Here is a 130,802-nt window from a genome sequence, read left to right as displayed (position 1 = left end):
AGTTTCTCACTGTTTATGCAATTGCTCAACAATTCATGTCCTTAGAAGTCAGACAACTCGTGTGGGATGCTGTGCCCAACAGCTTCAGTTTCCCCAAATGTTCTCAAAGCACGTTGGATTTGTCACTTGTAGGATCATGAAGAGGCTTCTGAAATGGGGCAACTCCCCTGTACAAGCTGACCGCATTTACTAAAACAGTTGTCACTGATGCATTAAAAAAAAAAGAGTGGTTCATTGTTCTGAAAGTCAGGGCCTCAGAATGAACCTCTTGTCCTGAAGGAAGCTTCCACAGCAGTAATAGCGGCCCAACAAGTCTTGGGCAGCTGAGCAAATATATCCAATAGGAAAAGCATGCCTGGTACCAGCAGCAGCAAGTCTGAAGTCTTGCTGAGGAGCTCCAGTTGCTCTTTCTCCCATGGCTTCTCTGTTTGATTGAGGAAACAGTGGGAAATCCCGTTACCTCTTCTCGATCTTCTGCTTCTGCAAGCTGAGGGAGGTGAAGCTGGCCAGGAGGTCAGTAACCTCGTCCACCTTCCAGAGGGGAGGGAAAAAAGGGTAAGAACATGTTACAGAAGTCAAATAAGAATATGATGAAGGAAATGAAATTTGTGAGGTGACAGAATTCATTAATTCACGGAGAATGGGACTTGGTATTGTCCTGTTGAGCAAGAGAAATTTCTGCTACTGAAGGACAGAGAGAAAAGAGAAGTATGTCTACAAAGGTAAGAGACCTTAAAGAATGGGCGAGAGGGTAAGGTCAGGAAAAGGGATTTTTTTAAAAAACAATAATCATTTTTCAACAATAATCATTTTTCAACAATGACCATTGCAAGCTTTGAAAATGGTGCAATTCATCAACAAAAGCCACAGTTTAAAATTTGGTCCCTGATTCATGAGGGCTGGCAGTGAGACTTGGGACTGTTAAAAGGATCTGCTGCCATGCAGAAGCAGAGTTGCACAGGCTTCCTCCTGTACCAGATTTGATGGAAAAGAAATCAGGACAATGGCTTTTCCTTCTAAGTGGAGCCACAGCTACTAAATCATTTTATTTTCACAGCAAAGCTATTGCAACATTGCTTCTAGCAAGAAGAACCACGTGCAAGTGGAGTGGGCAATGCTCTGTTGAAATCAGGATAGCCTTTAAAATTTAAACTACTCCAACTGTACTGATGGGTCTTGAACTCTTCATCCTTATGTTTCTAATAACAGAAACTAATGTGCTGTCACCAATTTGACAAAGTATTATTAAACTAAAGCTTTCCCCCCACAATGTCTTGTAAATAAACAGTGTATCATTTAATAAATATATTTTTCTCTACCCTTCAGGAGTCTCAAAAAGGCACTGTCATTTTGCAACACTGAAATATATTTAAACTTGGTTAAGTCAGATTTTAATTAAATATACAAAATCCCCCGTCATTCATTCACCTGCTCTTTTGTACTAGTCTTCTGTAGCCTGGAGCAAAGATCATCCAGCTGTTCCCGATGTTCGTGGCGCCCGAGGCGTTCAAGGTATTCCCGCAACATCTGGATGATCTGAAACAAACAGCATAGGAGAGATGGGATTTACTATGAGCAATGGAGAGGGTTCACACTTCTAAGTATCGGGTCAAAATTTAAGTACTGTAATTCTGCTATAGGTTTTGATGAATTCTGAAATAAAATGGAAGCACATTTGAAATAAATAAAACAGAACAAATGAGAACACCATGGCTTTTCCACTGGCACAGAAACAAACTAAATATACTTTTCAGATCAGCAGACTGCTTTGCTACTATTAAGATTGGACTTTCCCCCTATTTTATATGTATATTAAATCTGACAGCAGATGGCAGGAGCCTATTTTCCTCAAGGGTTCCTGGGGGGGGGGGGGGGGGAATGGCTTTTATAGAAAAAGTTCCATAAGAAACTTCTATGCGCAGAAGATCAACATTTTGCAACTAGGCTCCATTATACTATATTATGTATTAGATTCCTTGCCCACCCATTCTCCTTATCCTTATTACCTGCTTTACTTCCAGGCACACAGCTTCCAGACTCTGTGAGAGGCCCTCCTGCAAGATGTTCAGCTTCGACTTGGCCAAGTGCAGAGGGGTCCGTCCAGCTCGATCTAAGGCGTCCACTCGGGCTCCTGGAAGATGCACATGCAGAAGAAGAAAGGGTGTTTTAAGGATGAAGATAGCCCCCTCCGGATATCTATAAACAGAGAAGGCAGCTTTCTAATTGGCATTACCTCCACGAAGCAGTGTGGTGATGATGGGTACATGGTTCGTGCAGGCAGCTGGGGAGGGAAAACACGAGACACACAACTAAGTAGTTACAGTAACTTGGTGGGGGACAGACTCTGCTTAATGGGGTAACGGTTGGCACATGGCACTCTCACAAAGGTGCCAAGAAATCCTCAATTCAAATCTCAACTTTGAATCCCTAGTCGGCCTTAAGCAAGCTAATACTGCCTCAGCCTCAGCAATCAATTTCAGCAGTATGGAGATAAGGATTCTAGAGATAATGTCCCCATTGGCATGTAACCTAAACCATGGCTTTTAGTGCTACACCCAGAAGCCGGAACAATTCGGAGCAAAACCTCATGCACACATCTTTCGTCCTCCTGCACAGCCAGGAGAAAGTCTTCACCTGCATTTACTTTCAGTTCCTCCTAATGTGTTTTGTCTTTTTTATATTGTCGTTTTATGTAGTGAACCGCCCGGAAATCTATGGGTATAGGGTGGTATACAAATCTAGTCTCAGTTTGGCTTCAAACTCCCTAAGGCAGAACAGCTTCTTCTAACTCTCTCCTTGGAGTGCTGAAGAAAATCCAAATATCCTTAAGCACACAAGTTGCTACTGTGAGGCAAAGGAAGGAAAGAAGATATAAAGGAAAGAAATAGGCAGGTCAAAGGTAAGGCCAAATGTGACAACATTGCTGCAGTCTGGTGGGTGTGAGAGACGCTTACCCAAATGCAGGGGGGTGTTCCCCAGCCCATCTCGCTGGTTTGGGTTGGCTCCATGGTCCAAAAGCAAGTGCACTAAAACACAAACAGACCCATCCTAAGTGTGTCTTGAATTTGATGGGCAAAGAAAACCCACCAGATCTGAACTATTTACCTCTACAATTGATAAGACTGGCTATTCAACAGAGCCGACTCATTGTTACAAACATGTTACCATTCAAAATTTAAAAGCATATATAACATAAAACAATGCTCTAATCATAGCAGCAGTAAAACATCTCACTTTTTAATGATTGGTTTCTTGCATTTAGCCAAAAAGGCTCTTGGACTGACTTACAAATATCAATACTACTTCTACTTCAATTCCATCAGCCATCCATAAAAAACCAAGAGCCCCCTAGCTCTTATATATGCTCACTAAAGAGAGACATTAAGAAGATCATTTTTAGAGCCCTTCCAAATGATAACAAGAAGGGGAGCAATCGTATCTCTTATGGCAAAAGTACCCTTGCCTGAATCTCCCCAAATCCATCCCTCACAAAGTGCTCCACAAGAACTAGGATCTCCTGTAATAAAACGCCTATTTTATGTCCCCTGAAACTCTTTTAGGTTTGCACACAGCGTATTAAGAAGCTATCATATGCACCAATGTGCCATTCTTCCTTGGAAGGAGCTTCTGGTGTTTTCAAAGTTCCTTCCCGTTCCTGCTCTCTGAAAGTCTTTTAACTAAACATTTCAGGACTCATGAGACAAAACTTCAGCTCCTCTTGATATAGCTGTCAACGTTTCCCCCTTTTAAAGGGAAATTTCCTTATACCGAATAGGATTCCTTGCAAGAAAAGGGAAAAGTTGACAGCTATGCCTCTTGAAGGAGTTCAGAAATATTCTGACAATCTTATGTGACACCACAATATTTTAGGAAGAATATTCCAAAATTGTATCAGTGTGCATAACATCACTCCTCAGTCTCCTTGTACATGCTGGGTGGGATGCTTGAAAAAAGGATATGGGTGTTTTTTTTGTTTTCTGAAGCTCAGCTTTTAAAGATAGAAAGAAAATGATTAGCAATCTATCCTGGAGAAATGGGGCCAGAAGCTGACAGGCCCACCTCATTTCAATGTGACTCACCAATACTGTCATTTCCATTGCAGGAAGCAAAGTGCAAGGCCGTTCGACCTTTGTCGTCAGCTGCACAGGGGTCCACCCCATCTTCCAGAAGCTGCTGCACTGGTGCCACCAAGGAAGACAAGACAGCAGTCAGAGAGCTGTTCGGTTGGTGATTCATCATTCAAATTCCAATTTCTGTGTCCGGGCTGTGGAACTGGATCTAGCTGGTGGGCTAGATTGTTATCCCGCCCCCTGCCCCAACTAAGTCCCCTTGAGCCAAATCTGATAGCTGGGCAGGACAAATGCATACTTCACAAAGTGCCTTTCAAGCATTTTACAGGATTTGCCAAAGAGCAAAGTCTTTTGAAGCCCTTTGCATGAGGTTCTACCTGCAAACCCCTTTCATCTGCCCCACACATGATGTCAATGGGATGCGGGTGGCGCTGTGGGTTAAACCATTGAGCCTAGAGCTTGCTGATCAGAAGGTTGGCGGTTCGAATCCCCGCAATGGGGTGAGCTCCCATTGCTCTGTCCCAGCTCCTGCCAACCTAGCAGTTTGAAAGCATGTCAAAGTCCAAGTAGATAAATAGGTACCGCTCTGGCGGGAAGGTAAATGGCGTTTCCGTGCACTGCTGTTTCGCCATAAGCGGCTTAGTCATGCTGGCCACATGACCCGGAAGCTGTACGCCGGCTCCCTCGGCCAATAAAGCGAGATGAGCACCGGAACCCCAGAGTCGGCCACGACTGGACCTAATGGTCAGGGGTCCCTTTACCTTTTACAGGGAAGATGGGCATGGCCAAAATGAGGAGGCAGGCCTTGTTAGGTAGATGGGCCAGAGGTTTTCCATTGATGAATCAATGGATTCTGGCTTGAGGGCACTGGCCTCCTTAAGAGGGACTGTTGTAAGCTACTCTGAAGGCATTTGACAGCTAAAGAGTGGGTAAAAATGCTTTAAATGAGTGAAGCTTATACCCTTGTATACTTATCATTCCTTCCATTTGCCTTAAAGCAACTTGTTCTAGGACCTAAACAAATAACAAAAAACAAGCCTTGATAAACCTTTTCCACTCCTTGCGTGGAGTTGGACTAGACTTGCCAGAGTAACTTGTCTGTTGCGACAGCTCACGTTCGTCCTTCATTTCTAAATATGAGACGTTGTACTACTCAGTAACTCCACTTAAGCTACTATTGAGCACTGTGCGCTAAACGAGATTCAAGCTGTTTGTACATGGGTGTTTTTAGCCTGTCTTTTTGTAGTGCCTTGCCTTGTAATTTCACATGTATGCTTAGTAATAAATGCTTCAGCAGCCGGAAAAAATACTAATAGAAAAAAAATATGAGTGAAGCTTATAGCTTGGTCACTAGAACTTCCTCAGTTCACTAATTTCCTTCAAGCTATTGACAAGAGTCTTTTAAAGGTGTTCCTTCCAAGGGGATTTTGAAACCACCGAAATCCACAGTTCAAAGCATTCTCCTTACCATGCAGGAAACCACATTCTTGCTGGCTACATTTCTAGCTTACAAGATACACATCGCCAGAACTGATGTAGAAGACAACAACACACAAAGATATACACTAGGGCCCAAATCATGTAACCGTACCTGTTTCTAAATCATTAGAATTGGCAGCTTCTCTCAAGCGTTTCAAAGCTGTGGAAAAAGAGAGGGAGAGTTTTTTGGAAAGCGAATAGGACAAGAAGAACTGCTTAATTCCTGACTCCTACGCTTGTTCTAAAAAATAATAATTCAATAATTCAGGTTTTGCAAAACAGATGCTTATTCATTTCTCGTTTCCTGTACACAAGCCATACCTTTTCACAAGGCTGGACTTATTTTATGGGATACAACATTTGAAAGTTAGCAGGAACTATGTCAATTAACTTCTCTGATACTGGGGTGGGGGTGGGGGTGGAGACTGGAAAAGTCAGAAAAACTGGAAAAGTCAACTATCTCCATTATTAGAGGAATGGAATAGAAACTATTGAGCATGGTACTGATGACCAAATTAAATTACAAGAAAACCTAGAGAGGGATTTATAGTATAATTTTATATAATATTAGAAACAAAGAAGAAACTACAAAAAATGGAATGGCATTTGTAATTGTTTAAGGGTAAGAACTTAACATAATGCTATGTTATATGCATGCTAAAAGTTAGGACTGATTATACAAATAATATTTCTAATTTATGTCTGCATTTAAGATTTTTACATAATGCAATTTATTTTATCCAGCTAAATACAGTTTTTGTCTACCTAATATTCATTGTGACCGCCATGCAGAGGCTGCTTGTTCAATTCCCATTGACACTAAACTGGGTATTTCCTGCATTTCAACACTATTCTACTTTCATATGCACTCCTTAAAAAAAATCTAGAAGGCCATCTGCTTCCCCACCATATAACTCCTGTGCAAGAGTGTTCATATGTTAAGAAAAAAATTACAGGTGCAAACAGCAGCAAGGCCTCCCCCACCCTGTCCGATAGTCTCTTATTTTGTAAAGTTTTACAAAAGATTTTGACGGTTTTGCACTGCCCCATCTTGTACATGGGAGTGTAAATTTACCCACAGCCTGGCTGCATTCATGTAGCCAGTCTACCTGCAAACTGTTTTTTCTTTCAAATCACTTCCTCATTTTGCACCCTCTCATAGAAGTGCACTCTGAAGAAACTCTTCAAGTGATACTCTATTTGTATAAAGAGACAAGTGTGACTCGACAGGGTATTCTCATCTCTTTTCTTCCCATGCAGTGACCCAGAAGAGAGTATCTTTCCCCCTTCTCTTTTGCTTGCTATTTCTCCAGGTTCTGCAAAGCCAAAACTGACTTCACTTGGGCTGCAGTCCTATGCACACTTACCCAGGAGCAAACTCCAGTGGGTCTTCCCACTGCATAAGAATGCTTAATAGTCTTGCTCTTGTAAGGCTGCATATTCAGAATTATTCAAACCAGATCAATTAAACTTCAGATACCCTTTCTACACCCAATCAGGACAGCAACATGCCCCAAACCTTCAATAGGTAAAATGAAGGTTCTAGTTACTATAAAACCAAGCTACTGTGGTTAATTCAGATTTGAGTGTCACTATTGCATCCCACCCTTTTTCTGGGGAGCTCAGCATGGTACTTTGTGCCCCATAAGCACACTTTGGTCACTACACTACAGTGGGTCCGCAACAGAAGAGCTGAGGCACAGTGGATCACAACTTCCAGGCAGTGTAGCTGAAATACCTGACCATGTGACCAAGCATGAAAGCCCAGTCCTGTGGCGGTTTATTCAGTGCACAACAGGCCTCACTTCCTAGAAAGCACATTTGGGGTGGAAGCCCAACTCTGTGCTTGTTTATTGGGGCACAGCTGCCCGGGAATCCCCACTGAAGTTACACTCCCCTAATGCATATTTGCATGGGTGCAAGCCCTGCTGAACCCATTAGGATTTCCTCCCAGTAAAGCATGCCACAGGTTGGGCTTGGTAGTCGTGCAATAATAATAAAAAATAAGTTTATTATTTATACCCTGCCCATCTGACTGGGTTGCCCCTGCTACTCTGGACTACTACTAATTAATATGAAGTTTATTATTTATACCCCGCCCATCTGACTGGGTTGCCCCAATCACTCTGGGCTACCAATAATAAATAGTAATATTAAGTTTCTTATTTATACCCCGCCCATCTGAGTTGCCCCAGCCACTCTGGGCTACCACCGTCCCCCCAATCTCCTGGACAAATCTTTCCCAGCACAGGCCCGGCGGCGGCCTGGAGGTTCCCTCACGCGGCGCGCCGACAAGGCGGACGGGGGCAGCCCCCTTCCGCGCCCAGCCCCTCACCGTGGATCTCCTTGCCGGTAGGCCCCACCTTGCGGTGCAGCCGGGCGGCCTTGCGGCGGCGGCCGACGAGCTTGCACACGCGGTGCTCGCACTGCCACGGCAGCTGCAGGTAGTGCAGCGAGGCGGGATCCGGCGCCTCGGGGACGGCCCGCAACGCGGCGCCGAGGCCCGTCAGGGAGAACATGTTCGCGGAGGCCGGACTCGGGTCTCCCGCGCTGCCGCCGCCGCCGCCTTCCATCCCCGCCGTCGAGGCGCCAATGCGCGTCCGGGTCTCGAGCGAAGCGGGCCCAGGCTCGGAGCGCGAAGGCGGGGGCGAACTCGCGTAACCATAGGAACAATAGAATGTGGGGCGGGGAGGAGGGGGAAGAGGGAAGAGGAGCGAGTCCGGCCGCTGCCACCGCAAACATCCACTCAGGAGCTCCGCAGAAGCCGCCGCGTAGCCAATGGCAGAAGGCGAGCGACTCTAAGAGGCGGGGCAAATGACGTCAGAAGAGGGGTCGTGCGCCAAAGAGATGTTTTATTTGAGAAAGGAGCCCCCACGCAGGAATCCGCCATATGCGGGGCTACATCGACGGGCCAAGCTGCTAATGTTAATAATCGTTTTCTTTTCTTTTCTTTTCTTTTTTGTAAATAGCAAAAGCTTGATGTGGCTGGGTGGGAATGCTAACTGTGGAAGAGAAATAAATTGGAGTATCTTGGAAAGAGGGGATGGCCGGCTGGAGCTCCAGACATGTGCAAAGTTCTCCTTTTGTTGCACTTTTCACATGTAGGAATCCACAATGATTTGCATTATACAGCAAGGTTAAAATACCCTTTCGCTGAAGTGCTTTCTCCCTTTAAAAAACTATTTTTGCCCCATTTCTGAAATGCTTTCAAAGCAATTGCAGCAGAAAGAAGCCGTAAGGTACATTCCTGGGCCTTTGCTTGTGCAAATTCAACCGGTGAAGCTTTTAACATTTTGGCAATTCTATCTGCAGAATTGCTGCCTGCCATGATGTATTTTAAAACGCCATCAGGGGGTGGGGGAAGTGATATTCTTGTCAAGTTTCTTTCATACTGTGATAGGAATTTTGAGGTCTTAGATATATGTTAAATGTTCATAAGTGTACCAACCAAGCACGTACATAGAAGAGGAAGCACAGGAAGACCGACCTGAAACCATTTTGATTCCCAAACTGACCAAATGTTTTCCCTGCAAGGAGGGAGGAGGGTCAGGGAGCCTTCCCATTGTCTCAGGAATTGAGTAATCAGCATTTTAATGGGTGACAGACTATCAGGAAAGGCAATCAGATAAGCTGGCAAACAGGAAAAACAACATTCAAATTTCTGTTTTAGACCACTTTTTCACTCATTCTTTTAACCCCTCCCGTGCCAAACGCTTATACCCCGCCAATATGTGCCAGCGGGGCTCATCCTCAGTCGTGCTGCGCCACAACAACCCGCGTTAAACCGCGCTTAAAAGGAACCGCTTCTTGCGTTTCCGTTCCCACCAGAGCCAATATTCAGCGAACACCCGGAGTACTTCCGCCGACGTTTTCCGGTCGGCACCGGAAGTAGCGCGGGTTGCTGACCGGAGCGCTTTCTCTGCCGCAACGCTCCCTCCCTGACGGTGTGCGTTCCTCTCGCCTTCGCTCCGAAAGCCTCGCCATGTCCTACCCGGCGGAGGATTACGAAGAGGTACCGGCCTCGCCTGCTCACTCCCCACCCGGGGTCTTGGTCGGGGGGCGGAAATAACTCGCCTGGCCGGTCTTGTGGGTGCGAGGGCAGCGTAGCTGGCCTTGGGAGGCGGCGAGGGTGGTTTTTGCCGGGCGGCCAAGCAGCCCCAGGAAGGCGAGGCCGTGGTGTGTCGCCTTCTGGTTAGCTGGCAGTCCGCATCTGAGTAGGGAAAGGGCAAAGCATCTTATGGGTGTGCCGGGTCCCCGGGTGCAGGGCCGGATTTAGGTTTGATGAGGCCCCTAAGATACTGAAGGTAATGGGGCCCTTTATATGTCCGGCTGTCCTTTGTCAACAACAAATTGTCGCTGTTTTTTGTGTTGAATATATGCTATATGGTAATTTATGGACCTAATAGGTCCATACACAAAACAAAACACTGTTGCTGTATGTAGGTTTTATTTTATTTGATTTTGTCCTATATTTTGGAAATGTACACCCAGGTGTTTTTCCCTTTAAATTTTTTGGGGGGCCCCGAGAGAATGAGGCCCCAAGCTATAGCTTGTTTAGCTTATACATAAATCTGACACTGGTCAGGTGTGTTGATATTCTGGTCTTTCTCTGTTTTCAGGGCTCATATGATCCCTATACTTATCCAGGGGAGTATGATATGCACACAGGTGAGTCCTTTCGTTCTTATTTTATTTGTTAAAAATATGGTGGTCTGCTCTTCGTCCGTACTGATGCTAAATTGTAAGATCTTTGGGGGTTAACCCCCCCTTTTAAAAAATGTTTTTGTTATTTTCTCATCTCAGACTGTAGTACGACAACCACCAAAATCTAGTATTTTTAAACACCAGGAAACACTAGACTAGAAACAAATAAGCAGAGGAGAAGGTTAACCCACCACCCACTCCTTTCTTAAAAAAACCTGAGTAGACAGATATATGTCTTCACTTGGTGCCAAAATGGAAATGTACTTGTAACAGGAGGGCAGTCCACAAACAGGGTGCTGCTTTTGAAAAAGTGTCAATATGGAAGAAGACACATGGATCTTGCCCACTCCCAATGCAAAGTGGATGTACTACACAAGATGTTTCCATGATAATTAGGGACATTGTGGTATATGCACAGGCCAGAACTGATATCTAATAAAAGAAGGGAGTGCTTTACAAAAGTTGCTAAGGGAATTTTACCAGCGGCAAGTGCTGCATCAGAATTCTACAACATTGTTTGGAATTTTCTGTTTTGGGCCACTATGAAAAGAACCAAACTTTTTCCTGGGTTGAATTTGACAGCCCCTGTGAGAAGATTAGTTAAAGTACTTTTCTGATTAAAATTTGTATTATCCCTGTATTATCAGGGATAATTCCCTGATGGAAATTGTAACCAAACATCTGCAGCACCATTAATTCCTCATCCCTGAGGTTCTTGATGGAGGGTCCTTCCTACTTTGCTACCCGCAATGTTGTCTCTGTCTATTACAGTGGTGCCTCGCAAGACGAAAAGAATCCGTTCCGCGAGTCTCTTCGTCTTGCGTTTTTTCCGTCTTGCGAAGCAAGCCCATTAGCGGATTAGCGCGCTTAGCGGGCTTAGCAGATCAGCTGATTAGCGGCTTAGCGGATCAGCTGATAAGCGGCTTAGCGATCAGCTGCTAAGCAGCTTAGCGGATCAGCTGTTAAGCAGCTTAGCGGATCAGCTGATAAGCGGCTTAGTGGCTTGGGGAAAAGGGGGGGGGGAGGAAAAAAACCCTGCAGGAACTTGCAAGACATTTTTGTCTTGCGAAGCAAGCCCATAGGAAATTCGTTTTGCGAAGCACCTCCAAAACGGAAAACCCTTTCGTCTAGCGGGTTTTCCGTCTTGCGAGGCACTCGTCTTGCGGGGCACCACTGTAGTAGTAATTAATAGGAAAATCTTGACAGAGCAAAGTAACTATTAAACTGTTACTCAATTTGTATTCTCATATTTTATTTGGGATGAGAGGGATTAACTTGAGTTATATCTATTTACCAAATTAATGTCTTGAGACCTATTTTTTTTACTTTTTAGTAAACTTTTTTTTTTTGTTATCTGTATTTCTTGGGTTAAAAACGATCTTGCTGTTCCTGGTTTCCAGTATTCTTTTATGTAATGTGTATGGATGTTTGGAAATTAAGCATGTAAAGTAATTATGAAGGGAAGTGGGGTTCTAAGTGCCAAGTGCTTTTGAAGGTTGGAGTACAAACTGTTTCCTATTCATCTAAATCAAAAGTGGGGAAACTGTAGCCCTCCATGTGTTGTTGGACTCCAATTTCCATCAGCCCCAGCTAGCATGACAATTGGCAGAGATTATGGGACTCTGAGTTCAACAACATCTGGAATGCCACCTTGTTCTACATCTTCCTTCCTGTTTTAATATTCTTTCATCTCTTCTGTCTCACAGGAGATCCAAAACAGGATCTTGCCTATGAAAGACAGTATGAGCAGCAAACCTATCAAGTGATTCCTGAGGTGATAAAAAACTTTATCCAGTACTTTCACAAGACTGTGTCTGACTTGATTGACCAGAAAGTGTATGAGCTTCAGGCCAGTCGTGTATCTAGTGATATGATTGATCAGAAGGTTTATGAGATCCAAGACATCTATGAAAACAGGTAAGATTCAGTTTTCTCAGGGAAGTATGAAGTTTGCGAATATAAATGTCTTGTGGTATCATCGAGTCCCTCACATCAACACCTGTAAGAGAATGAATAATTCATGGGACAAAAATGCACAGCAGTTGCCTTATTTATAAATTCTGGGAAGTTAGCTGAGGTTTGTGTAGGAAGTTGGTTTATATTGTTGGTCCAATCATGCAACTAGCCTAGTTCTGTTTATTCTGGCAAAACATCTCAGGTAGTGGCTGTCCAAGATCTCTGGCAGATTGTTTTCTAAGCCATCATACTGAGGATCTTTTTAAGCAGAGATGCTTGGAATTGAACTTGGGTGTTTCTGTGCTGCAGAGCTATAGTCCTTACGGAAGAAGACTTTTTCATTCCATTCTGAAGGGGGTCCTTCAGGTCTCACCAACAGACATGTGTAAATGAAAAGTCTTGCTATTGCTGTCTATAGATGGTAGATTTCTTTCTCCCATCAAATCAGTAATCCATATTTACATATGCTTGATTTAAAAAATTGGGAAAAGCAATGCATGTTGCAGCAGCAATGACTTAATGGCTATTGACCATGTTGTGTCTTGGTTTCTTTAGTGCTGATGAGGGAGGAACTTGAGTTACTAAACATTTTTGTGTGTTGCAGTTGGACCAAATTGACAGAAAGATTCTTTAAAAACACACCATGGCCAGAGGCAGAGGCTATTGCACCGCAGGTTGGAAATGGTAAGTATTTTCATTTCCCTTGGTCAGCTTAATAAGGAAAAGTAATGGGGAGCTTGCGGCCCTCCAGAACTGATGGAGCTCTGGAGGGCTGCAGGTTCTCTTATCACTTCGTTAAGGTAAAGACTCATTGTGGCCTTTGTCATACATTGGAACAGTTAACCTATTATTAAAAATAAATAGAAATGGAACCATGACAGTTTGGGCATTTGCAGTGAGTGGAAGCAAGCTTTACTCTGTGTTGCATTTTCACCTGGGCCCCACTTATGCTTGGAAATGCTTAGTTGTGTTTGACACCTGTGATAAAGTTATTCTGTATTGTAATGGCCGATTGGCCGACAATTAATTCAACTGCATTAATTTAACTGCAAAAAGTTAGATTGGGGAGGTGGTAGGAAAAGAGACCAAAGGCATCTGCACTATGTAATCTAGATACTTATGACCACCATTGTGTGGGTTCTAAGAAACTTGTTTATGATTGGTCACAAAGGAGCCTTTAGATTATGTCTAGATCCTTTAATATTGCAGATTCCTACTTCTTTCATAAATGTCCGAGCGCAGAGAAGAGAGTTTTTAATTGATGGTAATTTTGAGAGAAACACTTTCCTCTCTTTTTCATCATACTTTATTTCCCCAAGCTTTATTCTGTTACGTTCCTACTGCACCTTTTCTGTCTTATTACTGCTGTTGATTGGAAAGGTTTATGCATCTAGATGTGGTTTTGATCTTGTTTGGTTGTTCTGTATCAGCCTTCACCAACTCCTCCAAATATTTTGGATTTGTTGTTGTTGTTGTTACTAACGTTATCATTATTATCACCTTTTCCCCCAATGGGACCCTCCTGCCATCAGCCCCAGCCAGGTTGGTGAGCAGCGGGTTGGCAAAAGTTGTTTGAAATTGAATCAATTCTTTGGGTGAAAAAATAGGATGCAAATATTTTAAATAAGATAATACATCTATTTTTTCTTGAAGATGCTGTCTTCCTGATTTTGTACAAGGAGCTGTATTATAGACACATCTATGCTAAAGTCAGTGTAAGTACTGTGATGGAAAGTGAATTGACTTATTCAGTTGCTTATCCACCTTGAATCCCTGGGTTGTCTTGACTTGGGCTTATCATTAGCTGAGATGCTCAGCTAGTATTTGAAGCCCAGAAAATTAAACTCCTAAGCTATATTCCATCTCAACTCTGATTCTTTTTTTAATTACAGGGTGGTCCATCTTTGGAACAAAGATTTGAGTCATATTACAACTACTGCAATCTATTCAACTATATTCTCAGTGAGTTATTAGGATCTATATATGTAACTTCTTTCTTTTATTGTGAAAGAGAAAACAAGGATAATTTATATACCGGGGTGGGTTTAATCAACCTAGAATGCTATCCTACCCACGCACAAAACAATGTTGGTGGCTGTTTAGCTGAACTTTTCTGTCCAGCAGATACTTTTATGTTTAATCCCCCTCACCCACTCACACATACTGAAAGCAATGGGGGCAATTAGCTATGTCACCTCAAGTCAGGTACAGCTAAGGACCTAAATTGGGCCCCTCTTGGGGGAACAGAGCAGCTGTGGATCCATAGCCAGCTCTGCTCCAACCCAGAATGCCCTGTTGTGAAGCACTATTCTTTCTACCACTTGTGGGAATACTACCAACGGTAGCTTTTCATCTGCCAGTCTCTCTGTGCATGCAGGTTGCTCCCTCCAGCAGACAACATCAAGGGGGTTTTATTGCTCTTTCAGTCTCTGAAGCGCTATAAATTCTTTGTGAATGTTCTTCTCTAGATGCAGATGGACCAGCTCCCCTGGAACTGCCCAACCAGTGGCTCTGGGATATCATAGATGAATTCATCTATCAGGTGCAGTAGCTTTAAGTTTGGGATTTGTGTTCTTTCTCTATGCACAAACTATTGGAGGTGAACATAAATAATGACCCAGTTTTCTCCAACATTGTTCTCTGTATTCCTTCACAGTTCCAGTCCTTCAGTCAGTACCGCTGCAAGACAGCCAAGAAGTCAGATGAAGAAATTGATTTCTTGCGTTCAAACCCCAAGATCTGGAATGTCCACAGTGTTCTCAATGTGCTGCATTCCCTGGTGGACAAATCCAACATCAATCGGCAACTAGAGGTCTACACTAGTGGAGGTAAGAAGGAATCAAAGGTGTATGTTAAAGAGAGAATAGAAGTGGTTCCAGGTTGTGGTGTGAAGGCACATGAAGAACCATGCATTCACCACAATGTGTTGGTTTCCATGATCAAGGAAAGGCAACATATAAACAGATTAAATAATAAAACAAAGCCTTATTCCCTGAGTTCCTGCCTGATTGGAAACCTGTAGAGGCTGTAAGTTCTCTTGTATAAACTCACTTGTATAAAACCAGCTCTGTATGTGTGTAGTTTTCTACAAGTAACATAATTTGTTGTGGTTTTATCCTCCAATACCTTTATTAGTATTCTTTCTGCAGAATCCTATCACTGAGAGGCTTTGAGCTATAGCTCTCCTTATCTGTGTGATAGGTACAGTTTAATCCGCAAGCCTGTTAAGATAATTCTATCCTGCTCACTTTATTTACATGAAGCTAAATAGTCTTAAATCTAATGCTTGGGTTTAGCCAGTGTGTAGATTAGCCAGGAAGGAAACTGCATTTTGAATATATTTGTTTAGTTTTGTAGGTCTTTTAATCAAACATGAGTCTTAGCAGTTTACATAATAGTATAAGATACTCATTTTAAAAAAACACAAAAACAGCAGACTATAAATGATAAGATGAAAAACAAATATACATAAAACAATCATCAGTTCATAAAAACAATTTACTAGTGGTAAATTACTTCAGTTGGATTGGTAAAGTGCATGCTTGAGATTGCATAATATGGATCATTTTCATTCCAATGCATTTATAGTGCAGTTTTCATCAGGTTTACCCAGAAGTCTTGCTGAGTTCAGTGAGTTTACTGAGTGCCTAACCATGTCTTCTCAGAAGTAGTTGAATTTAATGGGGTTTACTTCCAAGTAAGTGGGGTTAGGGCGGCAGCCTTAGGTTGTAATTCAAGGTGGGGAAGCTGTGGCCCTCCAGATGCTGTGGGACTCTGGTTCTATCCACCCTTGTTTACATGGTCAGTGATCAAGGATGATGGGATTTTTACTCCATCAACATCTGGAGGCCCACTGGTTTCCCACTCCTGACATTATGCTTTGCATACTTACTTGAAAGTAATCCCAATTGAAATCATTGGTTTTATTTCTGAATAAAAATAGATCAGGCTCTTTGTTCCTTACTCTTACATTTTTATATATGTTGAAACTGATTTTTTTTACTCCATTTGTGTATACTGATGCAGTAGTGACTGTAAGTACAAAACCAGAGGATGGTGCTTATTTCGGATAGATTAATGTGCACAGTAGGGATGTTTGTTCAGACGGGAGGATCTGATTCTTTTAATGTCTCAGTGGAACTAGTAAATTCTCAAACTCCTGTAAGAGTTCTTAAAACACTTTCAGTTCTTGATTTAGCCTTTACTACCATAGATGAATCCAAATAAACTATTTCAGTATGGAAAGTCTGATCAAGCTGATTATAAAACATGCCGAAGGTTGCATTTGGTCTCTTCTCCCCTGTCCTGCTATAGAATGCACAGTGGTACTTTGAAATTCTAATACTATTTTCCTCCCCTAGGTGACCCTGAGAGTGTAGCTGGAGAATATGGCCGCCATTCTCTCTATAAGATGTTGGGCTATTTCAGTCTTGTGGGCTTGCTGCGCCTCCATTCACTCCTTGGAGATTACTATCAAGCCATCAAGGTTCTGGAGAACATTGAACTTAACAAGAAGGTAACGGAGCACAGGACTCAAATCCTGCCAGATGCTAGAGCATTAAAATAGAACATTCCTTTTCTCTTCTTGGGTGTTACACTCATTTTTGTTGTTGAGGAATCCTCTGGATTTCAAGGAGCTTTGTGCACCTAATGATTTCTGAATGCTCTTCTCTCCTATGCTGTCATGTGTGTCAAATATAAATCTCTGCCGCCCCATTTAAATGCTGTGTGTACAGCCATTTTGTGTAAATGGAGGGTACTGTGAAAAATCCTTTGTTTTCAGTTCCTTGCACAGTCAAAATTTTGGGGTTTGAGAATCCAGCTCTTCTGAAAAAAACCTTTTTTGCTCTCCAAATTAGAGGTGTATATTTGAAAATATGCAAAGAATCTCCTTCAAAGCATCTGTTTTGTCATTTTCTTTAATTCCCTGAGTTAATATTCTGAAGTACCCAAATGCTAGGTGTCCTCTTATCTTGGTTGTTGTATCCTTTGCACCATGATGCTATTTCTGTACTTCTCCAATATCATTCAGAGGCCCAAGAGCATGTTTCTGAGAAGGCAAGCTACAAATATGACCTGCCCATTTCTCTATGTTGCCAGTTCTGTTTTCCACATCAGGAATTACCTGCTCTCTCCCTAGTACCCTTTCCCGAATGCCATGCTTCTCTCTCATTCATATATATACAATCATCCTTGAGCATCTGGTCCTAAATAAAGCAGGCATGTCGTGTACACACAAACATGCTGGTCTCAATAAAAGCAGATAAATCTATCAAAGTGTTAATTGCATTGTCAGCCATTGTGACCAAGTACATTGAATTGAGAACACAACATGGGATCTTAGCACTGAGGAAGTGTCAAGTGTAAATGTTTTTACATCTGCAGGAAAATAGGCACACCCCATTCCCCTTTTTCATGCTGAAAAATAAATAAATTGGAAATTTTGTTCAGGTTTGTTAGTAAATCAAATAAAATGTTACACCTATTAGAAAGGCAACAGACATGCCCAGTGTAAAACTGGAATAAATAATATATTAAGCCCCAAGCCTGGTTTAAAAAGATAGCACGGAGCTGCACTGTTGTACCACTTCAGGATTACCACTGATCCCCTTTCTAACATAAAGAACTTGAGCAGAATTCCTCCACCATATCCTTTGGAAGAAAGCTGTCCTCAGTAGTGATTGAAAATTATTTTTTCCAGGCATCTCACTTGAATCTTTTCCCTTCCCAGAGTATGTATTCACGTGTGCCAGAGTGCCAGGTCACGACCTATTATTACGTCGGCTTTGCATACCTCATGATGCGACGCTACCAAGATGCCATCCGTGTCTTTGCAAATATCCTCCTGTATATTCAGAGGACCAAGAGCATGTTCCAGAGGACAACATACAAGTATGAGATGGTAAGGTGCCCTGAAGCCACATGGTAAACAGTTGCTTGTTCCTTCTGTTCTGAGCGCCTTTTCTTGATGCTTTTGATTATTTCCTCCCAGGCATAGACCAAATTTGTACACAATGCTAAACTATTATTTGTTTGAACTTCCATTTGTCCAATTAACCACAAGTTGTCTCACAAACAGGCAGACAAGTCATGACTTGTTTCTCTAAAGTATGGCTTGTTTTCCAGCTGCCCTTGACTTTTGTAGCATGGTAAGCTGGTGAGGTGGCGCCAGGTGAGCTCCTGTTGCTTGGTCCCTGCTCCTGCCAACCTAGCAGTTCGAAAGCACGTCAATGTGCAAGTAGATAAACAGGTACTGCTCCTGCGGGAAGGTAAACGCGTTTCCGTGTGCTGCTCTGGTCCACCAGAAGCAACTTAGTCATCCTGGCCACATGACCCGGAAGCTGTCTGCAGACAAATGCTGGCTCCCTCGGCCAGTAAAGCGAGATGAGCTCCGCAACCCCAGTGTCGACCATCACTGGACTTAACGGTCAGGGGTCAGCAAACTTTTTCAGCAGGGGGCCAGTCCACTGTCCCTCAGACCTTGTGGGGGGCCAGACTATAATTTGAAGCAAAATATGAACGAATTCCTATGCCCCACAAGTAACCCAGAGATGCATTTTAAATAAAAGGACACATTCTACTCATGTAGAAACACCAGGCAGGCCCCACAAATAACCCAGAGATGCATTTTAAATAAAAGGGCACATTCTACTCATGTAAAAACATGCTGATTCCCAAACCATCCGCAGGCCGGATTTAGAAGGTGATTGGGCTGGATCCGGCCCCTGGGCCTTAGTTTGCCTACCCATGAACTAGGACTTTGCATCATGGTTTGTTGGCAGAAAATAAGCCTTGCTTAGTCTGCTGGGCTGGGTTTGCACGTTCAGACAACCATAGTTAGGCTAAATAAACTATGTCTTAGCGCTACGTGTAAAACAAACCATGCTCCTCTACGTCCAGAGTAATTTAATGCATTGTCTACCCAGAAGTAACTCCCATTGTATTTAATTGGACTACACCAAAATCACTGCTTTATTCTTTCTAGCCTCCAGTGTTCTAACCAGATTATCGTTCCCCCCCCCCCCTTTTTAAAAAAAAACAACAACACCATTTTATATTACCTGCAGTTAAGCCTGATTTGGCCACAGACTTACTGGCCTTCCTGGGACCTATATCTTCATCCAGAAGGCAACTGATTAAATTTTTCAGGAGCCAGTTTCTCCCTGGCTCCTTGCTGTCTGCCCCAAATACATCAAAATTAGTCTTCACCTTCAAGGCTTTCTTCTGCTAATCTGACCTTGTCTCTTGTTACATTGCTCACACACTTTCCCTTGCCATTAATACCAGCTGTGATGTTCTCTCTGTGTGTGTATCCACCACCCCCCTTCACTGTATTAATCCTACTTGCAATAGTAGGAGCCAATTTTGAAACGGCTTCATCATTGTGATCTGCCAAAATGATCTGCCAGAACTGTTGCTCTCTTTATTGAGTTTGTTCTCTGGATCCCTAAAACCAGTAAGTCAGTATAGGGTATCACGAATGATGAATCTTTGGGTGTAATTGCCCCACTCAGGCTTATTTGCAGCGTTTCAGTCAGCTAGCAATCTGTGAGTACAGTGGCCTTAAACCTCACTGCTTCATTCTATAGTATTTTAGAAGATTTTATAGTACCTGCAGGACTCACATCTTCTGCCAAACTCCTCCAGAATGCAGCTGATTAAATCTTTCAGGAGTCAGGGTGCAACTCAACACAGGCCATTCCGCTTCTGGTTATTACCTGTCTCATTGTAGTGGGAAGAGTCAGTTTGGAATGCTATTATCATATCCGTAGGTACTCCAGGTTCTCTGTCCAGAATAAACTGTACAAATTAAACTTGTTTACCAAAATTGCATGTATCTACTTTAAAGCTCAGTTCAGTAACATTTGTTTTGTGTGGGGAACTGAAGGGTGAGGAAGGGAAGTAATAGAGAGTAATAATAGGTGGGAAATAGCCGGAGGAAGCTTTCTTGACATCCTCCCCCCTCGGACAACATATTTCTAGGCTTCTCCCTGTGGGTTAGTAACATGATTGTCTTTTATAATAATGCACCATTATATTTGCTTAGGTTCACATAGTAATATTGTAGAAAATGTTTCATGTACATTATCTCAGTAATTTTTACAACAGCCCTGTAGATCAGTATCATTATTCCTGTTCTGCAGCTGGGAGGAAGAGACTCAAAAGATTGATTTATTACATTTCTATCCAAGGGAAGAGAGGAATAACAAATTTGCAAAATAATACACTTTATTCTGTGTATTTTATACTAGCAGCCTCATATCCAGCACTGCTCAGAAATTCTAAGAAACCAAAAAAATCAGTGCAGTTTTGAAAGGTTCGGTCTGCCATATTGATTCAAAACTGCATCCAATTGTATCCAAACATAAATGCAAATGTGCACTTGGATCTTGGGAACATTCATGCAAAATTTAGTTTCTTAAAATATATGGCAGATAAGACATATTGAAAACATTTTAAAAACATTAATAACACCTAGAAATCTCTAAGCAGTGGCTTACCTAAGGCTACCAAGAGAGTATGATCCTAAAGCGCTCCTAATTGGCATTTCTGAAGTTGTCACTCTTCAGTTACCAGTGCAAGGGCACATAGGCCTTACTATGGAAATGCAGGGTAAGAGTGACTCCGTTGCCTGAATCCGTGTAGCGAAATGGCCAATGGCAGCTTCCAGTTTAATCCTGGCAGTTCAGGCTGTGTGCCTGTCTATTCTGTTTTGGTCTCCATGAAAGTTACCTGTCAAAGCAGAGGTGAGATTTGACTGGAGACTTCCGTCACTCAGACTTTTGGCCACTGCGCTGCACAAGTCCTTACGTGGAGATTTGAAAACACAGAGCGGAGTGTTTCTATCAAGCTTTCTTTGTGTCGCAGATCAACAAACAAAATGAGCAGATGCACGCCCTGCTGGCCATTGCGCTCACCATGTACCCTATGCGCATCGACGAAAGCATCCACCTGCAGCTCCGAGAGAAATACGGGGACAAGATGCTGCGCATGCAGAAAGGCGACCCTCAGGTGTACGAAGAGCTCTTCAGCTACGCCTGCCCCAAGTTCCTCTCCCCTGTGGTCCCCAACTATGACAACGTTCACCCCAACTACCACAAGGAGCCTTTCCTGCAGCAGCTGAAGGTCTTTGCCGATGAGGTCCAGCAGCAGGCCCAGCTATCTACCATCCGCAGCTTCCTGAAGCTCTACACCACTATGCCGGTTGCCAAGCTAGCCGGCTTCCTGGACCTGACAGAGCAGGAGTTCCGTATCCAGTTGCTCGTCTTCAAACACAAAATGAAGAACCTGGTCTGGACCAGCGGCATCTCTGCCCTGGATGGCGAGTTCCAGTCTGCTTCCGAGGTGGACTTCTACATTGACAAGGTCTGTCCGTTCCCGCCTGTCTGTTCACCTCTCTCCATCCCTTACAAGAAGCTTTCCGGGTAGGTCAGATTGCATAGGTGAAGTGGGGAAGGACCATAACTCAGTGGTAGAGCATCTGCCTTGTGTGCGAAAGGGCTCTTGTTCCATCTCGGGGGTCTCCAGGTAAGGCTGAGAAAAGCTCTTGTCTGAAAGCCTGGGTTCGCTGCCACTAAGAGTAGGCAAGACAGAACTAGATGAACTAGTGGTCTAACTTGTTGGAAAGCAGCTTATTGCAGAGTTCCTAGAGCGCCCTTCTCCAGGCAGCCAGAGGTACCTGCTAGGAATGAGCTCTTCACTGCAGAGTTCCTGGAGTGGAAATGAGATTTAAGCCAGGAAAGGCAGAGGTTAGAGGCTCTCCCAAGAATAGATGCATGCTTTTAAAAAATTCATAGCGCCACCTACCATAGGAGGTACTTTGTTTTTCAGTACCATCAGCCGCCCCGCTTCCTCTCCTATTTCATTCTAAAAGCGACAAAGCTATGAATCTTGTCCCAAAGAGTTCCATTCACTCCCACCTTTAGAATTCAACTACCCTCACTCACCCAGTTTTCTCCATCAGTTTATCTTCTGCAAATACATCAGATTAAAGGCATATATATTAGTGATTATACACTAGGGATGGGAACCCTGTGGCTCTCCAGATGTTCAACTTCTAGCTCCCATGAACATCTGGAGAGCTATATCCTGATATGATATACACCATCATCAAATCAATTCCCATTCTCATCTGCTTGGATGAAGTTGTGTGTGTGTGTGTGTGTGTGTGTGTGTAATGTTATATATATAGAAACAAATCACTGATAGCCGCTTGGAATTAATAATGCATCAGCAGAATATAAACATCACAGTGTTTATGGACCAAGATAGCCAAGTATTCAGATTATTTCAAATGCCTGGGAAAAGATGTAGATCTTACCTGGCACCAAGAAGACGTTAATGTTGGCCTCACTCCTTCAGGAATGAAGGAGCCTATCTGAAAAAATATCCCTAGTTCCAGGCTAGAGTGAACTTCATACAGAGCTGTTGCCTGTTAGCACCCCTGGGCTGTTCCTTACTGTTGCCTATCTCCTGGCAGGACATGATCCACATCGCAGACACAAAGGTTGCTCGCCGCTATGGGGATTTCTTCATCCGCCAGATCCATAAGTTTGAAGAGGTAAGCTACTTGCTGAATGAGCAGGCGAAATTTACTTTCGAAACCATTTGCAAAATTTGATGGGGTGACCTATCTGCACGCTTTCAGCCAGGGTTTGAGGAAGAGCTGTGTCTGTGTGTCTGTCTCTGTACAGGAGAGAGTGAAATCTAAACAGTATTGGCATGAATGGCAGAAATGAAAACATAGATGGCAGCAGTGCCATCTATCTGTGAATGGAAGGAGTTCTCCCAATGTCACCTACCCTCTTCTGTCTCCTGCTGCTTGCAAGGGGGAACATAGTGTAGTTGTTCCAGCTCTCCGACAGAGGGCGCTGCATCACCAGGAGTCTCACCCGAGGGAATGAAAGCTCTATGAAGGGGAAATAGCCATTGTGTTGTTTTGACTCACATGGAGAGTGCCACTTTGAGCTGGGTTAACCAAAAGCACTGAGCACAGCACCACAGGTGGAAGAGTGCCTTTCTTGGTAACAGATGGGCATCATCTGCTGTACTGTGCATTACTTAAAGATATAAGAATAAGGATAAATACAAGATTTGCAGGTGAGCAGTAAGTTAAGGGTTGAGTTTTTTTAAGATTGCTAGGTTAGGGATTAGGGAAAGAACTGGGAATATGTAGCACAGAATGTCGGAGAGGCAGAGATAGTAGTAGAGTGGTATTCGGCATTCTAAAATGCAGTCCAAGAAAGCAAAAATACATTGAAGGAAGATTCTGGATACAGGTTTTATGCAGCCTACTTGAGTCTGGCTGGCTGCTTCCCAACAGCAAGAACATGGACAGGGCATGATTTTGTTTAAGACTGGGCATATGGGTAGGGGTGGGGAGCCTGTGGCCCTCCAAATTTTTGGATTATAACTCTGATTTTCCCTGTCTGTCGGCTCGGGCTGATGGGAGTTAAAAGTCCAACAGCACTGGAGGGCCACAAGTTAGATTAGGGGAGCCTTTTGCTGCCTGTTACTTAATACTAAATTACTCAATATCCTTGCAATCCTTTGCAACTTACGCAGTTATGCAAACTTCTATTTGATGTTCAACTCTTCTGTGTTCTGACCTCAAAACTTGGTAGGGTCTAAGTGGTTTAATTTCCCCCATGTCTGCACTTGGCATTCTTGCATGGTGCCCAAATCCTTGAGTGAAAAATGCAAAATTCAGATAGTACCGTGTGTGTGTGTGTGTGTGTGTGTTTTTCTAGCCTGCCCCCAAGAATTCCCTTGTAATTAGATGTCTGTCTCTTTCAGTTGAATCGCACTCTGAAAAAGATGGGCCAAAGACCTTGAAAGTCGTCTTGAACTCGTCATCAACCGCCTGGTTCTTTCTGTTAAGTGGGCAAGCGGGGGGTGGGGAGAGAGAATGAGCTAAGAATTTTGGAATTTTCTGTAGGGCTCTGCAGTTTTTACTTGGATAGCAGACAGCTGAGCTCATATAAAAGGACTAAGAAATCTAATTAAATGAGTGAAATATCTCTTGTGTCTCTGGAGTTCTAGTTCATTTGTCCCTTCAGGGGGAGGTGGCCAATTTCGTAGCTTCTTTTGATATCTTAACTAAGCCTGTGGAGAGCACCCACTTCCACTCTGTGAGAGGTGTGTCGGGATAGCTGACAGACAGAGCACACATGAGGACACTGAGACAGTCGTCCACTACTTTGAAAAGTGATCCGTAGATGCTGTCCTTTTTTCTTTTTCTTTTTTAAGAAACAACCTACAATGAAAAGATTGCACCTGCCCTTTCCCCTGTTGCTTTGTTTCCTAACATAGGAAGGGGACCTGACATGCTGTATACTGTTGAAAGAAAGGGCTCGGCTATATCTCTCCTAGGCATTTCTAGGCTGTCATGTGAGTTCAATCCAATTTACTAGAGAGTATTATCCTGATCTCAAGCTATTCACTGCTTACCTTTCAGGGGCGTTACTATCACTAGGTGTCTTTTTGGTAAACGTACACTACGTACAGTAACAGTGGATTGTTACGAGATCTACGATATCAAATGGTTTTCAGACTTCCTTGTGTTGTATAGTTCATGCTGAAACTTACGGTTTTTACTGGTCCTTTAAAAAAGTCTTTTACAGCAGAAAATACAGCAATGAAGGTCTGAATGGCCCTTTCAGTTTCCCTTTGTATAAAATAAAAGAACCTTGCGGCTGGGGTCCTGTCGATACATATGTGACAGTAACTCCCATTGAACTCATTGGGGTTGATTTCAGAGTACTTATGCGCAGGATCAAGCTGCACAAAGCACAAATCTATCTTATTTATATTTAAATCCGATGCCAGGATAGCTTTCAGAGAGTGTAAGTGAGGGCAACAGGTGTTGGGGAAGGCTTATTGCAGTGATGGAACAATGTGCTGAAAGAACCATGAGCACATTGTTCAAGTTAGACTCCTTCCTAATTTCCCCAGCCAGGAGCAAGTATGTGAAACTGACTGCAAATAGCTTCCATCCATCCTCTCAGTGTGAGGTTAGCACCTGTTGGAAACCTTGTATGCATCCTGTAAGAGGCGTCTTATAATGAGCTCTGTTAATGCATATGCTGCAGCCTCCCAAGGATTTGCTTGAGAGAACTGTAAGTAGGCCTATGTTTATCTCTCACTTCAGAGGTTTGCCACAGAAGAGCAAAATTGGATCCTTCTCACAATTTGGCATCCTAAGAACCTGCATCTGCTCTCTGTTCCTTTTTCTTAAACGTTTTTCATTCCTGGCTGTGGAATAAGGCTTCGTAATGAATGGGTGATGCTTGAAGGCTTTGAAAGCAGTTTTGGACAGAACACAGTTGTCAGTCGCCAGTTTCTGCCTCCTGGTGAGAATTTCCTTGTACTGTCTGCTCACCTCCAAAATGGAGGGAGATATCAGATCCATATAAAACCAGAGTCCTGCAAACACTGTATTTTGCAACTTTGCTGAACACATTTCATATAACTGCTTCTTGCTGCTGGGTGATATTTATTTGAAATGCTTGTAGCAACTATTTGTACAGCCAGAGAATACTTAAACCTTCTACCGTTCTGCATAAGCCTAAATGGTATTAATGGGTGGTTGATGTACTTTGCAATGTATGATGACTCTTGACTGAAGGTCCTGTTCATTAGTCTGGGAAGATCTGTTTATATGAATGGGTGTCAGAAGCTTATGTAGTTTGCAGGACCGTTAACAAACTGGTTCTCCAACTTTGTCATAGTGAGCTTTCCAAAGAAAAAGAGAAAAGCCAATGTAACAGTTGGCTGTAGTCATGCACATAGCCTCATGATGACAGAGGGAATAGGACTACCTGCACATATATTACCATTTCAGAATGGCTAGTGCCATGTGAGACAAAAGAGGCAGAAATATTTGTTTTAGGAGATTTGCATGCTACAAAGAGTTGCAGCCTATTGTGACATACCCCCTATCCATCATGCATCAGAAGAGTTCTGTTGGATCAGGCCAAAGGCCTGTCTAGTCCTGCATCTTGTTCTCACAGTAGCCAGCCCGATGCTCATGGGAATTCTGCAATCTGAACCTGAGCAGAACAGCACCCTTCCCACCTATGATTCCCAGCAATGCATGCAGAGACATACTGTTTGTGACAATGGAGGAAAAATGTAGCTATTGATAGCCCATCCTCCATGAATTTGTGTAATCCTCTTCTAATGCCATTGAAGTGACCATCACAACCTCTGGTGGGTGTGAATTTCCTTTTTCTTTTTGAGGTGAGGCGACCAGAACTCTACCCAATATTCCAAGAGCAGTTGCACCATAGATTTTTATAATGCAGTTTATTGGCAGTTTTTCAGTTCCTTTCCAAATGATCCTTATTTCTACGTGTTGCGTTTTCAACATGTGTGATAAAAAAGAGTACAGCACACAAAGCAGCCTTTGCTTGGGGCTTAAATATGGAACTTGTGCATCTTGCACCTGTTACGCATTCCCGGGAATTTAGTAGGGAATGGCTTATGTCATGCGTTGCACACTTAAGCCACTGTGATCCCCCCACAAGCCGCTAAAGGTTAGGAGAGATTCACTCCACTCACCACAGTTGACCTCCTGGAAAGAAATCAGGCCAGTTGCTCTTTGCTGCGAGAGGAAGGCTGGGCTCCGTCAAGAGTCTGTGCCTGGCACCGACAGAAGGCAAAAGGAATTTGGAGCACGCAGCCACATCAACAGAGTCCAATTGTTGAAACGCTGGTGAAGCCTTTGTGGAGCAACATTGTTGTTGGTTCTCCTCTCCAGGCTCAGCTGCTGTGATAGATTCTGAAAGTTGGTAGCTGTTGGGTAGGTAAAACACTCTTGTCAGATCAGAAAAGAAAGTTATCATTCATGAGATTTTGGAGTGAGGCATAAAAGCAAAGGTCCATTTAAAAAAGAACTCTCCAAAATCAATCAACCAAAGTATGACTAAATAGCAACGAGCTCTTCAAGACCTCTCGTGTGAGCAAAAGGTGACGCAAAGGGGGGCGGGGACAAGGAGGTGCTGCAGAGCAACCATGCTACCAGATCAGGAAGAAGCACTTATCTCCACACCATGCCATACTGCTCCTGGCTTCATAGTTTAAACTGGGTCATTGGCCAACTCTGCGCCCGGTATTAACATGCTAGCATGGTGCCTGTTCAGACATCTGATCCCTGGCATGCTAAAATTGCATGCACATACTGAAGCAACTCTGTCTGAACAAGACATGCTGTATGCAGTTCATTTATTTATTTATTTATTTATTTATTGCACATTCAGCATTGTGGTTTATTTTTCCAGGCAATATAGAACAACAGGTACACAGCAATACTTAAGATGTAAAACACCCTTAAAAACAATACAAAACAATAGGGCTAATAATAAAGTTTTAAAATTCTGCATAGACCCATTGGCATTAAAAAGTGTTCAACAGATGCTTGAAAGTCACAAGTGAGGGTGCCTATCGAATTTCTGCTGGAAGAAGGTTTTCACAACATGGGACCCGTGAGGTTAGTCTGGCCTCTGTAACATGGGAAACTTAACAGTTCTCCTCCCAGCAGTCTCAGTGATAATTAGCTGAACACAGTAGGCCCGGTTTTCCCCCAGCAATCACTTCATAACTTCTAAAGTTGGAAGGGATCCCTGAGGGTCATCTAGTCCAAACCCCTGCCATGCAGGTCTCTCAACTAAAGCGCTGTTTCTCTCAGTTTTAATCCCTCACAGGAATCCAACTCAAGAAAAAAGAGCCAACAGCAAAGAAGCTCGCTCTCCTCTTGCTTGCAGTCAAATGAAAAAAATACATTTGCTTTTAAGGTAATCCATTCTTAAATTCCACAGATCATCTTATGTGGCTGCTGTGTCCCTTATTGATAACAATAGAGTAAGTTGGCTGGAAATAAAGGTTCTCCTCAGGAGTGTTCTGTTCTCAGGTTAAGAGCAGCATAGAGAACGAGAAGAAAGGACCCTCTGTGAAGAGTTCGAGACATGTACACCTGGATCAAGGAAGCCACAAAACTGTTTGAAAACATGTGAAGGGGGGCAGTCTGACTGCAGCAAAGGGGATCTTTTCTGGCTTAGCTAAGGCCATAACATCTGCAGCTATCTCTGGAAGGAGCATGTCATATTCCGAATTGCTTGGCCTCCAGCCTTTCTGCTCGCCTACTCCTGCCCTTTAGGCTTTGGAGACCACAAAGAACTCATTGTATCCGCTGGTCTGAAAATGCCGCTGTTTTCCACAGCTCCTTGCAGCAGGGCTGGTTCATCGCACCGCTGCCAGGTGACTGGCTGTCAAGAGCCCCAAATCCTCTTGTGTAAAGGTGAAGTCACGGCTCTGCCTGGATGCAGGAAACACCCTTCCACACCTACCTTGCTTAGCTCCTCATTCCAGTTTCCCTGGTCTGACCAGTTTTTGCATGGGTTTCTTGGGAGACGACTTGGACTAGCCGTGCTTGCTTTCCCAAACAACTGATCCAACATTATGTTATTTGAGGTTTTATTACCGTCAAGCAGAATATCAAACTTGGGGGGGGGGGGGACAAACGGTATTGTTCCTGTTATTAATTATTCCTTTCTCACCACATCGTCATCATTTTATCTAGCAATATGGTGCTTTTAAGAAGAACCATGTATGACAAGTTTCTGCCCCAAAGGGCTTACAAGCTAAAATACAGACAGGGAAACTGAGGAAAGTGTTGGGAGGAAATGGGCAAGCAAGAGATGAATATGTGGTTCTTTCAATCATATTCCTTAGCTTAATTCAGTGTGGAGAACCTTAGCCCTCCAGAGGTTTACACAATGTTGTTGAGTTTATGCCTGGTTTTGATAATTCTGAAATGAATGGCTAGTGACTTTTGATCACATGAATGCTAATGCTCCTTAATAGCTGGGTCTCCCTCTCCAGCCCTTGGAATGGAATATTCCCAGCAGATACTGAGGTGAAATGGTTTAGAGCCAGTTCTGCAGTATGAATTTCAGAGGCAGAGTGTGTGTTGATTTGGCTGAAGCATCCTTGGTGTAAAGTTGCACCTTTTGTAGACTTCATGGAGGATTAGTAGCTCTCACCTCCACTATGCTTGCCTTGCCTATCTGTTTTAAAAGCAAATATTACAAAAAAATAATGATGCCACAATAGTCCTGTGCTCTCTCATTCAAAAGAAACTAATTCTGTAGTGCTGTCCCTGGAACTTCTCAATGCTTGGCAGCAGGGAACATGTAACAATATGCACATTCATTAGTGTCACAGCGTGGGACCAAAATCTGCTTCTCTTTCATTCCCAGAGAGGATGGGCAACGACATTTTGAAAGATGCCAACTGGAACTCACTAATGCCATAATGTATGTGATTTCTGTAGATTTATACAGTTTTAGTAGAGTCCTGGTTTTTCATCGGGGGGTCCAAAGCCAAACAAACAAGAAGCAATATATGCTAAACACGGCCTTCCTTTCGATGCTAAATTTCTGTCTTTCAGATGCATTCAAATGATCAAAAAACAGGCAGTACAAACTCTGCATGTTCTAGTGAGGCAACTGTCTTGAGTGTTAATGGGAGGGTTGGAGTTAGAATTTTGATAACTTTAGCCTGAGCCATCAAGAAGTTTATTTGCTGCATCGTTTTGGGGACAACCAACTACTGTAAGAATCAATGAATGGGTCCCCCCTCCCTTGCCTCCTCTATTAGAGCCTTCCCTGAGAAACTGGGTCAGATATTCATTCTATCCTCTGAAGCAAGATCAGTGACAGGTGTGGCCTCAGGAGAGTTCCAAGGGGCAGAGAGAGCCTTGGAAGTCTTCATTTGGCTCCCAGGCCAGAGGTTCTCCATTCTTGGCTTATGTAGGCAAAATAGGCAACGGTACCACACATACACTTGCTGGAGGTTGGGGGAAACCCCAAGGTTTGCAGATTTTAAAAATACAAAAGGGGACGACAACAAAAAGAGCACATTGAGGACCAAGTTGTGGAATGCTGACTTGACTATTTCATTGAAAAACTGGATTACCAGGTGAGAGTGGAATGGAGTTGTATTGCACTACTACAGCTGCCCCCTTTCCCCACTGGTGGCTGGAAAGCTCAGGCTATGGTTGCCAGGCTGGTTGGGCTGGTACAGACCAGCTTGGCTCTTCAGTGCAGTTTGCAAAGAAATGCCCTACAGGTTGGTATAGCATTGTGCAGACATATCATGCACTGGGCAGCCATAGACTGCATGCAGACCACAAAGGGCACACTTCCCTAACCACAAGAAGTCTGTTGTCTCTTTTTTAAAGTGAATTCATTGTGCAAGGGCAACAGAGCACTTTAAGCTACTTAAATTGCACAGACCTAAATTTCCAGCTTGTACTTGAATCCCTCTTGCAAAATAACCAGAGTCTGAAAGTGGCCAAAGGCTTCACACATGGCACTTGTGACTCTTTTTCTTCCTTCACACTTGTACATTTTTTCTGCAGTAATGCTCTCTGATTTAGCTCAGCTCTAGAGGCCAGGCAATTCTCAGCAACTTTTTAGAAGTCACATGCTCCTCACTTCCCTGAACTGTGAGTAGTTAAAAAAGGAGCACTGCCAGAGTTCGGTTTCGTTTGGGGTATGTGTGTGAGTGGAGAACTGGAAACTGTGTTTCTGCAATATTTTGCTTATTTACCATTATACAGGTAGAACATATCTGGGGGCACAGGCACTCCAGAGAGTTGCACCTTGCAACTCACTGGGTGCCTCCTCTCTTTGCTGTTGTCTCTCTGCAACCATTTTTAGCACTACCTGCCCAAGGGAAGCAAGAGACAATGGTTTAACTTACTTTCTTCTTCTGACACACACTGATGGCTTTTTCAGCCCCAAATATTTCTGAGAGATCTCTGCATCCAGAAACCATCTTCTGATAATTAGTTCTCCCAGAGAGATTTCCCCCTTGGCCATTCAGGCTTTCCAGATTCTGCAACAATAATATGTGCCAGGCAGGTAGTATTTGTGTTGTAAATTAATGTGAAATGACAACCTGAAATTAAGTGGTCCAATATGCTTACAAGTCTTTGAATTGGATCCAGACTAACTAAACTAGTTGCCCTTATGTCCCATGAGAATCCATGTGAAAAAATTAGTTATGATGACCTGCTTAAATCCCACTGATTGCAAAGGGAATTAGGTGCAACTATCTAGGCTGGATTTTTCCCAAAACATTTGCATTGGTTGGCCAGAACCCTAGAGCTGTGAATAGTAGATACATATACCATTTTCCCCTAGTGTAAGGTTACCAGACATCCCCATTTCCTGGGGACAGTCCCCAGATGTACAAATCAGTCCCCATACAAAATCCATTGAAGTTGAAAATTGTCCCTGGATTCATTGAAAAAAACCTGGTAACCTTACCCTAGTAACTGTAAGGAATAAAGGAGGCAGGCTTTAGTATTATTTCAGCTTCATGTATAGATTAAAGGGCCTAATACTCTTATTTGGGGGCATTTCAGAAACAGGTAACCTATGTATGGCCATAGGCAGTCATCATTTTACAGAAAATCAGCTTAGCCCACAGGACTCAGTCTGTGTCTGGGGCGTGTGATATTACAGATTTGAGTTTGGCATTCCCAGGAGGACCGCTGAACTCTCCAGGGCTCAGGCCTTCCCTGCCACAACTACCAATCCTTCAGCACCAAACTCTTGCTTGTATGCCTGGTCTCCTCCAGCCCAGCGTCATGTCATGAAGAGCCCTGATGGAGCAGACCAAAAACCCATCTAGCCCCAAAAGTGGGGAACCTGAAGCAACTAAGGGACTCAAAACTCCCACCAGCCCGAGCCAACAGAGGCCGATGGTCGGGGTGTGAGTGTTGGGAGTTGTAGTACAGCAACACCTGGTGGACCAAAGGTTGCCCCCCCCCCCCCCGATCTCTAGACCAAATATCCCGCTTCCCACAGAAGCCACTTCGGTGCTTCCGGGAAGCTCACAGACCCGTTTCCCGCGGATGCAGCTGGCGCTGAGCGGCATGCTGCCTCTGCTCATGGAAGCTCCATTTGGTGTTCCTAAAAATAAACTGCCGCATCTCCAGCCAGCGCGCTCCGCTGCCGGAGTCCGTCCCCTCTCGGCTGCCCGGGAGCGAGGCATGCCCTCCTGCTCCTCTCCAGCCCGGCGGCCGCGCCGCACCTCCCTTCGCCCGCCAGCTCGCGGCCCAGACGGGCTTCTCTCCCGGGGCCGCTCCATGAGTAACCGCTCCGGTGGGGTCGGCGCGGGGATCATCATCATGGGCGGAGAAGCAGCGGCGGCGGCGGCGGCGGCAGAGACAGGTCTGAGCAGAGCCCGGCGGTGTGGCTGGGCGAGAGAGGAAGGAGGCGCCCCCCGGGGGTAGGAGGCGAGCCGGGAGCCGGCAGAGGGAACCTGAGCGCGGGCCCCGGAGCTCAGCCTCCCCGCCCAAGCACGGGGCAAAGGAGCCGCGCCGGGCTGGGAGGCACAGACCCGCCTCGAGCCGCGCAGGAGCCGCCCGCATCCGACCAAGGCGCGCCCAGCCAGCCTGGCGCGGCTGCCTCTCCGCCCCATCCATGTCCCTCGGCCGGGCGAGGGCGGCGGCGGCGGCTCCCTGAGCCTGGACCCGCGCCCCGCTGCTCGGCTCGTCGCCCGCCCCGATGTCGGGGCCCCGCAGCGCCTTGCAGGCCTGGTGCCGCCGCCAGTGCGAGGGCTACCCGGGCGTGGAGATCCGAGACCTCAGCAGCTCCTTCCGGGACGGCCTGGCCTTTTGCGCCATCCTCCATAGGAACCGGCCTGATTTGCTGTGAGTACCGGGCGAGCGCCTCAGACCCCCGACCCCACCTCACCGCGCCCCCCTCCGGGACTAGGCCCAGCAGCCGCGCTCTCGCCTGGGCAAGCAGCCCGCCCGGGGGACGACTCCTCTGCGGCTGCGGAATGGAGATTTGAAAAGAGGGCAAGGGCGGAACAAGCCGTAGAGAAAGAAGGATTGAAGGAAGCCCCCTGGCCATGGGGTTGATGTGGGGTGGCCCTCGAGTGGGATTTAGACTCCTTAGGAAAGAGGAGAGGGAGCCCAGGTTTGCCACACCTGGCAGGTAGGAGGGGAAGCCTTGTTGTCAACGGAAAGAGGCACTCAAGCGCACACCCTTCTGCTCCATATTCATTGATCCTGAGTGACTTCTGTCCTTTGCTCATTACAGTTGCCAGTACAAATTAGGGCCTCGCCTCAAAAATGAGAGCCTAGAAAAGGCTGGAAGGAGAGGCCGCCCTTTTAATCCTTCTTTGATCACCCATAGTTGTATATAGAGATTAGGGTAGTTAAAACGTGGGAGTAATTTATCTGCCTAAAGGTGATCTCATGACCCAGGTTGCGTGTAACCATGGTTTAGCCTGAACAAGCAGACGTATAAGTTCCTAGACCCAAGATCATAGCCGCAACTGCTGTACTACAGCGAGCAAAGCCATGGTGTTATGCTTGAGCCTGGTCTCGTGGTTCGGTCTTGCTGCAGAGGCACCGTGCGTTGTAACCAAAGTCTGTTTTTGGTTTATCACACTCTCTTTTTTGAGAGCGGGAGACAAACCATAAGCCTGAGTCTGGATGGGACACTAAGCCAAACCATGACTTAACTATGGGTAGTACATTAGGGCTGGGAGAGGAGCACTATGGCTGCAGTTAGGCTGGGAGGGACTTGTGTAATTGATCATTCGTGCTAAGCCATAGTTTTACGTGCAAACTAGGCCCATATATAAGGGAATACCAGACGAAGTCGTCAACCCATATCAAGGAAGAGAGGTTGTAGACTGTTTTTCTGAAGTCGGGGGTCTAGTTAGGTGGTTGAAAACATCTTTATCAAAGAGGACTTGGAGGGAGCAGATTGAACCTGATAATGGGGCTCCTCTTTGCTTGGGCTGCTCTGATGGGAGTGGTGGCCTCAGACTGCCATTGGCATAGCTGCTCTGAAATCATAGAGGAGCTTTCCAGCCAAAGAGAGGCATCTGATTATTGGGGTGCTGGTGGTGCCGTCTTAAAATCTGAATGCCAAGATTCATGTGCAACCTTTGATCGGTTCAGCTTCCTTATCTAACCCAGTACACTGTGGAATTTCTTTATCACACACCTGGTTGTTGCAAACTGATTGATCCTTTTTCTAGAAAGAGAGACAGGTTGCCTTTAATATGTGATAGTGCCAACTTCTCCTGACAATTCAGTATTATCGTTGCCATTTAGTGTAGTAATTAATACTTCACCTTCTAATCTCATTTTGAAAGCTTCCTGCATTGTCTCAGACAATGTGCTGCTTCCTTCCATATTACTATTTATAAACATGACTTGTGAATTGCAGCACCGGAGAATAACATCCATAGACAAAAGCAAGAGATTGATGAATGTGACCTAGTTTGTGTCCTTCAGTGACTTCTGTGCTTGTATTACAATGGACGGTTGCATCTGGTTGCTGCTTCCTTATGATCTGATTAAGTGCCTGGGGAGAAAAAATGGTGCTGTTTCAACAGGAAACTTCCTTATGTAGAGCTTTGAGAGTGTTCAAATTCAGGTCTTACTTGGCAAAGGTTTTAATTTAAAATAAAAAATTTAAAAATTAACTAGCATTTCAAATAACCATGTAGGTGAGAACTGGGAAACATGACCTTCCAGATGTTGCTGGACTACGAGCCCCATAATCCCTGACCTTTGGCCATGCTGCCTGGGGCTGAGGGAGCTGGAGTCCAGCAGTATCTAGAGGGCCCTGCTGCAGACAGGGGATGGCATTTTTTTTAAAAAAAATATTGAATTAGGACCCGTATGGTAGAGTCCCATGGACTGCAAGAAGATCAAACCTATCCATTCTTAAGGAAATCAGCCCTGAGTGCTCACTGGAAGGACAGATCATGAAGCTGAGGCTCCAATACTTTGGCCACCTCATGAGAAGAGAAGACTCCCTGGAAAAGACCCTGATGTTGGGAAAGATGGAGGGCGCAAGGAGAAGGGGACGACAGAGGACGAGATGGTTGGATGGTGTTCTCGAAGCTACCAGCATGAGTTTGACCAAACTGCGGGAGGCAGGGGAAGACAGGAGTGCCTGGCACGCTCTGGTCCATGGGGTCATGAAGAGTCGGACACGACTAAACAACAACATGGTAGTTTGGAACAAACAAAAACAGTCTAGATATGATAGAAATTGAAAATAGTAAAAATGTTATAAAAACAAATTTAACATACAGTTAAAACTCATTAAAAACTTGACCATCATTTTTTTAAAAGAAGTCTTGTCTGTCAACTGGGAAACTATGAACAAAAGGGCCAACTGAACTTTTGGGAGAGAGAATTCAGCAATTGAGTAGTTACCAAGAAGGTCTTTTTACTGTTAGCCACACCTCCTTTGGTGGCAGAACAGGGCTACTGATGGCAACAGTAATGGACAGTAGGTTTGTTTTCATCATGCTCTGCCTCAGAGGTTCCCAGGGCATTTTACTGACCTCTGCAGGAGACAGATTGCTGGGGTAGATTTTCCAGAAACACGTGAAGTCTCTGGTTTTGATTTTCTTGCAAGACAGCCTTACACAAGCCAGTAGTCTCTCAGCTTCAGGCCCTTCCCTCTCTGCTATTTGGAATCAAGAATACTGGCCTACCTTACAAAGCCATAAGGATAATTTGTTGTGGTAATGTATGTAAATGGTGCCAAGGTGCGACCTGAAAGTGCATGAGACTTGCTGAAGTCTAAGAAAGTCTAGGCAATTGCCTGGATAGGTGACCATTTGGGCACCTTATGTATCCTGCATTGGATTCCATAACAGAAGAAAAGCAGAATATTTAAAATAAATATTCCCTTCTTATATGTGTGTTATATTATCATCATCATGATTGGCCCTTTTTTATGAGAACATTTGCTACTCTTCAGAATGGAGACTGAATTGTGCTAACACGTTATCTTGGTGATTTCTACTCTAATTCTGAGATGTTTTCAGTGTAGATACAGAAGGTTAGCTGCTAATTAAATCAGCTTTGGTTTAGCACAGGTCCACACCACATGCGAGAGAGTAACCCACAACCTGTAGCAAACAAGGTTTTGTTGCTAGGACATTGTTCTATCTTCACAGGTGGAGAAGTTCTTGCCAAGGGTCTCCATGCAGTACTGTGTGACATTGACGTGCGATGACAGACAGGCATGAGAACAGTGAACAATTCATACACTTTTTAGATGTGTGTGGCAGCTGTTAAGGGTCCAAAAAGCAGTTGTTTAAAGAGCATGTGGCCTAAGCCAGCATCTGAACAAGTGGGTCAGAAGAGCGACATTCAGCAGTGGCAAACTTCTCCAAACAGCTTTTCTATCCCATTAAGCAGAAGTCGTTGCTGCTAAATATCCAGGACATAAATCTCTTTTCTAGCAGATGGTCTAACTAAGCACTTCTCAGTTTAGTGAACTATATTGCAGACTTGACACATAGGACCTTACAAGGACATGGCACGTTAAGAAAGGATTTTCGAAGCAGCATCTAAGGGGAGTGTTGAATCATTTTAACCACTTTAGTATGCCTTGATTTGGAAGCAGGGGATCTAAGAGTGGAAAGAACCACTCAAACAGATCAAAAGCAGACCCTCTCTCCTTCCCTTCATATTAATGGGTTCTGGCTGTGGTTGCAAGGTCCTCCACATGGACTGGCTGTTTCAGTTGAGGCCTTGGAGAACTCAAAGAATCTGCTTAGACCACAGTGAATTCTATAAAAGCCCTGAATGCTCACATGCAGCTGTGCTATTAATCATTGCCACAGCTTACACAGACCATATGATCAGGGCTTTGTGTGGTAAAAAGTAATAGAATTGTTGAGTTGGAAGGGACGGTGAGGATCATCTAGCTCAACCCCCATTCAATGCCGGAATCTTTTGCCCAAAGTGGGGCTTGAATCCACAACCCGGAGATTAGGAGCCTCATGCTCTACTGACTGAGCTATCCCAGCTGCACTACCACTAAATAAATCAAAACTCCACTAAGGAAAGATTTCTGTGACTTGAATAGAATACTTTTTAATTCTTATTTTGCGTAATTTAGTCTGTATGTTTACTGACTTATTCAGCTTGCGCTAGTTATAGGGGAGGAATATCCTGCCTATTGGCCATGTGAAATCTTGCAGTCATTTTGACCTGAGATTTCACCAGGAGTTGTCAACATGCTTTTAAGCATATCTTCACAATCTTATGGACTAGGAACTTGATTTTTTTTAAGTATAGGCACCAAGGAAGCTGAAGTATGTTATTTTCCCCTTCCCTGTGCACCAGTGTGGAATACACACAGCTCTATTTGTAGGGGGCACTGAAACTGCCTTCATATACATCATTAGTGGTGAACCAGATATGGGTTGAGGAAGAGGATGATAGACCCCTTCCACCCTCTCTGTTCATTGTGGCCTTTCAGTGAAGGTGATGTGTGGCAACCCATATGTTCCTTGTCATTCACTCGCACTTGGAATAAGCCTTGCCCTTTTGTTTTCAGGGTAGTCGCTTTTTCCCCCCTGACTACACAATGAACCAGAGGAGCCTGGGATCAGACACAGCTTTTCAAACCCCGGGCCAGTGAGTTGCGTGTTGGTTCGATTTGACCAATGAGGTCTCTCTCTCTCCTATATCAGTATTAATACCATCCTTGGGCTCAGTGAAGTTTTCTCTGGGCTGTGGTGCCTCTGTACATGCTAAGCATTAAGTCTCCTTTTATATACAAGCAGCTAGTCAATGTTGTGTCCTGGCTGCATATCATTCCCATGCTTTATTTTTTTGCATGTGAGATGATGACAGAGGAGGTGTTTCATATTGAGATTAACAAATAAATCACAAAGAGAAATCCCTGCTGCTTTAGAGTTAGCAGCCAGAGGCCCTGGGCTAAACCTGGCTCCTGAGAGGCGCTGCCTGGCTCTCTGTGCTGCCAACCTGGGGGAAAGATGGATATAGAGAAATCAGCGTCTGTGGTACGGGATAGGGATTAAGGGCCATCAGCTCCCTCTCACTTCTCAAAGTGGGTTTCTAAGATTATTAGTAGCACAGAGAGAGAAGCTTGCAGTATCGTTTGACCCACTTTTGCTTCTGCGTTGCCTAAACCCGCTCCAGCGTTGAGCCGAGCCCCTCCTGGCCGTATCTGTGCTGAAATCCCATCCTTTCTTAGTGAGTAGTTCCTGCAGTTGAGTCTCCATTGGATGGATGAGCTTAAAAGCAGCACTGCTAAGAGGCCTTGCTGGGAAATGCACGAACCTTGCTCAAATGAGAAAAAAAGTGTTGTCCTCTTGGAGAAAAATGAATGTTCAGCTTCACATGTCTTTGATTATCCAGTTGTGAACTTCCTCGACTCTGGCTATAACTAGCGCATTTCAGTCCGTGTTTCTGAGCTGCTGCTCCCAGCTGCATCTTTTCCTTCATGCCTCCCTCCCTCTTTCACTATTGCTCAGCAAGCTTACGTTGCTCAAGGAAAGCTCATGCAGAACAGGAGTGCCTTATATTCCATCTTGCCCTGAAGGATCTAGTAGTTAGTCAGTGGCCAGAAGGCTCTTCACTGAGGTCACCTCAGTAATTGGAATACCCACACCGTGCTAGCTAGGTTTGCTTAGGCTGATTTGCAGATCAAACTTTTGGGGGCCTGAAATGGGCATCCCTGAAACAGATGCAGTAATGATACTGGGCGGTGCATAAAAAGCAATGTTTACTCTAATGCCGGAATGGCATGAATGTATTCTGTTTCTATACTCTCAGGTCCCTCTTATTTCCAGGACTTGCATATAAGGCTAAAAAAGTACACCTTTTTTTCTCTTGAGGGTACTCACTCAGCAATATGCCAGTGAGATGGCAAAGTTCGCTCTGTGTTTTGTGTGAGGAGCATTGCTAGGTAGGGCCCACAAATTGAAACTCTTCTTACTTGGCAGTTTTTATAAGTAACATGAATAACAGGAAAAGAAAGACATGCATAGACCAGACCTACATATGTTTGTTCAGGAAGTTAGCCATATGGAGTTCCTGAAAACGTATTCATAAGATTTCAGTCAAAGTTAGATTTTGTTATCCTTAAGTCTGCAATTCATAAATTAACACAGGACACGTTGCATAGAATGTAAGTGCTAAAACTCTTTGCTTTGCAGGGTTGAATAGGGTAGCAGGAGAACAGACTAAATTAAAAATAAAACCCTTGTGCAACTGATGAAATGAATCCATGTGAAGAAAGGGAGCTTAGCCCCATCCTTAATCAAAGTGCTTGTTTTCTTGCACATGAAGCAGCAGGGGGTTGGACTAGATGACGCTCTGGGTCCCTTCCAGCCCTACAATTCTGTGATCTTTGACTTCATCTCAGGTGCATGGAGATGCCTAATTAAGGGTTTAAAATACATACACAATTGCTGAGATCATTGGGCAGATGGTGCCATCATAACCAATCATGGTTGCTGTTATGGTGGATGTGCAACAACTCAGACATTTGCAGATCATGCCCTAGCTTGTTAAGGTTCCTCCTTTGCGAAAGGTACTGGAAATCTTGGCAAATGTTACCTCTTTTGCTGAACAAGCGTCCACACCATTAGCAATTAAGTGCCACTGGGTAGTTTTAGACTCTGGATGTAATGGTCTTACACCCCACCCCCTTTAGGTGGAAGCACTAACTTACTTCACAGTGTGGCAAACCACAGCCTCCTCCTATGATGCTGTTCATTGCTGTACACAAAAGTCTTTCTTCAACTACAGGATGCTAGGGTAGAGTTGCCATATTTCAAAAAAGTTGTTGAGTCTTTTTGGCAAAGGTTTTTGTTTGTTTGTTTGTTTGTTGTTGTTTTGGCCAAAATCTCCCCCCCCCCCCAAATTGACGTTTTTGAGCTGTTTTTAAAAGGAAATTTGTCAAAACCCCAACACTTCTGACATGGGTTGCCATACACCCGGGTTTTCCCTGACATTTTTACCGATTTTGGGAAATTGTGCCCAGATGCTATTTCCAACGGACGAATCCCAGATATGTCCAGAAAATTTCGGACGTATAGCAGCCCTCTGCTAGGGGAAATGTCATGTGTGAAGCAGTCCACATGATGGTATATTCCTATTTGGGTAGACTGAAATGTCATACGTGCGCTGGCTAAGAACTATTGGTGTAGAACTGTACAGTACCTTTGTGGAGCAGCAGTGGAAGTGTTGGTTTTCTTTTGAAAATAATAATAAGAACCAAAGCTCACTTTTTATCTTTGGTCACCCTAAAATCGAGGTTCTATGGCCTGCATTTCCTGCCTTTGTGTTTTGTAAAATGCCGTAGTCGGAAGCTTTCTTTTCCTGCCTATAACATCAAGGACAATTAAACTACAAAGATTCTGTGGTTTGAAAAGTGTGCTTTGAAGTGTCTCTATACTAATGGTTACCCAGAGATGCTGCCTCTCAAATCTCATGTGTGATCTGGTATAGATTGAACTGTGCTTCCTGCTCCTCTTGTAACACCTCCTTTATTTATTATTATTATTTTTTCCTTTCAGGGACTTTAATTCGCTTTCCAAGGACAATGTATACGAGAACAACCGCTTGGTGAGTCCCCGCCTCTGTCTTCCCTCTTGATTACTTCACTTAATTCTGACGCCATTCTGGCTTACAGCAGGGTTTGAAAAAATCCCAGGTGCCTGGTTGCCCAGGTGTCTAGAAAATACGATGCTGGCACTCAGATATTTTGACAACTCTTTCCAACCCTGGCTGCATGATTGTGTTTCTGATGGCTGCATTCACTTCTTGAAGTACCGAGGGGATTATCCCTCTTATCTCTTCCCACCTAAATATAAATATGTTGATATCCAGCAAGTTAAGATATTGAAGTATAAATAAATACAAACAGTTGTTAGTTAATAATAAATATACAATCACCCAAAAGATCATCTGCTGTGCCCACCAGGATGATCTTGTGTGTTTCTGTTTTTGTGTTCTTCTAAGTACCCGGGTTCTGCAATTCACTTGCTTGCAAATTCCAATTGTTCAGTCTATATAAAGAAATGAAGATGTTCCCTTTTCATCTGATGAATGTGAACTGCCTTGTCCAGTAACTACAAGCTTTTGCTTCTGGAAAGTGTTGGACCTTCAGTTTTCTGTAAAGTTTAAATGGATGCATGCAATGCATGTGGACCAAAGTTTTGGATCGTGAGCTGCTTAATGTTTCCGGGATAGAGATGGGCCTGGCAAGGGAATTGGTTTGTATAGGAAAAGGAGCAGAAATGAAACTGAAAGCAGCCATTACTGAAAAGAAGGAAGAATGTGTTCACTTAGGCAGTTTGTATGATTTTATCTCAGATTAATAAGCTGAAATACGAATTAGACTTTTGGCTGCACACACAGACTCTAGGATCCTTTCTTCCTTGTACAAACAATCAAACCGTTAGCTGTAGTTTCCCATTTTGTCTGAACTAGGAAACTATGGTTAATAGCTTCAGAACAAGCTGGAATTATGAAACCTTTCAGCTAAGTTTTAATCAGAGTAGAGCCATGGAATTTAATGAACGTTACTAAGCTGGTGAGGGGCAGAAGGGGCTTGGCAACCTGGGAAGGAAACCCATCTAGGAAGAGGAAAACTCTAATCCTAAACCTCTGTTGTGTTGTGGGATATCTTTGGGAGGAGAAAAAGCTAAGGAGTAAACCCTAGACAAATCTGGAGTCCCCAAGATGGTTGGATGGTGCCTTATATGCTTCCTTCTGGCAACTCCTGCAGCCAAGCTGGTACCAAACATATTGCTCTGCTTTCCTTTGGACCACATCAGCGAGGCCAAGAGGGGGGTTTTGTTGTCTGGGCAGTCCAGGACCTCCATACACACTGCCCAGGTTTGTGCCCCAGGGAGATCATTTTGGTGCTGCTAACACAGCAGTTTGGTTTCACCCTCGGAGGCGCACTCCATTGTCTCTCTAGACAGTCTGATGCTGACTAGATGTAAACTGAAGACTCCCTGACATGTTTGCTTGCTTGTGTGAAGGATGGGGCAAAGGCCCCAAAGACTCTCTCCTCTTCTTTCTTTCTTTCTTTCTTTCTTTCTTTCTTTCTTTCTTTCTTTCTTTCTGTTATTTATTAATGTCATATGCCACCATTCCTCCCAAAGGAGGCTGTGACTTATTAAGATGAGATATGGCCATCTGAATGTGGTCAGTGTACAGCTCCATCCTTATTCAAACAGACTGAATAAAACTAGTTGCAACCAGACTGTATTTGTTAGAAACTCTCTCCCCACCCTCCACTCTGTTCCTTAAAAACAGAAATCAAGTTCAGATTTCCAGGGTAGCATATGAGATTCCACATTTGCACAGCAAACTTGCAGACCCAAATATGCAGCCCAGCATGACGGCCTTGCCATGACAGTGGAGGAATGTGCTTAGATTTCTCTTTGTGGCCTGCCAGCGATACCAAGCAAGTGTAAATAATAATCTCAGCTGGGCAAACAAGCGTTGATGTAATTGCAGACTTCTGCTGGAGATGGGCTGGTTCTGACATAATCCTTTGTGGTTCCATTCTGGAAAACGCCAGAGCAAACTATATGTACGTACAAATGTTCAGGCATACTTAGTCAAGAGTGCCTTTATTGAAGTTTTGCCTTTATGTTTCCCTTGGCACTAAAGTCATGGTACCAGGCTTTCTTACCATGTTTAAACTCCCATCCCAAGACCAAATGGAACCATTTGCTGTGCAAGCAGAAGTTTTCAAGTTTGATCCCTTGTATCTCCAGGTAGCGCTAGGAGAGACTGAAATCCTTGAGAGCCACTGCCTGTGAGCATAGACCATTCTGAGCTAGAGGGACTAATGGTCTGATTCAGTATAAAACAGCTTCCTAGGTTCCTACTGCTGTGGTGGGCAAATCTCCCATTTCTGTGTGACTGGTATTTGTTTAATATGCATCTCTTCCTAGTGTTTTGTTCAGTGTTGTTGTCTTATGTTGTATATTGATTGCAACCGCTTTGAACACATATTTCTTGGGGGGGGGAATGGGAGAAAGCAATTTTAAGCAAACAAATAAATAAAATATACTCCACACAATATGGTTTATTCTTTATATTTGATAAGCGCCAACATTCTCAGATTGAGGGAGAGAGCCTCAAGGTCACCCAGTAAGTCTGTGGTGCAGCTGAGAATTGGTCAGAGTCCAAATTCTGACTAATGGGCCATGCTGGAAGCAAATATAGCGTCGTCATCTCTATTCTGCTTCATTCTCTGTCCCTGAGCAATTGCTAATGACTGGAGAAATTCACTTTGCCATACCCTGGCAGGGGCACTTCTGTTGCCACTAACTTCTTCCCAATTAAAGTGTGTGTGTGTATTTGTGTAATATATATAGAGAGAGAGAAAGAGAGAAATTTGGAAGGGCGGGTGTTAAACTAAAATGGTGAAAATGATCATTGGACCCTTGCTGAAATTTCAGGGGTGAACCACAGAAAAGCTCTGCTGGTTCAGGCCAAAGGCCCACCTCTTCTGGCACCAGATGCCTGTGGAAAGCTTGAAAGCAGACCTGAGCACAGCAACACTCTCCCAGCCTGTGATCCCCGACAACTTGTGATCCCCTGGCATTCAGAGGCATGCTGCATCTGACAGTGGAGGCAAAACATAGTCATTGTGACTGGTAGCAATGCCAATGGAAAGAGGTGGTATGATTGGCCTAGGTCCCAATATGTGTCATCTTCCTTATTAGTTCCTTCTGTACTGCAAGTTTCTACTTGGCGACTTCTGCCCTTGTTTTGTTCCACCAGTGGTACATGCCTGCCTCTTTCTCGGAGTCAGCTTCCGCTTCCTGATTGTCTGCTCTTTGTTGCCTTTGCAGGCCTTTGAGGTGGCTGAGCAAGAGCTGGGGATCCCTGCCCTGCTGGATCCCAGTGACATGGTCTCCATGAAGGTCCCCGACTGCCTCAGCATCATGACCTACGTCTCTCAGTATTACAACCATTTCAACAACCCCAACCAAGGTGAGAGCTCCAAAGCGGGGCATTTCCTACAGTTACCCCTCCAGGGATCTGAATGACACAGAGGAGGAGTTGTGCTCCCCCCCCCCCCCCCGCTCCATGACAATATTGGCACCTTTGCTCGCTTGCAGTCCATAAAGTTGTTTGCAGTGGCGAGCACTGACTTCTCCAAGCTTGATGAATCTATGCCCTTCTCCTAGAGCAGGTGTGGAGGACCTTTAGCCCTCCAGATGTTGCTGAACTACAACTCCCACCATCCCTTGTCTGTGGCCATACTTGCTGGGGCTGATGGGAGTTGTAGTTCAGCTGCTGAGTCACCCATGAGCATGAAATGCTTGCCTTTGGTGAGTGGGTTAGTAGATTCCGAAGTACCATACTGGGAGCAATACACCATCACCCTTCCTGAGACTGGTGTGGGGCAGGACACAAAACACTTGCCTGCTCCTAATTTGCCAGATTTTGCAGATCCCCAGAACTGCACATGGCTTTAATGATGCTGCTGCTTAATGCTTCTGGGCTCTGTGCTGAAAGCTGAGTTTAAGGGCTCATCGCAGCTTTGAAGTATAAAGGAGTGGGGTGAATAGTTTGCCCACAACAACCGGAAAGAACAGAAACTCATGTAGGCTGTGTGCTTCCACCCCTGTCTAGGTGTTTTCAACTATGAGACAGTAGCAAAGTGAGAAAATCCACTTTGTCAAATGCACTGATTGTCCACAACTTCTGGCCCTGAAAGCATACAGGCTAAAAGGGGTGGGGGTGGATATGCAAATCCATCTCCAGTGTCCCTGCATTTACCAGCTCTGCTTCAGACCCATGTTGAGAGGGAAAGTCTGGAGATTCTAAATGCGTTCACCCAACAGGCCTAGAATCCTCCCCACGAGCCTCTCCTGCCTTAGCTGGGTTCTTGATCTCAAAGAGCCTAGGCACGCTCACCTAAACACATTAAGACTCCCTTTTCTGACTTTCCCTCTGGTTTGTGTTCAGAGATGTGCTTGGGTACATGTACTTGTCCCATGTCCACTTTTAGCCCACATGCTTTCAGATGAGCACCTGAAGAGGGCTTCTGTCTTTTACTGACTCATCAGCCACCATCATGGATTGGTTCCCATTTGTCTTTGCAGCCAGAGTCCTCCCGCCTATGAAGCACCCTGCAGTTGCCTCCTCACCTACTCTGCCAGCACACAAACCTGTGCCTGCCTCCGAGACCACATCAGAACCCAAGGTACTGAGCCTGCTCCTCTAATCGGTCAGATGTCTCTAACCTGCTTCAGGTTCCAGTTTCTGAATTGATTCTTTCCAAAAGCAATAGATTCAAAAAGTATGGCTGATCATTCTGTCCTCTTCAGCTTTGAAGAATTTACGGTTCTCCTTTTGTGGTTACTGTGGCAGGGTTTATATTGTTTCTGCACTTGGCACAGAGATATGTATATTTCAGGAAGGGGAATGCAGTGTATAGAGCAGGTGTTACTCACAAAGTTCAATGCAGCCGTTGTGCCACTAATAACAGCCCACAAAGGCAGGGGTGGCCCTTTAGGTATTGTTAGTCTTCCAACTCCCATCAGCCCCAGCAGCATGGCCAATGGTCTGGGAGAGTGGGAGTTGTAGTCCAATAATATCTATAGGGTTAGAGGTTCTCTTGTAAGGGTTTGCTAAACCTTATGTTTATGCTACCTGCCAGGGATTGCAAAAAAGGGGTGTTTGAGCACCATGAATGCCACAATACCTGAGTTGTAAATTGTGCAGGTTTGGTGTAGAGAGTTGCTGTTATTCCTGATATCCGAGGGCCTTTTTTTTTTTTTTAACATAATTGAGTATTTTGAAATAACTATCCCTTAACTCACATCAGTGGTTGCTGTGTTTACAGGATATCAGCCCTACATATCTTGTTTCACCTTGGGATAAAAACAATTCTATTGTAAACAACCTTTTTTCCCGTGACAGGGGTCAACATTTTTGCCCAGGGCAAATAGCAAACCTGTTAAACCTTGTCATGCACATTTCAAACTAGGATTCAGTTGCACATAGAGGCTGTGAAACAGATCTTGCCTCTGGACAGGGTTGCTGTATGATAAACACCTGTCTTTCTCCAGTCAGCAATAATGCATGAAGACAAAGTACTGGCTTCTTCCATGACTTCTCAGTATAACACTTTCTACTGCCAACAGTTCCACATGATCATGTCAAACAATAACACAGAAGCCTGCAATCATCCGAGGAATGGAAACATGCACGCGAAGAAGGAGGCGACAGTGAATTAGGGATCCTGCAAAGTCGTGCAGCACATTTGCTCAGGCTTAACAATACATTCAAAATCCAAAAGAGAGTATAGCATGCCTCTCTGCTGAAACTCAGAAACTTTCATGTTTACAAGTGAAAATGTAGACAGACCTTTTACCATAACTTAATCAGAAGGGTTGCGGGGTGTGTGTGTGTGTGTGTAATATCAGAGTCCATAGAAAATTGCTTTGGTGTGTGTGTGTGGATGTGGCATGTACACCTCTGCTTGGCCACTCCTGATTACAGAAAACAAACCAGTTACCTGCAAATTGAGAATAAGCCAGATAATGCAAACCAATTGGAGGTAACAACTGGATTTCTGAAGAAGAAGGAAGGTCAAGATATGGCTTCTATTCTGAAAAGAATATTGTAACCTGGAAGCTATATATGTGCCTCTTTCAAGGGTCTTGTTGAGAGATTTAGTAGTTCCCATGAGCTGTTGAGAATTTTACATTATTGAACTGGTATTGGAAGATTCCCCTCTTCCTCCTTGGCAGTCATCGTAGGAAAGAGCATCATGCTCCATTCATTCCAAGACTGGCTGAGAGCCAGAGCATCTTGCTGAGATCTGGGCTGCGGATGTTGGATAAGTCACTTCTTAATACTTTGAACTGGGTGGGGCAGGAATTTGCAGCACAGTGGAGCCCTAAGTTGGTAAGCAACCCTAGTACCTGAATAGATCTTTCTTCAGGTTTGAGGCTCTGCTGTGCTAGACAAGAGTTCTCTTGAGGCCAGTCCCAAGAATGTCAGAATCTCTTTGTTTGTGGAGGCATTCTTACACCACCTTTCTGTTGCCACAGGATGAGGATGCTGCAGGCCTGGCGGAGCAGTCCCAGCGAACCACCCTGAGCAGCACTTGCGCAGCTTGCCAACAACACGTCCACTTGGTCCAGCGCTACCTGGCTGATGGCAAGCTGTACCACCGCCAGTGCTTCAGGTAAGCTCTTCCTCCTCACTGAAGTCCAAGTGGAGCCACCTGCTCTCCTGTAGCCTTATCCTTCTTTGCCAGGCATGGCCTTCTAATTATGCCAAGCCCACGGAGATCATCTCTGTTTTCTGAGTTGTGAGAACACACTACCTGCATATTTTTGCTAGCTACCATGAGGTCAGTAACTTCATTATGAAAAGAGAGAAATAAGCAGCAGCCTAAAACTTCTGTACTTGAGTGGGTCCCCTAATTGCTGCTGTTCTGAGAATCAGGCAGAAGGGGCTTTACTTGGCTGGTGGTTGTCCTCTATTTGTCTTTATAGGATATCGTCCTCGTATAGATAGATAGATAGATAGATAGATAGATAGATAGATAGATAGTCCAGTAGCACCTTAGAGACCAACTAAGTTTGTTCTTGGTATAAGCTTTTGTGTGGATGCACACTTCTTCAGATACGTCCTCCTTTAATTAGCATTTAAATTAAAAGCTTTCTTTTTAAGGCTGCATTTCAGTACAATAGGAGGACTTCTGTTTCATGTCCTTCTCCCCACAACGCCCAGAATCTGCTCCTGAGGGTCCCCCCAAACCTCCAGGGCTGATTTTGATGGTACGAAGGGGTGCTGGAGAGGACATTGCACACACAAAAGTCTCTTGTAGTAGTGGAGCTGCCACATTGGATACAGCTCAAGGTCCTCTCTAAGAGATGATTCCAAAAATATGACATCAGGTAAAACACAGATTGCAACAGCAGCCAGTGAATAGTAGCTACAAAGTAGTCAGACTTTTAAACAATGTACAGCCCAGCATAAAAATAGCCAGAATGTCCAGATAAACTGAAGATTAAAACCCAGTCCTCTAAAACCCAGCAGCCTAAAAAGAAAAAAGAAAACTGAAACACATGGGGCTTCAAGGCTTTTTCACATCACTACTGTAGGTTAAATGATGAGGTCATATCATTTTTTTCAAAAATATGGGCAAGTGTGGGAATATAGAACTCTACTGTGATGTTCTGCTACTAAATCCATGAGGCTCATAAGTCTCGCTCTCATTCCCAGTTGTGACCTGCTTTCCGTGTTATTGGCGTACGACTGTAGTGTAGAAAAAGTGAGAAGCACATTTTCCAAACCAGCTTTGATTGTTTTACTTAATATGCCTTTTCTCTGAGGAATAAAATGTACTTGATTAACTTTATGGTGTCATATTTGCCCACACAAAAAGGGAAGACAGATCCAGCCCCGGAGAGCAAAACTGCTTTTGAGTTTAAGTCATGTGAGAGAGACAGCACCAGCCTCTGCTCTGAAAACCTTATAGCCTGAGTTAGAAGTGCAAATCAGTTGTAATTTCTTTGTGGACAAATGGGGAATCAAGAAACAGAGAAGCTAAGTGACTTAGCCTAGAGTGTCACAGGGCATCTTTGGCAAAGCTATAAAGGGAAGTTTGTTCTTCTAAAGGTGCCTGTGATCACAACTCCGCAATTCTTGCCTATCTCCACTGTTTGGTGACAGGCTTTGCTTGTGTCTCTGGCAGGTGTAAGGAATGCTCCAGCACTCTCCTCCCCGGTTCTTACAAGCCTGGACCTGAACTGGGCACGTTTGTGTGCACCCAGCATCGTGGCAAGTTGGGCCTGAGCGGGAGGATGGAGCGCAGACCAAGCCCAGATCTTCAGCACGCAGGGGAAAGCGGAGAGGCTGGGATAGTGAGCACTGGTGCGGAGGAAGAGAACGGAATACTGGAGGAGCACCCATCCGCCGCGGAAGAGATAGGCAAAACGGGGGAGAGGGTAGCTGATGGAGTGGAGAGCGAGATGCCTCTTGCGCAGCCAAAGAACGAAACACTCGCCCCTGCTCCCGGATCTGAAACCTGCTCCCAAACACCCCCCAAACCTCCTGTGCCAGCAAAGCCACCTCTGCTCATGCAAGAGAAGGCTAGCCTGCAACATGGGCAGCTCAAGGAAGCTCGGCCCAAGCCTGCCCCCAGGAAGAGCACAGACACAGCAGCTGCCCTGTCACCGCCAAGCTCCCAGCCTGTTCCGAAGCCCAGAGCCAACGTGCAAAGCGAGGGATCCAGTGAGCCTGGCACTGGACTGGCCAATGGTAAGGAAATGTGTGCGAAGAGGGAAGCAGTGAAAAACCCATCTGCAACACCATGGCAATAGCCAAACTGAAATGGGAGCCCTCATTTGCAGCTTGTGTGGATTGGAATCTTAGAATCACAGAAGGAACCTCAAAGGCCATCTAGTTAGACTCCTGAGGCAGGAAACCTGCTGCTACAACATCTCTGGTAGGTGGCCACCCGTGATGTTGCAGGAGCAGATTCCCTGCTGTCTCTTTTTTGTAAACTGAACTGCAGCCATTCTTGTTGAGGGGCAGTATAGAATTTTCTGCATAAATAAATACAATTGGCAGGGGGTTGTACGAGAAAACCTTTGGAGGTACCTTTCAGTTGTAGCAGTGGGCAGCTTGGCAAAAGCCCTTTTGTCCTGTGAAACATACCCTTCTGATGGGACAGATAACCTGGATTCTGTGCCCACGAATTGACTGCATTCACTCCTTGTGTGATACTTCATTCTTCTTCCACAAGCACGATTTTCTGGTAAGGACCAGTGGAGTGGATGGAAAGAAGGGCGTGGAGATTCAAGGCTGGGTGTGCCTTGGGCATAGATCTGAGAGCCGTAGCCAGGATGGAGGGAAAGGAGCTGTGTGGCTGTGCAGTCATGCTCCCAGAAGGCAATAGAAGATTTATTTGGCCACTTTCCTAGTTTCTGAGGTTTCGCAAGATGCCGCGCAGCTGCATGTTGGGAGCTTTCATCCCTGGCTATAAAAACAAGTTATCCCAGCGTAATGGATTTGGACATCCTTGCTAGGAGATGAGACACATGGGTATGTTAAGAGCATCAGGAGAGCCCAGCTGGATCAGACCAGTGGCCCATCTAGTCCAGCATCCTGCTCTCACAGTTGCCAACCAGAGGCCTATGGGAAGCCTGCAAGCAAAACTAGAGCTCAAGAGCAGTCTCCCCACTTGTGGTTCCCAGCAGCTGTTATTCAGCAGCAGATTGCCTCTGACGGTACAGGGGGAAAACAGAGAGCTATTAGCCATTATGGCAATCTGCCATGACTTTGTCTAAGCCTCCATTAAAGGCACCTATTTTGCTGGCTATCCCTACGTCTTGTGGGAATGAATCCCATAGATTTAACTGTGTGCTATGTGAAGAAGTATTAAATGTTGTCCTGAATTTTCCAACAAATTCAGTAGTGCTTGAAAACTGTTGTGAGAGAGGGAGAAAAATCCTTTCTCTATCCGCTTTCTCCAAACTGTTCATAATTGTATACACATCTATCATGTTCTCCCTTACTTGCCTTTCCCCCTCTCCTAAACATAAAAGCCCCTAATGTTGCACCCTTTCTTGTGTTCTTCATTTCTGGATTAGGTAGGCCTCCTGAGCCCTGTCCTCCTGTTCCGAAGCCCAGAGGCAGACCCACGTCCTCCGAGCGGTATGTCCCTTTTGCTTGCAAATCACACTCAGATAAATGTCGACCTTCCCTCCAGTTTCCTTTTTCCCTATTCATGCAAATTGAGCTGCAGGATGGGCATGCATTGGAGGTTTTAAGTGAGGGATGGGGGCTCATTCAGAACTTGTTATTCTGAAGTAGTGACACTCTCCCCCCCCCCCCCACAATCTACTGAAGAGAGAATCCTGGGTCCTTGCAGAGCAATACAGACAGCAACGCGCCCCCCCCTTTAATCTGTGTACCTCTTGTCAAAATGCAAGTTAACAAACAACTGTGTAGACCACACTTCTCCAACCTGGCGCTCTCCAGATGTTGTTGGCCTGCAACTCCCACCATCCTTGAACACTTCCTGTGCAGTCTGGGGCTGATGGGAGGTGGAGTTTAAAAACATATTGAGGGCACCCAGTTGGGAAGGCTGACTAGATAGTAAATCATGCAGGTGAACCCTGTGTAGGAAGAACAGCATGTCTTGATTTCCAAAGGGTAGCTATGTTAGTCTATTGCAACGAGTCTTGTGGCACCTTTAAGGACTAGCAAAGCTAAGAAATCAGGTAGTTTTCCCTGGACCATGTGTCACAAGACTCTTCATCATGCTTTAAGCAGCTCTTAGCAATTTCAGCCACATAGAGGGGAAGATGGAAAGGCTTAGGGTCATGTCTGAGTCACTTGATGTCTCCCAGTCCAGCACAGATGGAAAGGGTTGTTCTCAGTGCATCAGACTATCCTTAGCTTGAGAATCCAAAGCTGCTGCTCAGTATTCCTGCCTGAAAGATTGGAGAGAAAAAACCAGGGCTGTGTATATTCTAAACATAACATCAAAAGTCATGATTCAGTAACAAGAAAATCTGCTTTCTGCTTTTCAGCCTTCAAATCACATGTATACGTGTCTATCTTTTTTCTTTTTTTAAAAGCAAAGGGTTATGAAGTAAATTAGGCTTTGGTGGGGGAGGAGTGAATGTTGTGTTCAGTATCAGCTTGTGGTCTTGTGTGGCACACTTGCGGAATATGTGCAGCCTTGGGCTTCAGAGACCGAGCGTCTTGCTTGGGAGGAGCCTCTTTTCCATTTCATACTCTCCCCCTTTCATCCTTCCTTACCCCATATATTTTCTCCTGCCAGAACTGGGGAATGCCCGCGGCCCAAAGACCCTCCGTGGATTGCATTGGTCCAGGGAGAGCCCAAGAGGAAGCTGGCCCCTCCCCCTCCCCCGCCAGGTAGTCGCAAGGAGAGCCCCTCCAGGGTTTCGGAGGAGGCTGAAGGCGGAGAAGGGAAAGCACAAGGCAGGGAAGGCAGGCCCGCTCCGGAGGAGCCCAAGCCGTATAACCCCTTTGAGGAGGATGAGGAAGAGCAGCAGGAGGAGGAAGAGGAGGGAGTCGTCGCGCAACAGAGCACACCAAAGCAAGAGCAGAGTGAGGGCGAGCCCACCTCCAAGGGGGCTCACCCCTGGTACGGCATCACCCCCACCAGCAGCCCCAAGACCAAGAAGCGGCCAGCTCCAAGGGCCCCCAACGCATCCCCTCTTGGTGAGTCTCCACCCTGCCGTCTGGCAGGAAGGAAAAGAATGAGCTCTCTCATGGCTTGGATGTTTGAGGCCTGGTCCTGCCATGCTTGCCGTGGCTGGGGTGCCCTCAGGGCTTTGTTGGACTCAAGCTCCCATCATCCCTGACCACTAGCCATGCTGGCAGTGGCTGATGGGAGTTGGAGTCCAGCAACGTTGAAGGGGAGATGCACAGGTTCCCCATCTTTCGAATGGGCCCGTCTGGAAAAGGCGTTCTGTCATGCTATGACTTTTTTTCTGCTCAAGCGCTGCCTTCACTCCTGGGTGCTTTGTGGTGGGTGGAGCCAGATTGGCTGGGGCAGCAAAGATAAATTTTGCGTTTGGACCAGTAGGCTAGGTTTTGCGCACACACATCGTTCTCTGTCCTCCAAATGGACAATCAAGAGGCAATATTGGAGTTCAAGGGCACATTCCATGCAGGCAAATTGGGGGCCAAAGCAAGGCCAGTGGGAGGTGTGGCATGGGAAGGGTTCGGAGGGCTGGGCAGAGAGGCCTAAAGGGCCATGCTTGGGCCTGAGTTCCCCCACTTTCGCACTAGGCTCTCACCTGTACTTTCCCCTCGTTGCAGCTCACCACCCCATCTCCCGACTCTCCCGCTCGGAGCCGTCTTCCTCCACCCCCTCGCCCGCCCTGAGCCTGGAGAGCATCGCATCTGAGTGTTTGGCCAAGGGCGCGGACGACTTGGACGAGACCTCCGTGCCCAAGAGCTCCTCGGAGCCCGCAGTCCACGTCCCGGCCGCCACTTCCATCGTCTCCTCCTCAGCCCCGCCGCTTCCCCGCCTCTCCTCCTCTGGTGAGGAGTGTCCCACGGCCCTCCCCGGCAGCTCGGCCAACTCCTCCTTTTCGTCCTCCAGCGATTTGGCTGGCGATGGCAGTGAGGCACAAGGGGGACATTCACAGACTGCCCGAACCTCCTCATCTGGGAACTTGAAAACCTCTCCTGGGGGAGCCTCCCCCAAGCCTTCGGCTGGGGCCATTCCCACGCCTATCCTCTTGGCCTCGGAGCTGAGTGGTGCGGCTGCCAGGAGCTCTCCATCACCCAAAGCACAGCCAAAGGTAAGTTGGAGTCGCTTTCCTAGGTTCTGTTCGTGAGACCCATCCTTCATTCCTGCAAGTTTTTGAAAAGCAATGACCTTTTTGCCTTGCTCTGTTACTTTGAAAGGTCCCTGAAATGAACGGAGAAGTTTTTATGTGTCCATGTGCATCTTTGTGTGTGTAACAAAGCATCTGGCCAGGAAGTCCCAGCCAGAGTTAGGGCTTCACTGTCTTCGTACAGTGGTACCTTGGTTTGCAACTGCTTTGGATTACAACCGTTTTAGATTACTACCACGTCAAACCCAGAAGTGTGTGTTTTCCTATTTTGGATTACAACCAATTTTTGGGGAGGAGGCCCCATTGGCGAAAGTGCGCCTTGGGCTACAACCTGTTTTGGTTTACAACTGGACCTCTGGAACAGATTATGGTTGTAAACCAAGGTACCACTGTATTCCCAGAGACATGACAACTTCTTGGCCTGCTCTCCACTCTCGCCTCTAGCACCACCTGCTGGTTATGTTATGTACTACTTATTTTGCAGCCTTACAAATAATTAACTCTGGGTAGAAGCTGCTGTTATGAAGTATTGCACAGAGTTTCAGATCCTCTGACAATGCTGCTTTATAGATGGCATGCACAACAAAGTCTGTTCTCACAGGAAAAGTCTGTTAGGGCTGTGTTTAATGGTGCTTAGGGCCAGATCTGATTGGGGGGCTTCTGATTCCCCCACTCCTGCTTTATCTCTCCATCAGTTTTGGCTTTTTGCTCCATTCTCTCCCCCTTCCCATTAACATAGGCCTAAACTGATCACATGCAGAGGGCTTGAAATGAAGGCTGCCTGTGGCTCATGAGCTGCAGAGGAGGGGGCTGACACGAAACTCCCAAGCCACAGAGTGCTGCAGGGTTTCGTGCCAGCCCCCCTCCCTCCATCTTTTACCCCGGGAAATGTAAAACCCACTGCTCCACCATGCAATTCCCTGCTCCACCAGGATCCCTTGAACTGCAGGGCAGTCTTACTGTGGCTGGCTTGTCCTCAGTTTCTGAGCATGGCTGTCGGGAGTGTCCCCAGCATTTGTGATTTATCGTGTGCACTGCCTCATTTCCCTTGCTCAAAACAAGAGTCCCTGGCCTGTGTCTGTTGCAAAAGAGGCCTGGCTACTATGCCCCCCACCCCCCGTGCCAGAGCTGAGTCCCTGCTCCAGAGATATGGTCCTCAAAAGTGCCAGGGTGGAGTGGTAGGTTCAGGATCCCATTGTGGTATATTTTGATATTCTGCTTGGTATGTTTGTCCCCAGTCATCCTGCAAAGAGAATCCCTTCAACCGGAAGCCGTCGCCTGTCACATCCCCCTCCATTAAGAAGACTCCAAGGGGACCCAAGCCAGCAAGGCCTCCTGCTCCAGGACATGGCTTCCCGCTAATTAAACGGAAGGTAATGAGGTTTGGGGGCTTCTGCCTCATTTGCCATGCTACTTAAATTCCCACAAATCACTCACAAAAGGAGTATTTAAATTAACTGAGCTAACTCAGTCGTGTTTGTTAACTTCAGTGGGTTCTACTCTGAGTAAAACTTAATTGAATACCACCCCTGTGGAGAGGGATTGCATACTTTCTAGCGGAGTGATTGAGAGCTAAGGGCTGGTGTGAGGCGTTTGTATGCAGTGGTTGTGGCTTCCTCTGAAAGCAACACCATAACAAAAGCTGCTGGGGCAGATTCTAAATGCTGAGCCTGAAACCTGGCTTTGAAGGTGCTGAAGGCAAGCCTTGCCTGCAGAGGAACAGTTATCTGGGGTCAGGTGTGGGGCAGGTGCTGGGGCAAGGCTTGGGGAAATGACAGCACAGGCCAAAGTGGGGCCAGGGCATGTTTAGTTAGGCCTGCAGGCTGGAGGTTCCTCATCAGTGCTTTACTCTGTGGACTCCAGAATTTGTCTCCTTAAGAATGTCGGCCAAAACAAGTTTCTGTCCCTCATGATTGTGTAGGAAACCATCTGAAACATTCAGTAGTGATAATTTTAGGTAAGGAGGCTAGGAGGGATTATGGGTGGGACACCCCTGCCAGGTTCTGCCCTACATCTTGCCCTAATTCACAGATACATATTTTTTTTAATGTACTCCCCATGAGTCTTATCTCCCTCCTCCCACCCTGGAGTCAGTAGTTATCTTCTAGAAAGCCACGCCTGCCTTGTTAGAAACAGGAAGCATGATCCTTGGTTCCTTGCCTTTTTACAGGTTCAGTCAGACCAGTACGTTCCAGTGGAGGACATCTATGGCGAGATGGACAGCATTGAGCAACAGCTGGATGAGCTGGAGCATCGAGGGGTTGAGCTGGAAAGGAAGCTTCGCAGCATGGAAAATAATGGTAGGGTGGTGGATCGCTGCCTGTGAGGCTGCGCAGGGCGAGGCAGAAGGCAGGAAGAGTTGCAGGATATATGAGCGTCATCTTTGGCCATGCTTGCTGGGGCTGCTGGGAGTTGTAGTTCAGCAACATCTGGAAGGCCAAAGGTTTCCCCGCACCTGATATAAAGCAGCCAAGTTTGCTTTTCCATGGCTTGGGCACCACCTGCCCATCTTTGCTTATCCCACTGTGTATATTCATGGGGTGAATGTTAAAAAAAATTCTATGTATATGAATTATCCATGTTTGTTAAAATATATGCCACGTAATACTTGGTTAGGGAACTTTCAGGCAGAAGGGTTTCTGTGTTCAGAGCAAAGGCAAGGAGGGAAGAGGTTAAGTGTTAGCAACTTGGAAAAGATGGGTTAGGTTTAAAAACAAAAGCCAACCCTCCAGGATGTTTGGTATTTGTGTCCGGAGATGGAGGTGATTGAGGAAATGCCTTTGTGCGTGTCCTGGTTGTGTTTCTGCTTCAAAAATAGTATTTCTAGGTTTCAGGTGCCCTAAAGCTAATGTGGACTCACAGTAAGAGCTGCTGTAGCTGCCTCATCCCTTTGCCTCTGTGGTGGGCAGATCTCAGGGAAGGTCTCAGTGGTAGAGCACATGCTGTGCGTGGCAAAGATCTGGGTTCAGTCCCTGGCATTTCTATGTAGGGCTGAGAAAGTCCCCTGGTCTGAAACCCTGGAGAGCCACTGCCAAGGTAGATGAACCAATGGTCTAATTCAGTATTGGTGTCAGGCTCTGAAGAGTGTGTGGCAGAGGCAGGGGGACAGGGTAGTGACCCCAGAGAGGGACCAGTGATTTATGGGATGCCATGCCACCCACGGCAGGACGCGGGTGGCTCTGTGGGTAAAACCTCAGCGCCTAGGACTTGTCGATCACATGGTCGGCGGTTCGAATCCCCGCGGCGGGGTGCGCTCCCGTCGTTCGGTCCCAGCGCCTGCCAACCTAGCAGTTCGAAAGCACCCCCAGGTGCAAGTAGATAAATAGGGACTGCTTACCAGCGGGAAGGTAAACGGCGTTTCCGTGTGCTGCGCTGGCTCGCCAGATGCAGCTTGTCACGCTGGCCATGTGACCCGGAAGTGTCTCCGGACAGCGCTGGCTCTCGGCCTCTAGAGTGAGATGGGCGCACAACCCTAGAGTCTGGCAAGACTGGCCCGTACGGGCAGGGGTACCTTTACCTTTATGCCACCCACAAGGCAGGAGCCAGGGCAATTCAAGGCAGAAGGAGAGACGGTTCAGGCGAGGGACAGGTCAGTAGATTCCCCACCTTCCTCTGTCCCACTGTCTCCTGGGAGCAGGAGGGGCTTGAAAAGGGAAGAGCAGTGACGACTTCTGTGCAGGAGGTCTCAGATTGAGGGCATGCCGCCTGTCAGATAAGCCGGAGGATAGGAGGGGGCCCTACTGTTGCTTCAACTTCTCCGTAGGGCCCAGACCTATGGCCAGCTGCATAGAGGCTAGAAGTGTGTGTATCCAGAGCACGATGGAAGCTGCTGTAAGTGGTTCTCTAGCCAACAAAGAGTTAACTGCCAGACGTGAATCTTCCTTATCCGAGATAGGCCAGGACAATAAGGTAGCTTGGTACCCGTGTGGCCTTCTGAGCTCTTTCCCTTCCTCCTCCCTTTGACCAGCAGATATTCCTGAAGATGGCCTGCTGGTTGACTGGTTCAAGCTCATCCACGAGAAGCACATGCTGGTGCGCCGGGAGTCTGAACTCATCTATATGTAAGTACACGTGGTTGGTGAATGGCCACACACTTTCTAGGGGGCAAGTGCCGCTCTTTGCAGGCTCAATCCCAAGTGCCAAAGGCCACCCCAAACAGGTAGATCAGAGGTTCGGGGGGCGCCATATCTTGGGGTGCCATATGTTGTTGGGCTGCATCTCCCATCATCTCCAGCCAGCATGGCCAGTGGTCAGCAATGATGGGAACTGTCATCCAGCAACATCTTGAGAGGCTCAGATTCCCCATCCAGGAGTGGATCTTCCAACCTTCTGAAAGAATCTGGACTTTGCTGAATTGGCTGTGGTAGGGAATGCCATAATGGCAAGGAGGATGAGCTAGTTAACTGGCACTATTACAGATGCCACATAATATTAGTTCTGCACTTGTTCTGCAGGGGGGCACCACCAAAACTCTGGAACTCACTGCCTATTGACACCAGGCAGGTGCCTTTACTGTACTCTTTTCAGCACCTGCCAGAAACTTTACCCAAACATGTAAAAACTGGCAGACATTTTAATCTGCCATTTTAGCCTAGCTGATTTTATTTATATATTTTGTTTTTTAAAACTAACTTTAACTTTTATCAATAATTCTAATGTATATTTTATGCCTTTTGAAAACCACTTAGAAGTTTTACTTCCAGTTAAGCGGTGTATGCAGATATTGTTAAAAATAAAAAATTTGCCTTGCTGAAGATTCCCATCCCGCTGCTCCCACATCTTTGTGCTGGCATGTAACTCTCCTCTTTTCCTTCCTTTTAGCTTTAAGCAGCAGAACTTGGAGCAGCGTCAGGCTGACGTGGAGTATGAGCTGCGATGCCTCCTCAACAAACCTGGTACGTCTCTCAGGGTGTGATACGAGCAGTTTTTTAAAAAGTGATCTTTGCCGTAGCATTTGAGAATGACTTGGAAATGATTTTGGATGCATTTGAAAGGAACAGTGTTACAGGACCTACGTGAGGAGACCATGCCAGGCAATGTGAGCTGTTTCTTGTTCCCCTGGTGTGCTCAGGCTTTGCTGGGATGGCCAGTGCTCCAGGCTGCTCACTTTGAACGTTAGCCTAAGTATGTTTCTTCATAAGGTGCTTACAGTTCCTTCAGTATCCTTAAAATTGTGTATGTCCGTTTGTTTGTTTATTTACCCTACTCTTCAGCCAAAAAAAGACTGAATAGCAATCAATAAATCATTCATCCAATTTATATCCTACCTTTCCTGCCGAAAAAGTCTAGGACTGCAGAAACAGCCATGATAAATCACAACTAAAAACAGTCAAAAACAGTTACAAGCATGTTAAGCGCATTCTAAAAACCAGCTAAATACATTATTTCAGTCGGTGACCTCAGGGTTGCCAAGAGCAGTGTCTTTCAGCCATCAAATGCCTGGAGAAACAGGAATGTTTTTAGAGTTCTCCTGAAAGTCAGTAATGAAGGAGACAGACACACCTCACTAGGGAGGGCATTCCACAAACACCCCTGTCCCTAGGTTTAAAATTTGAAAGACACAACACAAAAGGAAAAAGGATTGGGCAGGAGGAGGAAAGAAACGAAACTCAGAAACTAGTTCTTAGATATGGAGTTCTTTTGACTAGCTGGAAGGGAAACTGCTCAAGGAGAGGAACAGCCAAAAGTTGCTGATTTTGCATCAGAGCCAGTAAAGTGGTCCTGCTTCCCTTCCCTTTGCTCTGCTGTAGTATGACACAATGACAAGATGGCATTTGAAGGAGAAGAAAAGCCTGCTGGAGACGGCTTCTCAGTGGAGCTGATGGAGCGGTCCTTTCTTCTGTATGCTTCAGGCTGATGGAATGGCAGGCTAGGAAACCTGGGGCCCAGCAGCTGTTCTTCCACTATGGCCTGAGTGTTGCTAGTTTAGACAGCTGCTGTTACTGTGTCAGCTAAGAGGAGAACTCCCTAGTTTGAACATTCTCTCTGCCATGGGCTCATTAGGTGGCGTTTGGCAAGCCATAGATTCCCAGCCTCAATCTCATCTGCAGCATGAACAGAATAATGGCGGCCTACCTTACAGAGCTATTCTAAGGCTTGCTGAGATTGAAGGATTTCAGAATTTTGATATGAACCTATATATAGGCGGAATACTACCCAGAGCAGAATATTATCTCAACGCACGTTGACTGCCAGCAGAGAGCACTGTTCAATAAAATGAGAGGCTCTTTCCCTACTGCCAGCCTTCAGTCGATGGCATTTCCTGCCCTAGTTAGTTAATGAAAGTCCAACGAGAGGGGAGCTCTCGAAACAGGCTCAAGGCACGGATGATCTGTAGAGAGGTATGGGGAAGAACATAGTGAGCAAAACCCAGTGTTTCTTGAGCCACAATTGACCCTTTGTGAGGAGAACTTGGAAGATGTTCAGCCTCACAGGCAAGAAAGGAACATGGAGCAGTCTTGTACTGAGTCACTGCCTTACATATTGCTTTGCCCAGCCTAGTTCTGTGTACTCTGAAGGGCAGTGGCTCTCTGGGGACCCAGACAGAGGTTTTCCTTAACTCTACTACCTGAGACCCCTTCCACTCAGGAGTATCTAACCTGGGTCCCTCCAGAGGTTGCTGAGCTACAACTCCTCTCTGTCCTAGCCAACACCCCATCATGGACAGTGTGGGTTGTAGTCCAGCAACTTCTGAAGGACACAAATTTTCTCACCCATTTTATCTGGAACTGACACACTCTGTCCCACACAATCCCACGGGTTGCGCCCCTTCATAAGGGCCACCTTTTATCCTTTGGGTGGCACGTGCTAGGCTAGAAAGCCAGAACTCGCTCAGACTTTGTGATATTTCCAGCACTGTTCATGTTAAGAGGAGGAGCACGCTGGGTTCAAGCGCACACTTGTCATGTAATCCTTCGCAGAGCAGAAGTGTGACCATCTAACCATAGGAAGTTCCATCACATAACTCCTGCATTGCTCCTCGCTGCTATTCTGTGCTGATGTTTTGCTGTTGGGTGTTCTTGTGCTTTCATTTTATGATTTTGACGTAAACTGTACTTGTTTAATTGTCACATTTTTTTGTCATCCGCTGCGGGACGGTTTCAAGGAAGGTGGGCTTATAAGTACAAACACCTAGTAAATAAATAACCGCCTACTCACCTCTCTCTTTCTTGGCGGACAGAGAAAGACTGGACAGATGAGGACCGTGTGAGGGAGAAGGTGCTGATGCAAGAACTGGTGACCATTATTGAGCAGCGGAACGCCATTGTCAATTGCTTGGACGAGGACCGGCAAAGGTAGCAGAAGGGGGAGTGGTTGGAAATGGCCTGCCTACTTCTAAATAACAGGGCTGGGGTGACTGTAAAGCTGGCTGTAATTGCATGGCCCCAAATGCCATTTTTATAGTGAACATCTTCCCTGGACAAGACACAAGAGCTTTGTCCAAGGGAGCTGGTGCTAGGAGCTTGCCCAAAGATGTGGTGCATTTGGGATCTGAAAAAATGGCTTTCCTACTTGGGCCAAGGATGGTGAACCTGTGGCCTGTCAGTTGTTTCTGGACTACAGCTCCCATCATCCCTGACCATTGGCCATGATGGCTGGGACTGATGGGAGTTGGAGCCCAGCAGCTTCTAGGGGAGGGTCATAGGGTCCTATCCCCCAGCATAGAAACTATTGGCTGGGCAGAATCGGGAGAAGAGCAGCTTCTTGTTTTTCTATGGCATAATGACATCTTTTTAGAAGCTTCACTTCAACTGTTCTGGCAAAGGCCGAATCTTACTATTCCTTCCCCTTGTTTTACCAGGGAAGAAGAAGAGGACAAAATGCTGGAAGCCATGATTAAAAAGAAAGGTAAGAGAGGTCCAGGTTAAGGCATTGGTTCCTGAATATTCTTTATTAAAATATTTCTAATTCACCTTTCATTTAGATAGTTAAAACGACTGTTAACCAGGACACAGTGTGCTTATGTGTCCTTTCCATACTGAACACACTAAAAGTATGCACCCAAGCAATTTGAATTCTGCTCCAAGGAAAGTTGAATTGTATGACTTAAATGCAAAATTAAGTAAATTTGCATAATTTTTCTTATTTTTTGTAATCCTGCTGATCACTCAGGAAAGTAGCCTTCTGCTTGCAGATGCAGTAGGGCAGGAAGCCGAGGTGGGGGAAATTTGGGATGGAAAGGATGTCAAATGCTCCTCAGCTTTCTCGCCAAACTGCCTTTGGCCATGGGTGGTGCATGCACGTTCCCTCGGTTGTTGAGGAATATCGCTCCCAGCACAGGACAGCACATAATCCTTATAGCCCAGGTCTTGTTCTTCATCTCGAAAGCAGTTGCAATACAGAAGGAGGAAGCTCTGAGACATTGCACCTAAATCTGAATCCTTCCTCTTAATAGTTGCCTGGGGGGCAAAGGGAATCTAAGCTTTCCTTTCCCTTATGAAGCAACTATTTTAGAGGAAGAAGGAAAGCCATGGAAATTCTTTCATGGATGCATGCTTGTTTTTGCTAATTTGCTAATTTAGTCTGGTTTTGCTAGCCACAAGGCAGGGCAAGAAACTATGCAAGGCACTGAAAGCCCTGCCCCCAAACATAGGAGATTCAGTCTCCCTTATGGCTTCTGAGATTTTAACTCTGCATTTTCAAGCATTTTCTTCACATCCAAAAAGGCTAGAAACCTTTTTCTGCCCTCCTGGTTTCTTTTTTCTTTTAATCAGGAAACTAAATTCAGTGACTAAGAAAACATAATGGGTTTTTTCTGGACTCCTGCAGAATGGCAGGATATACGTAGCTTTGGGATCAATCCTGAACACCCAGGCATAATTCCAGCTTGAGACTGTATCTAATACAGTCATCTAATTCTAACACACCCTTTAGGTGCATATTTGTTTTGGCAAACAGCAAGGGTCACAAATCTATTTAGTGGTTGCTATTCCTCCCTTTTTGCATTTTTCCACAGGTGATGATCCTCCTTTCTCAATCCCTTGCAGAATAATAATTCCAGATTCTGTAAACAATGCTTGCCCTGACTTGACAAATGGCCTGTTGTCTGAAGCATGCAAATAAACAGATTTATGCTAATTTAGCTAATGTAATCCCTTGAGGCATTTGGATTTTCTGGTTACTGAATCTAATTTTAGTATAGAACTGTAGCGTCCATGATGTTACAAGCATTTGCCAGGGTATGCTTTGTGTAGACTTGTTGCATGGAGATCCTGGTATATATGGGAGGGCTTTAGCCCATGTCCCTGGCGTCTCCAAATAGTGTTGGCGTCTCCTGTCTGAAACCCTGGAGAGCTGCTGCCAGTTGCTGAGCTCCTGTCTGACTCAGCTGAAAACAGTTTCTTACCTTCCTCTCTTGCCCAACCCCAGGTGCATTCCACAGAAAGTGATCACTGTACTTTCTCTCTCCCCCTCCCTCCTTTCTCCAGAATTTCATAAGGAGACCGAAGCCGAGAGCAAGAAGAGAGGGAAATTCAAGCCCATGAAAGTGTTGAAACTGCTTGGGAACAAACATGAGTCAAAGAGCAAGTCGCCCAAGGAGAAAAGCTAAAGCAGGAGGCAGCCAGAAGCGGGGAGGGACAAAACCGGTCCTGTTTGGCCGGCCACCTGGCAAATGGGGCTTCTGCCTCCTGCCCCTTCCCTGCCCTCCCGCCACCACCAATGCTGTGCCTCGCCATACACCAAAGCTGGCTTCCCTTGGCGAAGTTCCGTCAGCTTCCATCAACAGAAGCTCCTTTGCCTAGTAAAAGGGGAGAGAGGTGGGGCAAGCCTAGTCAGCACTGAAATTGTTGGAGGGACAGACTGGAGGAGGAAGCTACTTGTCTCTTCGGCTTCTGGGTAGGGGTGGGAAAGTGAAATAGCTTTAGGCTTCCTCGGTTGTACGTGTGTACTTCTTCTTACTGGTTCTGAGCAGTGCAGAATTTGGGTGTCTGTGGGAAACTTGCACTAATTGTCCCCCTCCCGTCTCTCAACTGTGATAGTCACATGTGCCTCGTACCCCTCTCCTTCGGGGAGGAGGAGACTTTCCATAGTAGTCCAGGGACGGGGACTCCTCTCCCCTGCTCCAAATCCCTTTTCTCATTAGCCTGCTAGTCAGAAATCCCACTTGGGTCATTTGGAAAGGTTTTGGGCTTTTGGAGCATGGTTAATTTTTTTGTTTTGGCTTAAAACTGTTAAAACTGAGCATCACGGGAAACACTTCCATGCCATAAGAGCGGATAGAAACAGCCAAGAGCCTAACCAGTGGCCTATTTCTCTCCTGCTGCCAATGTGCTGCGAATGCCGAATCTCTTGGAAACCGTTTTTAGCAATGCAGGGAGGAAAGCTTAAGGGGGTTGGATTTTCATGTACTTGGTAAGGTCTGAATCGGACACTCACTGGGCCTTTTCACCCTCTTGGTTGCTGCTGCTAAATTTCATCCATGGTGCTCTTCAAAGGGACACAGTGGGCTGGGAAAAGGTCCAACGTTCCCCTCCACTGTGAGGGCGTAAGATCTCATGCTGTACTCAATGCCAACAAGGTTCCCTTTTTGCCTTGCTCACCAGTGCCACCCTTAGCCCATTTGGGAGGGATTCCAGCTGCTCCCCCCTCGGCTTGACATGTATATACTTTCCTAAGAGTGCAAGAGGGCTCCTTTCTATACTGCTTCCTTAGCTTGAATTTCCACCTCTCCCTTCCAGCTTTGTTTTTATTTGTTTGCGTGTGTGTGTGTTTGCGTGTGTGCTGGGAGGGAAGGGGCCTTCCCACCTTCCTTTCTGCCTTCTCCTCCGAGTGGAGGAGCTATTTATTGAGATGTTTGTTTGGTCTGAGTTAAACACTGATAGTATTGTAGGTGTTGGTTAGTCAGCTGTTAGTCTTGGGTTCTTGTTAGCAGAGTAGACTACCAGCCCAGAGCAAATTGCTGTGCTGCCTTATCCAAATATGATGGAATGTTTGGCCAGTCCCTGGCTATGACGCTCAGCCTACGCTGTCCCAGAAGGGGATCTGAGTTCATCAGTGTTGCCAGCGCTAGTTCGGGGCCTTGTTATCAGTCCCCCACAAGTGGATGACAACCTCCTGCTGAATCCTGCTCTCCACAGAAAGGCCACCCTGGGGTTTGATCCCAGAGCACAACATTCCCCTCTAAAACGAAACTGTTACAAAATCCCACCAGAGACGCTCCCATCACAAATTCCCCTAGCCCTGATGGACAGAATTACACTGTATTAACCACAATCTCCACTTACACGCAGGGAACAAACAAATGAAATAAAACTATTGTATTTAGCAACAGTGTTGGTGTTTATTTCTCCGTTTTGAATCACAGTAGAAACAAAACAGACCCCTCTCTTATAAAGGTAGCCCTAGGGCATATAAAATAGAGAAGTCTCAGGTATATATTTCATACAGTCTTGTTTTAAAAAATAATAATCTGAGAAGAGTATATGAGGGGTAAACTAGCCTTGAGGGGGCAGCTGTATTCTGTTTTCACACTTCTGCCCCACAACTAAACTGGAGTGGGTGTTCTTTTTACAATAAAAGGTAAGGGGAGCTGGTTGCCTCCTCCCTCCCAAATTTACCTCTTTCCACTCTTGTCACTTCAGGCATTTCCCTGGTTCCAATACCAACCATGAGCTAAACAGGCAGAAAATGTTTCAAGTGACCGAGCACAGTGAGTTAAAGCAAATAAGATATCAGCCCTCCTTGGCCCCAGATTTAGTCATGAATGGGGTAGGCCTGCGACTAAACAAACATGGGTGTCCTCTGTTATATCTAGGTTGGTCCTGACATGTTCCTACATGCTCCCAATCTCTCACTGAGGTCGCCATAAAATTAAAAACAAGTCCTCTCAGTGTTCTTACTAGCTCTGAAGCAGCAGGCACCATTATTTGTCAGGTATAATTGTATACAAGATTGTAAGAGACGGCAGCATTAACTTCCTATAACCCAAACACTTCCTATAATAGGCTGTTGTGATTTTAACAGGCAGAAGCACAACCTTCTAGAAAACTGCATACTGCTGTGCTTCGCATTGAGACTAGATAGGTGTGTGGAAGTTCTACCCCTTGCTGGTCTGTTTAAAGAGGAAATGCCCATTCATGCCCTATATTGTAGCCAGGCATTAATCCTATGGCAACTTTTAAACCACACCCTTGAAAAGGCCTCTTGCTGTTAAAGACTATGAAAATAGAATATTTTGAGTTCCTGCAAAAACAAAGCCCTGGGGGCACTGAAACTCTTCAATTTGCCACTTAAGGACTAAGAGGCATTTCTGAAACTGTCTTGTGGAAAGCCTAGTTCTGGCACCCTTGTGCAATAATCATGTGGAAAAGTGGAAAAGGACTACTGGTCTTCTTGACTTGTGCATTCAGGGTCAGGTTTGTTGCCTATATTGAAGGATTTAGCCATCGCCTCTTTCAGTTCTGCACTCCTCTGTTTGTCGATGATCTCCATCTCTCGAACCTTCTGCAAAAAGCAGGGGTAGGGGAGGCAGTGAGAATTCCAGACACTTTCATCACAAAATCACATGCAACGAGTATCAGAGATTTACTCCCACCCCTGTAGCATTTTTTAAAGGACCTTCATGTCTTTCATATACCTGTCGGTCAATCTCTCTCCCCACCTTCTCAAAATACATTATGGCCAGTTATCAGACTAGAACAGTAATGCTCAGTACTATACATGACAGAATGTCCAAACCAGAAGAGGCCACATACCTGTGATATTTCAGTGAGGATGATCCCTCGGTACAATTTGCCTTGTCCTAGGGCCTCCATTTCTTCCAGAAACCTCTTTCGATCTTGAACTTCATTAACCACTGAGCATTTTATTTGGGGGGGGGGGGAGAAAATGAAACAATGGAATGAGGGAGCCTGAAGGCAGGAACACATAAGTACTCCCGGAACTCTGACTCATCCAATTTCCTAATTACTACACATATTGTATTCATTTTTAGTATGCTCTTTAAACTTGGAAAGGACCATTGCTCTCTTGGAAAGAAAGCTTGATGACTGAATTGGTTTATTTACATGTATGAAAAGGAAGTGCCTAATTAATTTGTCAAATTTGCTTGCAATAGAAAAGTGGCGGTCAGAGCCTTCGGTAACTTTAAAATGGGACTGAGCAAATTTATGGATATCAACTTGCTGGCGTCCAATATACATCAACCCCAGGCAGCATGGCTCAAGGGCCAGGGAAGATGGGTGTGGTGCCCTCCAGATGTTTTGGACTACTCACTTGGTGAAGGCTGAGCTATAATAACTAAATAGGAACTCCAAATTCAGAGGAGCTGAGCATATAAATTCTATTTGCTGTGGTTGGAGGGCAACAAGTACAGGCCAGCAGTTGCTTGCCAGAATGTTAGATTGGATGGCCCTTATGCTGATCCAGCAGGAATCTTTCAGCGGAGCATTTATATTCTGCCCTTCTAGTTTTGATACACCACCCTGGGGTGCCTTAATATACATTAAAAATACAATTCTGTTAAAAAATGGTATAAAACAATTACTTTAAAAAATGGTAAACAATTACAAATATTGTAAAAATACTGTCCTAAAAATTTAAAATAACATTTTGTTTCCTTTTTATTTTATTTTTATTTATAAAAGTATTTAATTTTATACCATCCTCTCACCAATCATCAGAGCAGTGTACAGCCCTGTTTATGAATGACTTTTGCCTGATCACCACCAATCAACATATTTGAATGCAGAGGAAAATACGCATAGCTTTCCCAACTTGCATGTATGTATATCACCTACTCAGCATGTTTTCCAAATCAAATATGAGAATATTCCCCCGCACCATTGGCAGATGCTTTTCAGAATGAGCTCATCTCAAGGTTTTTGATGCCACAGCTGTCACTGGCACTGTGAAGGTGTTCCCATGCACATGGGATGCACCTCTGGGGCTCCTAAACTAATGGGGGGTCTGCAGTGTGAATTCACTTTACACAGAGGACACAAGCCCACAATACATGTGCTGTTTCTATTGTGGCAGGAGTTCATTTAACTAGGAAAACTAGGCTGCCTGTCTAGTCTGCTTGTATATTTGGACAGCTTTACTGAGTCAGGTCTGCATTGTATGTGCTCAGACGTGAATCTAGCCCTTGTAACTCATTATACCCATCTTAAATATGTATTAATCTTGTATCAGACTGCTGTAGTGCCATCACGGGGAACAGAGGGCACCACTGACCAAAGCAACGCTTATGGGGTAGAATTTCTCCTGCACTCTATAGTTCCTACTTAGTGAGTGAGGTAACCTTATATGAAAATGACACAATAAGGGAGATTTCTTTACTTAGGGCTCTCCCTGAACCCAATAATACAACTCTTACTTTCCTCTGACCAGTTCCTATGCTTCAGAATGGGAGAGCAGCCTCCCTACCATACACAGAGCACCAGATCACTGCTTTCAACCAAGGCAATCCATTGTACATACATTCTTCAAACCGGTCTGGTTCTGGGACCTTCTCTTCTGCCTTGACTGGCTCTTTCTTCGGCTTTTTTTCAACTTTGTCCTTTCCTGTTGCAAAAATGTTTTGGAGTCTTTCCTTCTCCTTCTCCAGGTCTCCTACAAATGCCAAAGCAAGCAGATGATGTACAACATGTGGGAGAAGTGCTTTCTTCTATTGCAAGCTCTTCAGGCAGTTTCTGTGCTAGATATTCAGAGCTCCTACAAAGATGTCTGCATAGGAGACTTCTCAAAATCAGGCACCACAGACTGTAGGCTGCAGAGGCCATGCATCATGAAAATGACAAACATTTGGGGTAGAAGTTCTGACACAAATCAATCAGCAATGGTAATGTGAAACAACCTGAACACACCAAGGTATGGCAGGCACCAAAACTGGTAAGAGGAGGGCAGAGGTTGCAACACAATCCTATTCATATTTACTTGGCAGTAAGTCCCACTATGTTCAACAGGGCTTGCTCCCAGGTAAACATGCATAAGGCTTGTAGCCTTAGTAATGGAAACTAGATTCTATTAAGCTTTTCAGAGGAGAGGTGTGAAAACTGATTTAACACCTGGAAAATTTCAGTGTGTGGTCTAAAAATTCTGCTGAGCTTTCACAAACAGGAACTTTCATAAACGTTACTGCAAAGAAAACTTGTGAGCTACTGCACTGCAGTGGCTAGGAGCTGGAAGCCAGGAATTTCCCAGTTCAAATCCTGCCCTCAACCATAAACTTATTGGTGGCCCTAGGCAAGTCACTTATCCATCAGCTTCAGCACAAACACACCCACCCATTGCACATGGAAGGACTGTTAATGCTGGCCTGACAGGGCTGTTGTGAAGAGCGCTAAATCAATTTTACATTTTGAAGCGCTACATAAATGCAAAATGTTGGCAGAGTTACTTAACTCCCATTTCAAAATTAGCCTCCTGGGAATGTTATCATTTGCAAAGGTTTGCTTCCTTACGGGTGGCCTGGGGCCTGAATTTCTCCCGGATGTATGCATCGCCTGCCCGGCACATCTCAGCAGGCCGGAGACGAGGTCTTCCATATGGACTGATGGACAAAAAAGCCTTTGGTGGCGAGACAGGCTTGGAAAGCTCTGGTTCTTTGCTGGATGTTGGGTTGCATTTATCAGGAAGGGAGTCACCTCCTAAAGAAGGAAAGACCAAGAGCAGAAGATCAAGGAAGGAGATCTTGTGACTTACTGATAGAAGTAAGTGAATGTAATCCGGAGGCTTCAAAGGTATACCTGGTAAAAACCAAGCATTTCAAGAGCTCAGATTTGAACCAAAGGCCTAACACAGCCAAGCAGATCCACAGTGCTCTACTCACAACCTCTCAGCAGCGGCTCTGGCAATTGGTTTGGCTGCAAATGCATGGTGCAGCATGGTAGATGACATTTAACATTCAGAATCTTTTGATTCTCCGCTTTTAATAAAAACTACCCAAATCTAGTTTTACAAATCTAGTTTTACAGTATATGCAGTGACCAGAACAATAAAACAGCCTTTATTATGTCTCTACAGAGACAGCTGGATAGAACTAGTATCTGTTAGGGAATCATCCATGACTCATTTCCACTTACGTTCTGTATTACTGCTTGAGTCAATGCTAATTTCCTTTCCAAAGGGATGATTTGTTTGTTTGTAAATGGATAACATGAATGTGACTAAACCATATTTGGACTAGTAACAACCAACAACTCAGCAGCAATGCTAAGTGTAATGGCAAGGCTGAAATTAGACATAACTCACGCTTTATGCAGTTTGTGAGATGACGTTGCTGGAAGTTGGTAAGTTTGGATTCTTGCATCATCACTGAAAAACAGAAGCTATCTGTAAATATCATGGCCTGAAAATTCCTAAGACATCATCACCTTCACAGGATTAGTCTTAACATAAACAGGAAGAGCAATGGTCCTACAGATTCTTAAAAGATCTTAGGTAACGTGTGTGGGTTTTTTTTGGGGGGGGGGTTAAAGTATATACAGCAAAATAACTACTTAAATCTTCAAATGTGTGATTCACCATCAGCTCCCACTGATCTCAATAAGTGGAATTCTTGGGTGAAATGGTGATGACTATTTGAACTTTTCAAGAGACCCCCAAATGGAATAATTGATTTTCCCCATATTTCTGAAAAATAATACAAATATTTTAAATACCTTCTGAACCACAGAAATCCAAAGGAAAGAGACACTTTGAGTTTGTACTGGATATTTCATTTTTAAAAGTATTATTCAGAAAGGCCATTATACAGAAGCTTTTTTCTTTTCTTTTTTACACAAAATTGCAGATCAGTTTAGAATCTGTTTCCATTAAAACTTCAGTGGACAGCAGCAGTGAGAGAAAGCCAATCTTTGCCGATAAGGAGCTAACTGCAGAGCATGGCAAATGGGACACATGCACTCGTCCTCATGCGTTGGGAGCTTGGGCAGCTTGTGGTAGTGTGCCAAAAGCTGGTTCCACTACATCGTGGAAGGGGTGGAAATCCTTCCTGGCACATGCTAGGCAAAGAAGGGACTTGACGTAGGTTTGTTTCTGTAGTCATCGTTTATGAAATTGGTTGTGAAACTAGGCCTTTACTTTATAATCCCGGTTTGCACTTTCAACACCATTAAAAATTATTTGTATTATGATGTAATATATATTCTTTGGCTTGTGCTCTTAAGTGTAGACTTGGATAAAGAGGGCTAAATCAGAAGTGTGAGAAGCCCACAAACTAGATAACTCTGAAATGCAAGTCCATTTTCTTGCACTTATACAATAAAACTCATGCCATGTGGATAGGCCATGCCATGTGGATTGTATTTTTAATCTTTGTTGGAAGCCGCTCTCAAAATTTTATTTGTATCCCGCTCTCCCCAGCCAAAGCCAGGCTCAGAGCGGCTAACATCATATTAATAAGACAATATGCATAATACAATATATAATATGCAAATCAAATAACATTCAACATTCATTAAAATAATATAGAATAATATTAAATATCAGCATTTAAACAGAAATCCACTCAACAGTTACAATAAGTAATCAATAAAACAACAGCAAACCACAGTGCACAACATAATACAATACAAAATGAGAAGCAGAGACTGGAGGGTGGAGCAAGGCAGGTGGAAAGAGGCCTTGCCTGATAGAGTTTCTCCCCTCACAGTTCTTCCTCCAGGCACAGTTTCCTTATGAAGAATCCCAGGGCCAGGGGGTGGGGCAAGGCAGGTGGAAAGAGGACTTGCCTGATGAAGTCTCTCCCCTCACCTTATTATTATTATTATTATTATTATTATTATTATTATTATTATTGGCTCAAGGAAAACCTGTAGCATGGTGGTAGTATGCATGATGTTAGCCCCTTGTTTGTCCAAGCAGTCTGGGTAAGACTCTTGCCTGAAACCCTGCAGAGCAGTTGCCAGTCAGCACAGAGCAGTGGTGGGGCATCTGTGGCCCTCTAGATGCTGTTGGGCTCCAATTCCCATCAGGCCCAACCAGCATTGACAATAAACAGGAATGGTGGGAGTTCAGTAACATCTGGAGAGCCCCAGATTCCCACCCTGCATACAATCTTTGCAGACAATACTGATTGAGATGACTCAATGATCTGACCTGGTAGAAAGCACCTTTCAGTGTTCATGTAACTGCAGAGACTTTGCTGTATCTGCACTTGCTGTTGCCCAAGGTGTAGAAAGGCCGCAAAAGAGGGGCGATGAGTGCTAGATGGACTGCAGATTGTGATAGTAAATGTGGATCTACAATCTCAAGTACCTATGTGCGTGGGAATGCATTCACACAGAAGATTATACAGGGTAGCATGGCCAAATGATCTGGTGCATGAAGCAGGGTACAGAGTTGCTGGGCAAGGTCTACGAAAGCTCAGTCTTGTTCTAATATCTGCTTAACAGCCTTAATTACCTTTCAACAGTTTCTGTGTTTCCTGGCTATATTCGGTTACAATGGGAACATGCCAGAATCCGGAGCCTTTTGCCACAGCAGGTGTGGTCCTTTCTCGGGCAGCCATTGCAGCACCTTTAAAAGAAAGGTAGGGAAATGCATTTTCTGCATTGGTTAGCACTACAGCTCTAAGACATATTCCATCACCAAATATAGTTTTACAAATAAACGTTGGTCAACATCAACAAATTTTACCCTTTCACCATGCTGTCAGGTACTACTGAAAAAAAGATGGGGAGTGAAAATTATTCTTTGAGAAGTTACAGGTAATGGTTTAAATGAATTCAGGATTTGATTGCCTTATATGCAGGCCAGTCCTATGCATATTTACTGCTACTGGTTGCTAATGTGCTTCCAGGCCATATTCATGGTGCTGGTTTTAACCTTGAAAACCCTTTGTATTCCATCATTGAAGGGGATGGGAACCTCAGTTGGTAGAAGCAGATTTGTTTACAGCATTTGCTCTCATCCTGAATAATGATCTCAGACCTGAAAAGCTGCAAATCATTGGCTTACTTTAGAAAGACATGAGGCTTTCAAATGGCTTTTGGTTTGGGTGGACAGGAGGCAAATTACAAAAAGCAGCTGATGCTGTTACAGTTCTGTGCTTTTTTTAGAACTGTGTTTGAGATGCTATTTTAAATATTGATTAATTTCTTATATGCTTCTCTTACGAATAAAAACACATAAAAACTCAGAAATCAGTGGCAGTTTTAATCTGAAATTAAGTACTGTGCCCAGAGGTCAGAAACAGTTCACATTAATGAAATTCCCTGTCGCAAAATGTGCCTAGAACAATGGGAGTTCCGAATGCTGATTCCTACTAAACATCAGGAAGAATATTATGATAGTAAGAGCTGTTCAACAGTGGAATGAACTCCCTCAGAAGGTGGTGAACTCTCTTTCATTGGAAGTTTTTAAGCAAGGGTTGGACGGTCATCTGTCATGTGATGGAGGGCTGAACTAGCTGATTCTTTGGTCTCTCCAGCTCTATGATTCTAGGAAACCAAATATTTCAGGTATTATTGGACCATATGAGTTTCTCATGCTGAGGCTGAATACACACCATATATTGAAAGTCGACATGCTTCCCCCCCCCCCGCAAAAAATACTGGGAACTGTAGTTTGTTAATGGTGCTGGAACTGCAGCTCAGTGATGGCTAAACTACAGTTGTCGTAATTTGGGACGTGGTCTCACAAGACCAATTTAAAGACAAAAATGATTATCTTTATTATTTTATTTTATTAAATCTGTATACCACCCTTCATCCGTAGGTCTCAGGGCAGTTCACGGTATAAAAATACAGGATAAAAACACGTTTCATAAACAGTAAAATACAAAGCAGCAATCCCATAAGGTAACACACAGCCCCTCGTCCATGTTGCTGCAATAATCCGCGTACATTTCTTATTCCTGACTCGTTCTAGGGGGCATTTTGGCATCGCACGTGACGCCACGGAGCAGCTGGTTACCTCGAAAACAACGGAGGGACTACCCTCTTTTCTTCCCATCCGCCTTACATATACCGTGGTCGCCCCCAATTCCACCCTTTTACCTTTAAAAGAAAAAAGTTCCCTCATAGGATCTTAATTGTTCCCTTCATTTGTAGGGGTAAGACGAATCCCTCACATCCTCCTCCTCCTCTTGCCCGAGCTGGCGGCTCCCGTCGCCATAGCAACCTCCTCCGGCGTCCACTTCCGGTGACGTCAGCCACGACCCGGAACGACTTGCGCCTAGAAAAAAATCGTTGCCGGTAGAACGTTTGCGAGGCTTGCGTGCGGCGGCCCGGGCGCCGTTTGGCGTTTCTTGGTCTCCCTAGTGCTGGGCTTCTCGTCGGAGCCTCTGGTATCGCGAGAGGTCGCGCCGAACCCGGAAAAGCCTAAGCATGTCTGACAACGAGGATAAGTAAGGGACCCTCGTGAGGGGAAAGGGGTGGGTCGGTCGCTGGGGTTTCTGTAGGCAGCAGCGGTGGTATTTACGCAGGGCGCTTATTTTGTGCTGTGCCGCCGGATTCCCAAATATTAAACGCCATTATTGACATTATTCTTATTACGTCCTCCTTCCAAGGAACTCAGGGCAGCCTACCTGGTTATTCCTATCCACATTCCATCCACACAACAACCCTGTGAGGTAGGTTAGGTGGAGAGATAGGGACTGGCCAAAACTCAACCAGTGAGCTTCGTGGCTGACCAACAGTTTTGTGGTGGTGATGGCCACAAAGGTTCGATGATTTTAAAAGAGGACCGACCAAATTCATGGAGGATAAGGCTGCCAGTGACTATTGTCCACAGTGGCTATGCCCTGCTGCCTAAGGTGTCAGCAGTACTGGCTTTGAATACCAGTTTTGTAGAACTACAGGAGGGGAGCATGGGATTTTTTTTTGGGGGGGGGAGCAGGACTTTTGTTAGGGGAGAGGGCAGAAGCGATGTGATTGGTCAATTGGTTAAGTATTTCTATTATTTTACAGTGGTACCTCAGGTTACAGACGCTTCAGGTTACAGACTCCACTAACCCAGAAATAGTACCTCGGGTTAAGAACTTTGCTTCAGGATGAGAACAGAAATCACCTGGTGGCATGGCAGCAGTGGGAGGCCCCATTGGCTAAAGTGAGACCTCAGGTTAAGAACGGACCTCCATAACGAATTAAGTTCTTAACCCGAGGTACCACTGTACTTTATCTGGGGAGGGGGGCAGCTTCCCTCTCTGCCCCCTTTGGCTATGTCCATGGAGGGGAGAGCAGTCTTGTGCTCAAACCCAGATTTTGGTAGGTGGTGGTTGGGTTCTTTTCTTTCCCTTTTTCTTATACTGTATTCAGGTGAAAAAAACTGAAAGGCTGTGATTTGTCTGTGGTCGTTCTTTAAACTAGTTGCCAAGCTGAAACATAAGCTAAGCAGTCAGTTCAAACTCTCAGAAATTAATATGACTATTAGCACATTTCTTCCAAACCTTCCACTCAATGCAATGGAAAGGATTGTGAGAATAAGGTGCATTGTTTACATGGAGGTACATGCTATATATCTCATGTCATGGCAGCCATGCTCATAAGTTTCTCACCTCACATTATGTATAGTATTTTGAACTGGTCCAAAGTGTCTTAGAAAAGTTGGAAGGAATCCAGTGAGTCACATTAGGCCTTGAAGCAGGACCAGTGGCCCACAAACTTTGACTAGCCACTACTGCAATCTTTCCCCAAGTCTTCTGCGATATGCAAAAGATTCATGCTGGGATTTGGAGATTCTTGGAAGATGTATGAGAGCTGTGATGGCAGGTTTCAGTTCTCCAGTCTTGGAAGCCTTGGCAAAGGAGATGAGTTGAACATATTTTGTTGATGATTTTGCAAAGGGAATCTTGCTGTTAGTGAAGTTTAAGCAAGATACAGTAACTAGCCAATTCCACAAAAAAGTTATTTGAGTATTTAGTGGCTATTATGAAAACAAGCAAGAGAGTATTTGAAGACAGTGATGTAGTAAGATTTGAGCTCTGAAATTTTATATAAGCCTTTGATACATTTCTTCCTCCAGTTTTGATGGAGATGATTTTGATGATGTGGAGGAAGATGAAGGACTGGATGATCTGGAAAATGCTGAGGAGGTAAGTGACTTCAGTATATGATGTCCTATAGCCTATGTAAACATCCCAACATTTACCTGCAGTTCTTGTATCTGTGTCTGTAACCTGTACCTGAATGGTTCCTATGCCCAACAACAACAACTCCGCCAAAACTCATGTGATAAGAACTATAGAAAAATATTAGGGAATAAGTTCTGATCTATTAAGGTGAACATATCTCATAGCCTTACCTTTTTTTGAAATGGTAAAACTTAGCCTTCTGTGTTAATCAAATAAATACTTCTCTCTAATGGTTTTCCTCTTTCAGACCTTTATTTTAATATATTTTATTGAAATCTTCTTTGTAGATTTGAATTTGATCTCAAGTGGCTCTAACAGCTAATACACATATAACTCTGTGAATATGGCTATAATTCCTTATATTTGTGTTACAGGAGGGTCAGGAAAATGTAGAAATCCTCCCCTCTGGAGAACGCCAGCAGGCAAACCAGAAGCGAATCACCACTCCTTATATGACCAAATATGAGCGTGCCAGAGTTCTTGGTACACGTGCCCTCCAGATAGCGTAAGTATGATTTTGGTCCAGGAATATGGATATTAGTCAATGAAGATTGGTAGAACTTATTTCATGTGTTACTACTGTTTAGAACTACACCTAGTTCTTATCTCAATCCTCTCCCCTCAGAAGATTTGGCGTTCCAACCAAGGACAATATCCCTGTGCTATAAAGCAAGTTAGGTGCTTTAGCCAAATCCCACAAGGTTTTAGGCTTTTTCTATAATTTTCTGCCCCCTTCTGTTGCCCCATTGTGCAACTGTTCCCCTCCATAAATCAATAATAAAATAACATTTGGGAAGCATTTCAGAACAACTAATGAAGTGGAATGATGTGAGGATGGGCCAGTAACACACTGTTATAGTGTCAGTGACATGTTGCAAAATACACCCACACAAAACCCTGGTCTTGAGGGGCCAAGTGTGTGTCAACTACGCATCAGTGGATTGCCAAAAGAAGTAAGCTGTGCAATAAGGGGTGACAAAAAACAGGTTGCATATAATCTGCCACCTAATCTCACCCACTGAAAGCTTTTTATATGAGCATGTGAAATTGCACCTTTTACTCTGGTTCTAGGTTTTCATATAATTCCAGTCCCTTATATTGTCATAAAATGTAGGTACAGTATCTCATTTTTCTAGAGTGCTGTTATGGAGATGTGCTTTAAATTATCTAAGAGATAATTTTTTGGTATTTTTTATTATGGGTCCACAAACATGCAAACCATAAATGCATTATAAACAACACAAAACCTGAAAAGGTTAAAACTTAAAATAATTTAAGCATCAACTCAATTAAAAAAAATGTTTATACTTAAAGTAGTAGTGGAAATGAAAGGGAAAAACAAGCTTATCAGCTTACATACTAATTATATAACAAAATGGTACATAATATTTCATTTTTTTCTTCATATTTTATATTGTTGTAGTTAGCAAATATATTTTATTTTTCAGTGAATGTATATGATGCACAATCTTCTTTACATTGATAAGTAAGCTTAGTCAAGAAGAAAAGTGTTTTCTTCTTCTTAAAGAGGTTCCCATGCTGTATCTCAGTTAATACCTGTTGCTGCATAACTTAATATGCCATGAATACAGAATCGAGGCCTGTAGAAACTTCTAGGAGCTAGATCAGTGTAGCATGCATAGTTATTTTGCTGAGAATGTTTCTTCAACTTCTCATCCAGGTGTAATATTAGATGTGAATGCAGTATTGACTTAGTGCATGTTTTGGTGATAATAATATGCAGGTTATTTCATGAAAATACCAGTATTTCCAGGCAATCTTATTCATGTGCAAACCAGAATTTTTAGAAAGCTAATTTGCATCCATGATTGTTAAAATAAAAACTGTCTTGAGAATACACCTTAGTGTATTGTCTAGACCAGGCATCCCTAAACTCGGCCCTCCAGATGTTTTGGGACTACAATTCCCATCATCCCTGACCACTGGTCCTGTTAGCTAGGGATGATGAGAGTTGTAGTCCCAAAACATCTGGAGGGCCAAGTTTGGGGATGCATTTTGTATGCTCTAAATAAATGATGTGTGGTCCAAGTCTCTTAGTTTCCTGGTAAAACAATTTTTTTCTAATACATTGATGCTACTTATATTAGCATATAATAACTTCACTGTTCACACAAGGGAAGATATGAAGGGCAGGAGGTGGGATATCTATCTAGGCACCAAAATTACTACATCTACTCCAGTCTACTGGGCAAAGAGAAAGGGAAGCTTTAGGGTGAGGTACTGAAAGTACCTTGCTCCATCTGTGTTTGTTGTTACTTAAGATACCTGATGTCTTGCAGAAGATGGAGATTTTCCCTGCTTGGCATTCTGTAAAATCTGGAAGTGAAAAACAGCCCTTTTCTGCTCAGGATTAACTGGTCACTGAAAGTGGAGTGATGTCCAGTGTTTGGCAATATATTCTGTTTAGGGCTTCAGGGAAGCACATGGAATCAGTGTAATGCAATACAGTACTCCTGAGATGAGCCTAACAGTATCTTTCCACAACATTGAAAGGGCAAAAATAAAATGTAGTTTGTAGATACAAAAGATCCCTGGACTGCTTTTCTCCCTAAAGTTAATAGGAGTCCCACATAGCGCAGTTGCTTTGATAAGCCAGCTGAGACATGTTTGCTGGCGCCTGTCAGAATAATGTGCGTGTCTGACAATTATACTCTCTGTTTGCTTTATTTATTTCAGATATTTCTATTCTGCCTTTTTGCCCGCAAAAGGGCCCCTAAGGTGGCTTTCAATTTAAAAACTACAATAGAAAATTTTTAAAACACAATCAAAACATCTCAAACAAATAAAGCAAGTGGTATTAAGTGACCTCAGTTAAAATAGCAGCAAGCAGAAATCATGAAACTAGGTCAAAAAGCTAACAGTAGAAGGATAAAAACACAGGTTAAATAAAAAATATGATGCAACATGGAATTCACTGCCCACTCTGAACTGAGACTAGAGCTGCTACTGCCACACAGTATATCTCTATTGCTGTAATGATTTTGGAATTGTTTTCCCTCCTCCCAGCATGTGTGCCCCAGTGATGGTAGAGCTAGAAGGAGAGACGGACCCGTTACTGATTGCAATGAAGGAACTCAAGTAAGTTGGAGATTTTAACCACTTGTGCATGATTTGTTGTAGAATGCTTGGGCCTGAAAGAGGAAAGTTGATATAAAGCAATGCGAAGAAGAGGGCTTCATCCCATCTCTTAATATTTGCTGTCATTTCATTCACACGTAGATTACAGACAAGGCTGGTATTGATATGGAGTTTAAATGGAAAATTCATTTTCTTATTAAAAGTGCGGTAGAACCTTCATTAGCTTGAAAACCATAGTGCCACTTCATAAATTATGTAGGAGCTGTGAAAGAAGTGCCAGCGACTTGCACTCCTGCTATAATGCAAGTGAGATTCATAACTTCAGCTTCACATATTACAGAAGTGATGAGAAAAAGTATGACAAATCAATCAACCTTTCCTCGCATCTGTGCTAGACTTTTATATATTTCATTTATAGCTCGGCTTTCTCCATAAGAGTCTAGAGATTTGGCTCTTGTTTTCCATATAATTTAGCATCTGTACATCTGGGTCTGTATAACTTCGTGGAAACAAGTTTGAATAGTCCAAACATTAAAAGTATGCAAGCTTGTTTTGTTGTAAGCTTGTTTTACTGCATGTTTAAGCTGTGTGGAAGGAGTCATGATGAGGGGCATCAGTTACGCCATTCTGGACACGGCTATGTAATGAATTCTTGTGATTTTTAAAGATTTTCATGTGGGGTTTTTTTTACTGTTCATGTGCTGCAAGATTATAAGCCTGATGTCCTGGACAAATTCCAAGCTGGCTAATTACATTGTTGACCTAAAAAGTCGTACTTAGATTAATCTGGATTTGAGTTTCTTTCCTTTCAGTCCTGAAATGTTCACTTTTCCAAATGCTTGTTCACAGCTATTGTATTCCACTCAAAGGTGGGACCGTTTCAGTGGTTGATGAGGTGTGTGAGCTCTTTAGACTTTGCTAGACAGATGTGTTATAGATAGATCAACATGTGGCAGATATTTGTGTCATCCCAGCAGGATCTTTATTCAATTGTTTCTCCACCTCCTGGGGGGCGGGGCGGGGATGATCCATTGATTGGGATTCAGTATTACTAAATCAGACCATTTCCTGCTGAGCTATGGGGGAACTCCTCACTTAACGTCATAAATTTTTGTAAACATTTTGTGTGATCTTACCCCACCAAAGTGCCCTTGGATGCGAAACTCCATGATGTGGCCAAAGTGCCTTCTTCTATATACTTTTCTTTCCTCCCTGCAGAGCCCGGAAGATTCCCATAATAATCCGCCGGTATCTGCCAGATGGAAGCTATGAAGATTGGGGTGTGGATGAGCTAATTATCACAGACTGATCAGCTACCCTTCTGTGCTCTGACTTCAATTTGACTGCAGATGTTTTTATTTTTGTGTAAATAAATACTAAAACCCCACTATAAATGTTTTGTTGCTTACTCGTCCCTCTCACAGAAGACACTGATGCTGGGAAAGATGGAGGGCACAAGGAGAAGGGGGTGACAGAGGACGAGATGGTTGGATAGTGTTTTCGAGGTTACTAGCATGAGTTTGACCAAACTGCAGGAGGTAGTGGAGGACAGAGGTGCCTGGCGTGCTCTGGTCCATGGGGTCACGAAGAGTCGGAGACGACTAAACAACAACAACAACATCCCTCTCACAACTTAATTCCGTGAAGAGGCCGTAGTATCCTTTTTTCCTTTCTGTTTTTCTGGAGCATCCAGGCTACTTGGCCTATTGCTAGATTTGAGCTTTGAAATACTACATCAGCAAACTAGTTGAGGGCCACAAGAACAGACTCTCATGTACTTGTTTCTGACTGCCATGTTGTATATTTAAGTGTTTTTTAAAGCTATTGTGCAGCTGCCAGGCTGCCAGGTGCCCTCTAAGGCAATTGAGAGACACCCTCCCCCCTGCCCAACCCACACCCTTTTCCAGGGGCCTGTAGTAGAGGAGACCTTTCTCTTGTCTGCCAGCAGACAGACATGCCTTTGTGCCTGGGAACAAGTTGCCTTGGAAACCCCCAATTTCCCCTCTGATCAGGGCTGGCTCTGTGGGCTTCTCAGGAGTATCACAGAGCAACTCTCATCAAATCTCCCATTGTTCCCTTCTTCTGCCCCAGCTTCTTATCAATCAACAGGATCCCCTTACAGTGGCAGTTCTGCAGCAGAAAGCACAGTTGCCTCTATGAATCCCAACCTAGTGAGGCTCTGTTTTACATCTTTAGGTATAAACTATGATTTACGGTATGTATCAGTGCACCTCTTTCCCACAGATCCCATCATAGCTTTAATGTAAGTACATCTGGTCTTCCTATTGTAAGAAACTGAGGTTCTTAAATTTTAGTGAATGAACCACTATTGAGGCAGGGATCTATCTGAGGAACTCTGCGCGTAACAAATGGAAATAATCACTTTTGGAAAAACAAAATAGAAAAGAGCAGCTATTTGGATGCTTCCGGGTGGGTTTCTGTGTTAGTCTGTTCTGGTAAAAATAACACTGTCTTTGGCATCTTAAAGACTGACAAATTAATTGTGTCTCTTCATTGTTTTTGCTGTGTATCTTATATGATCTAAAGATCTGCATATAGCACTAATTCCAGATTTTAGGTACTGAAAACAGATTTTAAAGCAACAACCACCCTTTAAAAACAGCGCCACCTTTAAATTGCTGAACTGCAAGTTTTAAAAAGCAGTTGGTGGTAACCTGTAAAAGTGTCAGAAACAACACATCTTAAGTGGATGACAAAGCTACAAAGTGGGTGGACAACTGAAGTTCCCTAGGCAAAGAATTCCAGAAGTGAAATTTTAATAATTTGGGGTGGGCGAAAGAACCACCGCTAACTATACTATGCTCCTACAGACTCCACCAAATGTAAGCCACTCTGTGATCATCAAAGGAAAGGTGGTATATAAATGTAATAAATCAAAATAAATAAATACATGGCGAGTTACAGAGCAGAGCTTAATTTGCTGATCTTGATGTGAATGGAAGTACATGAGGCAGCAGGCACTCCCTAAGCATGTAAAGTGGTTTTAAAGGTCAACAGCAGCACCTTGAATTGGGGCCGAAAAAGAAGTGGGCAGACAGATCAGCATCAGAATAATATGATCTGTCCTAGACAAAGCTGCCAGTAGGTGGAAAGCGCATTCTGTATTACCTTTCCAAACAGTCCAGGGCAGCACGTTGCAACAGTTTAAACCAGACCTTGCCATCGCAGAGACGATAGGAGCAAAATTCTGGGCTAATAGAATGTCTTAGATGGTTTGCCAACAAAAGGTGATGGAAAACATTACTGGACACTTTCTCCACCTGAGAATTAATCAGCCCTACACAGTCAAGGAGCACTTCCAGGCTGCATGAATCAGGAGTGAAGAATCTGTAGGACTCAAGAGGTTACTCCCACCACCCCTGGTTATTGGCCATGCTGTCTGGGCAGATGGTAGTTGTAGCCCAACAGCATCTAAAGAGCCACAGGTTTCCTACCTCTGATCTATAATGGTGAAAGTCACTGAGGTCAAGAAGCACTGTTACACTCTGTCTGCTGAATTCTAATAATCTAGATCTGTGGTAGCCAATGTCCCCTCCAGATGCGGATACAACTTGCATCAGCCCCAGCCAGCATAACTATTAGCCAGAAATAATTGGAGTCCAACAACATTAGGAAAGCACCAAGGCGGCTACTCCTGATCTAGAGTCTAAGTGTTACCTTACTTTAGTTAAGTTCTGCACAAATCTACCATCACTTGTACTCAAGTTGCTTCTTCCTTGCAATTTCATTGCCAAGAACTACTCCATAAACCAAGTAGAAATTCTTCTTGTTAGCAACATGAGAGATCAAGGCAAAATACCTTTTGATTCCAATAATCAACTTGGCTACAAACCAAAACACTAGTGGGAGCAGCTGACAACATCCCCAGAATGTTTGGAAACCAATTGGATTAATCAGTCCTTGGAGGAAGACATATCTGAATTGATCTCATAGGAGACAACTCCTAGGGGCTGAGGGGTCTTCAGCCCCCCCCCATAAAATATTTGAGGGAGCCAGGCCCCACTCCCAAAATTGATGGGCATTGACATTCAAATGGTGTGATTGCACTGCGTCATGTGATTGATTATTTCAGGGCAGGGCTCACTTGCCCCCCCTCCAATATTTCAATAGATTGATCTACCAACGCTGTGTGAGTGAAGGACTTTCAAGACCTGTGCCCTGACCAAGTTTCAGTTTGTGCATGACAGCTGCAAAACGGAAATGTTGCCTTAAAACCCAGTAGAGTATATGCTTTGTGTCAGGAGCTGGAGTCCAGTGGAGGTCAGCAATTCAAATAAAGCAAAACAGTGCAGGCCTAGTCACCTCAGTAGGTCTTGCCCCCATGTAGGTCTTGCCTAAGTCCCCTCCTCTCCAGGGTTTCCCCCAAGCAATTGGAATTGTGTCTGCATGAAACCTCTACCCTGCTCTTTTCATTTCTCTGTGTATTCTGGCAGACCAGTGGCGAGGGAAGCTGGTCATAGCAGGATGGGGAGACTTCCTGGACTCTTCAGCAGCCAGCCTCCTCTCTGTCTCCTATTCCCTCTCCTCTACCTCCTCTGAATAAGGACTGCTCTCTGCCCCAGCCTCTTCCTGCTCACTAAACCCTGTTGCCCCTTCATCTTCTTCCTCCTCCTCCCAGACTGTCCCATCTTCTCCCTCTGACCACTCGTCGTCATCCCACCACCGATCCACTAGCTCTGAACCTTCTTTCCTTGGTTCCTGCCACTCTTCTGCATCTAGCCAGTCCATGACACTTTGCATGCAAAACATCCCAGGCTCTGTCCCAGGTATCTGCAGGAAGGGCTATGGAAAATACTCCTGCCGGAAACCTTGCAGAGCCAATGCCAGCCAGTGGGGATGGTATTGAGCTAAATGGATCAGTAGCCTTGATTTTGGTCTAAAGCAGCTTCCTGTTACTCCTCATCCATGTGACCAGTGTAGGGTATATGTGCCTTGCCAGTGACCAACAGTTGCCGTGGGTGCCATGAAATCCTGAGCTACATCTGACAAGGCAGATTTGATATGGCTGTATCCCCCCACTCCAGCCGCAGCCCTCAACTACCAACAGCCTTCATTCTGTGTTGTGTGTTGCTTCAGGCAACCCATCGATAATGTCTTCCCATGTGAAAATGGAATGCAGAGATGCGAACGGTGATTTAATCAAGGGAGCGGTTTAAGAGGCAGTTTTGAGAAATGACCGCTTTAAAGGGATATGATAAGCAGCTGTCAGCAGGAGCAGGGCACTGAAGCCACAAGGAATGTGCTGTGTGCTCGCAGCAACCTGGCCAGGAAGAGGTTAATCCGTGGAGTTAAAGCTTACAGGCCTCCTTGTCCTCCCCGCTCCCCCTGGCGTTTAATCACGTTGGCGTGATGAAATTTCAGTAATGAAATGTGCCTTTGTGCGATCATTTTGGCATCTGCAATGGAGCGCGGGAGTAGTTTTCTTGGTCCTCTTTTTTAAAAAAAGCTTCTTTGTTTTAATGCTCCCCCCTTCCCCCAGCCCAAGCCTTGCATCTATATCAGATACAATTAAAGGGATAGCGAGGGACTCTAGGCCAGCTCCCACCAGACTGCGAAAGGGAACGTGCAGCCCCTTTGTGTCCAGTGTGGAAGCTGGTGGGTGCCGGATCCTGCTTTTGCTGGGAAGACAGAAGTGGAGTCGTTGGCACTAACTCCTGCCAGTCAGTGACCAAGAGAGCCTGCCACCGCTCTCTTAAGCAGCCTTCCTCGTAGGGAAATCTGGGGACCAGTTGAATTAGGCTGGGAGGTTTTCTTTCTCCAGCTTTGCGTTGGTCTCATGTGCATCACTTTTTTGCACATTCCCCTAATCCAAATCCCAGCTCTGCTTCTGCAAAGGCAGGATTTGAACCTGCACTTTATTCTTAGCTATCTTTCCTAACTTGAAAAAATGGCTTTTCTCCATCGCTCTTTTTGAAATATTTTCTCTGCCTTGGATTTTCCAAGGGCACGTCTTCATGTGCACTTAACCACAAGGCAATTTTCTCTGCTGTTGCTTTTGCCTGCATATCCAGGGAGCAAGAGGGGTAGCCGTGATAGTGTGTTGCTGCAAAAACAGTCTTTGGGATCTTAAAAGACTAATATTTATGTTGGCATAAGCTTTGGGGATGCGTCGGATGAAGTGGGCTCTAGTTCACCACAGTTTATGCCACAATAAATCTGTTATTGTCAGGAAAGTGAAGGATCAAGTGCCCTCTAGAATTAAGCAGTATCCTAATTTCTGTCTCATTTGCCATCTGAAGGCATCTGAATGTGTTGCCATGGCTGGTACAGACTCTGATTAGTTTCCAGTGCCAGCCAAAGACCACATTTGCCCAGGTAACCTGGCACTTGAGCCGTATTTGATTATTAGATTTTACTGGGTGTTTTAAGTTTGTGAATAATATATTTCCTTAGTGGTTTATTACACAGGTTGCATTTTTTAAATGGTGATTTTTAAATGGGCTTGTTTTTACAAAGAGAAATGGGGTAATGCATACATTACGAGCAGTTCTTCATGTTTCCGCTTGCTGACCTATCCCTTCATAATCCTCTTTCTCCTCTTCACTTTCACCCATGGGTGCAATGGTGGCTACGTGGGCACTTAACTGAGGCAGAGTACCTCCCCTCACTTGATTAGGCAACGTCTGGCACCATGATGGAGGCATGGTCCAAATCGCTTAATTTGGCTGGGCATTTAAAGCATTTGAACTGGAAAGACCCTCTGTAGGCGTGGAGCCAAATATTCCCATTGAAGCCAGTCGGGATAATGTCAGGCCAAATGCATAACCCACTCGCCTACTGCATTTTTGCATGTGCCCACGCGCAGAAAACGGGCAAAGTGTCTGCTCTGTCATGCAAAAACGTGGCATTTCCTAACTCTTTGAAGTGACCTCTGGCTGCGTATCCCCCCCTTCTTACCTTTTGCTACCCTTGGGCTCGCAAAAAGATATTTCAGAGTGAAGAAAGGATGTGTCGTCTGTTCGTCATCTTGAAAGGCTGGCTGTGGAACCATTTTATCTGATGGAGTGGAAAAGCCGGGGGAAGCTTCTGTAAATGGTGTTTCTTTCTCCTCCTGACTACTGTGCAGTATGACAGCTCCGAGATCAGAGGGTATCAGTTGCCTTCAAGGGTAGTGCAGAGGCTTGAAACAAAGGAATCATGGTTTGGAGTGGAAATGCCAGTGGTGTGGAGCAAAGGATGGGTTGTTGCTGCCATAAGCAATCTGCTGGAGGTGTGCAGGCAGCGATGGGATGGAGGAGGCAGAACATCCTCTTTTACTTAACCTTTGGCTTTAACTGAGCTATGCATGGTAAGGCCAGGTACTCTGAGTTCTCTCTCTCTGTATGTGTTTCAGTACTACTAGAATGTGATGCTACCCAGTGGAATAGATTAGAAGGAGGCTTACAAAACGAAGTCATGCTTAATGCAATGTGTAACTTACAAATGCATTGAATCAGTTGCAGGTATGGATGGGGGAGATATTCTGCTTAGATCACAATTAAAGATGAGCCTACCTAATTTGTACATCCCAAAGATATAGTCAAACTGAAACACAGCCTGCCTTTGAAATTTGCATTTATCTGAATTTTGCAATGCCATGTGCACAAAAATGCATATATTCATGGAAGCAACATACAGAAATGCTTTAACTTAGAGGACATTGCTTTGCAAAAAAGTGTGTATTAGGTAAAGCTGTATACAAAAACGTGCTTATTCAGGGACAAATTCACACTAAAATACTGGTGAGGACTTTAAAACGAACAGAATGGGGGCCTGATGTGGAAATGTGAAGAACTGAACTTAAGTCAGGAAAAATGAGAAACTGAAATGAATAGTTTTGCCCATGCCTAACTGAGAGGGACCTCAGCGTTTGCTTAGTCAAGTCCCCTGTCACTACATTCCCACAGAAGGTGGGAATGGGTGCTTCTGCCAAAAGATTAGATGCAGACCAGGGCGTGGATCTCATTTGGGATTATCCCTGAAAACTAACTGGGCGGAACTTAAGTCACCCAGCAAAGACAGTTCTTAGTTACCATTTGTGCCCTTTCAACAATGTTTAGGGAAGAAATATGAAACACCATTTTCATATTGCATATGTACTACTGCTATTAGCCGCCTTGAGCACTACAGTCGTACCTTGGAAGTCAAACGGAATCCATTCCGGAAGTCCGTTCGACTTCCAAAACGTTCGGAAACCAAAGCACGGCTTCCGATTGGCTGCAGGAAGCTCTTGAAGCCAATCGGAAGCCACTGAAGCCTCGTCGGACGTTTGGCTTCCAAAAATAGTTCACAAACCGGAACAATCACTTCTGTTCAAGAACTAAGCTGTTCGAAAACCAAGGTACGACTGTACTTGGAGGAAAGGCGAGATTCAGATTTAACATATAAATAAGAAGAAAAAAATGTGTGAGCCAGAAGGGTGTGTGTAGGTAGAAATAGTTTCCTTCCACCCCTTTTGGGTGGTGGGGGTGGGGATTGAGATAGAGATAGAGAAAAGAAGAAACAGAAATTGACACGCATAGCTGAAACCTCTTAAGTTTATTATTCCATACATTTGATGCAAAGTTAATGGTGCTAGAGGGTTGTGGTGCTGGGAACAGGGGAGGATGTGCTACTTCCATAAATAAGGGTGTAGAGCAGTTAATAGATTGCATGCATACAAGGATTACAGGCATACTACATGTTCTTTTCAAACACCATGGAGAAGAGATAATCATCCATAGCAGAAAAATGGAGTCAAGCATATATAAAGCTCATAACTTTTGGGGAGGTTAGCCTCAGTCGTCTCAATCCAAAGGGGCTAGGGACAACAGCAAGTACCACAATGTACATGGTGGCCAGTTGTGGGTCTATCCTCATGCAACTGCACAGTGTCTGGCCTCTCCAGGGTGTGTTTTGGGTACCGTCTTAAGTCACGGCAGCCATCAAAGTGACATGCTCATTCTTTTTTGAAGCTGTGGAATGGGCATGCATCAGGGCCACGGAGAAGAGGAAAATAAAGGCAAAGTTTGATTTAGCTGAGGAGGCTGCCTCCATTTGAAAAACTCAAAAGTGAACATGGGTTCATCTGAATTCTGCACAGCCCTACTTCTTCTTTAAATGCCCATTCCACATCACTTACACCAGCAAGGTCCTCCTTGTTGTGGCAAAGACAGAACTTAGCTGTTAACAATTTTGAACATGTGACAGGGATTGGCCCTGCTAGGAGGCAGGGTGAGGCAGCCTCTGGCACACAGCAGATTTTGGAAAGCGGGAGCAAATGATGGGTGATTTAGTTTATAATGTTTTTGGCAAGCCATGTGCATGCTCTGCCTCGGGCACCAAAACGCCTTGAGCTGTCTCTCGTGGGGGAATGAGGATATGTCTGTTCTAGCATTGTGTTCATGTAGAAGTTCTCCCTGCGCATTTGGTCTGTGTTTAAGAAAATAGGAGAACCACACTGACCGTTCCAGGCACTGATATCTTTCTGCTTTCCCTCACCCACTCTGCACACACATGTGCATACACTCATATAGACACACAATCACTCTTGTAAGCCGGAAGGAAAAGTATTGGCTTTGGTAGGGTATCTTCTGGCATGTTAGAAAGGTAGCTGGGGGAGTTTAGAAGGGAGCCACAAAGTGTTGGAAACAAACTAGGAATACAAAATGTTCATAACAACAAAGTTGGATTCAGTCCCATTTGCTTTTTTTACGGTCCAAGGGACCAGCATGTATGCACATGCTTACATGCTGCGATGCAAAGGCGGCCAGAGCATATAATGCAGTTCCTGAGTCCAAAGTACTGTGTAGTTAAGTCTTAAGAGAGCCAGGCAGCAGAGAGGCGATGGAATGGATAAGGGAAAGTGGGCGCAGGTGCCAATTATCAACAGGAAAAGCAAGCATAGGTTGGTCTTCCAATGGGGAGCAACATTTCATGCACGTGCGACTCTGAAGCAGGAATGTCCTAGAGCATGGTCCATATCGGACGGCTGCACCATTCTACTTCTCCACCTGTAACATTACCCCACCAGGGTGCCCACCTAGCCTTCACCCACAGCGAGTGGCAGAATTGCGTCCATTGTGTTTCTTTCTAAACCATCAGGATGATGGGTCTGGACAACTTCAGGGAGGGGGAGAGAAGGGAAGGGATTATCTCTCAATTTTATTTTGTTTTAAACCCTTGGTCTTCTGAACAAAAACAAAAAAACCCGCCATGACTAGTTGCTCCGTGCCTAGAATCGTCCTCATCTAGAAGGCCTACGGGACCTCGGAAGCCAATCAAGGACTGGGATTGTGGGGGGTGGCTGGGAACCTTCCTCCAGCCAGGTGAGCCATCGATAACTGCGGTCAAGATAGACACGCCCGGATATTCTGTGGGTTCTGGCGACTGGATTACACCGAATGACCTCGGGACCCGGAGGCTCGTCTTCTGGGGCTGATTCTCCGGAGCCTTTCCGCTGCTGCTTTGGTCACTGCTCCCCGTTCCCTAGGGTCTCGAGAGGGTCGTATATACAGGCTGCTCCCAGTGTGTGGGGCTATGAGACTGTGGCACTGAAGGTGCCGGGTCAGAGATGGCAGTGTATAGGGGCCGTTGGGAGGGCCCCATATAGGAGAAGGCCGAGTAGAGGCCGGAAGCCTGACTGGAGTGGCCGTAGTAGGGTCCTGAGGGCTGGTGGTCAGGGTAGTCAAACTGAGGCCTGGATATAGAGGGGAAAGCTGAGCCATAGTGGGGCAAACTGAGAGAGGTGTATGCTATCTGTGAAGTGGAGGGCTGGTCAGTGTAATGGGCCCCCGGAGCAGAGCCCTCTGTTTTCACTTGTGCCTTGGAGTCTACCACCGATGATGTGGCAGCAGACAAGGAGACTCCATGCTGCTTGGAGATCCAGGCCGAGTGTCCACTGGCTGCAGCCAGGGCACTCCCAAGGCCATAACCAGCAGCTGTGGCATAGCCTCCGACATGACCTGGGTGAGCAGCATGTCCATTCGGCGGCAGGTACTGGTCAAACTCGTTGACGTCGAAGGGCTCCATGTTGGACATCACTTCGTGGCTGATCTCCCCAATATCCACATTGCCAAAGTCGATGTGTGGCTTTCCTCCTTCCCCAAGGGAACGCCCCTCCCTCTTGGAGTCAGCCTTACCGGACTGCAGTTCTGTCTTTGGAGTGGTCGGTGGTGTGGGAGGTCCATGGCTCTGACCTGTGATATGAAAACCACATAGGAGGAAGCCGAGAGAAGATGTCAGTTACCACCTCGCCGCGGATAAATCAGAGAGAACAACTTCACAGCAGAAGAAGAGAGCAGCTGACCCTTCTCTGCACAGACCTGCTAGAGCAGCTCCCTAGCTTGAAGCCCTCCAAATGTTGTTGAGTTGCAGCTCCCATCACCTTTAATCATTGGCTGTGCTGGCTGGTGTCAATGGGAGCTAGAGCCCAAAGCACCTGGAAGGCACTAGATCTCAACCTGTGGGTCCAGAGCTCAGGGATGATGGGAGTTGTAGTCCAACAACATCTGTGGACCCACAGGTTGAGAACCTCTGCACTAGATGTAGGAAAGCTGTGCTAGCATCGTTCCTCAGAGACGAGGCAAAAATAAATTGGGCAGCAGCTAATGAAATACAAAATGACAGCTGGGTTAAATATAGCCCTTAGACTTTGGCAATGATGAACCATGAGGGTTTGTTTTTTTAAAAAATAAAAAGTTGCCAAACTCACTTGTGCCTATGCCAGGTCAGAAAAATAGGAACAAAATCAACCATTTGTTTTCATGATGGTACTCTACAGTTAGACAAGGGGTAGCCAAGTGATGCCCCTCAGATGAAGGTGAGACTACAACTCCCATCATCCCTGACCATCGGCCATGCTGGTTGGGGGAAATGGGAGTGGGAGTAAAAAAAAAATAACACCATGTTGCCTACCCCTGATATGCCCAGCTGCTGATCTTCAGGCTATGTCTGTGGATTAAACTGTATGATGGGACTAACCTGAGGGGTGTTCAGGGTGCCCGTCAGACAGGGGAGAGCCTTCCCCAGGGTGCCTGTGGTCCAAATGGGCGTTCTTGTAATGTGCCTGTATTGCAGCTGCTCCACCAGCTTCCCCCTCGGCCTGGCTGTCATTTTCACCCTGGGCGGCCTTGCCATTTTTTCGCCGGCGTGGCTGGTACTTGTAATCAGGGTGGTCCTTCTTGTGCTGCATTCGCAGCCGCTCCGCCTCCTCAATGAAGGGACGCTTGTCGCTTTCATTCAACAATCTTAAAGAAAGCAGAGGAAGGGGGGTGTTGGGGGAGGACACGCGGAACGAGTTTGTTAAAAGCGGAACCACAAACCCACCAGAAGCCATAGCATTGCCATAGAATTGGAGGAAAGAGGGGCAAATATGTTCTGAAAGTGGATTGCTCCATTGTGACCCTTGTCAACCATACACTCCCTTTCAGAGGTTTTGAAGTGGCAGGGTAAGGCTCTTCGGGCCACTTTATGAACAACCTGCATATCTGATCGGCTCCCCATTTTTGATACATTTCTAGTCTCAACCAATGAGCCATCTGATCCATTTATTTGTAGTAGATTGCAATTCAATCACACCAGCAAAGTTGTTGACCTTAAGCACAGTTTTATTTAGATTTACTAACACGGGCAAAATGTGTTAATTCTCTTTATTTTTTCCTGTGTAGTTTTGAAAGCTGTGCAATTGGGAATGTCCCATTTAATTATCCCAGATATTGTTGCATTAAAAAACCCCCACAAAATTCTAGGGTCCTTGTGCTCTGATCTCATTTTCCACTCTCTTTAACAGGCGCTGCTTTATAAGATGCTGTTTTGGGGTGACTAATTAAATACACAGCACAGAGCCTTGAAAACACAGGATGAAAGACACTATAGAACGGTACGGTCACTCCTGTAGCACTTTGAGTTTTCTCCAGTTAGAACAGAATCTCACTGCTCTTCATCTTATTAGTCATGGACTAGACAAAATCCTATACCTCTTTTGCAGGTGCTATCAAGCTTTGACCACAACCTTTTTTCATACTACATCAGGGATGGCTAAATGGTGACCCTGGAGTACTCTTACCAGATTTTAATCAAGGTGTCGTGTACATGCTTGTTGCCAGTTTCCCTCATAAGAAACAGCATCGAGTGGACCACGTTTCTTATCTTTGTTCCCAAATATGCTTATTTAGCCCATCTAATTTGCTCAAACATAATTTACACAACTTTTGTAGATTCCAGAATTCCAGTTTCGGAGTTGTCTTCTGTTCTGAATATGGTTCCATGGTCATTCTATCTTGCAACACAGATTGACTGTCATTCCCCACCAACCCAAATGCCGTTCTGTGTTCTATAGGAAACAGAAAAGCTCCAGGGTGTGAAAGCTTCTTGGGTGACATTTCCAGTCAAGACAGACCTAGCTGTAATATCTCACATGCAATTTTTTTAATTATATGCAAGATCTCTAGTTGAAAATTTGAATTAACTTCTGGAGAAAGTATAAACTGAAGAAGCTTCTGAGGGCCTATGCAAATGCAGAACCAAACTTTCTGCAGAGTCTATAGCTAGAAAGTAAATAAACTCAGGACAAAGAAATAAAAAGGGGGAAAGAGCTAATGGCAGGAATAATGAACGCAAAGCAGCCCATAGCAAAAGTAGTGGCAGACTTAAGACTGATTTAGTCAGGCCCTAACAACAACAACAACAACAACAACAACAACAACATTTCTCACCCGCCCTTCACCATCTTATCTCGGGGCTGGTTACAACAATTTAAAAATACAGTATTAAAAACTGTTAAGGCCATTGGGCAGACTGAGGACGCTGCCTCAGGCAGCAGATGCTGTTGGGTGAGGAGTGGCAGCAAGGTGTTGGGGGAACCTGCCCTGCCTCCCTGAAATGCTTCTGCTATCCAATGAAGCCATAGAGGGTGCTGCCTCATTCACCAAGGTTGAATTATGACCCAACTGCCAGTCCAGTCCGCTTCTGTACACAATGGTAGGGACACCATTTTGCATTTCACTTCAGCAAGCAAAAGGCCTGGGCCGGCCCTGGATTGAGCTTCTCCTTTTCCCTCTTGGGCAGGATGTCCTGCAGTGGTACCTCTAGTGGAGCTGACCTAACTTCACACCAGGCTGAGAGGGTCTCCGCCACATAACTGCATTCCAACCATGGCTTTAATCCAGGAGATTAAAACGATTGAGTCACCCTGAGTTCAACACCAGCTTTCCTGTGTCTCCTTCCCGCCCCTTTTTATCACACACAAATGTCCCCAAGGATCCTAATTCTCTCATCCTGAATTGCTCCCAGCACGGTTATTCAATGAGTCCAAGACTCGATTCCTGATGGTTTCCAAGAAGCAGGAGACTTGGAAATCAAACCCATTTTGAAACCTATTCTGGGTGCTTTAGGTGGATCCACGCCATATTTATTTACTTTATTTATTTATTTATTTTAAATTAAATTTCTATACCATCCTTCCTCTGAGGATCACAGGGCAGTTTTCAATGTAAAAATACATGAATACATAACATAGCAACAAACAAAACAATACTTCCCCCAAACAGTTTAAAAGGTTATAGATCGTTTAATTAGCCAAAGACCTGAGGGAAGAGGGATGTTTTTGCCTGGCACCTTTATATTTAAAGCACACCCAACACACAGTGAAAGCACATGACTTCCCCCAAAGAATCTGGGGAACTGTAGTTCGTTAAGGGCTCTGCAAATTGTAGCTCTGTGAGTAGGAAACCTACAGTTCCCAGGATTCTTTCAGGGAAGTCATAAGTTTTAAATGTACACTGGATGTGCTTTAAATGTATGGTTTGGAACTGCCCAAAGCTCCCAAACAGGTTTCCAGATAGGTTTAATTCCTGGGTCTCCCGCTTCTTGGAGACAGTGAGGAGCTGGGCTTAGACTCATTGAATAATCGTGCTTGGAACAATTTAGGATAGCATAATTGTTTTTTTCTGACACTGGAAGAAGCAAACACTCATTCCAGCAAAGGGTCCAGCCTTTTTTAAACCTGGAAGGTACTAAGTACAACATACACTCCAACATTTCTCCAATGAAATTAGGGATGTCCCATTTCACAATGATAATTTTACTATTGATACCCCACACATCTTACTGGGTTGCCCCAGCCACTCTGGGAAGCTTCCAATCTATATAAAAGCATGACAAAACAATAAACATTAAAAAAACAACCTTCCCTATACAGGATTTTCTTCAGACGGCTTGGGGGTGAGATAACTCCATACCCTCCAACATTTCTCCAGTGAAAATAGGGACATCTTAAGGAAAAGTGGGACATTCTGGCATCAAATCAGAAACCAGGACGGCTTCTCTAAATCAGGGAAGTCCCTGGAAAATAGGGACACTTGGAGGGTCTGAATACAAGCCGGTGGGGAACTGGGTTCCTGCAAGCTTTCCAGAGCTTCCAGCCCTTGCTTATTCTAGTGGACATAGGATGTTGCCTTATAGTCAGTCAGAGTATTGGGCTATCTAGCTCAGTACTGTCTACACTGACAGACAGCTGCTCTCTGGGGTTTCACCCTAACCCTTACCTAGGGATGCTGGGAATGGAAACTGGGATCTTCTGCATGCAAAGCAGATGTTCTACCCTGAGCTACAACCCCCAATGCATGCACAGGGATGGATTTTTCTGTTATGGCACCCACGTGTGCCTAACCATATTGCTTCTTCTGAGTTTAGGATGTCATTTCCCTTTACTGTGAAAAATGCATCATGTCCAGTGTTACAGATACATGTTTGTCAGGAGGAAACAAGCCACAGAAACAGTGAACTCCAGATTTGAACTGCAGTGCTCGATAGCAGCCTTGCTCTTGAGATTCCCTGACTGCATTGTGCAACCAAGTCCTCTTTCCGTTCCTCCCACCCCACTCCATGGCCCAACCCTGCCCTTGTCTTCTCCTGCTATGTCACCTGGCTTCCCTTTGTTCTTCCTGGGGATCAGAACTTCAAATCAGCTTTAGCGAAGGGAAACTGGTATGAGCAGGCAGAGAGGCCAGGAGATTTGCGGGATTTGGATTTCACTCGTTTCCTGCCTTGGCGTCCCCCCTACTTCATGACCTTTCGTGCAATGGAATTTTTGCAGGCACCCAGGAAAGAAAGAAAGAAAGATTGGCATGTAAATGCAATTGGTATTAAGGCAGCTTTAACTGGACCTTCTCCTCCTGCCTCCCCATAGGCAGAATACTTTTTGATGCAGCCAGAGTGGCATCTACACTCCAGTTTTGTGATCACGGAGGGGATCCATTGCCGTGGCTTCTACATTTGTAGTCGTAGCACATGCAACTAGTCTAAATCACTGAGCCTCTTGGACTTGCCAATCAGAAGGTCAGTGGTTCGATTCCTTGCGACGGGGGTGAGCTCCCATTGCTCAGTCCCAGCTCCTGCCAACCTAGCAGTTCAAAAGCACACCAGTGCAAGTAGATAAATAGGTACCGCTCCGGCGGGAAGGTAAAGGATGTTTCCATGCGCTCTGGCTTCTGTCACGGAGTTTCCATTCCACCAGAAGCGGTTTAGTCATGCTGGCCACATGACCTGGAAAGCTGTCTGTGGACAAACGCCGGCTCCCTCAGCCTGAAAGCGAGATGAGCGCCACAACCCCAGAGTTGATTTTGACTGGACTTAACCGTCCAGGGATCCTTTACCTACTCCCCCCCCCCCCACATCACCACCATGCTACAACTCATATCCTCCCTAACTGCTACTGGCTGGAGTTGATGGGAGCTGGGGCCTGACAACATAAGGCATACCCTCCAACATTCCTCAGGTGAAAATAGGGACATAGTCTACATCAATGTTATCATTGCTATCCCCCGTGCCTTCTCCTCCTCAGAGGCTAGGGCATGGACTCAGACACGGTGGCCAAACGAAGCAAGCTGGAGCCAAGTGACCATAATGGCTGCTCTTCAGCTCCCACAACACCCCTTGCAGCCACGGCAATGGCCTTGCAGAAGGCCCCACCCCCTTCGCTCCCCCACTCTCCACTTTCTTTATGGGAGTCCGACCGACTGAGGGGTGGGGAAATGGTGAAAAACTTTCTTGGGGGCATTCAGGTGACTTGTTTTCATAAAAACAGGAAGTGACGCCATATTGAGCGCATCTAATAAATGTGTTAGAAGGATGCACAGAACTGAACTTCTAGTAACACATTGAAATGCTGTACTGAAGGGAAGGGCCCTTGGGAATTTGGGACTCTGCGTGAGGAAGTGAGATGCTGTAATGGCTTAAGGGTTTTCATGACGATCCTGGCATTGTGGGGGCAGTGGGAGGGTATGCATATGGAGGGCACCACCTTGGCCATCCGTGCCAAAATATCGTATTTTCCCATCTATAAGTCGCCCCCATGTATAAGACGCCCCCTATTTTGGGGGACTCTGATTTAAGAAAATGGGGGGAGATCTATCCGTGTATAAGAAGCCCCCAGATTTTGGACATTATTTTTTAGGGGGAGGGGAACCTAGTCTTCTACACGGAAAAATACAGTATGTCTATAGTGTAGTGGCTCTGTTAGTGGGTAACTGCAAAGGATGCAGCTGATATATTTTGCCAAGCCTCTTTACTCATCGGTGTCTGCTACAGCTGAGTCAGTGCTATAAGAAGGGCTCAGTCACAGGTCCCATAGAGAGCAATGAGGAGAATTAAGGCAGGGAATAGAGTGGGGGAAGAGATCAGCTGTATCTATGCATGTGTATGTACAGACCCAATGCAGATGTTGCAAGCACTGCTCCAAGGGACAATTTGCTCAGAGTGGTGTGTGCTGAGAAAGATTCGGCTGTTATCCACATGCTGAGATCCCATCAACTCATCTGTTATATTTGATAAGCCTCTTGCCTCTAGCATGCAGGCATGGAATAAAAAAACCCAAACCTATGGCAGCCAATGGATTCATTTCATGCTGCTCCGAGAGAGGATCCTCCATATTTACACACCCCAAAGACTTTTTACATCCTATTTTGCCATGCACCGAATGCAGAAGAGAGAGACCAAAGGAACTTTAAAGAGACTTGAGCATGAATCTGCTAACTTATAAAAACGTTAGTTGCTATCCACTCAGACTTGAATGGGGACAGTGGTTTCCTGTCTCATTATAGGTGTGAGTAATTAACTGTGCTTATTTTGAATACGTACATTTAAGTTTTTAAATGCATTTGTGACAATTCAATTAACGCATATGCAAAATAAGCAGAGCAGCAGGCTATAATTTTTAACCATTTGATGCCACTGTTGACAGTTTTTGCTTTCTACAACAGAGGTGGGGAACTATAAGGCTGGATCAGACCTCCCAGACCCCTCCTGTCACTCTATGCTCATTCGCAGAGAGGAAAACAAAATGATCTGCCCCTGCAGGAAGTTCCCTACATGGCCAGCTTGCTGTTTTCTCTCTTTGAGTGCTGAGAAAGGGCTCCTTTTTCCCAGTGCCCAGAGAAAAAACAACACACATGTATATACACACACTTACAGACATATGCACACTTGCATACACTTTCACACACACACACACGAGAGAGAGAGAGAGAGAGAGAGAGAGAGAGAGAGAGAGATTTGTACACCAACATGCTAACTGAGGATCACGAAGGGGCACCACCCTAACATATAAAAGCATATGCCACAATAAACATGCAAGTCCTAAGGCATGTATTCTGCCTTAAAGGGGAAGCTATCACTTAAGGGAAATATACTTATTCAAAGGCACCTTTAATAATTTTTCACATGTTCACAGTCTAAGGCCTGGCATGCAGGCCGATTCTGGGAATTTAGGAAGCATCAATTTTATTCAAAGCCATGCACATCTTTTTTTTAATGTTTTTATTAAGACTTTCTTGGGTTACAAAAGTGCATACATCGTTTCTGTTTTCTGATCATAAAGTCCTTTTTTCAGATCATTTATATTCGATATGAGACTTTGATGCTGCATACAGTAGAAGGTTGGGGAAGAAGAGAGGTGGGGAGAGAAAACTGGGGAGAGAAAAAGGGGGTAGTAAACTTTCATTCGTTTACATAGTGTATGTGTGATATTTCCGTGTCAGGGACACATGTGTAGGTTCCCTTTCTATTCAATAATTAGTTTTCATTGGCGTTGAGAGTGGTTGGGGACTCAGGGTATGGTTAGTTGCCTTCAGCCGACTGCTGTGAGTTTTCTTTCTATGGGGGGGGGGGGAGGGTTGTTGGGTCAAGTTAGCCGTATCAGTTTGTATGCTGTTGGTGGGTTCTTGCCAGTCACACCTTTTAAAACTTTATTTTAGCTTAGCGAAATTCATTCAAAAAGCTCTGAACTATGTGCGAAAGTAGTTCCCGTAATTGCAAGGTGAACTGAATGTGGAAGATTTCCACAATTATCTGCCATTTGTGGAGCACAGTCTGTGGGCATGAAGCTCAGGCTGTGCTTTTGTTCTTGCGATGTCACAAGTGTCACAACACTCGGCACTATTTATAGCCCTTGTCAATGTAGCACATGGATTGTTATTGCATGAGGGTCATAGGCACCTGTTGGGCCCAGCCGCCTGTGATGTCATTCCTGGCAGAAAACAGCTCCTCCCTCTCTCCCTCACATTCTATTGGTTGCCAGATCCATTTCGGGGTTTGTCTGGGTTTTGGTTTTTTTAATGCTTCATTTTAGGTTTTGGGTTTGAAAGCTGTGTTCTCCCAAATCATGAAGAGAAGCATGTGCATTGTGGCATTCAGAGAGAGAGAGAGAGAGAGAGAGAGAGAGAGAGAGAGAGAGAGAGGATGCAATAAACAGTAAAAAATATTCCACTTCCACAACACACTTGTTATGTTTACAACTGGGATGCAGAGATGGGATACTGAGGCACTGCTGCTGGTTGCATCACTTGTGCAAGTACTGCACAACAGGTGAAATGTGGCCAGGGCACACTTTGAGTTATTGTATGGAAAGGCTCAATCTGAGGGCCTATTATTTACAGGCATAGAATGGGTTAACAAGTAACCCCCCCCCCCTTTCCTGTGAACCATAGTCCTATGAGGATCATAGGAATCTCTAGCGATGGGAGAGGGGTTTGCGGAAGAAGCTCAATTCAGTTTGTACTTCAAGGTGAATCTGCCTTATTCGCACTTTCTGAAACAGCACACAAACTGAAACACAACAACCCTTTTGAATTCTCACTTCTCTGAATTTTGCAATGCAGTTCTGCATCCAGGCAATGTTTGCATACTAGGATAAAGTGTGCATACGACTGCATATGTTTGTGAAAACAACGTACAAAAATGCATTATATCAGGGGGAAATTGTTTTGCAAAATTGTGTATATTAGGGGGGAAATGGCACAAACATGCAGGCGAATTTTCACAAGAGCTTCTTTAATGAAAAGAAAACAGATGTGAAAATGTGGAGAATTGAACTTAATACCGAGAAACCGGATAGACTTGTCCATGCCTATGGATTTCTAACATAATTATCAGAACCTTCACTAAACTACATCTCCCAAGGACTGTCTGGGAAAACCTTTAAACTGCTATAATACGGATATATGTTTCGTGTGTATATATGCCTCCAAAGTTAACATCTCTTTGTGACCAGATTGCTTACTGAAATTCTTGGGCACGCTCAACTGAAACGAAGGCGCGTCAGGGAGTATTTCTAATGCGCCTTGGTTCATCTCACTTGTTTCATAAATTCATGTACCAAGAAATTAATTTGTGTTTAATGTGCCTCAGCACTCTCCTCCCTCCCTCTTTCCCTCCTTTGTGGCAACAACAGCTACTCCTCTGCGGCTCGTTCCTGTGACCAATTGTTTGCTATTTGACTTCTTGTCCAGTAGAGGGTGCTGCTGCGGACACCAGTATCTTGGCGTTGCATTTTTCAAGCAGTGAAACAAGTTTGCTCTCCTGCTGCATTATGCCAGATACTGATAATTGTTTTGTCTTGCTTCCAAAAGGGCGAGGCTCCTGTTTACAGGCTTTTTTGGAGAATGTCTGTAGATACCCTGCATGTATGTGTGTGTGTATGAAAGCCACCACTTCACTTCCCATAGGTGTGACACCATTGAGTATTACCAATTGTCCCCGCTTCTCCCTCTATCTCACTGTTTTGACGGTTTTCAGCCTACCTCTTCAACTTAAGTTCAACTCAACTAAGTGGGACTGACTTCTGAACAGGCACGCCTAGGATCATTCTTTCAGACTTAAGAGGGCTTCCAAATTCAGACTTAATGATGTATTCAGATATTGCAAATAAGTTGTTTGCAACAGAGTCCCCCCCCCCTTAACTTTGTGAGTTCTTACTGGAAAGGTAAATCCAGATTAAAGTGGGGAATATGGGACAGAATCATAAAACTGTAGAGTTGGAAGGGACCCCGAGGGTCTTCGAATTCAACCTCCTTACAATGCAGGAATTCTGCCCCATGTCACCCCTGAGTGGGCTTGAACCACCAACCTTCTGGCCAACAGCCAGACACACTGACCCATTGCGCCACAGAGACCTCTTGGTGCCTGTGAAGTTGTGAAAGTGCTGCAAAAAATGTATGCCTAACGATAACCTGCCCCACAATAGATACCCACCTGGAATCATCCTTAAAGAGTATCATTCTAGGATTTGACTAAGTTAGAAGAATTCGGGTTTCCTTATGGCAGGGTAGAGAACTATCAGATTTCATTGGACTCCAACTTCCATCAGCCCCAGGCAGCATGGCCAGATGATGGGAGTTGTGGTCCACAGGTCACACACACACCCCTGCCCTAGGGAAGGCCAAGTGAATTTGGCAGCTATCCTGGCTCCAGCAATTTCCTGGCATTCAGTCTGAGGCACAGGATACCGATTTTTGTTATTTACAGGAAGATGTTGAAAAGCGTCAACTAACCAGCTAGATTCAATTTCAAAATTACTCTAGGTTGATGCATTTTTTTTTTTAAAAAAAGAAAAGAAATCAGCTCTATATAATTAGCCTCACCAAAGTTGGCAAAATGGCAGGGGGGGGGGCAGCAGTTTAATTTCCGCTGCATTTAAGCTCCCAATGAAGCATTATTGTTGGCTGAAATATCCAGTGATAACCTGCGTGTTTGAATCGACTATCACAGATTAACCCCAGCAGCCTAAATTTCCACATTTTCTGAGAAGGATTGCAACTAAAAAAATAATAATAATACTTTATAATAGAGACAGATGACACATTCAGCTGGGAAACTGGATCATTAGGTGGCAAGCCGACAAGTGGAAAGAAACACGTATGCATTCACACACACACACACACACACACACACACACCCCTTGTAGCTTCTTTATTTAAGGGTGCTTCCAAACAGCCTGTTTATTGAGCATTCATTTTGATTTGTTTACAAGGAGGTTAGCTGACACCGTGTCAAAGCAAGTATTATAGCACACTTTCCAGCGCATTCTATGATTCTATTTACTCATCATTTTCCTTTTCGCAAAGAAGTCAGATTTTGCAGGGGACGGGGAGTGGATTTGTTGTGAAAGACCTCCCCAGGTCCGAGTCAGTGATAACCGCACAACTTGAATTTCTTTGTATGTGATTGAATCCCGCCCTAAAATAGTGATAATCTGGAAGCACGTAACTAGGGTGGAGGTCTCGAATTCCTTTTTCTCCTTGCTGCATCTAGGGGTTCATTTCTAGAAGTTACAACTGAAGCTGACCCTGAAAGCTGTGCCGTAGGACCTTAACATTTCACATTGCTGCTGCTGCTGTTGGTGGTTGTTGTTGTTATCTCACATTTCAAAATATATTTTTTTCCACAGCAGCTTACAAGCGATTATAAGGATTAAAAACACATCAAGACATACACATTTATAATTCCATATATTCCACGGTTGAGCAGCTCTAAAATTTTATTACAGGGCTGAGTCCTGGTGACCTTGAGCTTAAGCCAAGGTGTAGCATGTGAAGAGTGGTCTGATGATGTAGGCTGCAACCCATACCATGTCTACTCAGAAGTAAGTTCCACTGAATTCAATGCGGCTTACTCCCAGGTAAACAGGGTTAGGATTTCAGCCTCAGTTACCACCGGAAGAGCCAGCAGTAAAATGGAGCATCATGAGAAGACAACATGCTATAAAGTAGCTATTCTCAACAAAGGAGATAAATAAATGGGAATTAATTAGACCGATTAATTACAGCAAGAAAATGAAGCCGTTAGCGTCACGGATGTTGCCACAGAGTCTGATTCCCTTGTAATAGCCCTTCACATTGTCAACAATAATTGTGATGGGAGGTATTCAAAGCTTGTCCTACTCAGAGTAGACCCATCGAAAGTAATGGACACGACTAATGTAGGTTCATTAATTCCATTAAATCCACTTGGAGTAGGACTCAGCTGAATACGATTAAAACTCAAGGCACACTGTAAGCCTTATAGCATATGGGGAAGGCACACATCAAACCAGTGGGAAAGTAATCAGCAAACCACTCAAAGGCCTGTTTATGTCTCCCAGAGGTGTGGGTTTTATCATGACTTGCCCACGGGACGGATAGCAGTTGAGTGTGCTTCACTCAGATTTATTCTGCCACGCTCACAAGCCTGTTGATGCCCGTGCAACTGTTGATCCCGTCAGTGTATAGCGACCCCAATTACTACACTGCCTGACAGCAACATTTCAAAAGACAAACAGGTTCTCTGCAAAATCACGAGCAAAGAGAAGAAGGCACAGATTCCAAATATATGTACGTACATTGCCATGCAAGATAGAGACACAGGCTGCACATACTTTTTCTGAAGCGAATTACATGTAACCCACATGTCCGCTGTAACTTGTAACGAATGCAACATGTCTGCTTTGCTACACTTAAGAAAATGGACTCTTGAGGAATGTGCATGTGATTTCCTAAGTAAAATATACATCTGTGAAGGAAATTAATCGTGGATGAAGTAACTGGCCTTTGCTTTTAAGAACCAGCAGGGCCCAGTAGCTGAGAGATCTATTTAGTTAAAGCTCAACTCAGCTACAGACCTGGTGTGTTTATGCAGCGAGGGAGGGGGTATTGGATAAGTCACTCCCAACTCCTCATCAGTAAAATAGGATGGCCAGTTATGGACTGCCAAAAAAGAGGAGTTGCATGGACAAAAAAAAGATCACTTTGCATAACATTCACATAACAAAATTCATATGTATAGACATGGCTCTAGAAATAACTCCTATAATTTAAGAAGAACTACATTACAGTGGTACCTCGGGTTAAGTACTTAATTTGTTCCGGAGGTCTGTTCTTAACCTGAAACTGTTCTTAACCTGAAGCACCACTTTAGCTAATGGGGCCTCCTGCTGATGCCGCACAATTTCTGTTCTCATCCTGAAGCAAAGTTCTTAACCCGAGGTACTATTTCTGGGTTAGCGGAGTCTGTAACCTGAAGCATCTGTAACCCGAGGTACCACTGTACACCACACTATAGTGGGGAAGACACCAAGTGACTGGTGTGCCTGCTTTTTTACTGACCAGGTGTGGCTAATTGTGATGAGTGGCTTCTAAGCTCCTGATCTCCCTTTCTATAGTTACCGTATTTTTCGTCCCATAGGACGCTCCGTCCCATAGGACGCACCTAGTTCTTTTGGGGGGAAATAAAGGGGAAAAAAATTTCCTTTATTTCCCGCCCAAAACCAGGTCAGGGAAACCAAACCAGGTCGAGGAACAGCGGGATGGCGGCGCTGCACCTCCCTGCTGTCCCCCGAGCTTGTGGGGCTGGCCGATGTCTGCCCGGCACGCGGGGCGCTCTGCTTCAGCACACTTTGGCCGCTGGGCAGCAGGCTGCTATCCGCAGCGTGGGGAGCCCTGCGGGGAACTCCTGCAGGGCTGCCTAGGCTGCGGATGTGTTCCTGATGCGCCGGGTGCTCTGCTTTCAGCGCGCCCGGCGCTCCGGGAAGCAGGCTTCTATCCGCAGCCTGGACAGCCCTGCGGGAACTCCCACAGGGCTGCCTAGGCTGCAGATGTCTTCCTGAAGCCTGGAGAACGAGAGGGGTCGGAGTGCACCGACCCCTCTCGCTCTCCAAGCTTCAGCGAAAGCCTGCATTCGCCCCATAGGATGCACCCAGATTTCCCCTTCATTTTTGGGGGGGGAAAGTGCGTCCTATAGGGCGAAAAATACGGTACATATATTTAAACCAAACATGGGGCAGATTTGTTTGTTTCTACATTATGTATTTCCGGTGTTTTCAAATTGTAAACTGTCCTGTGATCCTCGGATAAAGGGTGCTATAGAAATACAACAACAACAACAACAACAACAACAACAACAACAACAACAACAACTCTTCAAATAGAGGGCTGTCTTCTGACTGCCCTTCCAAACAGAGGTATGTAAGGCTACCCTACCATAAAACAAGACATATAGGCTTATTGTGGGAAAGATGACCTAAAGCACATTGCATTTTTAATGTGCTGCCTATCTTTACAATTCTAAGTGTATTTGGTAGTACCAATTGCAGGTTTTCCTTCCCCCAGTGAACTCCCAGGTCGTGTTGATGTGCAGATATTACCACAATGAATAATGCCCTGCCCCTTGATGTCGATCTCTATAGACAGCGGTTCCCATAGCGCAGTGACTGACTTTGGTGCGGGTGCATGTGTGTGCGCACATGCGGAGGATAGAGGAAGAGAAGCGTGGGCACATTTGAAGCAAACTACAGCTCCCTGGCTTTCACCCAGGGAAACATCTTTCATGGAAGATACTTTAAAATGGAGAGGAAGTATGATTCCTATCTTCCGGACACTAGCATTCTTCTTTGGCAGTCGTGATAAAGGGATCAATGTCATTCTACAATCATTTTGCATCTGAGGAGCATGTATTGCAGGACTGGACTGACAGATCAACATTTCAGGAATAAGGAATGTTTTGGAACTATGGGGTTGGAAACAAAGGACGTGCATTATGATTTATGCAAGATATGGTTTGTAAACAGCCTTGTTGTTGTTAAAACGTAAGAAGAGCCATGCTGGATCAAACTAAAGGCCCATCTAATCCTGCATCCAGTTCTCACAGTGGCCAAAAATATGCCCACTGGAAGCCTGCAAGCAGGCATGAGTGCAACAGTATTTGCTATGTTTTGCAGGACTGTAATGTTCTTGGGTGTCCCTTAAAACAACAGAAATCTGGAAATTCAGGCAATAGTTTTGCATTCCTTGAAGGGGGAAAGAAAGGCTACTGTGGAGCCTAATAAATCTTTAAAATAAAATAAAAATTTGTTTGGAGCTCCTGTTTTTGCCACAGAATGTAGTCACAGAAAGAGAAGGATGTGGAAACTACTAACAGCACAAGCAAAGCAAGCAGTGGTATTTATATTTTGCCAAAGTGATTCATCATTTGACTTTAATGCATCACCTTTTGGTGGCACCAAGGCCAGTCACCATTTGATCCCAGTTCCCGAACCTGGTGCTGTAAGTTTTTTCATATCTGCAGCTTAAATACCTTTACATCTCTCTTGCCTGTTTGTTCCCAATGCAGAATATAATGCAGAGGAGAGGCGGTTGTCATTCTGGCCAAGTGCAAGCTTTCCACTCACATTTTAAACCTCATGTCATGAGTGAAAACAGCCTGAAACAATGGCTCTAGAATGTCATCCATCCACTCTCCTGGACCTAGGACCAACCTGTGCAACATGGGACTTACTTATATACAATTCCACCATTTCTCTCCCCGGCCCCCATCTTTCCTTCCTTCCACCATCTTTTTCATTCCTCTAAAACAAGGGGTGGCAAAGCTGTAGTCCTCCATTCATTGTTGAATTCCAACTTCCACCAGCTCCAGCCAACATGACCAATGGTCAGCATTAATAGAAACTGGAGTCCAGTAATATCCAGCAAATACATTTTATCCACCCACTTCTTTAAAATGTAATTGTAGCACTGCTGCTGTAACATACCAAAGCAGCGTCGGGGGGAGACAGATAAGACCCTCTAGTGGCAAACCAGAGCTCTGGAACTCTTATACTCTGCTTGCTATCTCTTACCCTTCCCAACTCAAGTGGAACAACAACAATGGACTCTTTTTGGGAGCGATCCACCAGACATGGTGCCACTGTGCAGCCCCTATTATTTGAAACTTGCCACTTATGCAAAAAAACAACAACCACAAACCTACCCAAGCCACAATGAAAGGAGTGGAAGTCGCAGAACCATAGTATTTGGTAAACGGCGTGACCTCTCTGATTTATATATGTGTGTGTGTAGAATCAAAACAATAATGACAATAATAGATTAGTAGTAGTATCCTGCCTTTCCACGCAACGGAGCCCAGGAAGACGAACTTCATTCTAAAGGCTCATATGCTGCCACATCAGAACTGCAAAGTAAAGTTGCATTTCAGTTTTCCTTCTTAGGAAAGTTCTTTTTAAAAAAAAAAAAGTGTAAGTGTATTTTGGTGTAGTATTTATTTTAAAATATTTCTGCTGATTTTGAAGCGTTGGCGGCAGCAGAGTATTTAAAAAATGAGGAAAGCGTGTAGAGCCATGTTAGTGACGAGAGACACAAGGAAGTCTCTGTTAGCAAAAGCAAACAAGGCTAAACAAGTAAAGGCGTACATTGGTGGTGTTTCCCCCCCTCCCTTTTTTTTCACAAGGCAGCCATGTTGATTTGGCCCATGGGTTGTCCTCGTGGAAGCCACTGGGACATGCTGTGAATACACTCCTCAAACCAGAGCTATGCATGCAGGGCAAATACCAAGGGACCTAAGGCTAAAAGGGAGCTGAATATTATCCAGACCTCTGCCTTCAACGATGAGCTTTCATAAGCACTTTTTAGTACAAGAAGCAAGCATAAGGTAGCATCCAGCTCTCTTCACTGTAGGGAGTGCATTAGCAGACCCATGAAAATACCAGTATCCACAGTACAGATCCATCCTAAACACACTCTCTCTCTCTCTCTCTCTTTTTGGTACTCTGAAATAAGTTCCATTACATTCAGTGAGCCTCATCCAGGCCACTAATAGGTAAATTTAGAATTGCGGTCTAAATGTGTTAAATATATCAAATAATCATAGAATTGTAGGGGCTACAAGGGTCATCTAGTCCAACCCCTGGCAATGCACACATCTTTTGCCCAACGTTGGACTCAAACCCACAACCCTGAGACGAAAAGTCTCATGGTCTACTAGCGGAGCTAATAAGACATTAATAAGACAAATATAATAATATAAGAACAATGAAAGTAAATGCAGCTAAGGATGCAGTAATTAAATGATGCAGCTAATTAAATGCAGTAAATGAGTTAAAGGATATTGAGATCCAAAGATATCGCCATTCTGTTTAGTGATTCACATATCAGACTAACTAGAGAAGGGTTTAAAAGGCAGGGACTGCAACCTTACACCATCACTGAGCTTGTAGCTAGTTAGGGAAGTGGACGGCACTCAAAAAATGTTGTTGATGTTCTTTTGCCTCCCTCCACCATAATTTATATATTTCAGATATTTGTTTGCTAGTTGGATTTTTTCCTACACAGGTTAAAAGATTTTATAATAACTGAATCCTTACATTTGTGGAACAGTTAAACATTTGCAGTGCTGAAAAATCACATCAAATAAGGGTTGGGGCGAAAGGAATGGATTCTGACTGGGACTACATAAGAAAGTACATGCAGACAATTATAACTAACCTTTGTTGACACTCAGTCTGCTCCTCTCTGCCAACAGAGACCAAGGCATTACACAGATGTATGTGCTACTGTTACCAATGCAATAGAGACACAGGATTCCTTATTGGTTTATATTGCAACAGGCTCTTTAGGCGGCAATCGTCTGTCCACTTTCCCTAGAGAAAGCCCTACTGAGTTCAATGGGACACACTTCGGAGCAGACATGATAAGGTTTGGGCTGTTATGGTAAATCCCGCTGAGATGTAAGTCCCATTGAGCTTAATGAGATACCTGCCCAGGTAGGTTTACTACAAATCTATCCACAGCAAAAATGAGTCAAAGAATCCCTTGAGCCACCATTTGACAAACAGCAAGAAAATTAATATACACAGGTATTCCCCGCAAATTTAAAAATAAAAGCTGCAGAGAAAAAGGAGAACCTTTAACTGAATGGCTAAATGGAATATTTCAAAGGATTCCCTGCCTAGGACCGAACTACAATCAACTTATCTGTATGTCACAACAACAGTCAGTTGGGTTAAATCAGCTAGGTACCAGCAGTATTATGAGGATGACTGGTAGATAAAGTAGGAAATGTGTATAGGAAGTGTCAGGTGAGTGGCGTACACATCTTTCCAAAATCTTAATCAGGGTCAGCAAAGCATTTAAGTCCACATACCAGTGAAGCATTATGGGAATGATGGCTAAATATTTAGACTGGGAGAAATTTATATGTAGGCAGGACGATTGCTGGGAATCGCACGTGGGGTAAGTGCCGTGGCACCCGGGTCCTGTTTGCTGGCTTTTCGGAGAAATCTGGATGGCCACTGTGAGTATAAGATGCTAGAATAAATGGGCTTATGGCCTGATCTAGCAAGGCTTTTCTTTTCAGGACAAATCAACCAGTGCCAAGCCTTAGGAATCTAATTTACGGTCTGCCACATTTCTCCATTTTAATTCTTTGAGGAGGCCATTTTGTTTGAGTTGTACTGCAGGCAGAAGACTTAGGAAAAGAGAGGAGGTGGTTTGATAGACAGAGGAAAAGGTTCCAATTTCATCACAGAGACAAACTAAAGAATGGATATAACCCAAAGGCCCTGCCCTTGAATGTCTGTATTTAATATTTCAGCTTTGCACCCACTAGACGTAGAAAGAGGGTTATCTGTCAGATATAACATGGCGGAAAGAATGGAGACCCAAACCCTTTAACTGAAGCTCAGTCTGAATTCTTATGAATTGCCATGGGGGGGGGGGGAGAAACCTCAGTGTCAGAAAGGGGTGTGTCTCTGACCAGTCTAACATGGCAGTGAAAAAGCATTTCTCCATATAGGAAGTTGCTTTATACTGAGTCAGACCGCTGGTTCATTGAGCTCAGTATTGTCTCTACAACAAGATTTCCCAAACCTCTGAGTTCATTGACTCATAGATGAGCTTATAAAGTCGTCATCAACCCCATCCCAAATTCTTTGTAATGTAAATGAAATAAGATCCAAATAGATCAAGATATAATTGATATTTATTAACAATCACTCACCGTTACTCATTGGCAAGGGAAGTGCACTCTGTACATGCCCACGGCCTTTATTTCCGAGGCTCGTAATTCCTACTTAATTTTTTTGTACTGTATCTCAGAAACTTCTACAATGACCTTTTGACCTATGGGTCTTTATACATTTCCTGAAGAGTCTCATCAACCTTCAGGGGGTCAGTACTGATTACTTTGAGAAACCCTGGTCTACAATGACTGGCAAGGGCTCTCCAGGGTTTCAGACCAGGAGTCTCTCCCCATCCTACCTAGGGATGCCGGGGACTGAACCCATGACCTTCTGCGTGCAAAGCAGATGCCCTACCACTGAGCTACAGCCCTTCCTATAAACAAGAAGCCTGAAAAGAAGTGGAATTCTTGGCCCTGCAGCAATCACATGGATTCTGCATGGCTTTCCACAGACAAATTGCTCAGCAAAGCTAATCACATGAACTAGGTCCCTGCTTATTTAGATGAAGGAATGGCAGTTAGGGTGTGGATGGGAGAAGAATTTGGAAAAAAAGAGAGAAGAAAAAACCCACAGGGTGGCCGGATCTTAAGATTTCAGCATGTTGCATATATCTAATCTGTTCACCAAGAGTCATGTGATAATTATTATTTTTTTAAAGAAAAACCCCCGCGTCTTCCATTTTGTTTTGTCTTGAAGGTATTTTCTAATAATCAGATTTTCAGATAAAAGCTGAAATCCTTACCATAACCTCAAGGATTCAACTCAAACAGAAAATAATTTAAGCTTTGCTCAAGCCTAACTCGAGTGTTTTTTGTGGGTTTTGAATATTTAAGCTGTCAGAGTACTGCAAGCTGAAGTAGAAGGGATATCCTGCCTTGGTGGAATTCGTTCTTAAAGGTTTACGTGGATGAACAGCCCCATTGCATTTCAAATCTCACAGGAGAGTTTTACAAGTCCCAGTGTCTCAATGCAATAATGCAGTGCCCACCCTCACAAAATTCACAGCCAGCCTTTGTGCCAAGGGAGGTACCAATCAAAAAAAGAAAAAAAATCTGATGTATCTTCCGGAGAAGTATTTTGCCTGCAAAGTCAGGATTCACTTGGGAATGAAACCAGCTCAAATTAAGCGTTCAGGAGCTTCTTATCAAATCTACCAAAGCAATAAGTCCAGATAAAGCCTCACGGCAAGGCATGTGGAGACTGGCTGCCATGGGCATAAAACTAACAAGGTTCTTCTCTGCCCCAAGGATTGCTATTTTCAGCGTCAACTTGCTAGCCCTCTCTTTGCAGGTTAGCATTGGGAGAACGTGAGTTGGAGGCAGAGTTGCGCCTGCCATAATGCATGAGGGCATGGACACTGTCCAATAGGTGCCCATGACATTCTCACAACTGCATGACACTGCTCCAACAACAGTCCTTTTAGGTGGGGTAAATAATCACATTTCCCCACCTGCAACATAGTGTTACTTGAATGCCATGAAAATGTGATGTCTCTGAGACAGTCGTGCTTCCTTAATGTAAGATGCTTAGATTCCATGTAAATGGCGAGCAAGAGCTGCACAACGAATGCACAATAAACAGATAATCTGGAAAGTCTTGACCAGTACAATCCTATGCATGTTTACTTAGAAGTGAGTTCCGGTATGTTCAATTGGGATTACTCCCAAGTAAGTTTGCAAAGGAATGTTGTCTTCAAAGATTTACTATATGAACATATGTGCACCTGAATAAGGAACATAAAGTGCCTTCTCGCTACCTGAGTGGACACTGGCTTGTTTCTACTATGGTTGGAGTAACATGTTGTTCCATAAACAGAAACAACCCCAAATTGTGACAGTCCAATTAGCCAGAAGCAATGCATTGGCATAGATTGCTCAGTGGCAATATAAGGGATCTTATATTCTGATTGTGTTTCCTTATCTCTCCATCAGCCTTTTATTACAAGCCTTGTTCATCGCTCCATTAGCCTTCCCCCCCACCCCACGACTCTTCATTGTTCGTATATTTCACAGTTGCCAAATTCCAAATCCAAATCACCTTCAGGCAATCACCAATTATTGATATCTGTGACTAAACAACAATGGTCTGGTCTGTAACAGGGGGCTGAGTTTCCGTCCTTTGCCATACCTGCTCTTTCCTTCCCGCCGTGCCAACAACAGCTCACTCTGTCTTCAAGACAGGTACAAATACATTTAAGGATGTTTTTAAAAACAAAAAACACAAATACAAACAAATGCCAGGCTAGAAAACTCAACAGACACAGAATGTCAAATTCCAAACACTCCAATTTGAACTTTCACAAATCAAAGATTGGCTCAAAATCATGAAATGAAAACCAGCTTGCCTACAGGGGAGCACAATTTTGTCATTTTGCTGCTCAGCCTTGGTTCCATGAAAATCACTATTCTTTTCTCTCAGCCATGAAAGCTGTCAACTTTACATTTTCGAATTAATCTTTCCCTTAATTTCACCACCATGACACTGCTTGTTTGGGACTTCAGAACTGTTGGATAAACAGCATGTAGCAGAGGAGAGACTCGTGATTTCATTGGGGATAAAACTGAAGAAGAACCCCAAAAGTGTAGTAGAAAGAAGGAACGCAACAGGTCAAGAGGAGAAGGTGAAGTATGCAGTTTCTGAAAACCCAACTGCTGGGACTGTGGCTTAGCGGCCAGATTAACTGGGCCTTGCAATGGAATAGGATTACAGGTCAAATCAAAACGTGGACCAAGTTTTATACTGGTAGCACATAATCAAGAAAGAAAGTACCTTCTATGCTTTGCTCTCTACGCCACTTATCTGTGCCTTATTTGCTGGATCACCCCACCTGCTCTCCCTTTATCACCACATCAAAGCAAAAATTAAAACCAATCAACAGATGCCTGCTGAACTCCCACCACTCTCTAGTGCACCCCAGTTTTCCCTCATCTTATGTGGTGTCTTTCTCCCAGCCATTCTTACCTCCAGAGCTTCCCAAGCGTCTTACTAAGCTCTGCATTGTGGAGGTGAGGATACTGATCTGCCAGCTTCCTCCGGGCCGCTTGCGCCCACACCATGAAGGCATTCATGGGCCGCTTGACATGGGGCTTGCTCTTGCTGCTTCCATTGACCCGCACAGGCATGGGCACCAGGGTCCAGTCGTAGCCACTCAGCACCTGGCTCACTGCCTCCCTGATGCACACTGGGAACTTGTCGTCGTCCGCTTCTGAGTCCTGCTGTTCCTTCTTCACCTTCCCCATCTCACCGCTGCTGGGGTTGCTAAGGTGAGAGCTAGCATCTGATGCCATGGAAGGTCCTGGAGAGAGGCAGTGGTGGTCTTCAGAACCCACAGGACTCATCTCCACCTCAGAAAGGTCTTGATCGTCTGTCATTGTTTCCTCTTTGTTTTACTCCTCAGGTACCAACGTCTTCCAACTGGAACCACACACACAAAAAAGGTCTAAATGAACACTAAAGCTAAAAAAGTTCAAAATATCCGAATAATCTGGAAAGGATTTGGTACATACTTAATAAAAATATGTGGCCCCTACCACATTAACATGTTGTTTTACGGAACCTGCAAAAGCCGTGATCAAATGTGAGTGGAGAACATTCTAATTAGCTGGAAACTTCTGACATGTGCCATAAAGTTTCTCTAACATGAGAATCCGCTTTTTTTGTGTGTACATGTTATCTACAAACAAAGATTGGGGAGGTCTTCAAGAGGGTGAAGACCAAAAAACAAGACCTATTTCTTAATTTCTCCTTCCAAATCCCAAATATGCCTGCAGTTTCTTAACTTGCTTTGATATTGGAGTCAAGAATATCAGCAGTTGGGGGGAAATGGGTGGTTATAAGCATTAAAGGATCAAGACAAAACGCCTCATGATTGTGTAAGAATTAGTGTATTTGGAGTGCGTCTCAAACACACTGCGCCATTTGAAGCAGACCAGGTAAAAGGCACCATAGAGTGGGCTGGAAATATTTTGGCTTCATATTCTCTTCCTGGTTCACTTACGCTCCAGATATTATTATTTTTAAAGTTTGTGTGCATCGCATATATCTAATATATACACGTATGTTAAAAAACTTCTAGAAAATTTGAAGCTTCTATCACTTTTCAGCCCTGTCAGACATTAACCAACCTCAGGAAAGCAATGCCTAAAAATAAAGTTGGCACAGGCACCTAGCTGGTTCCCTAACGTAAAAGAAATTAGCCCCCACCCCAAATTGGCTGCCTTTTCAATCTGTAATTCTTCACCCAAAGCTCAGTGGAAGGGTGAAGGAAAACTACTGAAGGAGAAAACTGTCAGATGTGTTTTAAAAAGGAGAGAGAAAGAGGGGGAGAGAGAAAGAGACAGTGAGTTACCAAGCTCAGGTAGAGAAACTTACATCGGCCGCTCTGTCGGGCAAATCCTGAGAGAGCTGTAATTTGTATCCCAATAGCCCCTCTGTTCTCCTTTCACAAGCCTGGTGGCTTTTCAGGAGCTGTGTGCTGAGGAAACTCTCAGACAAGTGCCATTCCTAAGGGGAGGCTTGGTTTTTCCTAATACCCTGGATGAATGTCTCTGTGACTGGCTTGCCGCTTTACACAGGGGGAGGGAAAGACAGAGGGTGGAGCTAAGAGCTCTTTATGGCCCAGATGCATTCATTGTATGCAGGCAGGAGATTCTAAGGCACCCCCCCTCCACAACTGCACATTTCACCCCCATCTCAAACTGACACTTATAGAGGCGTGTTGTTATTTGTTGTTGTTTTTTGGTGGTGCAGTCAACGTTTATTTAATTTGTTTTTACATTGGATGGTTAACATTGGGCATTTTTAGGCCCATTTGGCGTGAGAAGGGATGGCGTTTAAGGACTGCGCTGAACAAAATTCCTATATGGAACGGAGTGTGTGTGTGTTTGTGTGTCAATAACCACACACAGAGATTTTGTTGTGGCAGCTGTATATGCATTGCAGAGCTGCCATCGGCCAGAGTATTGCAGCATATTCTCCCAGGGAAGACCTACGTTTGTGTAGCCACCACAAAGGGGAAATATGAATGTGTAAGCACAGCTATATAGAAGTTCCTTCAGCGTAGAACTTGTATAACATGTGTGATCTGGAGGCCTTTGTGTCTCCCCTCCTAGGCTTTCTTAGATGTCTCAGCGCATACACTTATTGGAGCCTACGGGGAAGAGAAAGATGGCGACATCTTCACTTGCAGGTCCTTCAGGGTGGGTGTCTTCATCTTGCACACACGGTACAGAATATTCTAGAAATGGTATGGAACATCCTAGGAATAGCTAGAATCTTAAATATCTGCTTCTGCCATCTCCAGGTTGTGGGATCCATTTCTAGAAGATACCAGGATGGGAAGATATAATTAAAAGCTTGAAAAGGCTATTTGAGGCTAGGGATGAGGGAAAATTTCATTTTGCATTTAAAGGTGAACCTGCCTAGCTTGCACATTCCAAAATAATATGTCAACCAAAACACCGCAATCCTTTGAAATTTGCAATGTTCTGAATTTTGCAATGAAGTTCTTTAGCCAATCTATTTGTCCAAAAATGGACGTACCAAAGTACAGTGTGTCTAAAAATTGCATATATTAATGACAGCAACATGCTCAATGCATTATATTAGGGGAAATTGCTTTGCAAAAATGTGCGTGTTGGCCAAAATTGCATAGGAAAATGTGAAAATTAGAATAAATTCACACTAAAATGCTGGTGTAGAAATGTGGAGAACTGAACTTAAGACTGAAAAAAATGAGAAACTTTGAGAAACCACAATTGCCCATTGCAATATGAGCATTTGTGCGGAAAGATAGAAGAGTTCTCCCCAAATTATGAACAAATTATTTAACACCTCTCCCTCCAATGAAAACTCTCTAAAACTATATTTTTTGTTCCCTTGTCATAAGTGATCTCTTAGGCACTGTGCTACTAGTGCTTGTGACAGTTGCACAAACATTAACACATTCACAACAACAGTATTGCTAATGGATTGAGGGTTGGAACCAGATTTTCACAGTAATGAAGGATGTATATAAAAGAAGACATTTCTATCCTCTGAAATAAAGACAGAAAAATCTATAAAGTCATAAAAATAAAAATATTTGGGGGGGGGTGTGTGTAAAATTGATGTCTATCTCATCCTTGGAGAACAAGGTTTCAAGCCACATGTCTCAGCTGGAAAAGTATAATGTCGCTTCCATGTGTTCTTCTGCAACTGCACCATAAGAATTTGAGAAGGGCAGATTTGGAAGAATTATTTTGGGAAATGCAAATTAGGTCATTTCGCATTAAAATGTGAACTGAACCAAATTTCTCCCCCATCCTTTGCTATAATCTTTGTTTTCTTATGGCTTGGTCACTAATAATGGGTGATTAATTAATTAAGCGGCAATCAGTGCCACTTTCCAAGGACTCTGTAGCTGATCAGGTTGCCAGATGTTAATCCAGAAATCATAGCTGTTGCATTACAGAGTCAAAAGTGGGAAAGAGTGATGTAGCTGGTTTTATCTTCCGTCTAGGCCAGGTGCTCCAGGGGTCCTTTCACCTGTCTTCCTCTCCTGCTTGCTACTGGTAGGGTGGAACTGAGAGTAAACTTTCACTTGCTACAGCAAGTCCACTCTTGGAATAATGGGCAGGGGAGCTGCTTCTTGCATCTTCTACTGCTGTAGGCATGATCTCTGACAATGGTTTAAGGCAGGAGTATCCATATGTTGTTGGACTCCAGTTCCCTAGGAATTTGCTTTCAGATGAGCATCCAATGTTTTATCAAAACGGAACCCTATTGAGAATGTATATCAATTACCACGTGTCTTAACATGTGCATTCCTGTACATGCCAGGTCAGAAGAAAGTCCCATTGAATTCCATGAGGCTTCACATGAGTATAGGATTGCACCCTAAATTCTTTTAACTAGTAACTATGTTTAATGGGGGATGTGGGTGGCGCTGTGGGTTAAACCACAGAGCCTAGGACTTGCCGATCAGAAGGTCGGCGGTTCGAATCCCTGAGACGGGATGAGCTCCTGTTGTTCTGTCCCAGCTCCTGCCAACTTAGCAGTTTGAAAGCACACCAAAATGCAAGTAGATAAATACCGGTAGGTACCACTCCAGTGGGAAGGTAAATGGCATTTCCGTGCACTGCTCTGGTTTGTCAGAAGTGGCTTAGTCATGCTGGCCACATGACCCGGACGAGCTGTAAGCCGGCTCCCACGGCCATTAAAGCAAGATGAGCGCCGTAACCCCAGAGTCGGCCACGACTGGACCTAATGGTCAGGGGTCCCTTTACCTTTACCTATGTTTAATGGAGCCCATACCTCTATGCATATAATGTCCTGCTACGTTTGGCACAAATAATAGTTGTGTATTCATTTCCTTCAGAGAATGAGCCACACAGGGTTGCTTGCCATTTAAAAACAGGACCCTTTGGGATCATGCTATGAACCATGCAGCAACCCATCAATTAACAAACAGAGCTTGGTAACTTCTACCCAAGGGAATAATCAATGATCCCCAGTGCATACTTTTGGACGAGGGAATTGTATCGCATAAACTCAGCTTGCAAAGTGCCCACTTCCCCCTTGTTAGAGCTCTTTGAGCCAGTGTGAGAGATGGAAAAGCCTCCAGACCAAGGAGCAGCCTCGAGGAGTGGAAAAGGGGGTTGTCTCCTGGTCCCACAGGGATATCACCATGGCTTGGAAACACTGGCCTGATTGTTCCCATGTCAGGGTAATATTCAGCTTAGGGTGGAGGGAAGAGCAAGCAGCAAACAATGGGAAAGAGGCATGCAGCCCACCCGCCAAACAAAAAACCCCAGAGCCCAGGTGCAGAGTTTCTGCTGGTCTCCAGATGAAAAAGAAAGAGTAAGTGAGACACCGACTTGCCGGCAGAAGACCTAGCAGGAAGAGAGGGAAGGAATCCACATTGTGCTAGGAGAAGCTAATGCAACAGGTTGGTTGAATATGGACAATAGAATTTTTACGGTTAGGAAGGTGACAGGGACATGCACTAAAAAGATTCGGGTTAACAAGTGACTGACAGCAAGACGTATAAACATCCCACAAGCAAGCAGGATGAACGCTCATTGCTGTATAACCTCCCCACAAACAAATCACATTGAATGCTCAGTAAATACCAGACACTGTCTAACCCAGGGGTAGGCAACCTAAGGCCCGGGGGCTGGATGTGGCTGTGCTGGTCCCGGGGGTAAGGTACCGTGGGTGTAGCAGAGTCCACACGAAGAGGGGCGAGGTCCGAGGCGGAGAGCCGGGCGGGGAACAGGAACACTGGAACAGGAGGCAGAGCAGGGAACAGGAACACCGGATAGTCAGGAACAGGAAGCCGAGCAGGGAACAGGAGTACCGGATAGTCAGGAACAGGAGGCCGAGCAGGAATCAGGAACACAGGAAAGTCCGAAGCCAACAACGACGTTGCTCCCGCAACCTGGGGCCGGGCTGACTGGGCTTTTATCCTCTTCTAAGGCCAGGGGCGGTCCCGGCCCCCAGGAGCCCCGCCTCCTCTGGCCTTAAGGCGAGCACTCCTCCTGGGGGCAACCAGTTCCCTTCGCCTCTCTGCCCTAAGCCTTTGCAGATCAGGAGAGGCCGAAGGGTTACTGGGCCCTGGAGGAGGCTCACCTGTGGCCACTGAGTCGTCAAGCCCCTCTGGGGCCAGAAGGGCTTCACCTGGGGCCAGCTCCTGATGCACTGCCACAGGTGCAGGCTCTTCAGCATCTAGGCCTTGCCCCAGTTCAGCCGGCCCTGGAGGCGGGGACTCCTGTGCAGGCTGGGATTCCTCTGTTTCATCCTCCGAATCAGAATCCCAGGCCATCACACCATCCCCCCTCCCAGGCCCCCCCCTCAACCGAGGGTCCGGACCCGGCTTGCCGGGGTACGTCGCATGGAACTCTCTGAGGCAGGCAGGTGCGTGGACGTTGGCCGCTGGTTCCCAGGAACGGTCCTCCGGTCCGTACCCCTTCCAGTCAATGAGATACTGCAGCTTTCCCCTGCGGTATCGGGAGTCCAGGATGCGTTCCACCTCGTACTCAGGCTCTCCCCGAACCAACACTGGCTGCGGTCGGGGACGGTTCGGGTGGAACTCGTCAGGTGGGGCCACCGGACTCAAAAGGGACCTGTGGAAGACCGGGTGAACCTTCAGGGTTGCGGGTAACCGGAGACGGAATGCCACAGGAGAGACTTGGTCTACGATAGGGAACGGGCCGGTGAAGCGGGCGTCCAACTTCCGCGAAGGTCGAGAGGGGTGGAGGTGGCGAGTGGAGAGCCAAACCAGGTCACCGACGCGAAGTTCCGGCCCCACCTGGCGGTGGCGGTCGGCCTGGGCTTTGTACGCTTCCTTGGCCTGGTGCAGTTGCTCCACCAAAAGCTGTTGCTGGGACTGGAGCTCTTGAAGCCACTCCGTCACCGCCGGGACCGCGGATGCCGGCAGCACCTCTGGAAACAGCCGTGGATGATAACCATAACTGGCCTGGAACGGGGTCTGCTGGGTGGACGCATTCACCGCGTTGTTATAGGCGAACTCCGCCAATGCCAGGTGGTCGACCCAGTCATCCTGCTGGTAGCTGCAGTAACACCGGAGGTACTGCTCCAGCACCGCGTTCGCCCGTTCCGTCTGGCCATCGGTCTGTGGGTGGTAGGCTGACGAGAGGCAGACCTCTGTCCCGAGGGTCTGGTGTAATGCTCGCCAGAACCGGGATGTGAACTGAACGCCCCGGTCGGACACCACGCGCTCAGGTAGGCCATGCAGGCGGAAGACATGCTGAAGGTACAGCTGAGCAGTTTCCTTGGCTGTGGGTACAGATGGACAGGGAGCGCAGTGCACCATCTTGGTGAAATGGTCGGAGAAAACCAGAAGGCAGGTACAGCCACGAGACGAGGGTAAGTCCACTATAAAGTCCAACGAAACCGTGTGCCAAGGGCGCGGTGGAACTGGCAATGGCTGAAGTAGGCCGGGGGGTCGCCCGGTAGGTCCCTTGGCGCGCCGGCAGACATCACAACCAGCAACGTAGCGAGCCACGTCAGCCTTCAGGCGGGGCCACCAAAACTCACGACTGACCAGATGGGTGGTCCGATACCGTCCAAAGTGCCCCGCTGCTGGGGCATCATGGGCCATCCGGAGAACCTCCAGCCGTAGTGGCCCTGGCGGGATGTACAGACGACCGTGGTGCAGCAGAAGGCCCTGATGCAGGACCAGCCCTGGATACTGTGGGCTGGACCCTTCAGCCAGCTCCCGGAGTCGTTCCTGGGCCCAAGCGTCGACCCGCTGCTGTTCCCGCACCCGAACCTGCAGTGGCTGCGCCTCCTGGGTGGCCAGGAATGCAGCCGGAGGTAGGATCGTGGTGGGTTCTGCTTGCTGTACCGTGTCTGCGTTGTCTTCAGGTTTCCGGGACAGGGCATCCGCCTTCTGATTCCGAGAGCTAGGGATGTAGCGGATCCGGAACTGGAACCGGGAAAAGAACAACGCCCACCGGATCTGTCTTTGGTTCAGCTTGCGGGTGGTCTGGAGGTACTCCAGGTTCCGGTGGTCGGTTCTCACCTCCACCGGATGTCGTGCCCCCTCAAGATGGTGGCGCCAGACCTCAAAGGCTACCTTGATGGCCAGTAGTTCCCGCTCCCACACAGTATAGTTACGCTCCGCTGGTAGGAGCTGGCGGGAATAGAAGGCACAGGGTAAGAGTGGCGCTTCAGGACCAATCTGTTGAGACAAGACGGCACCGAGAGCCGTACTGGAGGCGTCGGTCTCCACCACAAAGGGTCGAGAGGGGTCAGGATGTTGTAAGATTGGTGCCCTCTGGAAACAGGCCTTCAACCCCTGAAACGCCTCCTCTGCCTCCTTGTCCCAGGAAAACGGCGTCTTTGGGCGCAGTAGCCGGGTCAACGGGGTGGTGCGATGAGCATAATCAGCGATGAAGGTCCGGTAGTAATTGGCGAACCCCAGGAAACGCTGTAGGTCCTTGCGGTTCCGGGGTGCCGCCCATTCTCGAACCGCTGTCACCTTCCCCGGGTCCATTTGCACCCCATCTGGAGAGAGCCGGTGACCAAGGAAGTCCACAGTCCGCTGATGGAACTCGCACTTGCTGAGCTTTGCGTACAAACGGTGCTCACGCAAGCGCTGCAGCACGGTCCGGACATGTCCCTCATGGCGAGCCGGGTCACGGGAGTAAATCAGTATGTCATCCAAATACACCACCACGTACTTGTCTAACAAGTCCTGAAACACGTGGTTGATGTAGCGTTGGAACACAGCAGGCGCGTTGCACAAACCGAAAGGCATAACCAAATATTCGAACTGCCCGTACCGGGTCCCAAACGCTGTCTTCCACTCATCCCCGGCTCGGATCCGAATCAAGTTGTAGGCCCCCCGGAGGTCCAGCTTGGTGAACACCTGTGCCCCTTGCACCCGCTCCAGCAGCTCCGAGATAAGGGGCAAGGGGTACCGGTCTGGGACGGTAATTTTGTTCAGGGCTCGGTAATCATGGCAAGGGCGGAGTTCCCCACATTTCTTCTTAACGAAAAGCACTGGTGCCGCGGTAGGCGAGGTGGAAGGCCTAATGAACCCACGCTCCAGGTTCTTGCGCAAGAAGTCCTGCAAAGCCTCGCGCTCTGGCTCTGTTAGAGAATATAAGCGACTCACTGGTAAAGGCGCTCCGGGTTGGAGGTCTATGCCGCAGTCAAAAGGCCGATGCGGCGGCAGCTGGTCTGCCCCCCGTTCCTCGAACACGTCCTGGTAGTCCTGGTACACGGCTGGGAGCGTGGGTGCTGCCTCCTCTGAGGGCGCGGCCGCCAGCGTCCCGGATTGAGCATGGGAACATGGGTCTGGGAAGTGCACGGTCCGTTTGACCCAGTCAATCTGAACGTTGTGGGCTTCCAGCCAGTCCATCCCGAGCACCAGGGGGAAGCGGGGCATAGAGGCAATGTCCAAAGTTCGCAACTCCCGGTGCTGCTGGAGACACAGGACCAGGGGCTGGGTCTCCTGAGTAACGGCACCTGAACGCAGAAGTCGTCCGTCAATCGCTTCCACCTGGACCGGTACTGGCTTGTTCCGAAGTGGCACCTGATGATGGGCGGCAAAAGCAGCGTCCATATAGGAGCGGGTTGCTCCTGAATCTACCAAAGCATGGGTGAGGATCCAGGGCCCACCTGGAGGGTATAAACGTACCGAAACCATAAGATGTTGCAAGTCCATTGGTGCGGGCCCATTCTGCGCGGTTTGGGACCCCCGGTAGCTAGGGCCATCAGCTACTGGGGTTGGCGGTTTCCCTGCGGCTGGCGTTTCTCAGGGCAGGACCGAGCGAAGTGTCCACTTCCGCCACAGTAAAGACAGAGATTTCCCTCCCGACGCCGCGCCTTCTCTGCGGGGGAAAGGCGTGGCCGCACTGCCCCGAGCTGCATAGGCTCCTCCGTTAAATCAGTTGTGACCGTGGGGCTGCCGGAAAAAGCTGGTGCCGCGAACTGGAAGTGTCGGCGACCTCGGGCCTGACGACGATCCTCCAACCGGTCGTCTATTTGTAGACTCCGTTGAATGAGAGTGTCTAGCGTGGTGGGGCGTTCCATTGTGGCCAACTGGTCCAGTACCTCGTCCGAAAGCCCTTCGAGATACTGGTCCCGCAGTGCCGAGTCATTCCAGGTCAAGTCCTGTGCCAACAGCCGAAACTCCGTGGTATATGCGGCCACCGTGGACTTGCCCTGTTTCAAACGCCGAATCGCCCGGTTGGCTTGACTCCCTTTCTGGGGGTTGCCGAACGCGGCCTCCAAACGATTGCAAAACCCCGTATAGTCTGCCAGCAAGGGGGAGTCTTGCCTGAGTAGCGGCAACGCCCACTTGGCCGCCTGGTCCTTTAACAAACTAATCAAAAAGTGCACCTTGGTGCGGTCGTCAGGAAAGTTCCGGGCTCGCCCCTGAATATACAGCTTGGCCTGGGCCAGGAACATGGGAAAGCTGGCCGGGGCTCCATCAAATTTCTCAGGCAAAGCCACTGGGTACTTGCCAGGAGCCGGGGCGTCGGCCCCAGGAGCCGGTAGGGCTTCCAAGCGTTGCTGAAGGGTCGCAACCGCGTCACTGAGCTGCTGCACGGTGTGAGTCAAGGCCTGGTTCTCCTGGGCCAAAGCCACCAGTGCAGCCGCCTGGTCAGCCATGGCCTCTGGCTCTTCCCGAACGCACCCCTGCGAAGGGGGAGTGCGGGTGTGGCGGGAGCAAACTGTGCTGGTCCCGGGGGTAAGGTACCGTGGGTGTAGCAGAGTCCACACGAAGAGGGGCGAGGTCCGAGGCGGAGAGCCGGGCGGGGAACAGGAACACTGGAACAGGAGGCAGAGCAGGGAACAGGAACACCGGATAGTCAGGAACAGGAAGCCGAGCAGGGAACAGGAGTACCGGATAGTCAGGAACAGGAGGCCGAGCAGGAATCAGGAACACAGGAAAGTCCGAAGCCAACAACGACGTTGCTCCCGCAACCTGGGGCCGGGCTGACTGGGCTTTTATCCTCTTCTAAGGCCAGGGGCGGTCCCGGCCCCCAGGAGCCCCGCCTCCTCTGGCCTTAAGGCGAGCACTCCTCCTGGGGGCAACCAGTTCCCTTCGCCTCTCTGCCCTAAGCCTTTGCAGATCAGGAGAGGCCGAAGGGTTACTGGGCCCTGGAGGAGGCTCACCTGTGGCCACTGAGTCGTCAAGCCCCTCTGGGGCCAGAAGGGCTTCACCTGGGGCCAGCTCCTGATGCACTGCCACAGGTGCAGGCTCTTCAGCATCTAGGCCTTGCCCCAGTTCAGCCGGCCCTGGAGGCGGGGACTCCTGTGCAGGCTGGGATTCCTCTGTTTCATCCTCCGAATCAGAATCCCAGGCCATCACAGTGGCCCAATTGCCTTCTCAATCTGGCCCATGGACAGTCCAGGAATCAGCGTGTTTTTACATGAGTAGAATGTGTCCTTTTATTTAAAATGCATCTCTGGGTTCTTTGTGGGGCATAGGAATCTGTTCATTTTTTCTTCAAAATATAGTCCGGCCCCCCACAAGGTCTGAGGGACAGTGGACTGGCCCCCTGCTGAAAAGGTTTGCTGACCCCTGGTCTAACCTCACCATAAGCTTTATGCAAGCAAATCAGGATGGATGCTCAATAATCAGGTCATATGGGGAAGATCATATTTCTGCAGTCTCAAAGCAGGAGAAAAAATATTATTTGTACCTTGCCCATCTAACTGGGTTGCTCAAGCCACTCTGGTAAGCCACCTTTGAATGGATTCTTTTTAAAAAGATGGACATTCTCTCTTCAAGCATAGAAGCTGTGGCCCTCCAGTGCTTCATTTGCTGCTATGCATGTCTTCCTCAGCTGCAAACTCAAGACTTGCACAAAATTTGTTATGATCTCTGTTTTTAGATCACGGTCTTCACTAACAATTCTGCTTTTATATTACTGTCTGTCTTCCTCCATAACCTTGCATGGCCTGGAGAAAATTCCACCAGATGTGGCTTCTTCCATCAGCGTGGCATAGGAATGACAGGGGAAAATACAATTCAGTTTGGAACAAAGCTCCTTTCCAAATTTCCATTTCTCCAAATTTTGTGACGCAGATTTTCAGTCAAGCAATGTGTTCAAAAAGGAAAACACGAGGATAAAGTTTGCATTAAAATACGTATATTAATGAAACTAACATGCAAATGTATATTAGGGGAAATTGCTTCACAGAAAAATGGTATATGTTGGGAGTTTGCAGTAAAACACTGGTGAATTTTCGTGAGGATTTTTTAAAAAATTGCAAATCAATGTGGAATGTGGTGTACTGAACTTAAGGTTGGAAATATGAAAAATTGAGAGAAACTTATAGTGCTATGGCAGTATGGTGGGGAAACCACCATCTGCCTGTTTCTCTTTCCATACAGCCAGGGCCATCCCGAGACATTTCGCTGCTTGGGGTGAAAGACAAGGGCCACATTCACACAATACATTTAAAGTGATGTGCTGACACCTCAAACCGTCAATTATTCCCTCAGAGAATTATTGGAGCTGCAGTTAGTTAAGGGCTCTGAGACCCCTATTCCCCTCACAGAGCTACAATTCCCAGAGTTTCCTGTGAAGAGGAATTTATTGTTAAACCACCCTGGGAACTGTAGCTCTGCGAGAGGAATACAGCTGTCTCAGAACAAGAAGACCGGGCCTTGCCTGCAACTCTTGATAGTTACATGTATCCCTTCAAGTTCTGAATCCAGCAGCCAGAAAACTTTCCATAACCAATGTGTTCTGGAAACCTGGGGGTGCAAACATGGAGTGATTTATTATGCCACGAGACAAGGGATGCATGCAACTTGTTTACTTCATAGACCCTCTTTTGGCTAGCTAATTACCATCCCCAAAGGATAGCATATTCATAAAACTTATAGAAAGTCACGAATGTGATGAATCGTGCAGAGTCACAAATTAATGTGATATTTATTAAAGGAAATAAACAGAAGCAAAAAAGTGGGGAGTGAGAATCTTCCTAGTACTAACTCTATGCAGTCACAGGAATCTGGATGTTCAGACAGTAAACAAGTAATTCAGTTAAGCATAAAGAGCACATTTGCGTTTATCTCTGGCCTAGTTCATTCTTTTCATTTGGAAATGCCTTTGTATGAAGGACTCCCCTCACCCCTTTGCTATTTGAATGGGGAGCACTGGTAAGTGTATGGTAAAAAGGTAAAGGTAAAGGGACCCCTGACTGTTAAGTCCAGTCGCGAACGACTCTGGGGTTGCGGTGCTCATCTCGCTTTATTGGCCGAGGGAGCCGGCATTTGTCCGCAGACAGTTTTTCGGGTCATGTGACCAGCATGACTAAGCCACTTCTGGCGAAACCAGAGCAGCGCACGGAAACACCGTTTACCTTCCCGCTGGAGCAGTACCTATTTATCTACTTGCACTTTGGCGTGCTTTCAAACTGCTAGGTTGGCAGGAGCAGGGACCGAACAATAGGAGCTCACACCGTCGCAGGGATTTGAACTGCTGACCTTCCAGTCCGCAAGCCCTAGGCTCAGTGGTTTAGACCACAGCGCCAGCCGCGTCCCAAGGTGTATGGTACTTCCTCACATAACATGAAACTTGCACCACCACCATCCCGTTTAGGGGATTTGTAGTGGTACTGGCATGGAGAAGATGCTTCATGAAATGATGTTATAATGACCAGGGCCTGGTTCAGTCTTCAGCATCTTACAGTCTGAAACCCTCGAATATTCTGGGACACCCACTCCCATCAAACCTAGTCAACATGTCCAATGGACAAGGATGTTGGGAGTTGTCGTCCAGTCCAGAGGCACCATGTTGAGAATCCCTGGTGTAGACAACCCTGAGCAATGGTACAATTTGGCCCAAGGCAGCTTTCTATGTTTCTGTCAAGCAGAGGCATTTCTGAATTGCTGTCGTCCTGTGTAGTCTAGCCCTGTAGCTAAAGCCCTAATGCCTCAGGGTGTGCACGACTGTCCATGCTATGGCTAAGAGTTGTTCTCTGGGCTGGTGCTAGCATGGAAACTCCTTACATGATGAAAAAGAAAGGTATTATTACTGGCAGGACATGTTTCAGCGATAACAGAGAGATATTATCACATGGCGGCACATTCACGTGATAGGTGCACCATGGAAACCAGTCCTGTCACTTATCTCAGCCCATGTCCGAAACATAAATTTCTACAGGCTGATTTTTATTTTTATTTTTAAAAAGGATAATGAGCTTCCTCTTATGTCTTGGCTGATTTTGATAGTAACTGACATGTAAACAAAATTCAAAGCACAAGTCTCTCTTTGAAGTGGATGTAATAGATGAGCCTTGAGAGCGTTGGGACACACAATCCCAACAGTTATGGCAAATGAAAAATGAAATGAAATGAAAATGAGATAAAGATTTGGAGTTACAAATGGCTGCTTGGAGAGACAGAGATCCTGTCTTTTTCAGCAGGAACCTGCCTGCTGGCTGAGACCATCTTCAGAGGCCCTGTTATAGATTCCACCATCGAAAGAGAATTGGTTGGCAGAAACACAAGGCAGAACCTTTTCTGTGGCAGCACCGCAGTTGGGAAATTTTCTCCCAGAGGAGACTAAATACCTGTTGGCATTTAGGCAGGCTGTGCAAAAGTTCTTACTTCATGTGGCCTTTACTGATTTTAAATTGATGATCAAGGTTTTAATTCTTTTAATTGTTTTGGTTTTTTTATGGTATTTTTGTTATTTTGTGTAAACTGTTTTGAGGGTGCTTGGTAGGGCAGAAAAACAGTATAAATGTGCATAAAATAGAATAGGTTAGCAGTTAGAGTGTTGCATCAGGAGACCCAAGCTCAAATCTCCACTCAGGCCACAAAGTTCATTGGGTGGCCTTGGACCAGTCACTCAGTCTAACCTGCCTCACAGGGTTGTTGCAAGGGGGTGGGCTTGTATGCTCTGTGCTCCCTAAAGGAAGGGCAGGATAAGAATGTAATAATAAAATATAAAAACGGTGGATGAAATGCAGTTGTTCTGGGAGGAGATAAGAAAGTGCACAGTGGTTTATAGTAAGATCATGGAGAATGTAGCACCAGCAAAGCAGAATATGGCATGGAGTTACAAAAGACAGTTTGGAAGATTTTAGGATACAAATGGTAGAAGAGACGCTCAGAATCCTGACAAAGATGAACAAGATCACTGGGAGGTGAAGACTACGAAGAGCATTCAATGTGAGCAAGAGAAGTCTCTGCTGGTTGCAAAAGGGAAGGCAAGAGAGAAAAAGCACTCTGATAAACTTCTCAGCATTGCTACTTGCTGCTCAGCTATGTTGGCAATCTTTTCCAACCTTGACAAAGGGCGCTTTCTTCCAGGGTGAATGTTGGAGCCATGAGAAACTCAGTACTGCACTATGGTCAGTGTCAGCCTTAGACATTTTTCCATTGGAGGCTCTGGCCTGGAGCTCCTTTTAAAAAACCTCAGGGAGAGGGAGGGGGCTGGAGACAGGGGAACGAAGCCTCTTTTGGCAACCATAGCACCGCCCCATATTTCTCCACACCAAGAAACTGTAGCAGTGCGCAAAGCAGCAGGAGGAAGAGGAGGCTTCCCTTGCTCTGTGTCTCATTGGTTCATCTAAGGGGCAATATTTAACTGAGCTGCTAACCATATTAACTGTGTTGCCTATGACAGGGATGGAGAACCTGCGGTCACCTGCCAGATGTTGGAGACTCAGACTCCCATCAGCCTCAGCCACCATGGCCAAGACTCAGGAATGATGCGACATCCAGAGGACTACACATTCTCCATCCCAGGCCTATGAGCTTGCTCTTGTATTTATGCATTGTACCCATAACAATACTTTGTATTGTGACTCCAATACTTTGGCCACCTCATGAGAAGAGAAGACTCCCTGGAAAAGACCCTGATGTTGGGAAAGATGGAGGGTGCAAGGAGAAGGGGACGACAGAGGACGAGATGTTTGGACAGTGTTTTTGAAGCTACAAACATGAGTCTGACCAAACTGTGGGAGGCCCTACCCAAAATGTAGCTCATCAGGAAGAAAATGGTTTCACCAAGGCTCCCTCCCTGATGTCTGCTCAGAAGTAAGTCCTACTGAATTCAAGGGGGCATACTCCTATATAAATGGTGTCACAATTTCAGCCATAGTAGTTTCCTGCTAATGATTAGAGCAGGCATAGGCAAACTGCAGCCCTCCAGATGTTTGGGTCTACAATTCCCACCATCCCTGACCACTGGTCTTGTTAGCTAGGGATGATGGGAATTGTAGTTCCAAACATCTGGAGGGCCGGAGTTTGCCTATGCCTGGATTAGAGGTCTAAACAATGTGGAAGACTGGTCCATCAGAAGAGAAACTGGTAAGTGGAATCCATATATGAAAAGACAATCCAATCTCAAGGTGTTCCACATCAAACCCCCAAGCCCCCTCAGCCCTTCATGATCTCATCTAAACATTTGAATGAACTTGCATGCACAGGTATGCATGTGCCGTCACTATCTTCACAGCAGTGCCTAAATAAGAAGGTGGCAGCTGTTTTGTCTGTCTCCTGTCTTAGGGGCACAAAATTAGTGTTGTCCCAAAGCAGCCTGAGGGAAAAAATGGAGGGTCTCACACAATTAAATATTTCTATACAGTAGAGCAGAACTGGGCGGGGGAGGGCAGAAGAAGTTTGACACACAACGGCCGAACAATAACACCAGTGTGCTGACGGAATGGGAGACCCATGAATTGGAAGTTTGATAAGGGCTCTCTCTTTCTCTCAACAACCCCTTCAATTTCCCTCTGCACTCTCTCCCCCCTTCCCTTGCCTGCTTTCTTGTTTGGGCTTTTTAACAGTGCACTGTCTTTGTTCAAGATACAGGTGAACAACAATCATGTGATTAATACACACACAACCACACACATGCACAAAGCTTTTTAAAGGCCCGTCCTGCCTTGCCTCAGAGAACCAAGGAGCAGATAGGGCTTCGAGGAGTTGAGAGACGTCAAGAGACGGGCTGCAGGCCACAACAGGGATGCCTTCGGGTCGTTGTCGTTGCTGTGAACTTTTTCCGAGAGCCAGAGAACCTGCAAGGGCTTGGGGTGCCTCGTCCCCAAATGGAATGCTTCTCCATAGATACAGAAGCAGCATCAGATATTTGGAGGCTGTGAGGAGAAGGTTTTCGTTGTTTCTGAGGTGAACTATGAAACCCTATTTGATGCCATTCTTCTTGGTTTTGAGGTCTGCTCTCTCTCAGGCTCCAGTCACCCAGGCCCTGTTGACAAACAGCAGTAAACTGGCATGGATTTTGCTTGTCTGCTTGCCTCTATCTGTCACTGCTGGTGGTGTCAGGAAGTCTCACTGGACTAAAGCAGGGGGATGGAAAAGAGAGCTGAAGGTTAGTCATCTTTATTTACGCCACTTTTTAAGTCACACAGAAATTGAAGAAGGGGCTGCCTGCAGTGGCAATCGATTAGCCATTCCTCTTCAAGGTCCGAGGAGCCTTTCATATGCCTTGAAGCCTTGCAGAGGCAGATTCCAGCAAAGAAAGGACCCACAGAGATTCTTCTCATTTCCTTCCTCTGCTGTGCCTCACACAAAAACCACTTTCTTTCACACTCGTGCAAGCTTCTAGAGCCTTCCACCACAGAGTCTGTCTCTCTTGGGTTCTCTCTCTCTCTCTCTCTCTCTCTCTCTCTCTCTCTCTCTCTCTCTCTCTCTCTCTCCCTCTTTTTCTGTGATTTGAAAGGTGGTTGTACACCTCCAGAGTCAATGAGAAAGGAATGTGTGAGGCAGAGGTGAGAGATTGTCACTAATCTTTCCATGCTGGGACTGTTGGGGGGAGGGTACAAATGTGGAGCCACCCAAAATATTCCAGACAATCATTCCTCCAAAAGGAAACAGCTTCTAATCTCTTAGTATAATGGTGTCTCATATGTGAAGATGACACTTGGCAGCTATGATAGCATCATCACAGAGGCAAAGAGGGCATTGAGGATCCTGAAGAGGCATGTGTGTATCTACAGGTATATAAAGAATTCTAATCCTGACCCAGCCCTTCCTTCCTTCCTTCCTTCCTTCCTTCCTTCCTTCCTTCCTTCCTTCCTTCCGTAGCTGGCTAGTTCATAACTTTTATTTTTTATTATATCCCTTCTCTATTATAGATAACGATTTTTGCTGAAGGGACTTTTAATGGTGCAATTCTAGGCATGTCTACTCAGAAGCAAATTCAGTGGGGCTTCCTCACAGGTAAACAGGTATAGGATTGCAGCCTTAATGTCCCCTGAAGCTAAAAGTTTGGGGTGGGAGTTCTTCAACTGCAGGAGGGTGGAGTGGGGGCACACACAGATGTTCTGCTGGGGTGACACACAGCTAGCTGAATCGTCATCGAGACTGCAAAGGGGAAATGCCAGTAAATTGCCAGACAAATTTACAGAGGGCCTGCAAAATATTCTCTTTGTGTAAGGTCGCCCCTAGCATGACGCTCAGCGAGGGAGGGGGAATGGAATGCCTTCTTTATGATGCTTGTAAAGTCTCCAGCTTTGATTCTGAACATGAATGTTACTTTGCTGACTAGCTTCATGACTCCTTCTATTCATGTCCCAGGTCCTTGCATTTGCGAGGCATTCATCTCTATTTTAGAAACATCATTTGACCTAAGAGCTCGCCAGTGCCACCTCCAAAGCTTCTCGTGTCTGAAGTCTAGGGAGCCTATCTACACTTGTAGCCTGGTTTTGTAGCATTTTAACCGACATGGCCACCTGCAAAGATCAGGCGAGGTGCTGACAGTTCTCCGCTGTTCACTCCGGCTATACTCTCTGTGAGGAGATTCCTGGCTCCTCTCACAGAATACAATTTCCAGAGTTTTCTGGGGAGGGGGAACGGCTGCTCAACCCTGTTTAAATCCATAGAGTACTTCTGCCCTAAATGGTGCTCAGTCCGTTTAATCGACTGACATAACTTTTCCCTTATTACAGGATGAGAAACAGCAGCATGAGGCCATAATAATCTGTTTAGGCAAGTGGGAAGGCAAAGGTCATAGTCTGGTCAGATCTGCTTCATTCTCAATATTTTCTAGTTCTTGACTCAGCTGAACAGCCTTCTCCAACCCAAGGACCTAAGAAGATCCTGCTGGATCAGACCAGTGACCCATTCAGTCCAGTATCTTGGTCCCACAGCATTCTGCCTACTTGTCATTCCCAACAACTTGTATTCAGAGGCATAGTGGATGGAGAACATAGGCATCATGGCTAGGAGTCTTGATAGTCTTCTTGAACTTGCGACCTTCTCTAGGCAAGGCATGTGTTCTTTGGGTCAGGAGCAAGACAAATAGGCCATGTTAGTGCTTCTTTTACTGTTTCACCCATAACACGATTTAGCCCAGTATCTTATCACCATATCATCAGCCTATTGCAAATCCTGTGATCTTCCTGATGATTTATTCTCATCCTTTTCTCCTTGTTGCTAAGCAGAAAACTGGGAAGTCTATACAAATAAGAAAGCAATGAATAAGCACACTTGTGTTAAAAACAAACATCATGGGTTTTAAGACCGTATGGGGAGAAGGGGGGTTCGTTTTGCCTGCCAACATTTTTGCAGCATGTGGGGAAAGGCCACAGCTCAGTGTTTGACCATCTCCTTGGCATGAAGAAGGTCCCAGGTTCAGAACCTCACATCTCCAAGTAGAGCTTGGAAAAAATCCTACCTGAAACCATGGAGAGCTACTGCCAGGGAGCCCAGCACACAGCAGGGCAACTGATTTTCATTTGTCAAAGCAGGCACTTTGGGTGTTCTTGATGAACTGGCCAAACTACACATTATGTTAAGTGTGTCTTTGCA

At 45.4% G+C, this 130,802-nt stretch overlaps 6 protein-coding genes across 10 annotated transcripts in view; 3 read left to right on the top strand and 3 right to left on the bottom strand.

The window, feature by feature from the left end:
• ANKRD54 (ankyrin repeat domain 54) overlaps nt 1–8,348 on the bottom strand; it is a 9,823-nt gene extending 1,475 nt beyond the window's left edge. The window contains exons 1-8 of one of the 2 annotated variants that reach the window (XM_028745509.2): nt 7,913–8,348; nt 5,662–5,709; nt 4,080–4,178; nt 2,955–3,026; nt 2,234–2,281; nt 2,007–2,131; nt 1,429–1,536; nt 1–531 (exon numbers count right to left, since the gene is read on the bottom strand). The exon at nt 1–531 is cut by the window's left edge and continues 1,475 nt beyond it. In XM_028745509.2, the coding sequence (XP_028601342.2) occupies nt 457–531; nt 1,429–1,536; nt 2,007–2,131; nt 2,234–2,281; nt 2,955–3,026; nt 4,080–4,178; nt 5,662–5,709; nt 7,913–8,291 (954 nt within the window). In that variant the 5' untranslated portion in view covers nt 8,292–8,348 and the 3' untranslated portion in view covers nt 1–456. Of the gene's footprint in view, nt 532–1,428; nt 1,537–2,006; nt 2,132–2,233; nt 2,282–2,954; nt 3,027–4,079; nt 4,179–5,661; nt 5,710–7,884 lie in introns of both variants that reach the window. The other variant, XM_028745510.2, reaches the window with a different exon arrangement.
• Nucleotides 8,349–9,414: 1,066 nt separating this feature from the next.
• EIF3L (eukaryotic translation initiation factor 3 subunit L) lies at nt 9,415–24,229 on the top strand. Its single transcript, XM_028747316.2, has 13 exons — nt 9,415–9,561; nt 10,169–10,217; nt 11,960–12,170; nt 12,814–12,893; nt 13,863–13,924; nt 14,102–14,171; nt 14,678–14,751; nt 14,866–15,037; nt 16,571–16,725; nt 17,941–18,111; nt 21,078–21,575; nt 22,690–22,770; nt 24,006–24,229. Exons 1-13 carry the CDS (start codon nt 9,532–9,534, stop codon nt 24,042–24,044), a joined length of 1,692 nt encoding a protein of 563 aa, XP_028603149.1. The 5' UTR covers nt 9,415–9,531; the 3' UTR covers nt 24,045–24,229.
• A 7,975-nt stretch (nt 24,230–32,204) lies between these two features.
• On the top strand, nt 32,205–64,676 carry MICALL1 (MICAL like 1). 3 transcript variants are annotated; one of them, XM_077934976.1, is made up of 16 exons: nt 32,205–32,452; nt 40,608–40,656; nt 43,911–44,052; nt 45,171–45,271; nt 47,127–47,263; nt 48,782–49,347; nt 50,682–50,745; nt 51,881–52,284; nt 52,888–53,375; nt 54,650–54,784; nt 55,582–55,711; nt 57,379–57,472; nt 58,233–58,306; nt 60,592–60,706; nt 61,213–61,259; nt 62,840–64,676. In XM_077934976.1, the coding sequence occupies exons 3-16, from the start codon at nt 43,968–43,970 to the stop codon at nt 62,959–62,961; spliced, it is 2,562 nt and encodes an 853-aa protein (XP_077791102.1). In that variant the 5' UTR covers nt 32,205–32,452; nt 40,608–40,656; nt 43,911–43,967; the 3' UTR covers nt 62,962–64,676. The 3 variants fall into 3 exon arrangements, with proteins under 3 accessions (XP_077791102.1, XP_077791101.1, XP_077791100.1); XM_077934975.1 differs by lacking the exon at nt 32,205–32,452 and adding an exon at nt 32,637–32,934 and having other exon boundaries at nt 57,382–57,472; XM_077934974.1 differs by lacking the exon at nt 32,205–32,452 and adding an exon at nt 32,637–32,934.
• A 659-nt stretch (nt 64,677–65,335) lies between these two features.
• Nucleotides 65,336–73,474, bottom strand: C10H22orf23 (chromosome 10 C22orf23 homolog). 2 transcript variants are annotated; one of them, XM_028747318.2, is made up of 7 exons: nt 73,355–73,474; nt 71,760–71,873; nt 69,606–69,668; nt 68,816–69,001; nt 67,833–67,964; nt 66,107–66,207; nt 65,336–65,855 (listed from the first exon to the last, which is right to left on the bottom strand). In XM_028747318.2, exons 1-7 carry the CDS (start codon nt 73,377–73,379, stop codon nt 65,733–65,735), a joined length of 744 nt encoding a protein of 247 aa, XP_028603151.1. In that variant the 5' UTR covers nt 73,380–73,474; the 3' UTR covers nt 65,336–65,732. The 2 variants fall into 2 exon arrangements, with proteins under 2 accessions (XP_028603151.1, XP_028603152.1); XM_028747319.2 differs by having other exon boundaries at nt 71,760–71,885; nt 73,366–73,443.
• Nucleotides 73,475–73,589: 115 nt separating this feature from the next.
• On the top strand, nt 73,590–79,922 carry POLR2F (RNA polymerase II, I and III subunit F). Its single transcript, XM_028746804.2, has 5 exons — nt 73,590–73,704; nt 75,321–75,390; nt 75,804–75,934; nt 78,457–78,528; nt 79,747–79,922. The coding sequence occupies exons 1-5, from the start codon at nt 73,685–73,687 to the stop codon at nt 79,835–79,837; spliced, it is 384 nt and encodes a 127-aa protein (XP_028602637.1). The 5' UTR covers nt 73,590–73,684; the 3' UTR covers nt 79,838–79,922.
• Nucleotides 79,923–87,047: 7,125 nt separating this feature from the next.
• Nucleotides 87,048–113,099, bottom strand: SOX10 (SRY-box transcription factor 10). The gene is made up of 4 exons (XM_028746570.2): nt 112,919–113,099; nt 111,509–111,961; nt 90,490–90,755; nt 87,048–89,705 (listed from the first exon to the last, which is right to left on the bottom strand). The coding sequence occupies exons 2-4, from the start codon at nt 111,916–111,918 to the stop codon at nt 88,996–88,998; spliced, it is 1,386 nt and encodes a 461-aa protein (XP_028602403.1). The 5' UTR covers nt 111,919–111,961; nt 112,919–113,099; the 3' UTR covers nt 87,048–88,995.
• Nucleotides 113,100–130,802: the final 17,703 nt, after the last annotated feature.

The sequence above is a fragment of the Podarcis muralis genome, chromosome 10, assembly GCF_964188315.1.
Source record: "Podarcis muralis chromosome 10, rPodMur119.hap1.1, whole genome shotgun sequence".
NCBI classification, from domain to species: Eukaryota; Metazoa; Chordata; class Lepidosauria; order Squamata; family Lacertidae; genus Podarcis; species Podarcis muralis.
The sequence above is the reverse complement of the archived record's forward strand: the minus strand, read 5'-3'. Positions and strand labels throughout refer to the sequence as shown.

Coding starts and splice junctions, on each gene's coding strand:
- MICALL1 (XM_077934974.1), top strand. CDS start 32,789: ATGTCGGGGCCCCGCAGCGCCTTGCAGGCCTGGTGCCGCCGCCAGTGC. Junction 32,935..40,607: donor AGGAACCGGCCTGATTTGCT/GTGAGTACCGGG, acceptor TTTTCCTTTCAG/GGACTTTAATTCGCTTTCCA. Junction 40,657..43,910: donor TATACGAGAACAACCGCTTG/GTGAGTCCCCGC, acceptor TTGCCTTTGCAG/GCCTTTGAGGTGGCTGAGCA.
- EIF3L (XM_028747316.2), top strand. CDS start 9,532: ATGTCCTACCCGGCGGAGGATTACGAAGAG. Junction 13,925..14,101: donor ACATCTATGCTAAAGTCAGT/GTAAGTACTGTG, acceptor TTTTAATTACAG/GGTGGTCCATCTTTGGAACA. Junction 14,752..14,865: donor TAGATGAATTCATCTATCAG/GTGCAGTAGCTT, acceptor ATTCCTTCACAG/TTCCAGTCCTTCAGTCAGTA.
- C10H22orf23 (XM_028747318.2), bottom strand. CDS start 73,379: ATGAGGGAACTTTTTTCTTTTAAAG. Junction 71,874..73,354: donor GGAACTTTTTTCTTTTAAAG/GTAAAAGGGTGG, acceptor TTTCTTTTAAAG/GTGCTGCAATGGCTGCCCGA. Junction 65,856..66,106: donor TCCTCACTGAAATATCACAG/GTATGTGGCCTC, acceptor TGCTTTTTGCAG/AAGGTTCGAGAGATGGAGAT.
- SOX10 (XM_028746570.2), bottom strand. CDS start 111,918: ATGACAGACGATCAAGACCTTTCTGAGGTGGAGATGAGTCCTGTGGGT. Junction 90,756..111,508: donor ACGCTTGGGAAGCTCTGGAG/GTAAGAATGGCT, acceptor GCTTTCTTTAAG/ATTGTTGAATGAAAGCGACA. Junction 89,706..90,489: donor GCACCCTGAACACCCCTCAG/GTTAGTCCCATC, acceptor TTCATATCACAG/GTCAGAGCCATGGACCTCCC.
- POLR2F (XM_028746804.2), top strand. CDS start 73,685: ATGTCTGACAACGAGGATAA. Junction 75,391..75,803: donor ATCTGGAAAATGCTGAGGAG/GTAAGTGACTTC, acceptor TTTGTGTTACAG/GAGGGTCAGGAAAATGTAGA. Junction 75,935..78,456: donor ACACGTGCCCTCCAGATAGC/GTAAGTATGATT, acceptor CCCTCCTCCCAG/CATGTGTGCCCCAGTGATGG.